General features: G+C 31.9%; 2 protein-coding genes and 3 long non-coding RNA genes across 5 annotated transcripts; 2 read left to right on the forward strand and 3 right to left on the reverse strand.

The window, feature by feature from the left end:
- Positions 1-5,630: 5,630 nt before the first annotated feature.
- On the reverse strand, positions 5,631-16,118 carry LOC143048402 (uncharacterized). Its single transcript, XR_012969814.1, has 3 exons — positions 15,989-16,118; positions 11,550-12,002; positions 5,631-10,192 (listed from the first exon to the last, which is right to left on the reverse strand). It is a non-coding gene; the product is annotated as an uncharacterized LOC143048402 (long non-coding RNA).
- Positions 16,119-36,622: 20,504 nt separating this feature from the next.
- LOC143049346 (uncharacterized) lies at positions 36,623-39,677 on the reverse strand. Its single transcript, XR_012970187.1, has 3 exons — positions 39,472-39,677; positions 38,122-38,193; positions 36,623-37,114 (listed from the first exon to the last, which is right to left on the reverse strand). It is a non-coding gene; the product is annotated as an uncharacterized LOC143049346 (long non-coding RNA).
- Positions 39,678-39,734: 57 nt separating this feature from the next.
- Positions 39,735-40,580, forward strand: LOC143049612 (uncharacterized). The gene is made up of 2 exons (XR_012970268.1): positions 39,735-39,790; positions 40,389-40,580. It is a non-coding gene; the product is annotated as an uncharacterized LOC143049612 (long non-coding RNA).
- A 23,379-nt stretch (positions 40,581-63,959) lies between these two features.
- LOC143049578 (pyrokinin-1 receptor-like) lies at positions 63,960-93,496 on the forward strand. The gene is made up of 5 exons (XM_076223180.1): positions 63,960-64,339; positions 84,924-85,451; positions 89,345-89,470; positions 90,570-90,663; positions 93,472-93,496. Exons 1-5 carry the CDS (start codon positions 64,078-64,080, stop codon positions 93,494-93,496), a joined length of 1,035 nt encoding a protein of 344 aa, XP_076079295.1. The 5' UTR covers positions 63,960-64,077.
- A 1,659-nt stretch (positions 93,497-95,155) lies between these two features.
- On the reverse strand, positions 95,156-106,123 carry LOC143048403 (aplysianin-A-like). Its single transcript, XM_076222082.1, has 8 exons — positions 105,908-106,123; positions 104,381-104,479; positions 103,402-103,608; positions 102,544-102,733; positions 101,953-102,048; positions 97,597-97,821; positions 97,114-97,198; positions 95,156-95,860 (listed from the first exon to the last, which is right to left on the reverse strand). The coding sequence occupies exons 1-8, from the start codon at positions 106,008-106,010 to the stop codon at positions 95,177-95,179; spliced, it is 1,689 nt and encodes a 562-aa protein (XP_076078197.1). The 5' UTR covers positions 106,011-106,123; the 3' UTR covers positions 95,156-95,176.
- Between the last annotated feature and the right edge of the window lie 38,056 nt (positions 106,124-144,179).

Genomic DNA, 144,179 nt, shown 5'->3' on the forward strand with positions numbered 1-144,179 from the left:
ACCGATCATGTAGGTAAAATATTTTATCCAACTTTTAGGAGAAGACTTGCACAGTCCCCAATGTCAGTAGTGCAATTTTAAAATGAAGTCTTTTGTTCTATAGATAATCATCAAAAACAGCACACTTACGGCCAGAAACTTTTAGTTTACACAAGACTAAGCTGACTTACTCAAAATAAATAGTTGGAAAATCAAAACAAATATCAATCAAACAATTTGTGCCAAGTACGGTAAAGGCCCTCTGCCTAGTGTAGGTACACAATTTTGATTAATTTCATTTCTTTTCATTTTGGATATTAACTGAAATTAACCTTATTTTGGATATTTCATATAAATTCAGAAGTGATGACTATCCAGCAAGTGGCTTTAACCACAAATACGAAACATAAAAGAGCAGTTGTATCGGCTCAATGGTCGTAAATAATCATCAGAGATATCAAGTTAATAATAATAAGAATAATAATGATAATAGTAATAAATTCTTTATTTAACGAAGTTAACTCATTTAACATACATAATAACTTTTTACGCAAGGTGTGTGTTATTCGTTTACATTCACTTCTGAGAGGCTTTGGAAACGATCAGTCGGAAGGCCAAAACAATATGAAGTTTAAAAACGTTTATGACCAAAACATTCCAAAATTGTGCAAATATACACATAGGCCGTTAATGCCTAGGGGTAAAAAGTAACAAGTGTTTTTGATAATTCTAAATTTTATGATAAGAACATTTTCTAAATTGACCTCATTAATATTTCATGTTTATACCAAAGTGCTTGCTACTTAGAGGGTCTTGTTATAGGGAACGAAATGGCTTTAGTAGAGGCATCAATCCAGTGTTTGCAAATAATCATTTAGATATATAATAAGCTTTTTATTTGTTATACCAAACGTGCATTTCGACTACACACGATTCTTCAGTGACGCTAAAATGTGGGAAGGCCAAAAGAAATGCAGAGTTAAAGAGCATCGAAAGACCAAAACATCCAAAAATTTGTACTAAATAAATTTAGACCAACTAGGCCTGGTCTTAAAAGAAAAAAGTGTTTTGAATTCAACTTTTAAAAAAATATACTAAAATCGACATTGATATTGCATGTCAACACCGTTGTGCTTGATACTTGGATAATGATGTCACAGTGAGAAGAAACGTCCCCCAGAAGGGGCATCGACCCAGTGAATGCCAGAGACGCTCGAAACGGACACAAAATTGAAGTTCAAGAGCAATGAAACCAACAAACAAAAATGAAAAGTTTTGCCAAATACAGCAGTAGCCATCTATGCATCGGGGTAGAAAACACCCTGGTGTTTCAAATGATAAAAGCAATTGTTAACAGAAAAATAACAGAAATTGATAATATCAGTGATATTTCATGTCTACACATTTCAATCAAATTGTCAAATTGTGTGTTGTACAAAAAAAATCCTTAAACATCTTTTCTGAAACCGCTCAATGATTTGAAGCCAAAGTGATTTTGCTCTGCTTGCAGCACCCGTTGGGTTGAGTATATTTAAGTACAAATTCGTGGATTTCACATTCGAGGAAATTGCAACATATCCGTTAAAACCTGGAAAACATGTCCAGAGGGCGATTCAGGCTTATGGAGCATCAAGTTCAATTTCACAAATCAGAAAGGGGAAAACATTTTAATATTTAGGAAATATACTGACCATGTACGAACTGAAGGTAAAGAATATTGTATTTATGTCCAAGCTTTTTATCGAGGGCCATAACAACAGCCTTTCAATCTTTAATTAATATTATCACAGTCCAACTATTAACTTTCATACTTTTAAAACATAATTTATTTCTGAGCCAAGCAAGTAAGTCATGAACCAATGAAAATAACCTGAACTGCAATTTTTAAAAATGTCGGCAAATTTTAGCAAATTTAAAATGTTAGAACATCAGAAGGGTAATTTTCACCCTCTCACACACATCTCTGGTACTAGAATGGGTACTTTGGGGGCCTCGGTTGGTCAAAGTTGTCCCTTACTTTGACCTAGAGATCAATCTTCTGATATCTCTCTGGTTTGTCTGTTTCCACCGAGTGGCCCGGTGGTTCTCTCCGAGTACTTCGGCTTCCTCCACCATAATAACAGACTGTCCGGTGTCCTAGCACTCCCTTTGTGTTGGGTGGGGATTGATTGTCCTTGTAAAAATAATTGTCGTATAAACATACGTTAGTGACACATCTCTATTAATCCCGTTAGGGAGTGTACGTGGATGCCACTGTACCCTCGCAGTTTCGAGGGGTTCTTCGGATATCAGAGGCATTTACCAGTAAGAGTTCATAACAAAAATTACGGAGATCTTTAACCAAATCTAAAACAAAGTTCAAAGTACAAATATGCATTGTCTTTCAAAAACACATTACATATGTACTATTGTTTGTCTGTTTTTCTTTAGTGATTTCCTTTGATGAAAAATTTAATAGAAAAATGTCAAATGAACTATTTGGTCACGAGAAAGAAGTTCCTTCATAATATGAGTTCCAAATAGAAAAGGTGTTCTGTAATTTTATTTCCACTGGAATAAATATTACAGTATATGTTCCTAATGGAGTATATAATATGTGTTCCAATAGGATTAAATAGATATTATGACATTGTTTATGACAAATTTTCTAGTGGTGCATCTGTTAGGCATCTGTTAGGAGAAACACATATACGTTGACAGGTTGTTTTTTTTTTGGGGGGGGGGGGTGTTGTAAACACAAAGACATCTTAGAATGTTCCTTACAGTTTAATGTATAATAAAAAAAAACCACCACGAACAAATACGAAATAAAAAAAAGAGTGGGGACTTACCTTATAAATTTTACCCCCAAATTACACCTACCATTTATAACAGCTTTTTAGAATTGTTTTTTGCAATATTATGATACTGTTTTCTTTACATAAACAGTTACTGTCATTGGAAATATTTCAATTAATGACACGTATTTCATGTAGAATAGATACTTGGTTCGAGATTTATCCATTAATGAGACAAAATTAACAGAAACAATCAATTTAGGTCTTTTGATAAAACATTGGTGGCCTTTGGCTGTTGTCTGCTCTTTGGTCGGGTCCTTGTCTCTTTGACACAGTCCCCATTACCATTTTTATAAACTATGTGTCAAAGTAAAATAGTTTAATTACAGGGATGTTTAAAGATCATGGGATAAACTTTGTCAAGTACGCTTTAAACAAAAAGATTATACGCAAAGTTTTAAAAGTTCAAGAGCAATAACCCATAGAAGGGCATTAACAGACCAAATAGTCCAACCTTTCTTTGTCCCATAAATTGTAAACTTAGTTTTTGTAATCTCAAAGAATCTATTTATTGTAGATTTTCCCTAAAATGTTTTGACAATCGTAAAAAGTATCAATTTCAACACCACACAATTTTCAGAATATGGTTTACTTCACAACCTTTTAATCTTTTGAAACAAATTCTAGCCAAATTATCCTTACTGATTTCACTCATTGATAAGTATACTGAGCCAAAAAAGTTTAGCAACAAAAACATGAAATTTGATTTTATTACAAAATTGTAACAACATATGATTTTGATAATAAAAAAATAAAATGTCAGAAGCAGCATGAATGTTTATCACTCACATTCGTCAGGATTTTTTTGGTATGGAACTCGGGAGGGTCAAAATGCGAAAATGAGTATAGTGTTATTCAAAATCAATTTCTCGGCCATGCCCTAAGTCAGTGCATCAATGAAGGATTGGCAGGCACACCAGCAGCTGCCCTTAATCAATGCACTACTCTTATGGCCGGAAAAAACTTGTCACGTGTTGATGTAAAGAGAAAGTAGCGCTCCTCCCTTCACGATAGTTTTTTTTGGTTTACAACATATTGACCTATCCTGTGCAGTTGCAATTTGTCGATATCTGTTTGTGAGTCTCTGAACTGTTGACTTATGCACATTAAATCGACCCACGACATCAGAAACGTTTATTCTGGCATCAACCATTCCAAGAGCCTTCTGACGGTCGTTTTCGGGGAGGCCTGGTTGACGCCCCATGCAATGTTTTCAAACGTTTATGTCTTTTTCTTACCAATGGTGTGTTTCTGAATGTAAGTGAAAAAAAAAAATAGAATTTTGTTTAAAAAGTACAGGTACAGAAGGTAAAACATCAATTACGCGTGCAAAGCTGAAATGGCGCGAAATCAATCATCCAGAAAAAAGTAAGACTGTTTAAAATTACAGATAAAACTAAGGATTATATCAATGATGTTTAAACAAAATAATTCAAGAAACAACAAAAAAAAAATTGAAAAAAAAAGTGTTGCTAAACTTTTTTGGCTCAGTATATATTAAACATGTTAAAATATAGGCAGTCTGTTACTCTATTCTTTTTCTGTATCTCTAATCGAACACCGATATATGTGTGTTTGTCATACAAGTCTGTCATGGGATATTTATGATAATCATATTTTGAGATAACAATAGTATTATATATATCATTGAATTATTAATGTCGTTTAGTATTCAAATAGCTGTTGATTCTTTTTGCACATTCATTATTTGTTAAAATTTAATAAAAGTGTTATTTTTTTTCTGATTGATCTGATGATGATGTATGTATAACTTAACTGTTAAAGACAGAATCAAGTACAAAATTTGAGTTTGATTACAAATAAAGTAGTCCACAAAATAAAACTGAAAATGGAAATGGGGAATGTGTGAAAGAGACAAAAACTCGACTAAGAGCAGAAAACAGCCGACGGCCACCAATGGGTCATCAAATCAGCGGGAAAATGCCTCACTCAGAGGCGTGTTTCAACTGGCCCCTAAACAAATTGTACTAGTTCAGTGTCATATATACCAAATAACGAAATATATAAAAGAAAATAAATTAAAAACAAAATAAATTTAAAAAAAAAAATCATGCCAGTCAACAAAAGCTAGAGGCCTCTGACTTAGGTCAGGCGAAAAAATGAGGCGGTGTCAAACATATTTTTGAGATCGTTGAGATTTGTTGATAATATTCTGATATCGTTTTCATTACTTTATTCATGATCGCCAAATGTAACTTACAACGTGATATTGAACTGTCTATGACGCCATAATGAGAGCCTTAAATGGAAAACTGCCTCTCCGTCCTTTTTTTTTTTTTACCAGTTGTTAACTTCAAATTATTGTTTTAAAGTTTTGTTGGATAATATTGTATCGGCTGTCTTTTACTTGTGATTTTGGTTGCCATTTGGTATCTCTGTTCGTTTTGTTAAGTAAAACTCAGGTTATCAATGCAAAGTATTTAAGGGTTGGACAGCAAAAACTATTATACCATTGCATTTGTATATTTATATATAAGGTATGATAATGGTTAACAAATGATATTTTTTCATGTAGATAGAGGCATTATGTGTCTCTTTAGATTTTCTAAGGGGCTTTGATGATCGAGGTAGAATACATAAAATTACATTTATTTTAATTTCAACTATATGTTATATACAGCTGTTTGACATTTACATTAATTAGTACCGCGATTACGCGAGCAACTTCAGGTATTTTAAATTTTGTATCTTGTGTACTGTTGTTTGTTTGTTTGTATTTTTTTTCTGGCCATGGCGTTGACAGTTTATTTTCGATCTATGAATTTGACTGTCCCTCTGGTGTCTTTTGTCCCTCTTTTATGATGTAAACAATTGAAAGAAAATTGATCAAAGTTTATTAATTTTTATTACGAAATTTACTCCCTATGAAGATTGAGATACAACTTCTAATAGAGTTTTTTAATATGAAGACAATATTTTACAATTTATAGTTAATTGCACCAAAGGCCTACTTCGATTCGTCCAACTCGGGTAGACTCGAGTTAAAAGATCAGTGCTAATGCGCATGTGCGCAACCTTTCCGAATCGAAGTCAAAACTCTTCCATCGAGTAAAGGATGTGAAAAATGATTTTTAACTGAGTATTAAAATAACAAAAAAAAACAACGTTATGCTTCAGAAAAAAAAGTCCTGATACTGTGTGCTTTTGCAAAATAGTTTGTTAGTGAGTTAAAAACGGTCGAGAAAAAAATCGTTCAGAAAAAAAACATCAATTTCTGTTTTATGTAGAACATTACCGATAGTTGATAAACAAATTAACAATATTTGTTGATTCCAAAATACCGGAAATAATAAATTCGCCACGTCAGCCTTATTCTTCGGTTGTATTTTGTCAAATACCAGTTTATTGGTATCACTTTTATTTGTTGCAACAACTTGACGCCATCTTGAAACTCGACTAAACCTGCCCCGACCCAGGGTTGATGTCGAGTTAACTCGGGTAGGTTCAAAAGGTCAAACTCGGGGTGTTCAGTTGTCAGTCGAGTAAACTCGACAGACTCTACTAACCCGAGTTGGACGAATCGAAGTAGGCCAATTGTTTAATATGAATAATTGTGGGTATTTAATAGTTAGCCTGTAATTTGCACTTCATCAGAAGAGGTCGTATTTTATTATATATTGAAACAATGATATTAAAAGAAAACCATTTAGTATTATAGATTCAATGGATAAGCGTTTTTTCTTCAAAAAGAAAGATTCAGATTCAATATTTTATTAGAGTCTCACCACTTGTAATACATATAATACAATCATCATAATATATACATTGAATAAAACAGTAATTTTATAAATTAAAATACAAGTGCCATTCTATAAAGAATTATGAGAGACTATAGAAATCAATATAAATTATAACTATATATTTATCACGTCTATAAAAACATTTCTGTTATGTAAAACCATAAAACTATAATTATCATGTCTATAAAATATTTCAAGTTTATAAAAACATAACCATCAATCAAGCATATAAAAAACTATTTTTTCTACTTAAAATGTTAAAGCAGGTCTTGGCAACCACATCAAAACAATCAGTATTTTTAAAAAGATATATAAACTTATCATCATCAGATAAAACATTAAAATCACCATTACTTCTTTTAACTTCATAAAATAAACTTTTAAGTAAATCTGCATATAAAGGTCAGTCTAAAATAACATGTTTCTCATCTTCAATTTTATCATTGCATACAAAGCAAACTCTTTCATCTACAGTTTTATTTTCATAGCGACCTGTTTCTATTCGCAAAGGGGCAACGCCACACCTAAATTTAGCAAATGCACTTCTGTATCGTATTGAAATGTTCTTCCTCAAATACATCTCTGTTTCAAAAATATCTTTAAACAATTTATAAGTACGTAATTTTTTTCCAACATTTTGTGACAATATTCTGTTATGCCAATTTGTCTTATAATTTTCAAATAAAAAATCTTCTAACTGTGTAATAACATTTTTATGCAACACATTATCTAAATTAGTGTATAAATCTACATTACATTCTCTAAATTTTTTCATAATTCTATAACACCAGTTTTTCTTTTTATTAATGGCATTTCTAAATGCCCATTGAAATACTTTGAAATTCACCCTATCTGTTGACATAACATTACATCTAGCCCAATGTCTAAAACCACAACTCCACTGCTTCACACATGGAGGTTTCCAACCCATATCCCCATTAACGGCATTACTAGGTGTATATTTACCAAAACCCATAAAAAACCGGATAGCTCTGTGCTGGACAGCATTAATACAAGAAAAATCTCTGGTGCCCCATATGGCTGCACCATAACTTATGACTGACCAGACTAAGCTATCAAAAAGTTTGGTATATGTATTAAAGTGGAAACCTCCATGTGCTTTGCTCTTTACAATCAGTAAACTTAATGCTCTCCCTGCTGACCTGGCTACAGATTTTGCCATTTCATTATAATCAAGAAATTCAGTCAATAATAATCCAAGAAATCAGGAACCCTGAGGCGGAGGATGAATGGTTTGTTTTTCATGAATCAACGCTTATCCATTGTGTCCCTAACTGAAATGTTTGTGTTCATGTCTTTTCAGAATTAACGCTTATTCTTAATTAGAAGGTATTTTTGTTTTAATTTGGTTTTTAAGAAAACAGTTTCAGACTGCTGATATATAAGGCAAACGATTTTTTTTTCGAAAAAAAAAAACATGATACACGACATTCATCAGGTAAACAGTAAGCATCTGATATTGAATGGTTGTAATTCAGTCAGTTATATAATTATCAAAATATATAAAATTTCCGAAATCGGAATAACATAACATTGTGTGTTAATCAAAAATAATTTAATGTATATATATAAGTATTAAATTTTTACATGAAGCAGAAGAAAAACTCAAATGTACAATTTATCCTTTTTGTCCACACAAACTATGTCAGTGCTACCTTATTCCATCAGTTGAAATTATCATTACCTATGTTATATAGTCACTTCATCATAAACAGTAAACAGTAAATACTTATTAAACTTACAATGGGAAAGGATACTTTTGTAAGGGACATTCAAACTCATAATTCATATATAAACTGACAACGCCATGGCCAACAAAATTAATACAAACAGACAAACAACAGTACACAGAACACAACATAGAACGATTGTTGTCATGAATACACAAAAAGGGAATAACATTTCATCATTTTAAATTTTAGAGATCACATCTATGAAAAATGATGATTACTTATACATGCACATGTATGGCACAAACCAGTTGGCCTAATGAATTAAACAGCCAGGAAAATAATTAATTAAATATTTTGTGATTCAATTCAAATTTTATGTGGAGTGCTACCTCCTGTAAGTACAAACCCGGTAATAAATCTGACTCAGTAGGTCATATTCGAGGAAGGGGTGGGATTATAGTTTCAATAATTGACACTTATCCGTTATCATCTGTGAAACGGATATTCAATGACTATCAACAAACACAAGATGTTGTCAATAAAATTTACGAAGGAATGACTTCAACATCAGCACTTGGAACTCTTTGTTTAATGGTTTCCTTGCGAGCAGCATTCCTCTATCAAGGACATCATGAAAGGATAAACAAACTTGAAATATCGTTTCAACTGGGAGAGCTCCTGGAATGCTGCTACATAGAAATGGAAAGTTTACAATTGGGAAGCTGAAATCATCTCATATGCCATAAAGTTTTGTGTTCAACTGGCCTGCATTGTTAATTTCTAGATGTAAGTCAATATATGAAACATAATTAGCTGTATCTTTTGTATCCTTTAACTTAAGTTCATTATAGTCACTGAATATTGAGTTATTTAGTGAGAGAACATCATCTGTAGGGCGGAAAGTACAGTGAAAAGATACTGATTCTTTATTTTCTTCCTAAGACATCATGTATTAATAAAAAAACAAGTCGGTAGGAAGAAGAAAACAGTTGGTTCCCATAAAGAATCCCTCTTGTTTGGTGAAAAACACGACCTCAAAATGTAACAAATATGTTTCCAATTAAGAAATCAAGAATCTTCATAGTGTCCATTTCATTTTTTTAAATCAGAGTGATTTACTACAAAGTACGAGTTATCCCTCACGAAGACAAGATACTTGTATCTACGTTGACCGATCCTTTTTTATGAAACAAAGCAGGATCAACACTTTCAATTTGTCTTCAAGTTTAGAATCGGGAATACTTATGTTTTTTAAACACTCTTTCAAATAGTTTTATTCAAACGTTTTATCAGATAGTAAAAGGGTTTCATTCGCAAATATTATTTGATAGATACCAATGCCGTAAGACTGTTTGTCCGCCAGGAAGCCGAGAATCAACCAGTATATGTATCGATGCCTTGATATTGACATGAATTTAAATACTTTCTCCTTTCAAAGTTTATTTAAAAATTCAAATTATTATAGATAATTAATGATAAACATGCTAAAATGTGTACTAGTCAAATATATACTTGTGTAAAATCAAAAGTTTGGAACTATTGACTTCACCATTTCAAAGAAGCTGTTATTATCTGTAATAATTATGAATAATACACTTTGCAAATTTGGTGCGTCTAAAAAGTATGTAAATGTATGGCATGATATAACATGTATACCATATCTGTAATTACGTTGATGTCTTCATCTTATATACTGTCTGGATTACAGAACCTACTGCATTGTCTGTCACCAAATCGCACGTGTTTGTGTGAAATGAAAAGACAAATCCTCGACAGGAGTTGTAACTCTTACAGTGAATGCCACACTCGCTGATTGATCCAGCCTCTTTTGATTTGATGACTTCGAACTCTGGACAGTTGTCGTTTATCTTGAAAAAGCCTTCGTTTAAAGGACACTTCACAACAAATGGCATGATTGTTGCTGAAATCAGAATAACATGTATTGGAATTGTGCAACCACATTTCTCTTTGCGGATAGCTCACTGGTGTTTCAATAGCAAATCAAAAAAATTCAAAATATAACAAGGTTCTGAAATGATATTGCTGGATTAAAACCGCTTTGTCAATTTGAATTTAACATGAATTATGTAAGTGATTCTTCAGTTTCAGTATTAGGACAGGAAATTGTATAAAAGATAGGATATTCAAGCTGTACAAGTAAAAACAAAAGTACTCGGTCACATCTTTTCGAATTGAAACAACGTTTTTATAACGTGATGGTTCGTTTGTTGTCTAGAGTTGTCAAATGTGTGCTATATAGGAGACAGGTTATACTTGGAGATGTGTCGTAGTTTTTTTGTTGTTGATAGATTTGATCTTTAATAGACCCAGCGCGTAGCATATGAGGCATGTTGCGCTTGCAGTTATTTTATACTTCAGGAAAAATATATCTTTTTAGGCAATTTGCTGCATATAACATTTTTGTTTTAACAAATAATGCTTTCAGAATTTTGCCTTTTAAACATGCTTAAAAGACTTGAATTGTGTAACGCAATAAATAACGATGCAAATCTAGTTTTTTTAAAGGTTTATTATATTCTGATAGAAACGAACTGAAATCATAGTAGAAAAGTAAATTCGCACATAACAACATATTTCTCACACCAAACATGTAAATAATATTAACATCAATTCATCATTTACCACTCTTGTAAAAATGTGCTCTTTTCAATTGAATTTGAGCCTTTGTTTTTTATATGCCTTTTATTACAGGTTACCAATAATTGCTAACATGAACTTCATTTGAACTTTGATGAATAGTTTACAATCATACCACATGAAAACAGCGAAATGATGTTAATGCAAATTCAAAGTAAAGTAAAATATTAGAGGAGCAAATATCCTTGAAACTAGAATGCAAACGTGTTGCCGTGAGACTTCCAACTTCTGAAGGGTCCACTCTTCACTAGATTTAGTGTTGTTTTTTAAGTATGATTTCTTTTCCCCTGTAACCCACATTTGTTTTTCTCAGTGTTACTACTAAAATGAAATTGTTCCATTTGTTTATATATAATTCGTTTTGTCTTTGTCATTATTATGTTTGTCTCTTTTCTGTACTCTTTTTGATGCAGTTGTTTTACCTAGCTGTATTTGGCAAAACTTTTATGAATTTTTGGTCCTCAATGCTTTTCAACTTCGTACTTTATTTGGTCTTTTAATTGTTAATGATTCGAACGTCATTGATGATTCTTTTAAGACAAAACGCTCACCTGGCACAAAAACAAAATGTTAATCCTTGTATTTATCATGAGTTTATTAAGCTACCTTACCATGCTTACCTTCAAACGGGAAAATCCAATCAAGTACAGAAGTATGCATTCCACTTATTTCAATATCATTAACAGCAAAGTAACAACTCTCCTGCCACTCCATGAAAGTATTCACGTTGACTTCATTTCCTGATCCTACCTGAATATGCCCATTTCCCCAGCTGACCCAGAAGTCTCTGAATTGATTTTCATCTAGTATCCCCCTTTTGTTGTACTCGGATACTATGTTATTCAGACCAGAACCCTTGTTGATTATTGATTTTGAATTGTCCCATGCAGCTATCCCAATCTGTAGAATAGGCTCTTTAATTGTTCTTTTCTGTGGTAAAAGTCTTAGGTGGGCATCTTTTCTACCTTTCAGTTTAAAAGTCAAAAAGTAATCGTTTCTTGGAAAAGCTTCACAATCTGTAAGAAACACTTTATCACCAGATGCAGCTCTAATTGAAACAGAAATATTAGCCCCTAAAAGCAATATATAAGGAAAGGTGATATTAAAAACAAATAGTTTTATACGAAGGATACTTAAACCAATATTATAAAAGAATATAACAATCTCAAATAAGGTTTGTACAGTACTAAAATATGTGATTCTTTTATTATGGTATATTTTGTTCATTAATTTGTTTTTTAGTTTTCTGATTAATTATTGTTTCAAAAAAAATGTATATTTTTTATGTACCTCTTTTTAATCAAATGTTCGTATTCGGGTAAAAAGTTATATACGTCAGTTGTCTGATTGTAATTTGTATACGCCAGTGTACGGGAATATTATAATATAACGCTGTCCGTCCGTTTGTCCGTCTGTCCGTCCTTCGTCAACATGTCGGACATTAACTTAAACTGATTTGCATCAAACTGTGTGAATTATTCATATCTATTGACGTGAGCTCCCTTTCATATTTTATAAATTTTAGATTTTACGTTTCAGATTTATATGGTTTTATTCATTAAAAAAAGTGGGATTTTCCAGCTTCAGACAAAATCTCAAGAATGCCTTCACCAATTTGCAAGAAATTTTGGTTAATTGTTTATATATATCTTTTAACATGAGATCCCTTTAGATTTATGTGTCCGAGTACGCGGTTTAATTTATAAAAAAGGGGGATTTTGCCAGTTTTCCACCAATAACTCAAGAATGCTATCAGCAGTGCTCGTGAAACTTTAATGGATTGTTTATATCTATTGATGTAAGCTCCCTTTAAAATTTATGAATTTTCTTTGTTTATAGTCTGACAACAGATTTACTAAGTATTGCGCAACAACACAGTGTATTGCACAACAGCACAGTGTATTGCACAACAGCAAAAAATTCATATAACCAAATTCAAGTTCTTTGACTACATTTGTTCAGAAACCTATAATATGTCAAATATTTAATTACAATCCAAATTCAGACCTGCATCAAAATTGAATATTGTGTCCATTTTTGCCCCAACTGTTTGACTTCTGCGGGCGTATCCAGGTGCGCTCAGCGAAGCAGTTTATTGTAATTTATCAAATGTGATGTTGATTGAAGGTCCTTAGTTGTTTCTGTTTCATTTGTTTTTTATGTATATAGACTCTGGAATATTAAGAGAATAATATATTGTGTGGACACCTTGTATTTTGTTGAATAAGGTTTGTCATTTCTAAATGTTTTTTGGTTATTTCGAATGCCGTAAAATGTAGGTAAATCATTCATACTTTATACATCCTCTTGGATGCAGATAAAGATGTATGATGTATTTTATACAAATTAAAGTAAATGTGTTCTTCATTGGCTTAATCTACCATCAAATCCATGGGGCCCTTTATAGCTTAAGTCGTTATCTCTTGCTGTTTGGTGTGAGTCAAAGCTCCGTGTTGAAGATCACACTTTGACCTATAATGGTTATTGTTTTACAAATTGTGACTTGGATGTAGAGTTGTCTCATTGGCACTCATACCAATCGTTTTAAATCTGTTGACAGAGTGAGCCGCCATTGAACTACTTGGATGGACGGATGTTTGATTATTACAAAATAACGATAATAAATCAACACCTACACCATTTTAATGTGATTTAATCAAAATTGATTCAAAGAAGCAATGCAATCACCTTCAATGATTGCGTTTGCATTTTTTTGAGGTCACGTTACTATGGCATAAATGCTTCGAAATCATTCCTGAATTTCGCAGATTTTATTTATTTAAAATTTATAGATATTCTCCAAGTTCTAACGTATTGTTTCTTTTGGTAATGCATCACACTCATAATAATAGACGTGTTAGATAAATGACTACGTTTCACAAACAACAAACGAGAGTCGAGAGACGATAAACATTTTAAAGGGGTCGTCTCGAAAGACAATTGGATTTTTTCAATCGTTAACATAATGCATTTTGTAAAGTCATGTGAAGCATGATAAAGTAACGATTTCATAATTTTCAGTCAATTAAGTTATGCACTTTTTCTACCACACTAGCGCAAAGATTAACACATTATTTTTTTAACATTTAAGATTGCGACATTAACTCGTATTGGATAACAGTAAACATATATTTTATCCAAATTATAAGCTTGGTACCTTTGATAACTATTATCCGCTAATATAAAAGGGTTCTCTATGAAATCAAGTTGAAGTCCGTGTCCTATTTCTGGCATCCAGTTGAATTGTTGTGCACCATTTTGGTGGCCCAGGAAACCGCAGCATACAAGTTGAATGTGGTTTAAATTTTGTGGTCGATTAAAACCTGTTCGGTATCGATCTGATGAGTTCTCAACTTATTTTCATAGTTTGTTCTTATGTTGTGTTGTTAGCACTGTCCAATGTTAGGGGAGGGTTGAGCGCTCACAAACATGTATAACCCCGCCACATGTGCCTGTCCCAAGTCAGGAGCCTGTAGTTCAGTAGTTGTCGTTGGTTCATGTCTGTCATGGTTTTTTTCGTTTATTGTTTCATTCTGAATTAGGCTGTTAGTTTTCTCAAATGAATTGTTAAATATTTATCAAGTCGAGGCCTTTTATAGACGGCTATACGGTATGGTATTTTTTTCATTGTTTAAGGCTCTATGGTTGCCTAGAATTGCTTACATTTACTTTATTTGAACTTCGGTGGATAGTTGTCTCATTGACAATCATACGTCATCTCGTTATTTTTCTACTGGGTGTGAATATAGTCCATGTCTGTGTATGGGGTAAAACTGTTCCTTTGGCTCATTTTGTGGGCGATAAATTACATGAGATGTACCGTCTACTGTCATCACTGCCTTTGGCAGTCCTGGCTATCAGCCTTGCAAGGACAACAACTCGTTATTCGACGGTCAATCCAATGGAGAAAATATCTGCCCCAGTAACGGTACTACATGTTTACCATCAATTGCATATGACATAGTGAATGGAGAAATACCAAACAACATAGACAAAATCGAGTAACACGAATAAAATTAAGTTCTTAGCCACAACATTACCATCAAAAGGCGATTTCTTGGATACAGGTTTCATATGACTGATTCATCAGTAGGAAAGTTCCAAAATGTTTAAAGTCTTTTCGTATTGACTCAGAATATGATTCTGATACATATTAAAATAAACAGAATATCCTAGTATATGAGTTATTTATATTTGTTAATATATTGCTATTTCTAAAAAAAACAACAACTATAAATATAAATACAGACGTTCTAATTCATGACATGTATTTTGACTCTGTTCTCTGAACTGCAAAACATTATCGTCGAGTGAGGTAGTGTTGGCGGATCCAGTGGCGTATTCTGGGGTTGGAACTCCCTTTTGCCTTCCGATTTTTTTTTCAATTATGTTAACTTTTCATGATGTTCCGGATGTTGGAACCCATTTTTAAAATGGCTTGATCCGCGCCTGTGTATCAATGTTAAAATATTATTATTGAACCTAGTTAATAAAGAATTAGATCTACTCTTTTGAAATCGTCCCTAATTTAAATGTCTCAATTATAGACTCTCGACTATCAATTGTCAACAATAGTTATTTATCTAACATGTCTAATAGTACTATAGTTATAGCGTTTCTGTCGTCAATTGGCATTTGATGGTCACAAATATCCGTTTCACTGGCTCCGCTACGCGTCATCTCTACCACAACCAAGTTATGTAACAGTTCATTACAAGATAAAACCGGAAAAATCAGTTGAAAAGGGCTTAGCTCATAAAATCAATAGACAAAGCAGAAATACATCACACAGAGTGGATGCATGTGACAGGGTACTTGTACAACCCCACAACAAAACGACACTGAATTTAGAAAAAGACGTGGTATGAATGGCAATGAGACAACTTTCCATCCAAGTCATACATATAAATGCGATATATCTACTCACAAACCAAAAACAATACTTTTTAACAATATAGCAATTATTTCCAAATTTTGGATTTTGTCTTATTTTTTATATTTGTAATGGATTAGTTATTTTAAATACATATGACTGTGAATGCGATATATATTTACTCACGTATCATTCTTGTCGGTATGTATACAGTAAAAAGAAGCAATAACAAGTTCATGATTATTTTTCTTCAAAACGTACGATCACCAACTCAGAAGATCTATTATATTATACTGATGAAATACTACATTTCGTTATCTATTATTTATAACGTGTTTAAATATTTGTTTTTTTTAAATTATTCAGATATTTGATGAAATATAGCGCCAGGTAGTTTCATATTCCGGAAACGGTTTTCCGATGTGTGTTTGACATTTAATATTAACGCTCTCTCTTCCTGTTTAACGATAATATAACTTGGCATGTTTTACTATGTTAGTCAATAAATAGACAATATCTCAAGTCTTACATTTGTGTAGTGATTTTCCTTATTGGGGTGGTGGCAGCGAGATTACGTCCCACGTTCTTCGTACAAATGTGTGTAAGTCATTCCGTAATAAAAACATTACGGTGAACGCAAGTGAACGACAACAAATATTATCCCAACTTGAAGCATGACTAGTTCCACCCGGGCACCGAAGCAGTGGTGCTTAACAAAGATTGAAACTGTGAACACTTTTGAAAACTGGCGCCAGAACCTTATATATACATTATCTTTAGACAAAAACTTTGCACCTTTTCTTGTGTCTGGTACCAAATGGGAAAAGAAAACAAAAACAACAACTCACAGGGGGTTTGCAAATGATGGAGAAGAAGTCCCAGAAGCCAACAGAAAAACACGAGAGCAAAAGGTTAGCATGCTAGAGCTTATGTTAGGACAGATTGCCAACTACTGCCCAATAATTTCTAGGAACACCATTGTTAAAAACTCCACCACGATGAAGACATAGAGGACGACGAGGAGCTATCACCTACATTAGAAAACCTCTTGATATTGACATGGCTTCGTCTCATCCATCCTGAGCTACCTAAACTAATAAAACAGAGATATGGTACAGAGCTTCGTGCGAGAACACTAGCATCTATAAAGCCAGAAATATCACAAGCTCTAGAATCGCTTCTAGAAGAGTTACGTACGACAGAGGATGCCAAATCCATGAGAGCAGCCGTCAAGCGCTTTCCCAAGACAAAACAATCTTCGTTTGTGCCCACCTCAAACTTCAAATCATGCCCACTGTGCAAATCAGCAGGACGACCAGACCGTCATTTTCTAAGTCAATGCACATACTTACCACAACAAGATCGACAATTTATGGCTAAAGCTCGTGTTATATCTGGTATTCATGATGTTGACGAATACAATTCCGATAACCATGATAACAACGATTCAACCATTCAAGACCAATACCCTGTAGCATCTAACAGAGTTCAGATACAACAATCACCTTATATTGACGTTTATAATGGCCACAATCCTACAAGACTTACCATTGATAGTGGTGCTACTGGAAATATGATACGCGCCTCCGCCGCTACCAAACTTAACGCAAAAATAATTAGCAGCTCACAGTCAGCCCATCAAGCAGATGGATCATCACCTCTAACTGTTGTGGGAGAAACTAGACTCACATTTACGAGAGATAAACACCAAATGTATTTTGAGGGACTAGTAGTTGAAAATTTAGATTCTGACATATTGGCCGGTATCCCATTTATTGAGAAAAACGATATATCTATTCGTCCCGCACGCAGACAGGTACTTATAGGGAATGATTGTGTTTACAAGTATTGTTCATCCGCTAACGGAACTTCTAATTGCGCTGTGCGCAGAGCACATGTGGCACGAGCACCATTTGACGCCACAACTTTATGGCCAGGAGACTAAAAAAATACCTATCGATATGGTTTCAAATGATGACATATTTTTCATCGAACCTCACAAAAATGATTCTTATGAAAATCTCAATTCTTGGCCTGAACCCAGTCTAGTTACTAGCGTTGCAGGGAACCTACGAATACCTAACCTCACTGATGAACCTCTCGTTTTGAAACGTAATGAAAATTTCTGCAATGTACGTTCTACCTATTCACCGGAGAATAATGAAATTAAAAACCAAGATCATGCAGTTGCTACTAAAACTCAAATCAATAAGGCTCAAGTACTACATTTCGATCTTGTTCGAGTTGACCCTGATGGTCTATTACAACCTTGTATTAAGGAAAAATTGAAATCTTTACTTCGACAGTATGACAATGTTTTCAGTCCAACGTTTAAAGCTACAATGGAGCAGTTGGAGCTCTAGAAGCAAAAGTTAACACGGGACCAGGTCAACCACCACAAAGAAAGGGACGGATACCTCAATATTCAAAAACGCTAGTTACTATACAGGAAAAATTCAATGAACTTGAAGACATAGGTGTGTTTAAAAAACCAGAAGATATAGGTGTTACAGTAGAATATCTTAATCCATCTTTTCTTATCAAAAAGCCGAATGGAGGTTTTCGACTTGTCACAGCATTCGCCGATGTTGGCCGCTACAGTAAACCTCAACCCTCATTAATGCCAGACGTAGATTCTACACTTCGACAAATTGCTCAGTGGAAACATATTGTGATTTCTGATTTGACAAAATCTTTTTATCAAATTCCGTTACATAGGGACACGATGAAGAACTGTGGTGTCTCAACCCCATGTTGTGGTGTAAGAGTATATGTGAGGTCTGCAATGGGGATGCCTGGATCTGAAACAGCATTATAGGAACTTACTTACCGTGTACTAGGCCACCTAGTACAAGAAGGAGTCGTAGCAAAAATTGCCGACGATCTATATTGCGGCGGCAATTCACCAGAAGAACTTCTTACTAACTGGGAAAGACTGTTACAAGCCTTACAGAAGTGTAGCCTCAATTTATCAGCTACAAAAACAATCATTGCACCTAAACAAGCTATAATTCTCGGCTGGATTTGGGAACTCGGATCAATCCGTGCAAGCCCTCACCGCATTGCTACACTTTCTAACTGTCAGCCTCCACAGACCGTACGTGCACTTAGATCTTTTGTTGGTGCCTACAAAGTGTTGTCTCGTGTAATTAAGAACTCTTCTGGATTTCTGTCACTACTTGAAAACGCAGTAGCTAGATCTGAGTCAAAAGACACAATATTATGGACCGAAGAGCTTAACTCAGCCTTTACTAGTGCACAAGACGCACTTTCTATCAATCGTTCGATTGCTCTCCCTCGTCCAAACGACCAACTCTGGATTGTTACAGACGGAGCTTTAAAAACATGCGGACTTGGAGCTACGTTGTACATTAACAGAAACGACAAATTTCTTCTTGCGGGATTCTTCAGTGCGAAACTTAGACAAGCTCAACGCCAGTGGTTACTATGTGAAATTGAGGCCTTATTAATTGCGGCTTCTATCAAACATTTTAGTCCGTACATTATTCAATCGTTATCTTAAGCATGTGTTCTAACTGATAGTAAACCGTGTGTTCAAGCCTTTGAAAAATTATGTAGAGGTAAATTTTCATCAAGCCCTCGAGTTTCTACTTATCTGTCGACTGCGAGTCGCTTCCAAGTATCTATAAGACATGTTTCTGGATTAGCAATACTACCATCTGACTATTCAAGCCGTAACGCACCCAATTGTGATAATCCTGCCTGTCAAATTTGCAATTTTATACATCTTCAGTTCGTCACGTAACAACTGCAGATATTCTAAACGGAACAGTAAAGCTTCCCTTTACAAGCAGGACAGCATGGCTCTCAAACCAGACCGAATGTTCAGACCTCCGACGAACGGTGACTCACTTACGACAGGGGACCAGACCCTCCAAGAAACTCACAAACATACAGAACATAAAGCGGTACCTGAATGTAGCTTCGTTAGCTAACAATGGACTATTAGTATTAAAAAGAAACCTTCCGTTTACACCTTGTCGTGAATTAATAATTGTACCGCGGCAAGTATTAGATGGATTAATTACTTCAATTCACATTAAACTAGACCATCCGTCGTGTCAACAGATGAAGTCTATATTACAACGATACTTTTATGCATTAGACATGGACAAGGCTATCAGATCTGTAACTAGTAGCTGTCGTCAGTGTGCTTCATTGTTGAAGACCCCAAAGGTCCGCGAAGAGCAGAATTCAGCAGATCTCCCTGAAACTATTGGTTCATCATTTGCCGCAGATGTCTTAAAACGGGAGCGTCAGTTAGTTTTTGTTTTACGAGAATGTGTAACTTCTTAAACCTTTACCAAACTGTTAGATACTGAGCGCCATCACGATTTACGAGATGCAATTATTCAACTTCTTGCTGAAGTCCACCCTCTAGACGGCCCTTATGCTGTTATTAGGACCGACCCTGCATCTGGTTTTAAAACTTTAGTAAAAGACGAACTGTTAGTTAGACAACGCATCACAATAGAATTAGGCCGTCCCAAAAATGTAAATAAAATGTCTACTGTCGCATTCCGATGACGACGACGATGAAAGAGTGACCGACAGCTCCTCACCTCCTTCTGTGCTGGTAATTCCTAAAGCTATATCCGACCTTCCAAAATTGCCGTCAGTAATACCGCATTACATTACTCAATTAGAAAATGTTAAACATCCTCTTAGAACAAACAGTCCGGACATGAATTTTAGTAACGATAACTTTGAAATGAACTCATAAGAGGAAACATATATTGACTCTCAAGAAAAGGAACAAAATTTCTCATCATCCGATTCAATTAGTCGACCGGATCGCCATCGCTCACTTCCAAAGAAATTCGATGACTATGTTATGTACTGAATGAGTGGAATGGAGAGATTCTCAAATGTTTATTGAACAGTTCAATTTTATTTTTGTTTAATTATTGTATTAAAGGGGCAGAATAATCCCCAACACCAGAGGGCAGTCTACCCTGTGAAAGTGTTTATAATTGTGAAAAAATAAAGAGAAAAAAAGCGATAACGCCAGGCAGTTTCATATTCCGGAAACGGTTTTCCGATGTGTGTTTGCCATTTAACATTAACGCTCTCTCTTCCTGTTTAACGATTATATAACTTGGCATATTTTACTATGTTAGTAAAAAAATAGACAATATCTCAAGTCGTACATTTGTGTAGTGATTTTCCTTATTGGCGTAGAGTAATATACAAGTTAAGAGCGATATTGATTTCATAAAGATCATATCTCGCAAATCAATTAAGAAGAGAAAAATACAAGAATAAAAAGGTGAAACTGAGATGTGTGTGGTATGATTGCCAATGACACAACTATCCATAATTTACAAATAAACCGGTCAACAAATATTACCATTTGAAAAAATGAATTTCAGCTTAAATATTAATCCATCAAACTCAAAAATTATGTTTTCGATCAAAGAGGCTGTCATGTTTACATGATATCATATTGTCTGTGTAGTATTTGAGTTTTATCTATTTTACTACACAATGATTTTAACTACTTTTACACTGTAAAATGATACGCTGTAGTCTTAAGGTGGTTGGGGCGTTTTAATGAATTTACATAGAATTTTTAATAATTTGTTGAAATAAAGTTTTTATTATGCTTTTATCCAAAATCATAATTGAAAGTATGGGTCACCGGACTTTTTATCACGCTACAGGTGTAGCAAAATTGTCAGAGAATGTATAGAATATTCATGGAAAAATCAATTAAGGGGGCTCGCGGGTATAAATCTTTTTTTTTTCTAATATAGGATTTCGCTATTTTTTGCTATAAATTAACTTTTAATATACTATACCTAATACAAAAATGAAATAAAAATATGGGGTCACCGTTCATTTAAGCTCAAAATCTGCCTTCGAAAGAAGCATGCATTTATGTTTAGGTACTTTTTTTCTGTTGAACTAATAACTTAAATTTTACTATAGTTTAGTTTAAGTACAGCTTATCTAAAAATAATAATAAAAAATATAGGTCACCTATGAGTAAAAAAAGATATTTCAATTTTAATTAAAAAAATGGCATTTTTTCACCAAAGAGAGATTATTTGGAGCCTTTTCAATGATATCAACATTTTAAAAGTCATCTGGGACCAAAACGAATTGATTCTTTTGTTTTATTTTTGTACCATATCATAAAGTAACAACTAATAGTGTAATAAATAAGATTTGTAATGAAAAAATAATGTGTTATATTGTTCTTTCATTTGTCTTTGTTGTATTATTAATATTACTTTTACTGTTTCGATTATTTTCTGTATTATCCATTTGACGTGGCTCGGTACTTACACATCCCATCAATGTGTTTGTATTATCTTTCATTTTTGCTGGTGTGTTTTGTATATGCGGCTTTTTGTGTTTCTTTTGGTTCTTATAACGCGACTCTGTACTTTAAAAGATCCCGTCATTATGATATTGTTCTATTATATGTCATTATGTTATAGTTACTGTTATAAATTAAAAAAATACGTTGAACGACAAACGACAAAATTATTTTAATTGCGTAGTGGTATAAACCATTTGTGGATTCTTAGAAATTCTAAAGAAGTTCTGGACAATTTTAAATCTCGGTCTATTTCTGAAATTAATTCTAGCATACTTTTGATTTTTTTTAACCCAGAATGCCAACATTCCCCATGTGAAATTATAAAATTGCTTTGTATAAACATTGAACGACAAAATTTCTTCCTATGTGACGTATAAATTGTCTAACGTCAAACCCGCGAAGCAATGTTTGATAGATGCTTTTGTGCTTTTTTGTAAAGTAATTTCTTTTAAAGTTGTAACACAGTGATGACTGCAGTACCCGTATTTTGACTATTTTATTTATTATGTCTGTTTTGTTTACGCATCGCTGTAAATATAAAGGAATTTGATGAGACTGTCGAACAAGTGAGAGGTTTAGCGCTATAAAACTAGTTTCAATCCACCATTTTCTACATTTGAAAATGCCTGTACCAAGTCAGGAATATGACAGGTGTTGTCCATTCGTTTTTGATGTGTTTTGTCATTTGATTTTGCTATGTGATTAGGGACTTTCCGATTGAATTTTCCTCGGAATTCAGTATTTTTGTGATTTTACTTCTTATTCACTGTGCACTAAGTACTAGTTAAAGAAAACAAAGAATGGAATGTGAAATCGAGATAATTTTTAAAAAAGTCTTAGATAAATGGAGCTCCATTAAAGAAATAAGGACAACTTTTGTAAAGAGTACATAATAAAATCACAAAAATGCCGAACGCCGGGAAAAATTCAAAAACGGAAGGTCTCTAACTAAAAGGTTTATTCAAAAGCTCATTAGATCATTGAATATTGTTGGTTTTTTTTGGTATTAATATTGATTTTGTTATCAGTAAATTAAATATCATAATGATTATTATATACATATACACATTTATGGATCTATAATCTGTCGATACCTGTATCTTGGAATTGCACAAGGTCATGTTTTTCTCTGACTGTTAATGGCGTCTTTACACTAAATCCATTGAAAGTTGGATGTTTAATAATTGATAATTTAGTGTTAGGTGCAATTTTTTGTATAAGCTGTTAGTGACTTTGATCTAGCTGCTAGTAACTGCGAGTACTCTCAGACTCTCTAAGACTCTCTTTTGTCTTTTGGATGTTGGGATATACAAGTACACGGCCACTTCCACTCTGTGTAGTCGAATACATCGTATCATTGGAAAGGTAGTTAAAAATCCTTTTGTAGTAAAATAAGTAAATCTGAAATAGTAATCAGACAAAATGATTTATGTAAACATACCGGCCTCTTTGATCGAAAACAGTTTGATTAATTGATATTTAAGCTGACATCAAGTTTTCCAGCTAGTAATATTTGTTGGCCGATTTAATGCATCATGCAATACCTTTTCATAGACAAATAACAAAATATCTTCAAAAGTTCTATACTTTAAATTTCGAATATATTGTTTTGTTTTCCCCTTATATTCCAGTTAATATGCTAGAATCTACTTCGATTGGTATCTTACGAATAGTTGTCTCAATGGCAATCAATCCACATCTCAGTTTCTTTTGTTATTTTGTTACATGTATTTTTCTCTACTTACTCGATTTACGAGATATGAACATCAGGAAATCAATATCACTCTTAATTTGTATATTACTCTATGTTTCATAGAAGCCCAGGTGGTCGTGTGGTCTAGCGGGACGGCTACAGTGCAGGCGATTTGGTGTCACGATATCTCAGTAGCATGGGTTCGAATCCCGGCGAGAGAAGAACAAAAAATTTGCGAAAGCAAATTTACAGATCTATATATATATAAAAAACACCCCCCAAAAAAACCCCAATTGATATATTGTTAAAACCTATTGTTTTTGGTTTGTGAGTAGATATATCGCATTTATATGTATAGTTAATATCGATAATTCGTGTCTATTTTTCGTTTTTTTATGAAACATTTATTCTTATCTTTTTATTAAATCTTCAAGCAATTAGAGCAATGCAAATTACTTCTAAGTCATTAATGCTAGTACTCTCAAATCTCTACTTCGATGTGACCAAAGGCTATGTGTTGCAGGTCGTACTTGACCTACAATTGTTTACATTTGACTTCGATGGAGAGTTGTCTCATTGTCACTCTTATTTTTACATTCAGCTTTCATTGGTTGTCGGATCGTACAAGTGCCCTGTCACGTCCACTCTGTGTTTTTGTTAGATGTATTTCTGCTTTCAACATCGATGTAATAAGTTAAGATCTTTTAACTGATTTTTGTATTTTGTTCTTATAATGAACGGTTACAACACTGGGTTTGGGGAGTATTGACGCGTAGCAGTGCCAGTGAAACGGATAGTTGAGAAAATCAAATTCCATTTTAACTGTCAAGCTGTAGTACTATTATTCTGATTACTATACATTACAAAAATAATCAGAACGTTAGAACTAGGAGAATACGTATAAATTTGAAATTTCAGAAAATTCTGCTCAAATTCATGAATGATTTTGACGAATTAATAACATAGCTAAACGTGACGGCATACAAATACCAACGCCAAAACTGAATGTGTTTACGTTACTTCTTTGATTCAATTTGGATAAGATCACACGAAAACGGCGTAGGTGTTGACTCATTTTCGTTAGATTGTAGCAATCAAACATTCGTCGATCAAAGCAATTCGACATGTCGATTAACTTTTTTTTCACGACAGGTCAACCTTTAATTATATGATAAATTTAAGCCAATGAAGAAAAGAATTATACTTAAAATTGAATGTAATACATCTTAATTTAAGTTTCTTTTCTATATTTCGGAGTTAAGTATGACGTCTATTATCACTGAACAGGTATACATTTTTGTTCAGGGACCAGCTGAAGCACGCCTTTGAGTGCGTGATTTTCTCTCTGCGTTGAATACCCATTGGTTACCTTCGGTCGTTATCTACTGTTTGGTCGGGTTTTTGTCTCGTTGACACATTCCCCATTTCCATTCTTCATTTTTATAAAAAAAAATGTGTATCTCTAAATATTTCAGAGTCTATATGAATTGAAAACAAATAAAATAGAAACAACAAAAGATCTGCAATCCACATCAAATTTGATAAATGACAACAATGACAATCGGATAACAGCTGACGAAGTATAACGTTTTTATCCGAAAACAAACTTCCAAATTTTCAATTTCAAACAAATGGCTATAAAGAAGTAATTAAACTTATATAATATAAAAAAATTGGTATAGGAGATAAATATGTGTCTATGAGAACGATATAATAGAAAACTATAACACAAATTAATATATTATACCAAATCAGTATAGGAGATAGATATTTGTCTATGAGAACGATATAATAGAAAACTATAACACTAATTGATATATTTAGTGGAGCGGCGGAGCAGACAATTTCAGAAATTTAAATTACCTAAATACCTCATGGACTTTTAATAGCTCGTTGGAAAGCTGAAATCGTGTACTTTTTGAAAATATGTGTCGTCAATATGAAAGCTGGTACCATTATGCCGAAAATCAAGGTCAAAGGTCATCACTTAAAAAATCCTATTTTCATCTCGAGAAACAATACCATTGATATTTTTCAAAATTAATAATCTATTCAATAAATTAAATGAGTATTACTATGTATCAATGTGTTAGTTCATACAACTTTGTTTTTTTATTTGGACTTGACGTCAAAAGAACGTTATATTTTTTTTGAAGGTAGTCCGTGGTATACAAATTTTAAAGCCTAATAAAAACCAGTAGCAAAATAACCTTGATATTTCACCTCGACAAATAGCATTTCTTAAATACTTCAGGAAAAAAGTGTTTAAAAGAGTATCCGAAATGCATAGTTTATAAATAAAACAATAAAAATGTGCAGCCGTGCTAAATTTCCTTTCAGTTTTGAAGGATAAGACATGTCACTGAGTTTTCCTTAAATGAACTTTCTCAATACAAGATACCTTTTGATATAATATAGATATTGGAGTGGTAATTTACACAATGAGAGCAAGCATTTTGTAGAAAATAAAAATTTCAAACATTAAGACGTGAACGTTAATTTTGGTACTAGTATCTATGATGAGTTTAATTTCATAAAATTGAAACGTGGGACAAAAAACCCATAATAAACCAAAATAAAACTATCAAATATTGTAACAAAAACTATTTTCATGATATTTCATCTGTGTCATCAGCTATGTCAGCGGATACTGACTGGACATTATTACAATTTCCTACATTTTGGCAAAAACATAAATCAGTGCAGGGAAGACCCTGCTCCTTGCAAACACATGCTTCCTGGCATGCTTTTTTCCCCTTACACGAACAAATAAGATCTTGTAGAAAGTCTGATGCCATTTGTCCTTCAAAGAAACTGGCTCTAACTTGTCATTTTGTGCAGTTTTCCAACCAAAAGCACATGGAGAGCCATTATTTGGGTTGGCCAAATTTGCCGACACCCAAACTTTGCTTTGCCAGATTGCACGCAGTACGTGTTGTTTAAATACGGATTCACATGCCGGAAGCTTTATAAGACTTTTATCTTTATTGATAGCCAACTGATGTCTCAGCAAATTTAAATCGTTGTGACATTTCTTAAATTTGTACTTTGAGTCGTATAAAGCAGCAACAAACTCCCTAGCTGCAACTACCGCACTATCAACATCATCTTGTGTTAAGGCTACAAGATTACTGAAACGGCTTGGTTTTAATCTCAGGAGGTTGAATACTGACTTTTTACCGATTCCAAAAAAACTTGAAGTGGAATCACACCCACTCAGAGCATGAACGACCGGCAGAATACCGGTGACAACTGGGTCAATAGACGAAACAATGTCGTGAACTGGTATAAAACGTCTATTATCCTTCAAGCTACCTATTGAACCAGTTTGAACCCATAATTCTTTTGTATTTTTAAGCATTGGGTAGAAATGTTCTAGTTGGCAACATTGCTTCTGACATTTCCAATGATGCTTCGTCATTTGCAGGATAATAATCTCCAGAAATGTATACATTTTCTATTTTTTTTTGTCTTAATATTGAGGCGGCTGCATAGAGTACATGCATATCGGTTTGTTCATTGGTTTTGGTGGAGCTACATGTACTCAAGTCGGCTTTTATCTCAAGCAATTCTAATTCTGCTTTGATGGTATTAGCTGCCTTAACAGCGTCGCCAATGGAAATGTCGCTAGCAAATACAATACTAGATTTACCTTGGACTTGTTGAGCAAAAAATACAATTGCATCCTTGTAGTGCTTCTCAAGTTTAGCCTTAAGCTTGGAGGAATTACAGTAGGTCTTACTTATTTTATCAGGTAAAAAAGACTGGTACATTGTCAAGAGTGATGACAATAGAAGAGACTTTTTGTCACAAATGAGGTCTCTGTCTATTATTTCAACCACTCTTTCAAATGCCAAATCATACGCTGATTTATCATTTGATTTTGGTCTATATGCCAAGTATGTAGTCAGACATGCTGCATGATACACTGCTTTATTGAGCAAATTCTCTTTCTCTATTCGATCAATCATTTCAGCGTCGCATGCTCTAATAGCAGCATCTTTAAGATTGGCTAACCGTTCAGCGGATGAAATGGTATGTAATGTTTTCACCCTTTTATGTGACATTTTGCGGCAAATAATACACTTTGATATATCGAGAGGGTGATCATAATTTCCAGGCACCAAAGAATTAGAGAAATCGTAATTTATATCTGGTGTTTCCTTTTCAGCTGAAGAACATGCTACTGCTTTTAAATTATGTTTACATGTGTAGCTTTTAAAACATGATCTATGGTACCTAAATACGGGTAATTTACTAGATATTTCATTGCAGAACTCATCAAAAAAACTGAACAAATCATCACGTCTCTTTGCTGCAGCATTTATCAGGCTTTTTCTTCCAGATTCCGTTGATGTTATCAAATTTTCATCATCAACAGAATTGCAGATAATGCAATTGTCAACACCAACTTCCACTCTCCTTTTTTTTTGGCATTCGGAGGGACTAGTTTTAATGAGACTGATAAATTGTCCATTTGATGAAATAAGAAACAAATCAAACACACCTGAAAACCAAACAAACCCTACAATGATATTCACTTTTCCCGTTGAAATCAACAAAATCTAATACACAACAATACCAAACAATATAAATTAATCACAATGCTTCGGAAATTACAAAATGAACAAGAAATATGCTTGAAAACGACTACAATCAACCTTCGAAAAATTGCTGAATGTTGGACTATAAATAGAAACCACAACAATGTCGGTAAATTTGTGACAAATATTCGGACTTCAAATCTCAATAAAAAGCCGATATTTAGCCAAATATTTATTTTATAAAGAATTTACTGCAAAAAGTAAATCGAGTCGATTGAAGTATTATACGACGGCTTTATTGTTGTGACTTTAAAATACAACTATACTGCACGTGCAAATAATGCTAGGTGAAAAACGATGATTTTTCACTGTTATTTTCAACCATTTTCAGATGCATTGTGCTCTCCATATAGGACTTTTTAAAAATGCTCTTAAATTGTATGAAGTTCAAGAATAACTATATTTACCAATTTCGTTCACAAATTATTTTTTAGAACGTGTTTGATATGAAATATGAGTACCGAATCAGCAGTGGGGTATACGATGCAAGTTGGGTAACGTCAGTTATGGCTATTTTTAACGTCATTTGTACCACATTTTATTTTGACGACAAACATTTTTCAGAAGTTGAATAATCGATAGACATTTTAAGCCATTAAAATCCCATGAGGTATTTAGGTAATTTGAACTCGTTAACTAAGCGACTTTTTAAACTTTCGCCGCTCCACTAATTATAATAAAACAGTATAGGAGATAAATATTTTTCTATGAGAACGATATAATAGAAAACTTAAACACGAATTAATATATTATAACAAATCAGTATAGGAGATAAATATTTGTCTATGAGAACGATATACTAGAAAACTATAACACAAATTAATATATTATAACAAATCAGTATAGGAGATAAATATTTGTCTATGAGAACGATATAATAGAAAACTATAACAAAAATTAATATATTATAACAAATCAGAATAGGAGATAAATATTTGTCTATGAGAACGATATGATAGAAAACTATAACACAAATTAATATATTATAACAAATCAGTATAGGAGATAAATATTTGTCTTTGAGAACGATATAATAGAAAACTATAACACACATTAATATGTTATAACAAATCAGTATAGGAGATAAATGTTTGTCTATGAGAACGATATAATAGAAAACTATAACACACATTAATATGTTATAACAAATCAGTAAAGGAGATAAATATTTGTCTTTGAGAACGATATACCAGAAAACTATAACACAAATAAATATATTATAACAAATCAGTATAGGAGATAAATATTTGTCTTTGAGAACGATATAATAGAAAACTATAACACACATTAATATGTTATAACAAATCAGTATAGGAGATAAATATTTGTCTATGAGAACGATATAATAGAAAACTATAACACACATTAATATGTTATAACAAATCAGTAAAGGAGATAAATATTTGTCTTTGAGAACGATATACCAGAAAACTATAACACAAATTAATATGTTATAACAAATCAGTATAGGAGATAAATATTTGTCTTTGAGAACGATATAATAGAAAACTATAACACAAATAAATATATTATAACAAATCAGTATAGCAGATAAATATTTGTCTTTGAGAACGATATAATAGAAAACTATAACACACATTAATATGTTATAACAAATCAGTATAGGAGATAAACATTTCTCTATGAGAACGATATAATAGAAAACTATAACAAAAATTAATATGTTATAACAAATCAGTATAGGAGATAAATATTTGTCTTTGAGAACGATATACCAGAAAACTATAACACAAATTAATATGTTATAACAAATCAGTATAGGAGATAAATATTTGTCTTTGAGAACGATATACCAGAAAACTATAACACAAATTAATATGTTATAACAAATCCGTATAGGAGATAAATATTTGTCTTTGAGAACGATATAATAGAAAACTATAACACACATTAATATGTTATAACAAATCAGTATAGGAGATAAATATTTGTCTATGAGAACGATATAATAGAAAACTATAACACACATTAATATTTTATAACAAATCAGTAAAGGAGATAAATATTTGTCTTTGAGAACGATATACTAGAAAACTATAACACAAATTAATATGTTACAACAAATCAGTATAGGAGATAAATATTTATCTATGAGAACGATATACTAGAAAACTATAACACAAATTATTATATTATAACAAATCAGTATAGGAGATAAATATTTGTCTTTGAGAACGATATACTAGAAAACTATAACACAAATTAATATGTTATCAGTATAGGAGATAAATATTTAGCTATGAGAACGATATACTAGAAAAATATAACACAAATTAATATGTTATAACAAATCAGTATAGGAGATAAATATTTGTCTATGAGAACGATATGATAGAAAACTATAACACAAATTAATATATTATAACAAATCAGTATAGGAGATAAATATTTGTCTATGAGAACGATATAATAGAAAACTATAACACAAAGTAATCTACAACTGATATTGTAGTAAAAGTGTCACATAATTTACTGAATAAACCTTTGTGAGATCTTTGTATTTTTTTACACTGCAGGATAAAGTATCTATTGTATAAACACTATTATTTTAGATATCACGTAATAAATGGCTGATATTTCTGTTCCAATTACAGCTGCATCAGGTGACAAAGAGTTTCTTACATATTGTGAAGCTTTTCAAGAAACAATATTTTTTGACATTTAAACTGAAAGAAACAAAACATGCCATCATGAGACTTTTACCACAGAAAAGAACAATTAAAGAGCCTATTCCACAGATTGCGATAGCTGTATGGGCCAATTCAAAATCATTAATCAACAAGGTTCTGAGTACAAAAATTGGGGTTGCTGGATGAAAATCAATTTAAAGACTTCTGGGTCAGTTGGGAAAATGAACACATTCAGGTCAGAACAGGAAATGTAGTCAACGTGAATACTTTCATGGAGTGGCAGGATTGTTGTTATTTTGCTGTCAATGCTATCGAAATTAGGGGAATGCATTCTTCTGTACTTGATTGGATTTTCCCGTTTCAAGGTAAGCTAGTTAAAACATATAAACAAACAAATCACAGAGAAAAGACAAACGTAATAAATGTTTACTTACAGTCAAGGACACCTTATAACAAAAGTACAAATGGAAAAAAATATTTTTTTCGTAACAATGAGAAAAACATGTTTGGTGTCACAGGAAAAGACACCATACTTGAAACACAACATTAGTAAAGAGTGGACACTTCAGAAGTTGGAATTCTTACCACAACACGTTTGCATTCTAGTTCCAAGGATATTTGCTCCTCAAATATTCTACTTAACTTTGTTTTTGCATTCACATCAATCCTCTACTTTCATATATAATATATAAAACAATGGTTTGCCCTTAGCTAAAATATGCACTGTACGCTTTTAAAGTTCAAATGAAGTGGATGTAAGCAATTATAGGTAACCTGTTATAAAGACCTATTAAACAATTTATTTAAGAAAAGTAGATTTTTATAATAATGCTAAATGATGAAATGATGGAAATATTATGTTACATGTTCCATGTGAGAATTGTGTTGTAATGTGCAAATCATCTTATCTACTTTGAAGTCTGTTCGTATCTATCTGAATATAAAGAATCTATTTAAAAACTATTTTAAAGTTATTTATTGCGTTGCACAATTCAAGTATTTTAACCAATTTCTAAAGACAAAACAATTTGTTCAAGTAAACATTTTAAATGCAACTAAAAAATATGTAGGAAAATACAAATTATACACAGATAAATCTACTCTTTCCGCTATCTGGTCATTTACAGTTGTTTATTACTCAGCGAAAGCGACTAGTTCAAAATACAGAGTGTAATATGGAAATGAAGAGTACGAAATGATCGGCTCCCGTAGACAATCCTGGTTGAAAATGGCAAGTATGGTTTTTCTAAAAAAAATAGTTATCTATATTTTTCAAAATTATTCCTTCTTTCTGAAAACAAATAAAAAACAAACATGGCATATTCCTTTGTCCTTCCACCTCCATTGCTCATAATGCCTTGCCTACAACAAATTAACTACAAACACATAGATTGTTGTGAAATATGAAATATTTACAACAGCAACCTGCCTCATGTGATACGCGTTGGGCCTATTGAACATCAAATCTACCAACAAGAAACAAAATATTAATTTAACATAAGCTACAGCACATCTGTAAGTATTTCCTGTCTCCTGTATAGCACACATTTGACAATTCTTAACAAACAATGAAACATCACGTTATAAAAACGTTTATTTCATTCTACAAAAATGAGACCGAGTAGTGTTGTTTACTAATACAGCTTGAATATCCAATCTTTTTATACACGTTTCCTGTCCTAATACTTGATCTAAAGAAACACTTACATAATTCATGGTAAATTTCAATTGACAAAGCAGTTTTCATGCAGCAATATCATTTCAGAACCTTGTTATATTTTGATTTTTATATTTTCTATTGGTACACCTATGAGCTATCCACAAAGAGAAATGTGGTTGAATATTGATAATAAATATATTCTGATTTCAGCAACAATCATGTCATCAGTTGTTAAGAGTCCTTTAAACGAATGATTTTTCAAGAGGAACGACAACTGTCCAGAGTTCAAAGTCATCAAATCAAAGCAGGCTGGATCAATCAGCGAATGTGGCATTCTCTGTAAAAGTTACAACTCCGGTCTATGATGTGTCTTTTCATTTCACACAAGTACGTGCGATTTGGTGTCAGATAATGCAGTACGATCTGTAATCAAGACAGTCTGCAAGATTTTTATTAGCAGCTGTTAGCTAGTTTAATATCCTGTACATTGGTGTGAACTTACAGTCACCGTTTAACTCCGTCACATAATAGATTAACAAATCCAATGTATTAAAAATCCGATGTAACACCAATATTTTTTTTATATCAAAAATGAACGTAATTACAAATCTGATAAATCATACCATACATTCATATACCAGATGCAACAAGTTAACAAAGTGTTATAATTATATTTATTATATATAACAAAACCTATTGACCTCACAGAAGTATACATTTGACTGATAAACATTCAAGGAACTTTTTTTAAAATTGCTTTATATAAGCAATGTTTGGTGAAATACGTAAATTGTGATATATGTTGTACAATATGGAGAGTTGAAATGATTACTGTACGGCCTTCTATAATGAAAAATTCCATTACTATAAGTTGTTATTTTGCAAGTCTCTAACTGAAGAGTTATACTATAGATTCGTTCATGTTTAAGATCTATTTGTTTTATTATTAAAATTATTTCGTTGAGTACATGAAATATTGTTAGATATGTACGTTTCTTTTTATAAATAATTGTTTTTGAATGCCGTTTATGTATATTTTCTTTTTTCCCATTATCAGTAGTAAATACTCTCTGTCCCACATAATACATAGTCTAATTAATACGTCATGTATGTCAAGGGCGTGTATGAACAAGTTATACTTAATCAAGGGGGTTTTGCTACTACGAAAAATTCCTCTAACAGGGATAACGACTGAAAATGACAAATCTTGAGTGGATTGACAAATACGACAAATGTGTCTCAAATTACCAAAGAAATATTTCAGAGTCGTAAATTTTAAAACACAAAAATATTTGTCTGGTCTGGTAATTTATCAATTTTTGTCCAATTCCCTATCAAGACATGTGTCAATGAGTCTGGAGTTGCATGAATCGTTATCAATCCATGAGACACCTTGTCGACTGAACCTATATTGGTCAGTTTATAGTTAATCCCCTTCCTTCAGGTTTCTCCATTGGTTTGTTTATTAACAATAGATTTAAGTTAAATCAAGTTTCCACAATCGTCTTAAGATTGTTTTTAATACTTAATTTTCAGTCATATAATTATTTTTGATGTCACTTTTTAAACTTATTTGTTTGCTTTAGGAACATTAATCGCCTCCTTATAATAAGTGTTTTGATTGCTTATGAGCTTTTTTCACAGAAATATTTTAACAGCATGTTTTGCATACCTAATTCCAGACTTTACTAAATGGGAATAGCACCAATTGATCTTCTTCCCGTCTTGTTTCTTTATTCATACAAAAACTTTAGGAAGAAAGAAAAGAAGTTAGCAGTATCCTACAAATTGACTTTACGCTATAAATTTGATGTCTCTAATTAAATAACTCAACTTTTGGTTACTATATTGAACTCATCTATCGAATTGAACATAGATATCTGAAGAATGAATTACACGAACCTATCCAAAAATAGGGGTCATCTTAAGGTGTGCAAGAACGGTTAGTAGATCCTGTTCCACATGTGGCACCTGTTGTTCATGCTCATGTTTATACACAATAAGTAATAATTCTATTTCAATAGGTCACAATAAGAGAAAGGGAACAGGATTGTCGTTACAACAATTGCGTTTGCTTACTTCTATGTAATAATCTGAACATGCTGTTCTATAATCTACATAAGGAAATGCCGGTACCAAGTTTGGAATATGACAGTTGTTTTCTATTCGTTTTATGTGTTTGTTGTTTTTATTATGCTATTTGATAAGGGGCTTTTCGTTTTGAATTTTTCTTCGAGATCGATATTTTTTATCTAACTGTTTCATAATATTTGAAAATGTGTATACACGTACTTTCAAAGAATTGTACATAATCTAAAGAGACCAAAAGACAATTTTGGTTACCTTTCTTTGTCTCTTACTTGTGACATTTGTGATTTAAAATAGAGGAAAATTCAATATGAATCCTTCTGCAACGCACTCGTTGTTGTATAACATTCAAATTGGTTTCCTCGAAACAAAACTTAAAATATTCAAAATTTAAATTAAATTGGAAACAATAAAAACAAAAAGGATTAAATAGAAAAAAAATGACACGAATTGAGATTAAGGAAATAATTACAATCATTTAAATGAACTAGAAAATGATGAGAAAAATATATAAATAAATTCGTTCCTTAACTGTTACAGTACAGCATTGACAATGTCCTTTTAAGAAAGGGGAAAATAACAGTAAATGCACAATCACAGATAACAGTATTATTTTAATTGTATCAATCATTTTGGGTTTTTGCCATATATTTCTCCCCGTATTTTACCGTATCATAACAACTGTCGTGACAGTTGAAATTGATCAAAAAAGTTAGTAAATCTGAAATATAGAATATTGATCCAATTTCTGAATATACTTTTTGTATGATTATTCATTTTATTCTATATCCATATCCATGCACTGTTAAATTAATTTTTTTTAGTTTTTTTATTAAAGAATACTTGGGGATATAAGATATTTCCTTTGAAAACATGATGCATTAAAAACGAAAGTATTACATATACAGCTGAATAATCATTTTTAACCAGGACAATATGTATACTGATATAGATAAGCTCTTTAACTCTGAAAAACTTGCTTGGGCTAAAAGAAGAAAAGTAAAAACCAGAGAAATCGGATTTTTTCGAGTTTTAAAAGATATATATATATATATATATATATAATTGTGCAAATTATTCAATTGATGATAATGCTATTTTTGCTAAAGACTATATCTAATTTCAATTTCTATAAAAAAAATATGAATTTTGAATATCATTGACGTCCTAGTGGATGGGTGCCCTTCAGGGAAGGTTATGTATGATCAGGTATTTAACAAGGTAGGAATAGGATCCATAGGATGCAAAATGTCCGCGTATACTTTTCACCTTAGATAACAGCTTCCACTGTTAGGTCTGCTTGATCTCAACTTACCCCCTAAAATAGATCGGACCTATAATTGACTGCATCCAACTCATTTGAAATCAAACGGATAGCTGTCTCATTGGCTATCATACCACATCTAAAAATATTAGAAATTTGAATACTGGTTGTTGATTTAATTTAAAAGCAAAAGATGTCGTTTTTACGGTAAATTTTGTGTGTCTTATGGTGATACAAAGACAATAACCAATCCAATTTGTTGCGATTCTTTTGTACCTGATAGTTGTGGTAACGGATCTTAACAGGAATAACACAACGGATAGTTGAGAAAAAAAAACTGTCGAGTTTTCAAGGTTTTAAGTGAGATTAGTTATATTACTAAGTTCACTCCGTAGTTTCCTTTTTTTATATTTCATTGTATTTTGACTGTGCATTCTTGTTATCTTTTCGCTTTTTCAAAAGTTTCAGATGTAGCAGGAAATATTTAGATGGCCAAAATAAAATAAAATCATCACGTAGCTATAGTTTTATAGTGAACACACAACGCACGATATATACTGGTAATCTGTGTATGGTGGACACGGGAGGCTTCCACACCTCGCTCGAACAGGATAGAGTGTTCGACCATTATCATCATGAGAACGAGTACCTTCAAAGAACTCAGGGTTTTCGTCCATACAAATGTATTCCGATGAGTATTCACCAGACCAAGCACCAATCAAAACACCAGAATACTGTCTGTGCCATCCTACTGGACATTTTGTTTTAGCTGGCATCATGAGGCAGGTTGAATCTTGGTTTACCTGACAAACAGCACAAGGAACATCATCATTAATGGCTACATTTCTAAAGTTAAACTGGTATTCACTCCCCCAAATCCTTGCATACAAGCCACCATGGAGTTTCGAAGGAAAATCCGAAGGTGCTGGTTCTGGGTCGTGTGGGAGACACAATGTGTTTACACCACTTCCTTGTTCGTTATAGTGCTTGCCTGCAACTAAACCTATAAACAAAACACGCGAAAAAGTTATTGCATTATCTAGTTGCATATTCGAATTATCAAACAGTTATTTAATAGTTTGGGCTGTCATATACGAAGATTTATTCTTAAGTTAATTGAATGATTTTTGAAAGGGACAGCAGCCTCAGATATTCGTGTGAATGAAAATACGATACAGTAAATGGAATAACATTTAGTTATTTTCTATACAATATGACAATGTAATGAATAATTTTTAACCTTTTTCTAAATATATGAATATATAGATATAAGAAGGTGGGGTATGAGTGCCAATGAGGCAACTCTCCATTCAAGTCACAATTTGAAATAGTAAAGAATATAGGTCAAAGTACGGTCTTCAACATAGCGCCTTTGCTAACACCAAACTCGAAGCTATAAAGAGCCCTAAAATGACTAGTGACTAGTATAAACTACCGGTTCTGAATAGATAGCAAAGTTTCAGAAAATCTCATTGGTTAGTATGCCAGATACCTGTTTCGCTAAATTGAGCTATGTTACGTTAACACTGTTAATGGATGTGGTTATAAGGATAATCTTTTTATCAAAAGTAAACCCTTGATAAAATATCTTGCTAAGATACATTATATATTTATTTCTGTTTGAGACCCAAAAGATTCATTTATCGAGATCTCACAAACATGTTTAACCCCGCCGCATTTTTGCGCCTGTCCCAAGTCAGGAGCCTCTGGCCTTTGTTAGTCTTGTATCATTTTAACTTTTAGTTTCTTGTGTACAATTTGGAGTTTAGTATGGTGTTCATTATCACTGAACCAGTATATATTTGTTTAGGGGCCAGCTGAAGGACGCCTCCGGGTGCGAGAATTTCTCGTTGCATTGAAGACCTGTTGGTGACCTTCTGCTGTTGTCTGCTCTATGGTCAGGTTGTTGTCTCTTTGGCACATTTCCCATTTCCATTCTCAATTTTATTAAATGTTAATTCACTTCTATAAATTTACCTGCTAATGTGTATATCTTATTAGACTGATTACCTGAATACATCGTACTTGTCCCATTCACAGTAGGACAGGATTTTCTCCCCCATATTGTATATGCTGTGGCTCCTAAAAGCAAAAGACATCTTCATTTCTATATCTTTCTTAAAACATCACTTTTCTGAATAAATGACAGAAAAAAAGAAGAAAAACGCAAAATAACGACGAAAAGATCAAAACAAAACAGTCTACAAAACCCATAAAAGAAAATTTAAATATTTAAATAAATATTCTTAGCTTATTTTCTATAGAAACTAAACGAAATTGATCAGATTGATAAATGAATAAATGCATAAAGTAAATTAAAACAATTTGAATGAGTCAAATACATCTTTTAGAAGAAAGGCGAAAGAAACCAGAGGGACATTTTAAATCATTAATCGAAAATGACCTGATAACGACATGGCTCAAGAAGAAGAAAAACAAACAATAGTACACAAAACTAAAGACTTTAGGAATACGAACCCGCCATATACAGGGGGTGATCTCAGGTGCTCCGGAAGGATAAGTAGATCCTGTTCGCATTATGATGTCACCCATCAATCTCTAAGCACCTCGGATTATAATAAAAATTGTAAATAAAGGAAAGGAAAGAGAAACCAGGAATGACCATCCATCCATACTTTTTTCTCCAGTGGTAAAATCACCAAACAAAATATGTATTCATACATGTCATATACGTAACAACAAGACAACCCCTGATGATGCAACGACTAGGACAACAAAGGCCGTTAGGGGTCTAGCTCATTGCTCCTTTTTGATAAATGCGGCCTTTTAAACGTTCTTTGGAGATACTTTCGAATTAAGTTGCTACTTTCAGTGAAGCATATGAACTAGAATAATGCCTCAAATTATACTCGATTCCACTTCCAATTTCTTTAAATGTTTAACAAGGAGATCTTCTCATCTTTTTACTTTAAAAATTCGCACAACTATATTCTATTCTGTGTGCATAGTAGAAGGTTTTGTTTCCTGTACAAAATCCGTAAAATATGTTTTATTATCACTGTTTGTGTTTATGCTGTCAAACTATTTGTTTTTCTTTCAATTATCAACCGTTGAACTTTGTATACCTGATCATTATTCCTTAAAAACAGAAATCAGTTACACATCTATAGAAAATCAAAATGAATTTGACCTTTTTTTATTTCTTTCACATACTTCCCCAATTATTTATTTCCAACGACATATCCTGTCTAATAGATTATCATGATTATTGTTGTAATGTTCGAAGGGTGACATATAAGAATAGGCATTAATTACTTTACTATTGTTAGTTCAATGACGGCGTTCAATACATTGATGTCAAAACAATCTTTGCGTTTTTCTAGTGCGCGAAATGCATACCTTGTGTATTCTGAAGCTGCTTCTTCATTAGCGAATTTTCATTCTCTAACTGGGTCATTCTGTTTCGTAGCGTCTGCAATTCTTGGTGGATAACATCCTGATCATTTAGTAGAAGGCGTTTCTCATTTGATTGACCAAACAAGAAGCTGATATTACCTAAAATGACAAGAAGTCCAAGTGTAAACATTTCTACAGTCAGTATTGTCAGTAAAATTAGTACAATGCTACTGAGATAAGATAATATACACAAATGGCAAACCATGATTTAACACGGATTGTAAAAGTGTATAAATTTTTGTTTGGCTTCAAATTTAAACAGGTAAAACATATTCAGATATCAGAACAACAGGTCTGGGAGCCCAGTTTCTAAATCAATGCAATGCAGAACAAAGATAGGTTGTCGTTTACTAGAATACTTCAAATATGACCTTTTCGTATTTTGTTTATTAAAGTTATTGATCATTTTGAATAACTTTAACGGTTGTTTGTTATTACGATTGGCAATGTTAATATCATGATGAAAAATATCAAGAAAAGAGTTTTGTTCCCCTAAACTGTGGTGCAAAAAGGAATAGTTGTAATAAAATCATTCTATGTTTTCTAAATCATTACATGGAGCTTTTAGATAACAGTGACCCATGTAATACGATAATACAATGACTATGCAATGTTAACCTAGCCTTAATAACTATTCAGTTGAATGATAACATCAATTATATAATTCTGATTTGTCTTAGATGTAAAACATCCTTTATTGAAAAATCACTAACCGCATTAATTTGATTAAGAAAGTTACGTTCCTTTTTTGTATTGGATGTGATAGTTGTTATAAATACATTCTCATGGACATTGAACTTAACACTGTAGTCATTGTTTTACGTTGTCTTTTAATAACTATCTTTTATTATTGGTTTTAGGTAATGAAATGAGCAGAATTTATAGAAAAATTCTCCAATTTCCGGGACACAACTGGAATGACGCAAATCTTTATTGACTTTGATACTTTCTAACAATTACAATTATAAGGATTTTCTTTTAAAAAACATATTTTATTGTATCTTTACTGTTACACATTGATAAAATTATTAATAACATGTTGTTATCTTAAACATACATGTCTTCAATTCAATCTATACAAAAACAAACTAGTGTTTCTTGCGTGTATTTTTAGGTCTTTTAATATTTTTAAAGTTACCCTTTCAGTTGATATGTTAGGTCGCTTTTGACAAATTCACATTTATTTTTACACATTGAAGAATATTTGATGGGAAGTATTTATGCAATTCATAGTTGTAAATAAAGGAAATGGGTTACGATATCCTATGAGACAACCATCCCTAAAGGCTACAGGCCAATGCTTGCATCTTTCCCTAATAAAAAAGTTAAATATATAGATCGATAATGATTGCAGGTACATGTACATTTGTACAAGGATAGATAATATTTATAAAGATTAATGTAATAATTCATAGTTTAATAACAAAAATACCGAACTTTGAGGAATATGCAAAATCGAAAGTACGTAGCTAAATGGTTAAATCTAAAACTCAAATACATCAAACGTCGAATGGATAACAACTGTCATATTCCTGACTAGGTATTATCTTACGTAGACAATGGAGGTTTAAACCTAGTTTGATATCTAGTTAAACCTCCCATTTGTATGACAGTTGCATAAAATTCTATTATATTGTTAGCAATGTGTAAACAAAACAAACAAACATAATAGAAAAAAATGTGAAAAATAGGGGTACAGCAAACGCAGTCAACATTGTGTTATAATCTTAATGTCTATAAAACAATTCACGATCAAATATTGATTTGAGAAACACAAAAGGCAAATAGACAAAGCACATTAGCAAAAATGGAAGATAAGGAATACAAACATTTGCCATATCACAATAATACGAGGACGGGATGTATAAATACAGAGCCACGTCATATGTAACAAACAAATCCACAAAAAGTCATATAAACAAAGCATAGTAGCAAAAATGAAAGACACAATAACACAAATCCAACATATCAAAGGCCTCAACATGCCTTATAGATAGCTTACAAAAGAAAAAACTATTTCTGTTTTTATTTTTGAAACTTTCCAACAATATTTTTTATTTTGCACACAATTTCCGCTTATACAATGCAATCTTTTTCAAGGAGATAAAAACATATTTAAAAAAGTTTTCAGACATGGTTTTTCAAATGAATCTATTGCTTTAAGAACATAAATACTCAAACTGTTTCTACTTAATATGAAAAATTCTTTGAAATTTCATTGAAGTCATTTCAACACGTATATATTATCAATATATGCAAATGATATATTTTAAAAAACGATGATGAATAATATTATTCATAGAAAGCTCCTTATTTTCCAAGACTATACACCTAAAAATCTGTTGTTCTTAAGACAAGACTCTGTTTGACAAGGTATAATTTATTTGTAGTATTTTCTCATATATTTCCGAACAAAACAAATTTCATATCTGATTTGTCAAAATCTCAAATTAAACGTAATATTATCACCCAAAAAGACCAATTAATTTGACGTAACATCAAATAGATATTGGAAATTGTTTTAGGATGAGAACATTTGTGGTTCTTGATTTAATGCGCATGATAATTCTGTGTAAAAAAAACTCATCAAAGATGCAAGGCTTAAGACATTCCTTTGTTTTAACCTCAAGATGAAAACAACTTAACTGAAAAGCACAGAAAATAAATATTCGATCTTTACTGTAATAAAGAAAAATAGTTCTTTTTCATATAATCAAATATTTGCAACGGCTTTTTTTTCTAATTTGGACGATTTACAACTGAAAAACAAATAACAGATATTAGTCCGTTTCATTTTTGATTGCTTTGACTTGACGATAGATTACAAAGTGTACTGATCTCAAAACACTAACTAAATATCGTCCATCCTATTTTTTCGTCAAAATAATAAAAGAGTATCATTGCTTTATTTTTTACTTGGTACTTCACTTTATAACATTAAAATGGTGACGTCTTCAGCTTTTCTCAAGCGCATAAAATTCTCACTCCAATTTAAATATTTGTACCTCAAAGGCACTTACACATTTTATATATATATATATATATATATATATATATATATATATATATATATATATATATATATATATATATATATAAGAAAATTATTAAAAGATAAAAACGGTTTCAATGCATCACTTTTTTACTAGTACTTTCACTGCTTCCGCAGATCTTCAGGTAATGTGACTTGTATATAAATAAAACAATTGATTGACGTTAACAATAGTATGACGTTAACAAATACAAGGGAGACTACTAATGTCATTTTAAGACTTTAAAATGTTACGTTAAAATTAGAATATCATTTATCATTTAATCCCGGGTTGAGAATGTTTATGAATAATTCTTCCTTCTTCCTCCGGAGAAAATCATTTTGACGATTGACCATATACAATGGAAATATTTTAAATCGTCCATTAGAACAACGATGGAAATGGTCGTTTGCCCTGATGAGTGTTAAATCTTCATGGTTGGTTTGCTGTCTATGTAAAGTCATTCTAGTCCGCAGTTCATTTTTTGTCTCTCCAACATAGAATTCTTCACAATTTGAACATATGAGAGAATAGATGACGTTTGAACTTTTACAAGACATATTTTGCCTCACAGTAAAATGCTTTCCATTTTTGAAATAAATTGAACTTTCTTCTATTAAATTTGGACAAGTCATACATCGTTTATCGGTACATTTTTTTACAATTGGCACAAAAAAATGTACCGATAAACGATGTATGACTTGTCCAAATTTAATAGAAGAAAGTTCAATTTATTTCAAAAATGGAAAGCATTTTACTGTGAGGCAAAATATGTCTTGTAAAAGTTCAAACGTCATCTATTCTCTCATATGTTCAAATTGTGAAGAATTCTATGTTGGAGAGACAAAAAATGAACTGCGGACTAGAATGACTTTACATAGACAGCAAACCAACCATGAAGATTTAACACTCATCAGGGCAAACGACCATTTCCATCGTTGTTCTAATGGACGATTTAAAATATTTCCATTGTATATGGTCAATCGTCAAAATGATTTTCTCCGGAGGAAGAAGGAAGAATTATTCATAAACATTCTCAACCCGGGATTAAATGATAAATGATATTCTAATTTTAACGTAACATTTTAAAGTCTTAAAATGACATTAGTAGTCTCCCTTGTATTTGTTAACGTCATACTATTGTTAACGTCAATCAATTGTTTTATTTATATACAAGTCACATTACCTGAAGATCTGCGGAAGCAGTGAAAGTACTAGTAAAAAAGTGATGCATTGAAACCGTTTTTATCTTTTAATAATTTTCTTATATGTTACCAGCATACGGACTTTACTTAACTTTTTCTTATATATATATATATATATATATATATAGATTGCCTAACAATGTAATTTTAACACACTATTTAGTATGTAAATATAAGAATGTTTAAAATATTTACAAAATGATGAAAATAAACGCAATATTTCGCTAGACCAACTAGCTTTATCAAGCGTGCATCTATCCAGGTGAAATCGGATGTAGATGATAAGAAACTTTTGCAGCTCAACGTCTATGTTGTACTGAACTGCCTTTAAAATAAGAAAATTTTGCAGCTCAATGTCTATGAGCTGCAAAATTTTCTTATTTTAAAGGCAGTTCAGTACAACATAGACGTTGAGCTGCAAAAGTTTCTTATCATCTACATCCGATTTCACCTGGATAGATGCACGCTTGATAAAGCTAGTTGGTCTAGCGAAATATTGCGTTTATTTTCATCATTTTGTAAATATTTTAAACATTCTTATATTTACATACTAAATAGTGTGTTAAAATTACATTGTTAGGCAATCTATAATTTTATTTGTGTAATTGAATTAATCTCTGTACTGATTAATCCACACTCCCATAGATTTGTATGTCATGTGCTGCTATTTATAGGCACTTATATATATATATATATATATCTTTATTCTCAATAAACCATCATTTTGACAAGGTATAGAGAAATGCATATGTACAATATTTACAATATATACAATATTTGATAAACACAATTAGTACAAGACATGTTACAAAAATTATGTGTCACCCGATTGCCTAGTACGTGTTTTGTCTATCACATTTGGTTGTGTAGTGCCCTTTACAACAGCTTGTGCAAAATCTGATTTTCAATATAAAAGTACGTACTAGTTCTTGATCATGATGGAATATTGACGCAATAAAAGACCAAGACCATGTTCAATTTGTAAATGTCGCATTATTCCGTTTTCCTATTCCCGTCCTCGAATACCTTTGACACGACTTATTAACGGATCGACGGGTGTCATCAGTGGGCAGAAACTGTTTACTCTCCTCGAACTTCAAAAGATGGGCTAAACATCTTTCCATTTTCTAAAGGCGAGGTTGCTCAATCTATAATTTCCAATGTCGATAAATTAAATAAATATTAAGTCTGGGCTATTGTTTGTCTTTTCGTTTATTGGTTGTTGATTTTTTTCTCTCTCTTTTGGCCATAATATTGTCCATCCTTCTTTATTTTCACATTTCTATAAGGCCTACTTGATTTAATCTTATTTCAAGATGTAAATCTAACAAGGCATACATGTCATAATAGAGACTTGTTTAATGTCTCATTGTGAAATCAATGTAAAAAGAAATTGGACATTGGTACAATTTACATTTAAAACTAAAGGCTCTAAAGAGCCTGTGTCGCTCACCTTGGTCTTGTGCATATTAAACAATGGACACGGATACATTCATGACATAATTGTGTTTTGGTGATAGTGATGTGTTTGTAGATCTTACTTTACTGAACATTCTTGTTGCTACAATTATCTCTATCTATAATGAACTTGGCCCAGTAATTAAAGTGGAAAATATTTTCTAAAAATTTACAAAAAATTATGAAAAATGTTAAAAATTAACTATAAAGGGCAATAACTCCTTAAGGGGTCAATTGACTATTTTGGTCATGTAAACTTATTTGTAGATCTTATTTTGCTGAACGTTATTGCTGTATACAGTTTATCTCTATCTATAATAATATTCAAGATAATAACAAAAAACGGCAAAATTTCCTTAAAATTACCAATTTAGGACAGTAACCTAACAACGGGTTGTCCGATCCATGTAGCATATAGATCTTGACCTGATAAACAATTAAACCCTGTCAGATTTTCTCTTAATGCTTCGGTTTTTGAGTTATAAGCCAAAAACTGCATTTTACCCCTATGTTCTATTATTAGCCGTGGCAGCCATTTTGGTTGATTGGCCAGGTCACGCCACAAATTTTTTAAACAACTTACCCCAATGATGATTGTGGCCAAGTTTAGTTTAATTTGGCCCAGTAGTTTCAGAGAAGAAGATTTTTGTAAAAGATTACTAAGATTTACGAAAAAATGGTTAAAAATTTACTATAAAGGGCAATAACTCCTTCAGGGGTCAACTGACCATTTTGGCCATGCTGACTTATTTGTAAATCTTATTTTGCTGAACATTATTGCTGTTTACAGTTTATCTCTATCTATAATAATATTCAAGATAATAACCAAAAACAGCAAAATTTCCTTAAAATTACCAATTCAGGGGCAGCAACCCAACAACAGGTTGTCCGATTCATCTGAAAATTTCAGGACAGATAGATCTTGACCTGATAAACACTTTTACCGCTGTCAGATTTGCTCTAAATGCTTTGGTTTTTGAGTTATAAGCCAAAAACTGCATTTTACCCCTATGTTCTATTTTTAGCCATGGCGGCCATCTTGGTTGGTTGGTCGGGTCACGCCACACATTTTTTAAACTAGATATCCCAAAAATGATTGTGGCCAAGTTTGGATTAATTTGGCCCGGTAGTTTCAGAGGAGAAGATTTTTATAAAAGATTACTAAGATTTACGAAAAATGGTTAAAATTTGCTATAAAGGTCAATAACTCCTAAAGGGGTCAACTGACCATTTTGGTCATGCTGACTTATTTGTAAATCTTATTTTGCTGAACATTATTGCTGTTTACAGTTTATCTCTATCTATAATAATATTCAAGATAATAGCCAAAAACAGCAAAAATTCCCTAAAATTACCAGTTCAGGGGCAGCAACCCAATAACGGGTTGTCGGATTCATCTGAAAATTTGAGGGCAGATAGATCTTGACCTGATAAACAATTTTACCCCGTCAGATTTGCTCTAAATGCTTTGGTTTTTGAGTTATAAGCCAAAAACTGCATTTTACCCCTATGTTCTATTTTTAGCCATGGCGGCCATCTTGGTTGGTTGGCCGGGTCACGCCACACATTTTTTAAACTAGATACCCCAATAATGATTGTGGCTAAGTTTTGTTTAATTTGGCCCGGTAGTTTCAGAGGAGAAGATTTTTGTAAAAGTTAACGACGACGGACGACGACGGACGACGACGACGACGACGGACGACGACGACGGACGACGGACGCCAAGTGATGGGAAAAGCTCACTTGGCCCTTCGGGCCAGGTGAGCTTAAAATCATATATAAACCTTTCAACGTTATCGAGGAAGAATGTCAACATGTCACCATGTAACCGTGTCACACACAACAAAGTATGTTTAATGAATATCGACAAAACATATATTAAATAAAAGTTCATTTTTTCTATGACCTTCATTGCAATATTTCTAATTGAATATTTTGAGAAACAAAAGGAGACACATTGTTACTATAAATGAATTGAAAAAAAATTCAAAAAATGAAAGAATATCAACTTTCAAAATTGATTTCAATGTCCTTTCAAGAATCGTCCATCATTTAATATAATTGGCCCATAGTTCTCAGAGGTTAGTTAATTACACATGTTACATGTGATACATGATAATGTATTAAGAACAGATGGGATATGTAGGGTTCTAATTAATTACCCATAATTGCCGAACAACAAAAAAGCAAAAAACATCTCGGTATGCTAAATGTTATAAAACTAGATCTTGCTGTCATGTCGTACTTGATTGATTTAGATGCTACATTTTGTTACTGTTAATTGACACTTGATAAACAAAAACGTATGTTTCAAAATGTTTGACTTGAGTGTATTAAATGTGGGTTATTAGAGAAGCACGAACTGTGCTGACAGGGATCATATCTTTCTTTTTTTTTTTATTAAATAATATGTCATTGTAATTTGTGAACAGTCATATTCCAATGCATTATATCCTACCAATTGGCAATGCTGCCTTTAAAAATCACCAAATTACTGTAGGGAATTATATGGGAATGTCAAATTGATAAGTTGACTATAGAGCAAAAACCACTAATCATAATGTATCGGAAGAAATTAATTGGAAGCAGTGATATATGTTGGTAAATGAACATATCACGTTATACAAAAATCCCCTGATGAAATGATGTTGTTTTCTATTTTTCAATTGAGATTTGTTCTTTTAGATTTGTTAATTTTTTTTTCTACTTAGTTTCTTCGCTATTATGATTCCTATTTTGAATAATTGAAATAATTTAATGTACAATCCATGAAACAATTATCCTTTGTTTAGGTTCTACTTATGTTGGTTTCTAGAATAGTTGACATAGGGATGCTTTTCAATGCCATATATCTTTTTATTTGATGGTACACTACAGACATTTGTGTTGGACCAAGTCAAAAAAATTGTCTTTGTCATATTATAGCTCGTTTCTGTGTGTGTTACATTTTAATGTTGTGTTTCTGTTATTTTGTAGTCCTCCTCTTATATTTGATGTGTTTCTCTCAGTTTCAGTTTGTAACCCGGATTTGGTTTTTTTTCTCAATCAATTTATGAATTTGGAACAGCGGTATACTGCTGTTGCCTTTATCTATTTGAAAGCCAACATTGACTGTTATAATACTATTACAATAACACAGGTTCCCCGAACTGCTGATACCGTTTCACTTTATACACCACTAAACAAGTATGCTGCTAGTTACTTACAGAATTAGACTGTTATAACATCAGCAACACGATGGTTGCCACTTGTGGAGCAGGATCTGTTTACCCTTCTGGAGCACCTGATATCACCCCTAGTTTTTGGTGGGGTTCGTTTTGCTTATGCTTTATGTTGTGTCATGTGTTCTATTGTTTGTCTGTTTGTCTTCTTTCATTTTTAGACAGGCGTTGTCAGTTTATTTTTCTATTTATGAGTTTGATTGTCCCTCTGATATCTTTCGTCTCTCTTTTATTATTATTTATGCATTCAATTCGTTTCGAACGCCCTGTTGAGGTATTTTAATTTTTCTTTCACTTTGTTCTTTCGATATCTGACACTAATTTAGTAAAAACGGAATATATACCCTCTTCAATCAGAAAACTCCCACAGACATTTATGTAGTAGCTATTTGAAATCACAAATTTTTATGTCATATTACTATTTAGGTAACATGTTTTCCGAAATTGTAATGCTGCTCAACTCTATTTGCCACCTAAAATTTGTTCCATATTTATTTTGACTAACTCCTGTCTTTCGATTTTTGATATTGTTTATATTAAACTCTCTTTTATCAAAATTTTTTTCTTTGAAACCACAAAAAAAATTAAGAAAGGAAATGAGGAACGTGTCAAAGATACAACAACCCTACCAAAGAGCGAAAACAGCCGAATGCCACTATGTGGTTTTCAAAACAGCATGAAAATTATCCACCCATAGGCGGGTTTCAGTTGGCTCCTAAACAAAAATGTGTACTCGTTCTGTGAAAATGCACGTTATACTAAACTTTAAAACATATAAATGAACCAAAATTAAAATCAAACAAAACTAACAAAAGCCAGAGGCTCAGAAAGCAATTTGAGTTAAAGCATCAATACAATCACCATATTTAGAAGTAAATAATTTATATTCTGTTTTGTCGTCTCATTTGTAGTTAAAGACGTGTTCATTTAAATCAAACAATATTCAAAACGACACTTTTCAAGTCTCAGTCACACATTGAATAATGGAAAACACTTATACGTACAATGATCAGCTATTAAAAATTTCAAACGAAAAAAAAAAAAAAACAAAAACTCTGCATTACAAACCAAAATGTAAACTATTATTTTATGTATTGCCTATTGTTTCCATTTATGCCAAGTGGCAAATACTTCATGTCCATTTTCAAAAGACGACAACAACTAATTCATAGATCTGTGAAAAGTATAGACTTGACATTGACTAACATCTAAAGTGCATCATATAATAGCAGCATCCTTGGTTAACAAAACCAAGTTCATTTCCTTAATGGACTTCCTAAGCAACCGTCTGTAATAATATCTAGCAAAAGTAGTGCATTGAATTCAAGTAATACTATTAGACATATTAAAAGGAATATTTATGTGTTAATGGTATGAACTGCGGTGACGTGTCTGTTGACGAACACCGAACATGCTTGGAATAAGATGTTTCCTATTAACAAACAATGATAATATATATTAAACTACTTCCACCCTCATCAAATGAAATAATCGGATAAGACAGAAGAAACGTCTAAAATGTAAACAAAAATGTCGCACTTAAATGAAATAAAGCATTACGATATTGTTAGTAAAATTAAAACTGAAATTCAAATCACATTTATAAGTTGTATTTTTCAGTGATGAATTCGACATATTATAAGATTAAATCATACTAAAGAAGTCTGTTGAATGCATTGTTCTGTACAATTACATACCACATACAGATTCTATAAAATAATACGAATCGATCTGTAACAAAAATTAAATACAAAGACGAGGTAGAAGTAGAATATAAAGTATAGTTTGTAAGGTACTCATAGGTACTAATTTTATCTAAACCCTTGTATAAATTAACCTTTTTTATTTTTTATTTAGCTTTCTATACTTTAAAGTATAAGCTTCAATACTCATGTGTCATGAAATTTATCAAAAAGATGTTTTGACAAAATGTTGCTGACGGCAACCATCGACAACCTAAGAATTACAGGGTTCTGAAATTAAACAGTTATAGAACAAATCTGGTGACATTAAAATGTTGGCACTCAACCGACCCCCTTACCTGCAACAGTATTGTAACACCAAAGTTGATAGATAGTTTAATGTGGTATTGAAATATTGGACTTATGATTTATCAGTTATACCGTAGGATATACTAAGATCCCGTTCATTGATATCCAAAACGTCACGACAGACACGAGCATTGCGAATCAGTTGGTAAATATGACCATCGTTAGAAGGGACAAAATGAACATCACCGACAAACAAGAATAATTAAGAATATATCTTTTGTTATAAATTTCAAAAAAAGATTCCTATGTGAAACTTATTAATCCAAATCTAGAAATGGACAAGTACTGTTGTTTATATTTATATTCAGTTCATTTGGGTACATTTTCGCTTACTCCAAACTATTCAATACAGAACGTATTCATGGTAATTGTTATAGTTATGATATATTTGTCTTCTGATAATTGGAATATAGGCAGATTTTTACTGAGTAAAAGAAAGGCAAAATATGCCAAAGAGACATTCAAAATCAGACTTCGGCAAACCCTATGTCAAAATAAAATTTAAAATAAAAATACAGGAATAGTTATGCTGTAAATAAGGGTAAATTAACGCAACAGTAGTGTACTGCTGTTCAGTATTTTTAATTCGACTAAGAAAAAAAATACGGATAACAAACTAAAGCCGAGTGAAACACATCAAATATAAGAGACAAACAACGTAACAGCAGAAAAATCAAACAACAACAAAACCAAACGCCAACATTACTGATCCCGTCAGTATGATATTGTTCTATTTCATGTCATTATGATATATTTCTATTATGAATTACAAAATGCGTTGAACCATAAACGTCAAAATCATTCAATCGCGTAGTGGAATTAGCTATTTGTGGATTTTTATAAATTCTATATATAACGTTTGAACTATTTTAAATCTCGGTCTATTTCTGAAATATTTATTCTTACATACTTTTAAATTTTTAACCCTGTATGCTAACATTGCCTATGTGAAATTTTGAAATTGTTTGTATGTACATTGAAAGACAAATATATGTGACGTATAAAATTTTCTGACGTCAGACACGCAAATCAATGAATGCGTTTGTAGATAGATGTTTTTGTGTTCTGTTAAATGGTTCCTTTTAAAATTATTACACGATGATGGCTGCTGTTCCCTATATTTTATTTATTGTGTCTGTTTAGTTAACGCATCATTGTAAATATAACGGAATTTATTGAGACTGTCATCAAAGTCAGAGGGTTCGCGCTATAGAACCTGGTTTAATCCACGATTTTCTACATTTGAAAATGCCTGTACCAAGTCAGGAATATGACAGTTCTTGTCCATTCGTTTTTGATGCGTTTTGTATTTTAATTTTGCAATGGCATTATGGACTTTCCGAATTAATTTTCCTCTAAGTTCAGTATTTTTGTGATTTTACTTTATACATAGAAACGGACATTCCATATTAACTGCCATATTTCTGACTTAGTGTAGTACATTTTAAAGAAAAATGGTGGGTTGAATCTGGTTTTCTGGCTATCCAAACCTCCTGCTAATATGACAATGTTAAAAATACAGCTGAAATGACAACATTTAGTGACAAAAAACAGTAGCATAAAAAAAACAAGAACACGCAGCACAGACCAATTTATAAATAAATAATTTTAAAAAGTACATTACAACATATAATACCTCAGAATAACAACGGACAACAGTACGTGTCCGTAGTAATAAATACAATCTGTCGATAAACGTTATCGTTTTAACGTACATAGATGTCTAAGATGTAACAGTTCGTGTAAGAGTATGTAGCATACTTACCCTTTTCGTTCTAGGTGAAGGCTTTATATGAGATAGGTAAACTAATTGGCAATTAATTTTTAGGTGACCATTTAATTAAATAACAATAACGTTTGATAATATGGTGTATCATTTATTACTGATAGGGTTGATAATCCAATAATGTCAATATAACGTAACTATAAACAACTGCCAGGCACGAGGAAGGTTTAAATTGCTGCAAACCAGATTTAACCGAACGTTTTTCCGCAAATTGTCAGTACCAAGTCAGAAATTTGACAGTTGGTTTCCATTCGTTCCCGTTCTGTTGGTTGACATAGCTTAACATTGATTTTGTTACGCTTTATGGACCTCCCCTTTCTAACATCGTTGTTTTTAATCATTCTTTGAGTTTTGAATTTGTTGTTAATAAAATTTTCGTATGCTTATAACAAAAAAATGTAGCAAGTTCTTTAAATTGTAGTCATGGCACTGGTAAAAATGGCATAGAATTTAGTTAAAGAACAATTACTAGAAACCGCGATTTATGACATGTGATGGCTTGTTTGTGTAGATTAGTTAGCCTATATGTAGTAGGGATTTTCAAAAGATCATAAATAAAGGCAACAGTAGTATATCGCTGTTCGAAATTCATAAATCTATAGAGAAAAAACAAATCCGAATTACAAACTAAAACTGAGGGAAACGCATCAAATATAAGAGAACTAGCTCTTTTTTTAACTGTGTTGTATTAAGATTAAAATAAAACATTTTCTGATTAATGTTTAAGTGTAAACACATTGGTCTGTTTACATCTTATCCAAATCTAAGTGCGGGTTGTCTGGAACTGAAATTGATATCTTTTATGAAAATATATAATACGTTAAGACATTTGATTTAAAAGTGTTTAGTACTTATAGCAGTCACAGAAATACTGTCAAATACAAATATATCACGCAACAAAATGAAATATTCTATTCAATCCGAATCTGTAATCCTGACAAGTGATGATAGGTTATTTTCTTTTATAGAAAATTCAGTAGACTTGTCGGTAAAGTACAACTGCACCCTAAAAATTAATGGCGTTAACTCCAGGAGCCATTCAACTAAGATGATCTGTTAAACTTGTAAGGATTGTCTTGTTTTATTTGTTCAATTGAATAAAATTTCAAGGAGATGAACGCCTTTACAATTATTGACACATAAGTATCACATAAATTCGTGTAAACATCAGAGAGATATAAATAAGAAAAACAAAAATAAAACGAACAAATCTATTGGTAAATTTAATGGAATAAATAATGGAGTCGATTAAATAAAATCATAATACTAGCATTCTATACAAGTGTTACAATGCTAACGACAAAAACACGAAAGCAACAAAATTAGAAAAAAATAAAAGAAGTACAATATCAAACACAAGAAAATAACGAATATTACCAAAAATGAAGAAAATCCCTTTCAAATGTCAAATTAATTAAAGATTTGATTACAAAGCGATACAGCTAAGAAGAACAGACATGTCACGAATCGTAACATAATGCTTTTGTCTGTCTGTTGACTGCAAGGATTACGTAGTCTGTATTAAAGCTATTCACCACTAAAGTAGAGAATCAGACACACAGACCTTAAACGAATCAACGTAATTTGGAAGTTAAGTAGTATGATATTTATACAGTCAAATATTTATTTTATCAAGAAAAGGCATTACACTAGTCTTTTGTTGTCTTAATAATAACAAACATTAGGTCCTTCCAGACTCTTGTTTTGAAATTTCCTTTGAGATGCTGGAAGATATTGAGCATGGTAAGCCGCTTAAATATCGCTGAAGAAAAAAGTTAGAAAAATTCGGGCAATTTCTTTGTCATTAACTTTAGATAAACAAAAAATGATATAGGAAATTAAACGTGCTACATCTTTTCGAACGCTGCTGAACGTCTAGTGATATATGGCACAAAGATACAGAAATGTGTTGGAAGGAGTTAGAGGGTAATTTTACGATTGTAATTGTTCTAATACAAAATTTAATCTGCTAAACAAAGCACTTAATATACAGTTTTCATAAAATCATATGTTGGTTAATTATAAATACATTAATACAATTCTCTAAATCAGCAAAATCTCTACTTAAAAGAATGAAAATAGAAAGAAGAAAAAAACGTGAATTAGTATTTCAACAGAATCCTGTTGTTCTTCGTGATCACAAACAGTAATACAAATTCCAAGCATTATTTAGAACAAACTCAATAATGTTACTAGCTTATTTTTTTTAATTGTTTTATATTTTGTTATCATAAAACCCTTTGTAACTTACTATACAGTTTATGATTCTCTCAAAGTTGAAGACCTTTACCGGCAATCATACCATATCTCATAATTTTAATGTTAATAATTCACTACTTGATATTAGTACGATTCATAGAAATATCGAAATAATCAGGATCGCCTTCTCAGTGTTTGAGTATGTTAAGTTTAGAAATTGAATCTCCGAAATAAGACATTGATATATATATTGTCGTGTAGGTCGACTTTCCTCCATTGATTCTCCATACGTTATACTCATTATAAATGAAGACTTTTATCAGTTTGTACCAGATAGGGTTGCTTTCCAATTCATTACATTTCTTCACTTGTTATTATTCTTTGTTTCATCTCTAAATGGTTCTTTTTTCGTTTTGATTAGAATGAAATTAAGATATGTGATAAGTGTGTCAATGAGACATCTATAAAGTAAAGACCAGTTCTAATGATGGGATTGAATTTTCCACGGTTTCTGCTTTGACTGCAATAGTAAATTCTACTTCTGCTGCATGGTCAGCTATAAATATATAAAAAAAAAGATGTGGTTTGATTGCCAATACGAAAACTCCCAACCACAGATCATAATACGGCGAGGTGGTAGGGTTAAACATTTTAGCGAGCGCCAAAATCCGCCCTATAACCTGTGACAGTGATGAAACATCACAATACAAATACAATGTATACTTAACTGAAAACAAAAAAGATAAACAACAAATAATTTTTTGCACACTCCTCGGAAGCTTCCTGACATTAACGCGATAACCTTCCTTTGTGTTTGTTTCACACGCAAGATCATGCATCAAGAGTCCTTCAAACTTACGACGGTTGTCAAATATGGTGCTGTGTAACTATTATATACCGAAGCACTTGGGATGACTTTTGTTTGGATTGATTTTGGGTGTTAGTGTCCTAACAGTTTAGGAATCAGGGGCCAAAAAAGGGGACAAAAATAATCATTTTTGTGGTTGTCAAACAATAAATTATGTTTAAGTGTATGAATCTCTCTGAAATTAAACTACAAGCTTCCATATCACGAAGAGATGGTAAGTATTGACTTTGGGGGTTTTGGCTCAAAATGTTTCAGAATTAGGTTAAAAAAAAGTGGGGTAAAACTAGGTATTTCTGGTCAATGGACAATTAAGACAATTTAAAAGCAGGGTAAGGGAGGTAATTCAAAAGAATTTAACATACAATGTTGGGTATGTTCAGATTTACCTCCCGTAAACTACTTGTATATAATGTATAAAGAATGTCAGGTTTTGGACTAATTGCAAAATGGGGGGCTGGTACTTGTTTTCATTTTTTTCTTCAAATTTCTCAAATTCCAAATTTTTGAAAAGTTAAAAGAAGAAATCTTTAATTGCACAATATTGCGCAATAAATTTGTAAGATCTTGACATTTGTTTTGTGTCAGAAACCCATATTATGTAAAAAAAATTTGATCGCATTCCAAATTCAGAGCTGTATCAAGCTTCAATGTTGTCTCCATACTTGCCCCAACTGTTCATGGTTCGACTTCTGTGGTCGTATAAAGCTGCGCCCTGCGGAGCACCTGGTTAATTATTATGTTGAATATTATTATAGATAAAGATAAACTGCAAACAGCAATAATGTTCTTGCGTAAAAGGTTACAAAATTTATGAAAAATTGTAAAAATTGACTACTAAGGGGTCGACTGACAATTTTGGTCATGTTAACTTATTTGTATAATTTGCTTTGCTGAAACTATCTAGTTTCAAAAATTCAAAAATGCGTCAGATGATCCTGCCTCCCAACCAACATGGCCGACATGACTAAAGATAGAACAAATGCAGCTTTTTGGTTTATATCTCTAACACTGAAGCATTTACAGCAAATTTAATTGGTGGCACAAATGTTTGTCAGATTAATATTTATCTGCCCTAAAATTTTCAGACAAATCCGAAAACCCCTTGTTGGGTTGCTACCCTCGAGTTAGTAATTTTAAGGACATTTTGCAGTTTTTTGTTATTTTCTTAGATATCATTAAAGTATCTAATACTATCTACTATCTAATACTATTAATTATGTTTTAACCTCCTTTTACATGATTTACAAAGCATCAGTGAATACAGGTGAGCGATACAGGCTCTTGAGAGCCTCTAGTTCGTTGTTGCAACGATTTTGTCTATCTGTCTTCGAATGCTGACATTTGATGCTTCTTTCTGGTATCTTTCGCTCCATTTTCTTTCCCATTCAGACTGAACTTTACATTTATTACTTCTAACATCCTGAAAGGAACACTTTCGTTGTCAATATAACATTTCATGGAGCAAAATATTCTTATATCGTTATACAAATTTTTTGAGATTGATGTTCTTGTTTGAGCCGGTACGGCGAAAGTGAGAATAGCAATCGAATTGAAATGACCAATGATAATCCGTTTTTCGCTATTTTACAGACATTGTATGAAGAAGTTGTTAATGTCCTTGACAACGGTACGTGTTCCCTTAGATTCTAACGATAATTTTCATATCACTCAACTCCGCTACGAACGGAAATTATCAGTCAGCGAAATCAAAGGAAAAATTCGTAAAATAGCGATAATGATACTTGTCTCAATGGTTTATTATATCACATATTTTTACTTTCATACTGAAACCATTTTTGGTGACTTTATTTTTACACGACTGTCTCAAGTCCAGGGAGATTTGGCGCCTTCGAACGAGTTTAAGGGTGTGCATGTCCGAAGTCAGGAGCCTGTAACTCAGTGGTTATCGGTTGTTGCTTTATTACATACTTGTATTTTTATTTTTATTCTATTTTTGCCATTTCGGAACTTTATTTTAGCTGACTATACGGTATGGACTTTGGTCATTGTTGAGGGCTACAGTGACCTTTGTTGTTCATTTCTGTGTCATTTGATATCTTGTTGGTAGTTGTCTTAGCAATGCTACCACATCTTCTAATTTTAGTTCCTAACTTACCTTCTACTTTCCAAAATCTTTCAAAATTGCACTTTTCAGCCGTCTTTACGTAGTTTTGATTTAATTATATAATGCTAGGATATATTATACATAGATAGTTTTACCTAAAAGTACAAATACGATGATTTGATACTGTCGACTTTAGAAAATTTAGTAATGATTGAAGAACAATACTATGATGTAATAAGCATATGAACGTCATCCCCGTATAGCTTTTGGCGAAATCCATCTTAATATTTATATTGACTTATCTGTCCGATCGCACATGGCGTTTACTTCTCTGAATTGATTGTTGCTGGCGTGCATGGTCACATTAGTCGGACTTTGTCAACATGGATTAGCTTGCTTCAGAAATCTTCCCCAGTAGTGTAAAGAGAAAGAGACAGACTGAAACCATTACTACACAAGATTTACGATCACCGTAAAGAATTGGTAGACTCATACGATGCGTCACGGTGTCTTATAAGATAAGATAAGATACATTTTATTTGCGATAGAGGACCCATTATAGGCATAGTCTGCACATAACTTATAACATGAGATGTATGCTGTTTTAATGCACCCTAATAATCGTTTAATCTGAAAATTTACTGGTTGTCATCTGTTTCCTTTCGTGACAATTTCAGCTGACCCAAAACGTATGGGTTGATGCCAAATACGGAGTAGAAGACGCTACTTCAAGCATTTGCGTTTTTGGACAATTTCGTGAGGGTCTTTTTCTCTTCGATGGTACCGTATATTTCAAATGGATACTGGATTTTGCATCACCGATCAACTAATTTGATTGAAATTAAGAATTTATATCTTCTATACAAAGCGCTGATTCTTTCACCGATTTTTGCTATACTTTTTTTTGCCCTTTTAGGTTTATAAGCTCTCCATGTTTTTTTTTTTTCAATTGCTTTACAGGAAATCAACAGTGAATGCATCTTAAATAATTTCTTGTTATATAGTTTATTAAAGAAAACTCAGCCACAGAAGACTGCGTAACAGGAGCATATTATACACAATATAAATCACAACATATTTCATAATACATTCAGTATACATTTTTATATTATACATCTTCAGAAATAAATCTTTGTTTATTGCAATTTTAAATCAGACAAGCATCTTTTCTACCTTTTGAATAAAAATTGACAGCTTAGACAGCACATTATTATTACAATATTTAAGCATACCCAGTACTTTTTTAACATTTGGATATTTTGAATAATATAGAGGTATGAACTTCCCCCTTAAATCTTTAACGTCACAATTGGTACATATACGTATATAGTGGTACACATCCCCAAGACCAGCTTTACAAAGTGGACAAAGTCTCTCATTTCGTGGTACATTTCTCCATCTTCCTGTTTCAATGGGAAACTTTGTATTACATACCCTTAGTTTACATAAATTAACTCTATGACCCCGCCTCAATTTTAACAGATATGGTTCTAAGCAACTCTTCTTTGAAGTGTAAATAAAATCCCCCCCCCCTTGATGAGTTATTTATACCAGAGAACCATTTTTGAATAAACTGGTCCTGGAGACGCTGCCTCACATTAGTTTTAATATAATTATAATCAACTTGCTCCGGAATATTATATACTTCACAAAAGCCACAGTCATTAAACACGGATTTTACATAGTTAAACCATTTGAAATTATAACCTTCATGCTCATGCATGTACCAAAGTAACTTGTACAGTTTACCCGATAATTTTTTATCGTTTGTTGCAAGCTTGTGCCAAAAACATACCATTTTTACCTTGATCTGCAGTTCAAGTGGACATCTTCCAAGTTCTCCATACACCATAAAATTTGGCGTAGAGGATTGCACCCCCAAAATGCGCTTACAAAATTGCAGATGTAATTTTTCAGTATTATTTTTATTTTCAAACCCCCATATTTCCGAGGAATAGGTCAAAATAGGAACCACCAATGCATCGAATAATTTTAAATGTAAATCAATCGGGAGTGAGATATTTTGTATCTTCTTGTATAGAGCATAAAGTGCTTTTTGAGCTTGGTCTACCAGTTTTTTTCGAGCTTGAAAGAAGTTTCCGTTGTAATTAAACAGCAGACCAAGATAAACATATGAGTCTTTAATTTCAATAATTTCATTACATAGTTTAAAAGTAACATTCTTATTAAACTTTCTCTTTGAAAAAATTACAATCTTAGTTTTTGATACATTCACAGTGAGTTTCCACTCAAAACAATATTGCTCAAAAACATTCAGAGCCTTTTGCAACCCTTCTGCCGACTCCGCAAAAATAATAGTGTCGTCGGCGTACAGAAGAATAAATAACTTGATATACAAATCAAGATTCTCTGTAAATTTGTCATTCATAAATGTTAGACCTTCAACAGAGTTTTCATCCAGATATTCCTCCAAGTCATTCAGGTATAAGGCAAAGAGAAAAGGTGACATTTTTTCTCCCTGTCTTACACCTACCTCACACGGGAAAAAATCTGTTTTTAGTTCTCCATTTTTAACACAAGACTTAATATCCGTATACATGCTCAATATAACTTTAAACATTTTCCCACCAATGTTATATTTTAATAATTTTTGCCATAGTCCCACCCTCCACACTGTATCAAAAGCTTTTTTAAAATCTACAAAAGCGCAAAATAATTTCTTTCCCGAACTCAAATATAGTGAAATTAGAGCATGCATGATAAACATACTATCTTGGACAGAATACCCCTTACGAAAACCACCCTGGGCATCAGTTATAATCCCGATCTCGTCTGACAGAGCATTAAGTCTTGAATAAGTATAGAGGTGAACACTTTTCCTAAATTCGATGTAAGACAAATAGCTCGGTAATTATCCAAATTATTTGGATCCCCCTTGTTTTTAAATAACGGCTTAATGATACCAATAAGCCATGATTTGGGAACGATTCCAGAATCAAACACTATATAACTTAGTGTAAATAGGCAAACATTGATTCACCGTGTAGTATATAAGTAGACATTTTTTTGTTGTTTTTTTTTTTGTTTAGATTTCGAAGTATTCTCATGCAACCATATACGGATCAAAAATGTAATTAGAATTATATCATATATCTTTTAAATCTTTATATTGTTTATAATTTTTTTGAATTCTTGAATCAAATTTTATATAAATATGACTCTATACATCAGCAAATTCTCTAGGTGATAGAAAGAAAAATGAAAGTGTAAATTATTTTACATTTAATCATTACTATGTTAAGTGCTTTACAAGCAGTAGTACAGAATTGTCACATTGGATGACGTTTTAATCAAGTTTTTTATTTATCATTTTTTTATATATTGTTTGAAGTCTTCTGTACTTATAATTAAAACTTTGCAAACGTGTCTTCTTCTTGAAACTTATTGTAACGTGTAACCGGGCGGGGACGTTTATATATTTTTTATCCTCGGGTTCGTACCAGTTTCCTGGGATTTGAAAAGCAATTCAAAAGTTCTAAAGTCAATAAAAAGTTTACACTCTCACTATCAAATATGAAACAAATACTATACTACATAAAACGAATTTCAACACCTATCAACCTGAACCGAACTTGTTGAATTAAAAACTGTTTTAAAACCCTTTCAGTCCAATACTGTTTAAAACCAACTGTTTGAAACTATAGTCTGAAACCTAAATGTATGGAACTGGTTTGAAACATAAATGTATGAAACAGGTCTGAAATATAAATGTATGGAACGGGTCTGAAACCTAAATGTATGAAACTGGTCTGACGGTTTGGAACTATTGTCTAAAACCTAAATGTTTGGAACTGGTCTGAAACCTAAATGTTTGGAACTGGTCTGAAACCTAAATGTTTGGAACTAGTCCGAGACCTAAATGTTTGGAACAGGTCTGAAACCGAAATGTTTGGAACTGGTCTGAAACTTAAATGTTTGGAACTGGTCTGTAACCTAAATGTATCAAACGGGCTAAAACCTTCATCTGTATAAAACGGGCTGAACCGAAATGTATCAAACGGGCTGAAACCTGCATAAATCGAATGTATGGAAACTATTCAAACTGTTGTAAACTTTCGACGTATGAAACTTTATTAAAATATATTTATAAAACTGTTAGAACAGGGTAGCACTAAGGTATGGTTTAACAGCAAACACTCACTGCAATAGTGAGAGATGTGGAACGCAAAACCTTAGCACTAACCCTGTTTATACAACTTCTAAGGAACCGAAACTATCTATATTTTCTCAACAGGTTTCAAACACTCCACTTTGTTTGACAAATCCTGCTACTCGTCTTTAAATATTAACGGTCCTACCTTTCTAGTCTTCTTCTATCAACGTCTCTGATAAGAATGACAATTTACACTGAATAGCTACCCACTATTTATACTTAGAACGCGGACCTCGAAGAGAGCACCCTAGCAACAACTGTACGGGTAAAGCGTCTGATAGCAACCAAGGATAAAGGGATGATTTTAGATACAGTTTTCAACCATAATAAGATTAAATGGGAAACTCATAGAGATATCGGAAAATATATAACTGTAGAAATATTATAACCTTCTTAAACTGCAAATTCGTAACATTATTATCTCCATTGTAATTATAGTTTTTATATTCTTTACTTATAAAAAAAACTATGAAAAAAATACTTATTTTTTATTTTGCGCCTTTCATAAATTAATCTTACAGACTGAATAGATTTCTTGTTGCATTCATTTGAAGTATTGTAAAATCTGAAGATTTGGTATTTGAGAATTTTTCAATAAGGTATTGAATTTCTATCCTCGATTTTTTTTAAATATATATTTAGACTTTTAAAGATGTCTTTTTAGCATTGTATTCTGTAGAAAGTATGTTAAAGTGGTTTTAAAGGAAAGTCAAAATGTTGAAATGCCATACGGAGGCAACATAAATAGAATTTAGAAAAGAATGGCAACATTCTCATGTCATCGTTGAAAGAAGAGGTTTTTAAAGTTTTTATTCGCAATTCATGGACAAAGAATTGCTATTTTAAACATGAAATGCTCTTCTTACATCTTATGTAATCTGTTATATTGTCATTTTGATATAGAATCATATTCAAAACAGTGTAGCTGTGGCCATTGATTGACAACCTTAAATTATCCCATTGACTGGGACAGATTAAGTGAACGTGTGTCTGTAACGACAACTGCTCACTACTTACTTATTATAGAATTTAAACTGTGGGGTCACCAAAGGTTCTTAACGCCTTTAATACTAAAATAGTTCGGAAAATTAATCAGGAATAACTTTATGTTTTGATTTATATTATTGATATAAATCAAAACATCGTGTTATTCCTGATTAGTTTTTCTAATTTCTTTATTTAGGTGTTGAGAACCTTTTGTGACCCCACAGTTTAAGTGCCTTTAACAAGTACATAGTGAGCAGCGGTTGTTACAGACAAACGTTCACATAATCTGCCCCAGTCAATGGGATAATTTAAGGTTGTCAATTAATGGCCACAGCTACACTGTTTTGAATATGATTCTAATCCTGTCTGTCCTCTTGAACGGTGCTCTCAGACCATCGAAGTAAAATTCAGCTCATTTTCTTTTTTAAGTTTTTAAAAATTCTATTGAATATTAATATTTACAACATGAGCAAAAGCACTGGATTATAAGTATACATAGTGTCGTAGAAACATAGCCCAATGGTAGTAGCGTAATAAATGTATATAATCTATTCATATCAAGAAATAGAGACATAATCTTGTGGAAGTTATGTTATAAATTTGAATATGATCCATACAAATCAAAATACAGAACAAATATACCAATCAATAAATATTCCTTACTGATTGTTCACATCAGAAAATCTGCAAATCAAATCTCGATATACTATTTGATTCATTATACTGTGACCCACAGTCATTTAGACAGTTCCGGTTAAATGATAAATATTTAATTTACTTCTTGCTTTACATCACAGGAGATTTATTCATCACGATTGTTCGCCATAAAACTGATTATAGAACTTTGTTTATAAAGAAGAGGTAAAAAAAAAGGGAATTTGATCACTCCCATGGACATAATATCTAGTCTTTAAGTTCTTTACCTCACCACTTATTGCGATATATAATGTAATATAAGTTTGTATTTTTCTCTCGATTAATTATAATGCATCCATATGGCAGTTTTTTGGTTCTATAGACATAGATTGGATGAGTTTTCTTTTTGGCATTGATTCAAAGGAGGAGTCTATAAGATCTGAAGATTCTCTATTTAGACTATTTCAATAAAATGTTGAAATGATGTGCTTGTTTTTATTACAATTTACGGATAATAACCCGTATTGGTTTCTTTACTTCCGTCGATGTGCATGACGTTTCAATTAACAAAGCATGAATTACGTCCTAATCTGTAACTGGCAGTATGCTTTCTGAGTTGGCGTTTCTAAATTGATATTTCAGCTTTGACAAAAACAATTTGAATATATTGCTGTGAAAATTACATTTGGATAAACACATATTTTTCTATACATTCCATTGGATAACTTAATAGTCAAGAGGATTCACTTTAATTATTTTTTTAGTTTTCAAACAAGACGAAAAAATAGTATTTGTTTTACAAGTTAGATATAATCAAATATGTAACTAAATAGAGTTCACAAGTCTATAATTTTGTATTACTGTATAATGTCAAATGAAAGTCGAACCCAAGGAATAAATGCGACCGTACCAACAGTGGAAGACCTTCTCGTTTTGTATCTTGGAGAAAAAAGGAAAGACATTGGATCCGTTGTTGTGCTGACTGTTATATATGCTGGTGTGTTTATATTAGGGATAATAGGGAACCTGTCTACTTGTGTTGTCATAGCAAGAAGTCCTTACATGCACACAGTCACAAATTACTACCTGTTTAGCCTAGCTATATCGGATTTGCTCATCTTGATTATGGGTAAGTTAACATTATAAATAAAGATGAGAGTAAAATTAATGCATTGTAAGTATTATGATACTTGCGAATACTAGAAGACAAAATATTAAATACATGCAAAAACAACAGATCTCAAAGGTATTATGCACATACAAGGATGCATCATGTTTTGTTTCACAACCCTAGATATGTAGCTAACGAGAAAAGACATCTCCCTACTAGCGATATAACTCCAGTTTATATATCCTAGTTGGTCAGTAGTCTAGGATTCAAGACACATAACATATGCATGCGTTTAAAACTACATACGGTATATATTTTTAAGATATGTGTGGAGTCTTGGAAATGCATTTTGTTATTCTTTGTAGGATTATAAACAAAACGTACAAGCAAAAATGAAAAGCTCATTTATTGTAATTTTAATCTCAAAGTTAACAAGTTAAGTGAAAAATCAAACAATTAAACAACTTGTACAAACTGTAAAAACCCTTGTTTTATTTTACTTCTGCTACTTTTGATGAAAAATTGAATGTTTTAAGAAGTAAAATACCACCAGCCACGGAGTTGTCACATCTGTGTTCGAAGGGAAAGAGATATTGGACCTAGTTGTTGCAAACTGGATTCTGGTTTTTAAGTATCAAATTAAAAAAAGAAAAAGAAACTTCAGGTTAACCTTAATTCTAAAATGTCGTGTTTTTCGTTAATTTTGGTAATCAACATTAATATAGAACTACGATATTCATTGAGTGTCAAAATTCATTAGATATACTAGTATTGATAGTGTTGAAAGTCGTTAAACGAACTTGAATTAATGGGAACTATTGGTTTATCCGTTTGTTTATACATAATATCTCGCATTTGAAAATAACACCGAACCACCCAAAACTCGTTTTCCAATACTATCACAGTCACTTCCCTCCCTTAAGCGGTTTCAGACTTAATATACCGAATTCCATAGACTAAATGTAATCAAGGTTAATTTGAATCAACAATAAATCTTTTAAAATCAGTATGTTTGGCTTCAATGTGTTGCTTATACAACTCTTCTGTAAATGGAGACGATTACGTTCAAATGTTAGTCCTCTATATACTAGTATCCGTTTTTAAGTATTTACTTTTTTCTTATATTTTGACTGTTACATTTTATGTGAGTTGTAATGGCCATAACTTTTATATCTTTTTTCTCCTTCGTGTCATTGTAATTTGTTAGATTACAGCAATCATTTATTTCAATTACAAACCAAACAAAATGTATTAGATTTATGGCGCGAGTTAGTTGACAGAATTAGTGTACCATTGCTATCGTCTGCTGGTCTGGCTGATGGTCATGTGTTGATCGTTACTATTCAGATAATGACAACTCCTGGTTTCTTATATGACGATGATTACTGCGTGTGAGGGGATTGAATTCGATACTCAATTACGCATCGTAAATATATATAAATTCTTCTTTCTCAGATATGGAAAAGACTTAGCATAGATTTATCAAAACATACAATAGCTCGGACAAAAATAGTCAGTACTACATTTCTTTGTAAGCTTAATAGGCAAATGAACATAAATTGAACATAAGGACGTAAATTTGAGATTGTCCTGAATGATTTAAGTCCGGACTCTATAAATATATATTTTTAATTTTAGTTTCTTGTGTATAATTCGGAGTTTAGTATGACGTCCATTATCACTGTACTAGTATACATATTCTTTAAGGGGCCAGCTGAAGGACACCTACGGGTGCGGGAGTTACTCGCTACATTGAAGACCCATTGGTGGCCTTCGGCTGTTGTCTGCTATATATTCGATAGTTGTTGTCGCTTTGACACATTCCCCATTTTCTTTCTTAATTTTATACATTTGTTTTACTAACAGTTAATGCTGTAGCAGCGTTTTCTTATTCGTAAACTTATAAAAAAAGAAGCGACTAAATGTCAAAGAAAAAACAACTATAGGTCCCTATACGACCTTCAACACTGAGCAAACCCCATATCGCATAGTTAGCTACATTTGTAAAGGACCTTATTAAGTTCTACGAATGTACATGTTGTTTCTGTATCTATTGGTGTATCCTGTTTTCCATACACTACATGTAAGTAGTAAATTAAACAAAATTATTTTGATTTTTTAAAAAAATCACATGCGAATGAAAATTTTGGTTTTAAACATTATTATTTGTAAAAAAATAAATAAATAAACAACAGTTTGATTGAAGAAAAAGTTTTGTGATAAACAAAATGTATGAAAGGGACGAACACTGAATATTTTTAAGTCCATACACGCTTTAAACCAAGAAAATTAGTTTATCTAGAGCAATTTCTTGATTTTGGGTCAACACCTCACCATTGAGTTTTTTCCTTGTTTGTCAGATACACAACTCGCCATGGGACGAGGATGCCACTTAAATTTGAGAAACGAATCGCAGAAACGATATAACGGATATGCGTCAGCGTCAGTATGAAACAAAAATCAAATGACTCAAACACTTTGGTCAACATACGGTATTCGACAATAAACAAGTGTCTAAAAAATACACGAATACCAAGCTCTAAATCTTATAAAAGATCATATCCAATCGAATAAATTTGTGAAGCTATTAAATCTCTATTCACTCATTACCTTCCGGATTTGTTTGCAATTACATATTTCGTAAACATAATGAATAGCAAAAGCAAATTGAAACACATCGACTTTTAACACTTGTTCGAATTTTCATATAAAATGTTAACAATGATATTAGGAATAACAATGCATACACATTTGTTTTGTTGTTTTGCTTTATTTATTTTCCTGTAAAGAATAACAATGGCATTTCCAAAGATTCAGATATTTCTAAAAACAAAAGGTACATGTAGTTTTAAACATTGAATAAGTTTTAGACTTTGTAATGCTAAGAAAACCAAGACCAACTAGTTATACATACTAGAAAGTAAGGTATAGATGTGAAATAGAAATCTTTAACAATTTTTAACTTTCAGTTAATCAATTCAACAAGTAATAAAAAAAAATCTATTTTAAAATCCCCTTTCGTGCTAGAAATTATCAATTTATTAACAGATAACCCTACTATTCCATCTCGTTGCACTTGGAAACTCGTCTGTAACCGTACATCATAAAGGTTAAGACCGGTTTATCTATTTTTGAATACATGCCTTATAAAATATCTTTAGTTGATTTCAGCATGAAATTTCATTAATGCGTAGGGATTAAGTATAAGGCGGACGAAGTGATATGTATAACAAGTTTCTGTCAAAGTCATTCATTACTAAATTGGACTATTGATATGCTCTCTAAAGATGACTTTATTACGTGTATCAATCTCCATTGATTGCTATTTCTAAGATCAAGTTATATTAATTTTGTCGACCTTTTCAATAGGTAATGTTAAATGAGCCAGATTTTCATTACAATCAATCATTATCCAACCGCAACATGAAACACGTTAAATAATTGGTTATTAAAAGAGTATTGTTCATTTCTCGCCTTTAGGATTTCTATTTGTCAGTAAGATTTATGACTACCTTGGTGATTTATTTGTTTTTCTGCAAAGTTTTATGAAAAAGTGTAAAAAGCATTATTTCTTTTAGATAAAAATACACTCGTTTTTTTCAAGATAGTGTGAAAAGTTGAATATAAATTGCTATTATTCAAAACAAACTATTTTCAGATGGAAATAATGATCGTGCACGCAATACTTTCATGAAATTACAATACTCTTCTTGCATTAGCTACTTATGCCCACCTCCCCTACGTTACTTGCGTGTATAAATTCGTCATTCACTTTCTTCTGTTTGAAATGTCGTACTATTACTCATTTCAATATTTTGTATGTACTATACATAAAAATAATAGCTGACTGATCTCGGGGAAGAGTTGAAAAAAACATTGGCTGATCTATCTTACAAAACTTTCGTCGAACTTAACATTTGAACAAGAGGCCGAAATGTGAATCATCAGTTCGTTGTTTTTTTTTCTTTTATTCAGAAAAATAAAATGAAGAATGATTAATGGTATTTGGGGGAATACTTTTATTTTCAAAATTTAGAATTGTATAAAAATAAAGATATAGTGTAAACTTATTATATTTTTATGAGACAGCCTGGCTAAAGAATCGATAAAAGCACCAATAAGGCAATAATAAAGATATATTGACTGTTTAGTATTTTGGAGATCTGGTATGATTGCCAGTGGTGGGTTTCATGTTACTCCTTTTTAGATTTCCTTATAGTTCAGTTGAATCATTCTTATATCACAGACGACTGCACGACATATGCAATAATTGGACAAAACATATAGTTAGCTATTAAAGCCACGACAAAAAGTGAGCTGTTTCAAAAGAACAAAAACACTTCGGTCTCAGTTATGGTAGAAATAACAAACGGAAAACAAATATAACAGACAGCAACAAACGAAAACCATTAAATTACAGACGTCAGAAATGGGACAAGCACAAACCGAATGTGACGAAGGGTAAATATATGTGAGAGAGCTCAACCCTTCACATACTAAGTCAGTTAGTTTTTTGTTTTGTTTCACTGAAATCTATTTGGAATGGCTATGGGCGATACTATCATGAAAATAAAAGATATTACACGTCAACTAGACATATAGTGTTTCTATGTTGTAATGTTGCCTGTACCAAATCAGGAACATGACAATGTTTATCTATTCGTTTGGTGTGATTGATAATTTATTTTTTCATTTGCTTCGGGATTTTCCGTTTAGAATTTGGGTCTTTTTATTACTTTACTTTATACTACTGTTTCAGGCTCGGGTGAACATTTGCCCAGGTGTTAAGCGTTTAAACCCGCTTCATTTGTTTGTGTCCGTTCTTGGTCAGGAGCCTGTTGTTCAGTGATTGTCCTTGGTCAGGAGCCTGTTGTTCAGTGATTGTCCTTGGTCAGGAGCCTGTTGTTCAGTGATTGTCCTATGTTGATGTGGTTCATAAGTATTCTCGTTCTTATATGTATTAACCCGTTGGTTTTCCTGTTTGAATGTTTTAACACTAGTAATTTTTAGAATCTTTTATAGGTTGTTGTTCGGTCTGAGGCAAGGCTCTGTGCTGAAGACCGCACTTTGACCTATAATGGTTTACTTTTACAAAGGAGTAGGTTCAGTAAGACCCCTTTTTGTCCTCAAATATAGCAGTTTTACAAAATCGTGGTGAAAATGTAATCTTTTAGCTATTTACTGGAAAGTAGAATGCTTCTGTTGCATAAACATGTTGTTGACAATACTGTGCACATATATCGGGTACTTGTATCATTAAGTCATGCTAAATTACTGAAATCTTCACAATAAATATATTTCGACCACTTGCAAGTGAATAATTCATCAGAGATGTTCCTTTGCTTATTTTTACAAAATTGAACTTATCTGCCTGCAAATATCGAATCATTGTTTCACTTCTTCACTTTCATTAACTTTTTCACAGAAAACAATTATATATCTTTAATTTTCTTAATATCTCGTAGCTAATGCCGCTTTAAGAAAATTATATTTTTTATGCTAACTTTTACAAAAACATGTAAAATTTCCAATATTATATCAACATGGTCTTTAACAGCAGAACTACATATTGATTTTTTTTTCTTTTCAAAGTATGCTTTACACTCTCTCAAATTCTGGTACGATTTAAAAACATGTGAATGAAACAAATATAGAAGAACTTGACCCTACTTTATATTTGATCTTTGCCCTTAATTCACCGAATCATTACCGGTTTGACAATAATAATTATATTATTTGACAAGTAAACAAGTATCAGAAAAATACATTAGTGAGATTGTCGTTCTTCAGCATGAAATCCAATCGGTTTGAAAAAAATATATCTGATTAGTCCTTGATTTGTCCTGTCCTTCCATTATGTTATGTGATAAATAGGAAGTCCAATAGAAGCTACAATGACTATTAAGATGTAATTGAATACAGACATGCAAAAATGATCTATCTTCGTCAACAGTAATTGTGTAAACGTCAGAAAACAATACCTCATATCAGATTATGCCATTTAAATCATTGTTTTTCGTTATTCGTTTTGGAAAAAATCACGCATTTATCGCAACGTATGATCGATAATATAACGCTATAATTTGTATCTTTCCCTTTTTATTAGTGGAACATTTTGTGATATAAACAATAAGGATAAAGACAGTGTTACCAAAATTTCAAAAGCATGTTGTGTTGCATATGTCAATATATATAACAATGACAATAACATTCAAGTTTTTTAAAACCTATTTTTTTTATGTAGAATCCTATGAATAAAGTGAAATGTATCTTACAATTTAAAGCTTGCGTTGTATCCACGACCGACGTGGGTTCAATGGATGACTTGATGCCCAACAACTTTAAACTACACAAGCCATTGATATGCAGCACATTCACTAAATGACGAGCTAAAATTCTATCGAATCCCAAAGAGAAAACCATATATCTGACAATTATTCTTATTTCAAAATAAATTATCATGTATGAGGAGATTGGGACAATCCCCCTTAAAATCCTTCGCGACTGAAGGGCACTTCGCAGGATAAAACTAGATACAATTGTAGTACTCAATTATTTATACGTTTTATCTTTAGCATAGTTATCTTTGACTTGACAAGTTGTATTGTCTGTCCCCTTTCGGTTGCAAGTTTGTTGGATTCACTCTTATTCGAAAAATACCAATTTCCTTAGATTTCAAGGGAAAACATGAACCACAAGTTTAAATGTTCAACGAAGTATATCTTTTTCTATGGATTGGATTGCAGAATTGGCAAAACCACGAAAACAACAAACAACGAAAAGACTTTGTTTTTCAATCTACGAAAATTGTCATCCTTGAAAATAAATAGAACCACAATATGTGTTTTCAATTTTATATTTTGCTTTACCACCTTTTGCTCACGCGCATTCCTACATGTATCAATAACTGTTTTATGATTATCGAAAGGAGCATTAAATCGAAACGTTTAAATTTGAATTATTTGTGCTATGTCGATGTGTGGACTGTTAGCCCCCGAGAGTAGTTTATGACTAATTATCATCTGCCAATTGCTATTATTCCGTCACGTACAGCAAATTATAGACATGTTGGGCTTCCTTCGTGTCGCTTTTTGTGCCTGTTTCAAATAGAGACACATCTATGAATTTATCAAGTGTTCGCTTTGAGCGTTTGTGGTTAAGTTTTATTGTATCAAGTACACTATACTTATTATGTTCTACTTCGAGTATTATATGCAACCATTTTACTCTGAGGACAATCCTTTAAATTTAGAAAAGGAAAAAAAAAAGAAAATAAATATTAATATTCTATTTTACCTCCAACATTGATTTAAAGGCCATACATTTCATTAAATTTAACAGTCTCCAGTCAGCTATTCAATATAATAAATTTAATTACTCATTTTTCAAAACAACATGTTGATATCATGTTCTTATTGTTACTAATTTATCATACTTTTTAAAGTAGTAGGAATCGGCATTGCATTGAAACTGAATAAGAAAATTAAAATATCAAATAGTGCTGTTAGTTTTAATCGCCTGTTATTTCCTATTCAAAATCTTAAAAAATTTTGGAGCGGTAATGTAAAATTGATTATTTATGTAAATCTTCGATAGTGTCTATCGTTTCTTTTGTGAAATTAAAACATTACAATGTGGATAACGGCAGCACAGAGTGCAAATGCAAATTTTATCGTTTTTAATTGTTCTAAGAGCAACTATTAAAATGTTTTACGGGCACATTCATACGTTAGTTGATTCAGAGAAAAACGTTAATCGAAAAGTGCAGTATAATTTCCTTATTTTCCACGATCTATGCTGCTTCAAAGAAATGCACTTTTCAATCTGAAATTGCTTTGTTTTAAAATCCCGGTAAAGTTTTTTTTCCAATACATATTTTTCTGCTAACTTTACAGGGATTTTACATACAAGCATACTTATCAATTAGGAAAAGGCGGTAAAAAATGTAGACATTCTCCCTATTTCAGATTGGTTAGATTAAATTTTGAAGATGAAAAGTCAGGGTCTTTTTTCATAAACATTTACACAATAATATTACCATCTTTTAAAATGTAAATTTTAATTGTCAATTGTTTACGTTATCATCGAATACGACTTCAATCATTGAAAAAAAAATCCGAAACAATTGACAGTATTAATTTCTGATTTACTACCTTTCTGGGTTTACACATAGAAAATCCATGTAAATGACTTCGTGTAGTAATGTCTGATTCAAGGCTAAAACGCCGACGATCGGATATTGAACATAAGCTTCTTTATCATTCTTTGACATGCAAGGGGAATTATACCATGGATAGATGGTAGACTCACAACCATTATTCGAAGTCTATAACAATAATCATTTTTCACGATGACAACATAATTGTAAAGTACATTCTTCCTTGTAAAATTTGTTATTCATCGGATCAAGATTTGAAAAGATGATTATATCTTTTAAACACAAGTTGAGACATACATTTGTAAGATCACCTCCGATTTTCGGTGGTGTTCGTATTATTCAGTCTTAAGTATTTTGTAGGTTCTTGTTGTCTTTTCGTCTTTTTTTATTTTTGTTGCCATGGCGATGTCAGAAACTTTCGCTCTTGAGTTTGAATATCCCTTTGGTATCTCCCGACTCAGTTATTATGTACCTGTGATCGGAACTAAGTTGGCGGTTTTAAGGATGACTTATTGGTAATGATCGTTTGTAAACCTGTACTTGTCTGTTACTTTCTTTGTGCATTTAAATTGATGTATGAGCGCAAATCACATTTGTTTCCTTGTATTTTATAAAAAATCTACTATCTACCTTTAACTATAGTGACAAGAATATACGTTTGAACATTTCATATTAAAATAAACGACCAAACAAAATATTTATCTTTTGGCCTTACTTCTTCTCATCTTCACATTTCATTATGGTTTTACAAAAAAATCTACGGTAGTTATTTCAACTGGTTATTTTTTTCAAATTGATGCGTATCAAAAGACTAACCAAAGACGGGCTAACATAACATAAAACACTAACCAAAGACGGGCTAACATAACATAAAAGACTAACCAAGACGGGCTAACATAACATAAAACACAAACCAAAGACGGGCTAACATAACATAAAAGACTAACCAAAGACGGGCTAACATAACATAAAACTAATGTAAAGACTCTTTAAACATTAGTATTATTATGTTCAGTCTGAATATTCCACCAAATTTACTGTTAATTAGAAAGGCTTCTAAGTCCTTTTAACTGAATATTTGAAAGTAATAAAGAAATCGAAATCGAAATTACTTAATGAACTATAGTACTTGAAGGCCAATGGACAACTTGTTTTTTCCAAGACGTGTTTTTCTCTTGTATAAATTCATTTAGTAGTCATTAATTGCATATAGAGTAAACCACTTTTTTGTCTGGTGATACAGATTGCTCATTTCACTGAGTTGTAATTAATTGTCAAACCATTTTACCTAATAGGGAAAACCACTTTCCAGCAGACAAAAGTATTTAACACATCAACGTATCTATTATCTGTATTGCGGAAGGCACAAACAGATAGAATACATTCATGCGACAGTTTATCTGTATCAAGATATACCGTATGGTAATTTGTGTCATTCTAGCTAATGTATATGAAATATTAAACCCATAACAGGAATGGAAAACCAATACAAATATCTGGTATAACCTCATTATTGAAACACAGTATTGGTTTAGATTCAAATCAAATAAAACAAATGTATCCGATACATGGCATTGGAAAGACGAAAAAGATTTATTCTTCATTTACTGAGTATGGTTCAACGAAGGTCATCGTACATGAGTTCATATAAGTATTATATATTTATTGGAACTTGATATCTTTTATACATTGTATGTATATATAATGACTCTGTCATATGCCAACATATCTATGGCCCAACTCAAAAACACCTCTTATCTTATGCTCAATACCAGCCATCAAGTTTCCGATTTCGATTCATTGACGATATTGATATTATATGGGTAGATTCACAAAACTATCTTAATGAATTTCTATAACACTGTTACTCTTTTAACAATTCCATTAAATTTACAAACGAAACATCAATTGAAAAAATAAACTTCCTTGATACTATACGAGTTACACCCAGAACGGTCCCAATACTACGAGTTACATCCAGAACGGTCCCAATACTACAGATCTCCATACAGAGTTACATCCAGAACGGTCCCAATACTACGAGTTACATCCAGAACGGTCCCAATACTACGGATCTCCATACAAAGAACATCAACGTTTCTCTCCAAAAAGTTGCTACCATAAAAACTGCTCACCTAGTATCACTATCAGTCAGGCATTGTGATTCAAGATAACATACTAAATTAAGAATAAGTAAACTTTTTGACTCGATATCTATGCAAGCAGCTAATTGATCGAGGATACATTAACAATATCATCGATATAGCTTTCGAAAATCAAAAATAATTATTCGCGAAAGACTTCTGGAGTACAAGGATAAGAATAAATGAGTTAACAGAACATCTCTTGTACTCACTTACAATCTTGATTTGAAAAATGTGTCGTCCATTGTTGGAAGGCATTGAAAAATTAAAGAGAATAACTCCAATTTGAAAACCAACTAATTTACTCACCACCAGTAATGACCATCAGAAGAAACACTCGTTTGATATTGTTACTTTCCAAAGCATGAAATGAACCCTGAGTTTGATACCGCAGCGAAAAGGAGAAGATAAAACGTTTTAGTCCACCAGTTCCATACTTTAGAACCTGATGGGCTTAATGAAAAAGACGAGAAAAGATACAAGAGAGCTAAAGAATAATTTATTTTGTAGCTTCCTTCTTAATATTTCTGTAATATCCTGTTGTCATCTCCCTCTGAAACTTCACATCTGTATTGTACCTTTCAGAGTGGAACATATTAGGTATGAATTGTATAAACAGAATGTATTTACTACAGGTAAATAAACTCATCATAGATACCAGGACTAAATTTAGTATATACGCCAGACGCGCGTTTCGTCTACAAAGGACTCATCAGTGACGCTCGAATCCCAAAAAGTTAAAAATGCCAAATAAAGTACGAAGTTGAAGAGCATTGAGGACCAAAATTCCTAAAAGTTTTGCCAAATACAGCTAAGGTAATCTATGCCTGAGGTAGAAAAGCCTCAGTATTTCAAAAAATTCAAAAAATTGTAAACAGTAAATTTATAAATATAACCATATGAATGACAATTCATGTTAGCACAAAAAGTGCTGACTACTGGGCTTGTGATACCCTCGGAGAAAATTAGAATAGGGTACCTCTATTAGTATTGGAGAGTCGTCTACGTTGAAAATCAAAAACATCCTGCTTAATATATGATTCACTTCTTCAGATGCTATCTAGAGCGTTCGAAGAAATGAGCTAACAGCATATATTGTGAGATGCATTTTTATAAAAGACATACAATACGTTGACCGATTAAATTCCAGAAAAAGAACACAAATAGGAAATGAAAGATATTTCCAGGAAGTAATTGATGTTCTACTACCGTGTTTTCTGCCCCTAGCAAGACCATTATTTAATAATAGATATGTGTTCTATACAAATATTAGTTTCTTAAAATTACAGGATAGATATTTATTACTACAGGGGTGTAATGACAAAATAGCTTACAACAGGAAACATCACTCCTTAGAAATTAGATTTATGTAAGTAACAGGAACACACGAAACCCTGATGGCAACATGGAAGACAAATATAAAGAATTTTTCGATATCGTTTACTCCATTATGTGATTTTTGTCACACGTCATTTGAAATCAATTCGATAAGTTCCATATGATGCTCACCTTTGGCAAATACAGATTTATCAAATGAAATATTTGTTTGTAAACGACATTATTATGCAGCACATGTTATTTAATATGACGAGCCTACTATTTGTCAATTTTCCTTAACCACGTTATTGCGTACATAAACTTAATACTATATGACATTGTATTTATTAACATTGCCACCTGAGCTGGCGTACGTCTAGATGAAAGAACACCCTTTAATGAATATCGGATTAATTTGCCCTTCGTTTTCATGAATTTCCCAAAACAGTGTTTATCCTCAATGACAATGAACAATGTTTGTAATGTTCGATGTACTTTTCTGTCCTTCTGTAAAAGAGGTAGGACCAATTTATCATTGATTAATTTCCTTACAAGACAATTTTCTCAAATTAAATAGGTTCACAACATCACAGCTTCGTTTGTATACTTTGAGAATCAGGCAGCATTAAATACCACTTTTGAACAAACAAAACTCATTTAAAAGCTTTTTGAAATGGCTCAAACTTAATTTGCAATAAAAGACAATCAGAATATAGCTTACAACAAATTACAAACTTCTCATGGAAGTAAGCTGTATGTTACTTTTCAAATACAACTTATATTTTTTTCTTTCAGATCCATATTTTATAAAAACATTAAGCCTGGTATCTATGATGAGTTTATTATCGTATTTTTTCATTTTGAATTATTTAACGTTTCATCAATGTTCCTATTACGACATCTTTTTGAACAAGACATAACTCGATGACCTTCTCTACTAACTAGCATGGTCACCACTGACATCAATAAAATATTGGACTGAAAAACAAATTATCACAATTTTTCTCTACAATTGTATAATTCTGTACCTATGTGTTTATAAAGGGATGATAGATGCGATCCATTCAGTTTTATAGTGGGTGACCCTCCCTACTTGTCTCTCCCTTATATTTTATCTCACAATAAATTAGCAAAATTGAGAATGGAAACAGAGAATTTGTCAAAGAGAAAAAATCCTACTAGAATCAGAAAACAAAGCAAAGCCACAAATTGGAAAATCCCACACCAGAAGGGAGGTGCATGTAACAAAACTTTATATGAAAAAAAATATCAAATATTCGAGATAATCTCTATCTTAGGAACGATTTCAGATGAATCCCATCGCCTAACAAAGTTGATTTTTTATAAATACTACATACTAGACATTGTGAAATATAAAATAAAAATCATGTAGTAAGTTGTGCTGGTTTCTCTTCGTTTTCACACCTTGGTGAAAAAATTACTATATATGTATATTGGGGTAGTGATGAGGTTCCTCGGATAACTTGTTAAACGAAAGGAAACATCGACACAATATTCATAGCATAACTGAAATAGCGTTAACTCTAATTATGTTTAAATCGTTTGTTGTTGGTACTATGAATTCAAATTAACACTGAGAATAAGTAGAATTATAAAGTTGGTTAAAAAAGTCGTTTTAAAAATAAAGTGCCCTCAAATATATATCACGTATAAATGGTGGTCAGTTAGATAATAAAGAACTAGTAAGTGCATCGAACATGTAGCAAACTTAAGTGCTTTAGATTAATAGAACTGTTCTTGGCATCCTATAATAAAAACAAAAACAAAACGTTTCTCATAAATATAAATGACAGGAACTAGCATAAAAAAATGAAACAACACGTATAAATTTAATGCGTCCTGATTTTATATGACCACTCCTTTTTTTTACAAGAAAACACAACTATTTCTGTACTCAATTTCCTAACTTTCATTTGCAACGGAACGCCTAGTGTTATCATTGCTTAGCATGATTATCAAAAAGTTTTTTGTTTGAATATTGTGCTTACTGACAAATAGTTACAGGATATTCTAACATTTCAACTGGGTTAACTACACTCTTGTCTGACAGTGCTATATAGGATCATTTTACATAACATGTCATTATTACAATTTCCAGGAAATGGAAATAATTATTTTCTTTTATACGAGACAATGTGATGTAATTACTATTAAGGCTTCCCTTACAACTTTCCATGCTTTGAAATGTTGTGGTATATTCTTTGATTGCCATTCACAACCTTAAAGTAATTAATGCCTTCCAGAACGGAAAATCGTAAGGTCACGTCAAATCATTGCATGGTATTCCATGGTGAGGGTAGGTGATATTCTTCATCATTAATATCAATGTTGTTTTACAATATTGGAATTACTGATTTTCTAGAACTTTGAAGTTATTTTTTTCTAATTTAAAATGAATAATAGGTTATTCTTAAAATGATTTACACAAGGAAGATATTTCGTTATAAAAGTGCACATGTTTCTATTCTATGTATAATATCATGATGATTTTAAACATTTTGTCATATGAACTGCAAAGAAGTAAAATTAATTAATTTATTATTTGAACCATGATTAATCTTTTTTATATTCAACTAGATCAATTTAATCTTACTCAATTATTTTGTGGTTTTCATTGTTGAAAACTGCCTGGCACTATTAAATATTCTTAAATGAGGTTTGCATGCATAATAGTTTACGTTAAGCTTTTCAACGTCGGATATCAGTTCCGGTTTCAATTTGTGTGAGTTGGTCCGAGTAAGCTCTGTTACGGAATATCAGTTGATTTTTTTAGCCTATTCTATAGACTTGCGATATTTTTCCAATCAATGTAAAGAGAGATAAAATCTTTTCTTTAACTTCCTTATCGCCATAGACATGGAAAACTGAAAATTGTAGAAAAATGACATTTCGTTGGTTGTTACATATTTGTGTTAGAAAACGACCTGTTTTTCATTTATCTATAATCCCATGCAATTTTATTCTTCAAAGTCTTGTTGGACAATTTAAAAAATATTAAATCTCCTCGTAAAAGTTTATTAAAATTGAATCAACCACCATTTTACACAGAAAGGTAGTTTGCCTTTTTCTCTTGAATTCGTTTTTAAACATAAATTTTCATTAGTGTTGATATCAGTGATGATAGTTATAAATATAACAGAAAAGAATCCCAAAAGTATTTTGTTGAGAGGGCATATATTCAATTATAAACCAAATAAATGGACTGTCTGTGTTTAATATTGCAATGATTTTTTATCCCGACTTGATCATTAGTTATCGATGATCACATTGTGGTATTCTTTTAACCTAAGTTTGACTTCCTCACAAAATACGTTTTATTTCCCATAAGAATTTTAGTAAAAGATTTTTTCTACAACTCTACATTTTTGTAAACGAAAAAGGAAAAGTATATTATACAGTTATACATGAACAGAATAGATAAGTTTATTTTCTAAATATGGATTATCAAAGATAAATCAAGGTCCGTGTAAAATCCTAAAAGAAATGATTAAGAAAAACAGAAACCAACAAGAGGCACATTAAGTGCTGATCTGCAAAGTATTACATAACACATGAGATAACCAGTACATGAACAAAACATTAAAGGGGGGAAAATATTGTGAAGGAAAGAAAATATATAGCTAATACTATATATGATTAGAAAATCCAAATATACAAACATGGTGTAGTAAAAAGTAAAATCACCAAAAATACTGATCTCCGAGGAAAATTCAGAACGGAAAGTCCCTAATCAAAAGCTCAAACACATCAAACGAATGGAAAACAACTGTTTATACAATATAATGTTCGGAAATTTCGAATGTTAAATTGTAATATTTATTCCTGCTGCCCGTGCACAAAGAAGCTTCTATAATCTGTTACTGCAATCAGGAAGAGCAGCGGTTGGAGGAGGCAATGCATATTTAAAAAAAAAATGGAAATGGTCGTGTTATAGATATATGTCAACGGAGTTTTGTATGAACTGGACAAAGCGCATGCAATTTCATACAATGGATGATTCAAGATCGAGGAGATGTAGTCGGAAGATGAGAACAAACATATTAACGTACAAACGCAAATTTAAATTCCCATATACACCTTTTCGAAATGACACTATCATCTTTGGCGAAATGTAAAAATTGTATTAACGCAATGACATTGTTGAAAGACGTACATATTTGATTGTACAAAGCGTATTAACAAATATACCGAGCTTAAGTAAAGGTATATTAATAAATCCTGGACAATATCAAAAGTTGGACCACATTAAACATATGTTTATCTTCTGGATTCCATGGGAAATGAAACTATTAATGCCCGCGTCACACTGTCCCGATTTTTACGCCGATGGCAACACGAGTATGGAAATTTTAAAATTCGGGACTGATCGTATCCAGATCGGGCTATTCGTAGTGCCATCTTAAACCACCGTAGAACCATCGGCCACTTTTCTAGCATTCGGGGACAACTTCGGGAAGGGTTATAAATTTTTTAACATGTTAAAAAATCCTCGAAGGTGCGTCCGATGTTGAGGGTTCGTATTGAGTTCGTATCACCATCCTCACCATCGTAATGTCACCGGGAATGCATCTCTGAACATCGTATTGCATTCGTGTTTCCATCGTTTCCATCGTGCAGTTTTGACATTACGATGTCTACACGAATGAATCACGAAGCTATCCCAAGGTCTTACGATGGCAACACGACTTCGTGAAGATCTCGTAATCCTGTCGTGTTTCCATCGAATAAAAGTACGAAGGCGACAAGATGGAACTACGACGGCAATAAATCCAACTAAATGTAAGTTAATTTTCGCGCTAAAATACATTTTAAGTGCCATGCGCGATATGCACTGGTCAGTCTAATACGACAGTTAAGAAAGACGTTCACAAAACATGGAGCTCGTATCATATGATTCTATGAGAACAAGAAAGCCAACAGCGTTGTTTCTATTAATTCAAATGGAACAAGAAGAGCAGCTATTACAGGCTCAGGATTTACTTTTACAAGTAAAACATTATATTTTGTCAAATTTTCAAATCAAGCGACATAATGAAAATCATAAACGCGCCTCGTACACCAACACTGCAGGTACACGTATCTAGGGAAACCAACCTTTTCTTCATTATTCTGATTTTTTTATGTATCGTCTAAGTTGTTGTCACACGAATGTTTACTCCATAACCATTTTGTTTTCTATATGTCATATTTTGCCACATTTGTTGCTTTTCCCACATCCTTCCTTTTGTCTATATTATTATGATATTCTCCTGGAAAGAGCTCTTTTTGAATAAAAGGGATCAACGAACCCATTACCCTACCTTTAAGATAGATCAGTAAACATGGGCATAATTATGGGTGATTATTCAGAGTAGTGCACACATTTTACAGTTCAAACAAGGCAATGCCGAGCGTGGCATCCCCTCGTATGTAACATATTGGGGACAAATATGGACACTATATTTGTATATGACACATGCAGAAAATGGTAAATTGAACATGCATTTTTGATACATAAACTATTTTTTTAGAAATCAACCAAAACATTCAGTAACTGGAAATACCTTTAATATTGTCTTTAGAACCAGCAGGTAAAAAAATGAGCAACCAATTTCCTGTGTATTATGCTATTTCAAGGAGAAAAAACAAGTCCATCTGCATGATCTTGACCTTTGGCCTTGAACGTAAAAAATGTCAGATCATTACAAGGAAGAACAATATACTAAACGTGGTTAAAATCTTTTGAAGCATATCGGTTTTAAAGTGTCCACAAGGGTGATATTGCCTTGTATTACAACTGCCACTGTGACCTTGACCTTTGAACTTTAAAGTCAATAGCGCTTAAGATATTCTTAACGAGTAACACCATACCAAGTTTTGAGCATTTTGTTTCTAGAGTGTCCATAACAATTTTATCTACACGCAACTTACATGTAGTAGGCGGCATTATATGCAGAGACTCATAGTTAAGTTTTACCCTTCAAGCCCTCGGTCTTCCGTCTTATGATTGAACCAGAAATGAAATGTACAATATAATATATATTCAATATTATCAAACAATTTAAAACGCGTGATGCCTTCGGCATATAGTTTAAATGCATCGTAAGCTGTACACGACGTCTTTTAGACATCGTATGGCCATCGCGCCATCATCGTAATCCATCGTGTAGCCTTCGTAATCCATTGTAGCCTTAGTGATCCATCGTGTAGGTTTCGGCTGAGATATGAAGCTTAAATATCCGTCTTCGGTTAACCTTCGTATGTCCATCTTTTGCTATCGTATATAATTTCGGCACCATCGTATAGACTTCGTTATTCATCGTACTTGCTTCGGTCACTTTTTGGTATTTTAACGAGATTGGGAGCAACTTCGTACGAACTTACAATTTTCGCATTCCGCTGTCCATCGTATATAAAAATCGGGACAGTGTGACGCGGGCATAACAAAATAAAGAACATTTTGAGTATAAATATGTGCTAAACAATATAAAAAGAATTACTAAAATGATATATCTTCCACATGTTCCAATTGTTATATATTACCATGTTAACTGGCATTCTAGATTTGACTTTTTTATTGTATTTCTTTCGTATCTTCCATTAAGGCCTGTATGTAAAGGCATTAACATATCTTATTTTAGTTCTTCTGGAAAGCCATGATCGGAGTTGTTTATTTGTTTTGTTGAACAGCTATAACAAATTGAGCCTTTAATGTGTTGATAAAACCAGATTGTTGACCTTTATCAGTAAACAGTCAGACATTGTAATTTCCTTTTATCCAAATCTGGACAATGTTAAGGCGTGGTAATATATTTCATTTCGTGTTTTTTTATTGAATCTGTTCGTCACAGATTACATTTATGTGCTTAAGAAGGAAATTACCAGAACTTGAAGACATTTTATTAATGAATTACATCATGCCATAAGCTAGCCTGTAATCTAATTGTGGCGAATTATATACCTCTTGTTGTACCGTGAATTGCAACACGCAATCAGACTGCGTGTTATATATATTTCTTCATTATGGCAAATTTTCTCTATGTTTCGGTTAGACAATTGACATTCATCCCTAACTCATGTAGAAAAATAGAATTTCTCTTATGGTGTCGATACAAAAATAGCTACTGATTGCATTCATTAGGATGATTAATAGATATGCCAGGTAAATTCCATAGGAAGGATATGAAGTAACAAATATACTAACTAAGTGTAAAAAGAGAATAAGTCGGGGGAAAATCAACAAGAAACTCACAAAAAATACACAACATATACACGAGAGAAGGGGGAGGAGAATTGGATGAATTCTTGAAGTTTGCATGTTGGATAAACCTTTAATATGTCGTTATGTTCCTTTTTGCACTTTTATGGTTACATTTTGGTTGCAACATATCGTGATCGTTGTAAACTACGTGTACTATTCAACACCTTATATGGAAGGATTTCTTCCTGCTTCAAGTATATGTTCACGTACAAGTTTTCCTGCTTAACCTCTTCATTGATTATTCCATTGGTAATTTGTATCTTTAATAAAATCTTTTCAAGCCATGGTCCGATGATCGTCATAACGTATACGTATATACAATAAAAATGAAATTGATGCATTGAAACATGCTTATCGATGTCGGACATCTTATTTTATGACACTCTTGAAGAGTCCGAATAACTTTACAACGTATGGAAACCCTTTAAAAAACTTGATGTTGTCTGGCATATATTCTTAATTTAATTTCACATTAAAAGACCACTCCTTATGAATCAAGTAGGGGACAAGTCATTAGACCAGACGTGCTTGTAATTTATACGTCTTCCGGAGCCACATGGAGAGTCTTATCTTCATCATTAGAGTTACAAAGATGACGAATAAAGGATAAGTGCGTAATACGTCAATGAGATTGCAACCAAATCATGTAAAAAAAAGAAAGACTTTTGTGTTGGTGATGATTCGGAGATTAACAATTATAAGCAGCGATATCGACCTAGTGACAAAACCCCTTCTTAACGTATACGTGCGTCCTAAAATGTAAAATAAAACAAATACCAAACTCAAAAAGGCGTAATCAGACGACTGAATTAAAAGTTCAAACACATGAAACGAATGGAAAAGATATGTCATATACTTCACTTGTAACAGCCATTTTCTTATGTAGAAAATGATGGATAAAACTTTGTTTTATATCTAGCTATTCTAACATTTACCTTGAAATACTAATAAGTGAAAGTCATGGGTGTACTTCGATACCTAAAAAGCTATATGACAAATGTTTTATTTTATTTCAATGGATGCTTTTTTCGGACTGAACTTATTTGCATATTCTGCTGGTGGACCATCATTCCCCGAGGGTATCATCAGCTCAGTAGTCAGTTCGGTACTGACATGATTTAACAAACTTTTCTGAAATTGTCCGTTTATAAATTTTGAAATTATTTAGAAACTAAGGTTACAACACTCTTAGGGGCAAAGTTGACTCTATATGAATTTGGCTTTTTATTTGGGTATTTTTGTCATATAGCTCTTCAACGGTACCGGTAATTATACATCTTCAGATTTCAAAAGTTTGGCTATGAGCGTTCCTGATGAAGGTAAATCCAGAAAAGCTCTTCGGACGCATAGAAATATTAAACGTGTTGTTTTCATTTTTTCTTTCCTTTATGTACTGTGAACACATACGAATAAAAGTAGATTGAGAACAAAATAATACTACTGGAAAATCCCACACATTTTCTGTTTCATATTTTCAAACAATAGTGTATTTTTACATTAACTATGTCGCATACGTCATCTTTCAAATTATAACATGTTTTTTAAGAAATAAACAATATGTTTTTGAAATGTAAATTCTATATATGTATATTGTGTATTTATTTTATATTGTCGTATACACAAGAATACAACGAAAAGCAATACTTAAATAATATATTCAGTAAGTTTAAATTTTCAAATGAATCGATTTCATGAATGATTATTTTATTTTTTTATTTTTAGGTCTTCCTCCAGAGTTATACAGTATATGGGAAGCGTATCCATGGCGATTTGGAGAGGGATTCTGTATATTCAGGACATTTTTCATTGAAATGATGTCATATTCATCTGTTTTAACTATTACAGCTTTCACAGTGGAAAGATACATTGCAATTTGCCACCCAATTAAAGCGCAAACCTTATCAAATTTGCCGCGAGCTATTAGAATAATATGTGTTATTTGGATACTAGCAGCAATATTTGCCATTCCTTACCCGGTTCACACCAGGTTGTATCATTATGTACCTTACAATGGAACATATCTTTCTGCTTCATTAGTTTGCAACATTCCGTTAAAATGGTTAACTCAAATGAAACATGTCTTCCAGATGTCAACATTTGTATTTTTTATATTTCCAATGGCACTGATTTCTATTATGTATATATTAATTGGACGAGCACTTAGCCAATCAGATTTTCAGCCAAAGAATAATTCGAATGACAAGCATTCAACAAAAACAAGAGCAAGAAATGCTGTTATTAAAATGTTAGGTAAGATATTTATGATTAATTGTACATTCATGGTAACTTTTAATGAAGATTAATAGAATGTTCACGAAGTGAATTAAGATCATCACTTAAAGCGTAAAAATTTATTTCCGCACGCAAAAACACTTGTTCCTGAGATAACCTCCGTCATATACGCTTGTGACCTATACTATTTAAACATAATTTAGTAATTAAATGACTGAGATTTTACAAACAAAATGTATCACTTGAATATGACTGGCTACTAAAAACAGGATAACCGCAGAGGGTTAATAGAGCATAAAATGGAGACAACAAAATAATATGCTTTCCATGTATACAGATGTTTTTCTTCAATCTCCATCAGATCCATTCGTGACAAAAACTGTTACAATCAGAAAAAATATGAGTGCATTAAAACTAGCTATCACAATAACATAAGTTTTACAAAACTTACAATTCAAATCAAATTAATATTTGCGGTTAATATACACTGAAGCATTTAAAGTTGATGGCCGATTGTCCTGTTCGATGAGATACATCGTTCATGTCTAGAATTTTCTTCTAGAAAAAAGAACAGAATGACTTACAAATATAATACGGAAATATTGCAAGAAGAAATTCTCAAATCCATGGACAATTTACTCGACCATAATGTTTGGCAAACTCTCAAAACGGTTCAAGCTGTATATTAAAAGCGTCCAAGCCAAAATGAGTGACGTATTTATGGCTAAATAACCACGTTGTCAATCATCTGTCGAAATCAGATGACAGATATAGCCAAAATTTAATTAAATAAGATAAATTTATGCACATAACCCAACTTTAAGGCAAAGAGGTTATTGTCAGGCTTTTTATAATGTGCGCTTTCAAATTGACGGCTTTTAATATTCTAATATCAGGGTACATAAAAATTAAGTAGGAAATACTAGAATTAGTACATCAATAAAACGATTTGCAATTTGTTAAATATGCAGACGATTTTATTTCTTGGAGAAATTATATGAAACTTAATTAGATATTCTAATGATTTATGTCTTTAGAAAAATTCTTCATAAATGATGATGCTTCCTTCTCATTCTTGCGCACTGCCAATGTCTGTAGTGACGATTTAGATCCAAAAAGAGGGACGTAAGATACCAGAGGGACAGTCAAACTCATAGACTGAAAAAAAAACTGACAACGCCATGGCTAAAAAAAAGAAAAAGACAAACAGACGATAATAGTACACAAGCTTAAGACACAACATAGAAATCAAAAGACTAAGCAACTCGAACCCCACCAAAAACTAGGGGTGATAACAAATGGGATATCAAAACTTATTCTTACGGTGATATTGTTTATAGATCTCGTAGATAATGAAACGATTCATTTAACCTTATTGTACCTTAAAATAAAACCACTCTTAAAAGTTATCAATTTGGTGCTAGCATAAAATGTTAAACCGCACCACAATCGTAGTGTGCTAGTTGATAATTGCTGTTTGCCATACTTTTTACTCGTTTAATGTTTAATATTAATTAAGGTAACATTAGTTAACCGATAAATTCCATTTAGAAACCGTGTTTTTTATTCGAGTTGTATAATTAAATTTAACCAATATTGTCAACATTTGTTTTAGATATTGAGGTTGTTGTTTGTTTTTCAAGAAGATTCAGTAGGGAACAGTGTTCTATTTGATATAAACCTGCAAATTGGCTTCAATGATGTTGAACATGTTATCATTGCATGGTTTATAAATGGAACGAGTTTCACTCTGTATGCTAACATTGCCCGTGTGAAATTTTAAAATTGTTTGTAAATACATTGAACGACAAATATATAAAAACTTCCTGACGTCAGACACGCGAATCAATGAATGTGTTTGTAGATAGATGTTTTTGTGTTCTGCTAAATTGTTCCTTTTAAAAATTTTACACGATGATGACTGCTGTACCCATATTTTGTCACTATTTTATTTATTGTGTCTGTTTAGTTAACGCATAATTGTAAATATAACGGAATTTGATGAGACTGTGATCAAAGTGAGAGGTTTAGCGCTATAAAACCAGGTTTAATCCACCATTTTCTACATTTGAAAATGCCTGTACCAAGTCAGGAATATGACGATTGTTGTCCATTCGTTTGATGCGTTTTGTTATTTGATTTTGCCTTGTGATTATGGACTTTCCGATTAGAATTTCCTCTGAGTTCAGTATTTTTGTGATTTTACTTTTTTTTCATGATCCTCATTCTCTCTCTCTCTGTTGTTCATTCACAATAAGAGATTTTTATACCTCTCTTCTTTGGTCTATTAGTTTATTAGTTGACTTAGGTAGTTTTGTTACTTCAAATTTATTTTCAGCTTATTCAAATGTATTTCTTTCTAAGATTCGTTATTTACAATATAAAATAAATTCTTTTTAAAATAAAAAATAATGTATTTGTTGATATATATTGTACTCCAGAAATTCAATCACAAAAATTGCATATGTTGTATGAGTTTTTGTTTTCGTAGCTGTTTAAATTATTATGTCACCCTGACGGAGGTCGGGTGACATATTGTTATTGTACGATTCTTTTTTTCTTATTATTTTTATTCCACACTTTTTGTCCGGCTTAGTTCTCGGAATTGAATGGACCAATGTTGATGGAACTATAACATAATGTTAATCACCATGTGCAGTTTTGCACCTTACCTTGGAATGAAAAAAATGGCTGCCATTGCCATGGAAACAGCAAAAATGTGAAAAATAGAAAAGTGTTCCAATTTATATGAAACTTCTATGATATTAAGATAGTCATGCACACTTCAACATGGTACATTTTTTTTTCAACTGGGGGGTCTCTAGACATAATTTGAGGGGGGTGAATTTTTCATGGAACATTCCAGAACATAAGTGTTAAAATAGTTCAACAGACATGAAATGTTATATAATAGTATATTCTAAGGGGGAGAACAATATGCAGCAGTAGTTTGACTTTGGAATTTTTAAAATGGCGGCCGTTACCATGGAAACAGCAAAAATATGAAAAACTCCAAAATGCTTCAAATTTAATGAAACTTGAAACAAATGTTGCCTAGCTATTGTAGACTTGACTTTTGAGTTTTTTATTTCCAAAATTGCCGCCGTTGCCATGGAAACGGCACAATTGTTGAAAACAGAAAAACGTACATAAAGCTATGAAAACTGACAGAAAGATCTTTTGTTATGGATATATCTGCATTTACTGATGGAACATTTCGAAATGGATGCCGTTTAGTGGCAATTGGGGAACCAGGGTGACATCCGCTATTGCTTGCAATGGCAATTCTAGTAACTTTTATTGCTTTTGTAAAAAAAGTAACTCGTAAATCTTTGATCAATAATTTGCGCATATATTCTTTTCAAAAATGTACGACATCTAGTTCTAGTTTGATATGTGAATTGGGGACTCTCAAACATAAATTAACGACAATTATAAATTTTAACTTTATATGTATATGTTTCTCTCAGTTTAACCGATTTATCCTTTTATGTCTGTTTGTTCATTCACTGTTGCCAATGTGATTGAATTTATGCAATGCAACTGTCATACAGATGAGAGGTTTAGCTAGCTATAAAACCTGGTTTAATTCATTATTTTTGACATAATACAACGCCTCTACCAAATCAGTTTAATGTATTTGAGCTTTTGAACTTGCCATTTGGTTGAGACCTTTTCGTTTGGAATACTCATCGGAGCTCGGTATTTTGGTTATTTTTCTTTTTCCTGAAATGTTGATTATTTGTATTCAATCAGCGTGCCTCGAGTTTTAAATTTGAAAATTACACTGTCTCAAGTGCATAAATACCGTATTACAATCGAAGCAATTGTAGAATCTATATGTATATGTATGGAGATTCTCAATCTCACATAATATTTTATACGGTCATTAATATCTTACTTTTTTTCAGTGGCTGTTGTCGTTGCCTTCTTCTGTTGTTGGGCACCGTTTAATGCACAACGATTGATTACCTCATACGTGTCAGAATGGACGCCTCTACTTTTTGAGATTCAGTCAACTTTATTTTACATATCAGGTATACATTTTTATTAATATTATAGACATTTATTTCTTGTTCCATATACAATGCCAAAGGATTTACACACGCAACGTAGGAAAACGTGAATGGTTGAGTTCCATAAAAAAAATAGATCTGTTGTATATAAACTCATTATATATACTAAGACTGAAATTGGGTACGCCATCAGCTATTTGTTTTTTTTATACTTATCTAGCCCTCAAAAAATAGTTCGTGTTTGAGTCATACTCAATTCGTAGAGTACACATTTATATATGTCTACTCAATATTTAGATGATTCATGTAGATATCTACTCTGATTGCATCATGTCATTACTCGTTTAAAGTAAACCTTCTGTTTCGAAAACGTCCAACATGCGTTTCATCATAGATTTGGGGTATAAGAAATATGTAAAACTATAAAAAGATAAAAAGAAAATAAGCATTGAAAAATTATTAAGTTTTCAATTCAAGGATGGTGATAATATTATGATACGTTCATAACTTTGGTATTTAATAATGATCAATAAAATCCATACGGGACAAGAATAAACAAGACCGATTACAATATATGTATAAATACAACTATTTTTTGTCTTGGATGATAGCGCTCCTTTAAATTATTATATTTTCAAATGAGTTCGATTGATCTAAAGTAACGATTGTTTTGAATAAAATTAAAAAAACAACTAAAAAATAATCGCGTAAAAAACTTTATTTTGATCAACAGTGAGCAGCATAACCAGAATAAATCGACCATAAAATAAACACATAGCCCTTATTATGCAGTGCAAAGCCAAATAAATAGTTTAAAATGCAATAATAAAAAAACAATCAAAACGTGTACCACCGGAAAAAAAAGTTGAAAATGTTTGAAATGCTCAACATTAACTAAAAGTTTAATTTGTTAAATCAATTTGCATGTGAATAGCTTGCTGTAACTACTAACTCAGCAAGCATTACTTTGGATACAGCAAATATATAAAGCGTTTACAATACTTAAGGCACAGTTATTACTTTGAATACAGTATATATCTGAAATTCTGTCAAATTTAATACGTTGTATAATACATTGCTTAAAATTATTGATTTGATTTTATCTAATTATTGATTTCAGGTGTTTTATATTACATTGGTGCAACTATTAATCCCCTTTTGTACAATCTTATGTCAAAGAAATATCGAATGGCTTTCAAAAGAACTTTGTGTCGGTGCATATACAGTCAGGAAGAATTATTAGAACTAAGTGTAAGGTCAAAATCAGTTCTTGTGTATTCAGATAGATCTCCAAACATCCGACGGTCAGCTTATCGAGGCAACCATTATAAGTTTATAAGTCATCCGGATATTCAGAGATCGAAATCAGGAAGTGCTCTTCTTGCAATGTCAGATTCAAATTTTTCACGAAATAACAATTTATCGGTAAATAATTTTTATTCAAACATACGAAAATGGAATAACCAAGGATATGACAGTAGACCAGAAAGCCCTACCAAATGGAGAAGTACAAGTCCAAAAAGGACGAATACCAATTTATTAACTACAGATAGTGACACATCCTTCAAAGGTTCACACAGTTTAAATATTAGTTCTAATTCTATGATCAAAGTTGGCTCCACAGGGAGTATGATCAGTTATGCTGAGCTTCAGCAAGATATTTATGTGGAATTAAACAATAGCACGACACAGCTGTGTCGCCCAGAAACATTGTTGCTCAAAGATATGAAACAGAGATTATCAACTTCATCTTTTAATAGTGGGTTAATCTAGATCATCTGTGAAAGAAGAGTTAGAACAATTGATATTTAAAGCTATTAAGAATTTATTTTCTTTACAAACATGGTGTATACGTTCAAATGACCAACATAGAATTGTTTAGCTTATAAAACAGGTACTAACGTTTAATATGAATTATCCTTTTAATAAATGAACTCGACAGATGATAAACAGACAGCTTACTTACAAGTGATGTCATAAACATGTTGATATTGACATATGAGAAAAAGTAGCCATTGTTTGGACAAACTATATATGACCTAAAAAGTAAAATCACAAAAATACTAAAGTATTACTCATTAAAATTTGTACAACATATATCTTGTAGCACAATATCCTTTTGGGTAAAGTCTTGGCTCATATCGTTATATTAAGCACATGATATTCAACAATTTGTTTGCACTTTTCTACTAAATAAAGTTATAAAGTCCTAATGCAGATGTGAGACAAAATTTAAAAATTGAAATACCGATAATGGAAATACTTATATGTTATGAATGTTTGGGGATGTTGCCTCGTTGGTTTATGATATGTTGTTAGATTTTTGAATTCAAGAGCCCATTAATATTCTCCTCCCTTATTAAATTTCCTAGGATTAGGACACGTTTTAAATTATTTAGCCTATTTCAATTGCGAAGTATTGTACTTTAGTTGTAGAATAATCCGAAGAAAAATAATCACTTGTTTGCCAAGTAGTTGTTATGCTAAAATTCAATAAACATAGAACACTATAATTTAAATCATTTATTTGCTTTACTAATGAACCAAAAAAAGAATGCATAGTGTTACATAATTTGAACATCGTTGAAATCCACTTTAACTCAACATATTGAGATTATTTTCATCCTTCATAATCATTATCCGCGGATAAAACCCGAAATATCGGACAATAACAATCCCGGTAAACACAGAAGGAAAATATTTGTTTTGCTTACACAAAAATAGTTTGTCCTACCAAAACAAAAATGCCGCAAAACATTTTTTTCATTTTTCAATAAGCCTTAATGTGGAAGGAAGGAAATCACATCCATTTCAAAAATGAGAATTAAATAATGATTAATCACATAACCACAAGAACTATGATCTGCTGGTGTAATTTTTACAAAAAACGAATATTATTTTTAGCATTAAATTGTATTAAAATATGTTTTTTTTTATTTTATTTTGTGTTTCAATGATAAACACTGCGCATGCCTTATAAACTCATTATGGTCTCTGGTGGAAAGTTGGCATTATACCACAACTTCTTATTTGTATAGCTGCTAGTAGTCCATTGATAATTTATAAAGATTATTGTCCTTTTGCTTTTTCTGTAAACTAAGATCCGACTCGGTCTGAATTTATACTGTGTTTGTTGTTACATATATGCTATAGATATAAAGGAGAGCTGAAATCTTACAAAGCAAAATGAACCACGTTGCGGTTTTGCGCCTGTTCTAAGTTAGAAAGTGTAAACTTCGTTTGTCGTGTACGTGTGTTGTTTATTTTTTTTAATTTTTTTTTTTTTTTAATTTAGATGATTCGGAGTTTATTATGGCATTCATTTCGTTAAAAGAGGGGTGAAAGATACCAGAGGAACAGTCAAACTCATAAATCGAAAATAAACTGACTACGACATGGCTAAATAAACAACAGTTGTATACCGTTTTCGAAATTCATAAATCGATTGAGAAAAAACAAATCCGAGTTACAAACTAAAACTGAGGGAAACACATCAAATATTAGAGGAGAACTACAACACAACAGAAACACAACATTAAAATGTAACACACTCAGAAACGAACTATAATATAACACTGGCCATTTTCCGGACTAAAAATGAAAAAGACAAACAGACATATAATAGTACACAAGAAACAACATAGAAAACTAAAGACTGAGCAACAGGAACCCAACCAACAAGTCGGGTGATCTCAGGTGCTCCGAAAGGGTAAGCAGATCCTGTTCCACATGTGACATCCGTCGTGTTGCTCATGTTATTACAAACCCGGTAAATAGTCTTATTCGGTAGGTCACATTCATGAAAAGGGAAGGAAATTGTAGTTACGATGTAAGAAACGTATCATCTGTGAAACGGCTATTCCATAACGGTCAACCAACTCGTGATGATTTCAACTTTACTATTTGTAACTCTTGGTTTGATAGCTTCCTTGTGAGTAGCAACCCTCTATCAAGGAAATCATGATAGGACATACAAGCGCGGGAATATCGTATCAATAAGGAGATATATACTCCGTATGCAGGTGCTGCTTGAATGTTGCTACATAGAAATGGAAAGTTTACAATTGGGAACCTGAAATAATCTCGTTTGTCGTAAAGATTTGTTTTCAACCGACCTTCTTTGTCTATTTCTAGATGTAAGTCAAGATATGAGGCAGACTTATCTGTATTTGTTGTATCCTTTATCTCTATTTCGATGTGATAGATGCGTTCAACATAATCACAAAATTTTGAATTATTTAGTGTAAGAACATCTTCTATATAGCGGAAAGTAAAGTTAAAGGATATTTCTAAATTCTGATTTTTCATCAGAAGAAGAAGTTCCTGTATGAAGTGAGCCTCATAATGATAAAGAAACAAGTCGGCAAGAAGAAGGGCACAATTGAATTCGATTAACGTAACAAATATATTGTCAATCAAGAAATAAAGCATCTTGATAATGTCTGTTTCAAAGAACTTTTGGTTGATTCAGTGTGAGCCTTTACAAAGGACGATTTATCCTTCCCTAAGACAAAATACTTGTATCTTCGTTGGCCATTTTTTGTTATGAAACAAAGCAATACCAACTCTTTCAATTTTTCTTTTAGTTTGGAATGGGGAATACTTGTGTAAAGTTTAGAAAAGTCAAACGTTTTAATACTATTGCAAGATGAACGAGTCTTAGATTTATGTACTTTAAAAGATCTTTAAAATGTTTTAGTATCCACATCTGATTCACACCACCTCTAGATCAGACAGTTTCACTAGTATACAGGCCAAATATCATATATGCACTCTACCAATATAATGTTATAACATATACGTTTGTTGCTTGTAAAATCCTACACAACCAAATGAAAATCAATTCAGCCTAGGTTTTACTGCAGGAGGAATCCTTTTGGTCAATTTCTATACACCAGTCTATTATTTGGAGATGCATTAATTGAGTACTTTTATAACTAATGATTAAAGAAAATCTCTGCTGGAACAAACATTTGGGAAATTCCCGAACAAAATACATATGTAAATAACATGACACCCCCTTAGAGTAAAAGAATTTAAAAAAAAACATCTTAAAGAAAGACTAACATATTCAAATTTCACGTCAAATTTTTTATACGCTATTAAGGCGGTAATAGTTACAAAAAAAGAACAAAACCGAAAAATTTTTGAAAACAAAATGTGAAAAACCATTAAGCCTATACGATTACAAACGTGTTCACAAACAGGATTAATAGCCAAGCGTTATTGACAAAATAAACTAGGTTGGTATAAATTAAACACCTAAATATAAAGGTAGTGAAAACCATTTAACGTCCAATTCAAAAACATATAAACAAGGATTCACCTCGTCGTCGATTGGGTACATCGCTCTTAAATGGCTACTAAATTCAGTCAAATTCTGTATATCAAATCAAATATCAAGAAAGCAGTGTATTTTCCAACACCATCAGGAATGATAAGGGCAGTTTATGTTTAGTTTGTCAGCAGCTGCCTTCTCAGATTTATATTCAAATTTCAGAAATAGGTGCGTATAAGGCAACATAGTAGACAGGAATATTCAATACAAAAACAACCGGATTTACTTAAAATATTGTACTGCGCACTTATACCACCAATGCCTATGACTCCCGATAAAATCAACAAACAACAGATGGCTTATTACTAACGACACATTGATATACATGTTTAAATCTGTTGTCTGAGGAATAATATGAAGTACTAGCATTTATCTTTTTTCCCGTTTATTCAAGTTTTGAACGTTGTAATATTGAAATGTTCCAGCACCAATTCTGCTGCTTCTAGAGCACTTTCACTCCAGAAGGAAAGAGATTTGGAGTTAAAAGCATTTGAAGCAACATATACTTCATCATGTGAAGATGGTTTGACCATTTGTTTTTCAACATCTGGCATAATGTATCCAGGCAACCACTCACACCATGCACCACCAATAGGATAAGCGTCCCAAATACCAATTACTCCGCCTACTGGTTTTGGAATAGTATGCATATCAATATTATAAATTGCTGCCAGATATTTATGAATGATGAACACGGTTTCAGGAGTGACAGAATGCACCGAATTACCGGATATTCGTGGGCCTCGTTTTACCAGTTCTTCCCATAAGGTGACATCATTATCCGAATAAACAGCATCTAAAACCGAAATATTGGTGCCCGCTACAGGCCCGAAGTCATATGTTCGATGAATTGGTGTATCAGAGATAGCGAACTCGGAATACATGTTACTTTTTTTCCACCATGGTTGGTCATAGGCTAGGAAGAATTTTACAGCATGTGCGTCTCTAACGGATTTGGTTATGAGATTCCTTATATTGGGTTGTTTCAACACAGACCAATTCAAATGCTCAAGTGCTAATCTGTTTATTGCCAGAACTACCTTTTTTGCACATTGATCGTGTGCTGCATGATTCTATAAGTAAATATATAAAAAAAAATTATAGATAATTGGTTATAACAATGCACAATAAAAAACCAAATAACCGTCTGTTTTCGGTAATGTGGAATTTAACAAAAGTATATTTTTTCATAAATTATTTATTCAAGTTATATGAGTTTGTAAAAAAAAGTAGTATGCATATATGACTTTAGTATCATAAGGCAAATATAAAACAGACTAAATTGTGCACCCTTTATAGGTTGCAGTTCGGTGTGAGCCAAGACTCCATGTTGAAGACCGTCCATTGAACTATAATGGTTTGCTTTTTATAAATAGTTACTTGGATGGAGAGTTGTCTCATTGGCACTCATAGCACATATTCCTATATCTATGTGAACACAGACAATAGCAACAAAAACAATAGAGTGAGATATGTTGCAGCGAAATCTTTAATGTGCGTCAAGTATCTTATGTTACCATTATTGATTCCCCAAATTTGATTACATATTTAGAGGTATGCAGTAAATTATGACAAGATATATGTCATCAGGCTATTCATATTGTACACATTATTAATGCAGTACATTAAAATGATACAAAACAATTAAAAAACATAACAAATTTCTTTTTGTATCTTCAAGACAATTCAACATTTGCAATTTTTTAATTGCTGATACCTGGAAAGACATGAGACTATTTATATGATATGATTTTCTCTTGAAGTACATTTAGGTGATCGAAGCAAGTTCCCTTGTAATCAACTCTTTAGTATTTTACAAGGCAATTAAGCATATTGTTTTACTACACATTCAACAAATTTGGTCGATACCTCTGCTAGTGGACCATCAGCTCCCGAGAGTACCACCACCTCAGAAGTAAGTACGTCGGTATTGTCATAACAAACCTTTCTTAAATTGTTTGTTGAACATTTTTGAAATTTAAAGAAACGAAGTTTTCAACTTCCTTAGACAAAGTTACATGTAGATGTATGGTAATATAGGTCCTCAATTGTTTAGGTAAGTATACATTCTGGGTTTTTAAATATTTGGTATTGAGAGTTCCTGATGAAGATGAATCCAGAAAAGTGCTTTGGATGTATTACATTTTTAACGTGTTGGTTTCATTTTTTTTTTTAAAGAAGTGAAACCTTTCAAGGTATGCATTGTTTTTCGGTATCATAAGCTTGCATCAGTTTTTGACGATGATGTAGATGAAACATAACATTGCGTCAAGGGTAGCAAATTAGTCAGATGAATGACAAGAATCACTCATAAGATATTACTTACTCTGTGGTTATCAAAATGAAGCTGATATGTCCCATCATGGTTCTTAGTTATTCCCTTTAAGTTGTAATTTACTAATACATGGTGCCTGAAAGTATTTTAAAAACGTTAAATTTATTTTTATTTAAAAAATATCGACACATTTTTCTTAAACTTACATAACCATATTTGATGCTTTTTTGACAATTTATCGAGTACGTTCGGTGGGCGTGTTTATGTTAAAGACATTTAACAGTTTTGTGAGAAATAATACTAGCATTAGGCAAACTAGGCATACTGATATAAGGCTCCGTTACAATAATTAATTATCCTTTTAATTAATTTCAGATATTTGAAGTAAGGTATACATGGGTTGTTTTTTTGTTTTTTTGGAATACATATACAAGTCATTCATAGACATGTTTGTAATATATGATATTACAGTTTTGAAAACAAATATTTAATCTTTTTTGTCTTAAAACATATTTGCGATAAGGTTTTTCTTACTTGCTGCTTGCATTCTTGAATTTATTTATTAGCCTTTTGGGTATGGTACTAAAACCTTCTTTGATAGTTTTCATATTATAAGACGATTCTCCTGGAGTTATTGGATCAGATGCTGGTAACGCATACGCTGCACTAGTGGTACCAAAGTCAGACAAAAAGCTGTTGATATCTTTGATATAATGTGCGAGTTCTGTGCTGATCGTCTTCGCAAAGACAGCTTGAATACTATAAAATATAACACAAGTATATGTTAATTTTACTTACATTGAAAAAAAATTACAATAAGAATACTGCGTGTTGCTATAACACTCATCTGAAATCCTCGTGACCTAAAATTTAAAAAAAGAAAGAATGTCAAATCTTTTGGAATATGAAACTAAATTTAATTTTATATATCTTGATGAACATTTGTCTACCCATTGATTTATAAGAAAACGAAGGATACAAGGATGACATGAAATTGGTACAATAATATCAATGTAAAAAAGAAGATGTGGTATGATTGCCAATGAGACAACTATCCACAAAAGACCAAAATGACACAGACATTAACAACTATAGGTCATCGTACGGCCTTCAACAATGAGCAAAACCCATACCGCATAGTTAGCTATAAAAGGCCCCGATAAGACACTGTTAAAACAATTCAAACGAGAAAACTAACGGCCTTATTTATGTATAAAAAAAATGAACGAAAAACAAATATGTAACACATAAACAAACGACAACCACTGAATTACAGGCTCCTGACTTGGGACAGGCACATCCATAAATAATGTGGCCGGGTTAAACATGTTAGCGGGATCCCAACGCTTCCCCTAATCTGGGACAGTGGTATAACATTACAACATAAGAACGAACTATAAAAATCAGTTGAAAAAGGCTCAACTCATCAGATGGACAAAAATACAAGTGGACGTGGCCCGGTACTTATACATCCCGACACAAAAAAGACACAATGAACAGATCTGGGAGTATTCGTAGTTATCTGACAACTAGTTCAAAGCCACTAACAACTAATAAAAAAATCATGCATCTAAGACTAAACTATCAATCCGTACACATCCAACATCCAATGGATTTAGTGTAAAGACGTCATAAACAGCCAGAGAAAAACATGACCTTGTGCAATGCCATGTTACAGGTATCGACAGATTGTAGATCCATGAATATGTATAGCTTTTAATTTACTGATAACAAAATCAATATTTATATCAATAAAAACAATAATCAATGATCTTATTACAGTGTTGAATAGGTAACCTTTTAGAATAAGTTTAGTTAAAGGATCGACAAGTTTACATGGATCATTTCTTAATTTCCGGGCACGGTTAACAACATTTCCGTAAAAATAAGGATGTGCTATCCCGTTTAAGATAAGTTTTCTACAGGTACAACCAAACTTCAAAACCAAATCTTTATATCTATGGAAAAATTTAGTAAAGGTTTTAAGTAATTTATGGTAACGATATACCCTGGTTTAATAATTTACCAGTAATACATAGGTTGCGTTCGTTAAAATCAAAACCGTCACAACAGACACGGGCATAGCGAACAAGTTGTGAAATACAAACACCGTAAGATGGTGCCAAAGGAACATCACCATCTAAAAATGGAAAATTAACAATAGGGAACGAAAAATCGTCTCTTTTGTCGTAAATTTTAGTGTGGAGTTTACCGTTTAAAACCGAAATATCTAAATCCAGGAAAGGACAGGTATTACCGAATAAATTTGATTTATTTAAAGTAAGTTCCTTGGGGTAAATTTCAGCAGTATATTGAGAAAATTCTTGATTATTTAACGAAAAAATATCATCAAGATAACGGTAAGTGCTGTTGAATTTATCAATTGAATGCAATTTTAACGGGTCTTTACTGAGTTTAGTCATGAACTGTGATTCGTAACAGTACAAAAACATGTCGATAAACTTTGCTGCCGAAACGTACATAAATATTATCAAGGAGAAAATTAACAGCTTCAATCATCTCATCACACCTCAATGACCCATTTTTTAAATTAATTTGCCTATCATCAATCTATGTTCTTTTGGTGCCTGTTCAATCTCCTCCAATCTTCCTCGATTGTGACATCACAAGATGGAAGTATCCTGATGTGTTAACTCACTATAAGGAATATGATTGGTGGATAATAGAGTAAGCTTTTGAATTTACCCCGTTTATTGAAATGGTTCATGTTACTTAATCTTTAGACTTTTATGTATTGTTTTGGATCCATTTGTCTCTTCTTTGACCTCTTTTCCTTCGTGAAATTTGTATTATGTCCTGTCTTTCAAGAACATCCATAAAATGTTTTGTGGGATAATAATGTATTGCTGTACAAACAACATGAAATCTTTACTTATTCTATCTTTATCTATGTTCTGTAAGAAATATTCAAAAGTTTATTGCCCGTAGGATTTTGCAGTTTGTATAAACGACTGCATAGATATTGCTGCACTACTGAATGTTCAAGAAATTTTAAAAATACATAAATGAGTAGGAAATTAAAACAAAATTCGCAATTACAACATTTGGAATGTTAAAACTTAAACACGACAATGAGTTTTGACACAATTTTATAATCATCAGACAGACTTTTTTTCAATGATGTTCAAGGTCAAAGAAACTGAACTGATAAAACCTAATGGATCAAAAGAAAAGACTAACCTTGAAATGGCATTAGAGAAAGGCATTATGGAGATTAATTTCTCAATTACAAATGACTTCGAAAGTTTATAATAGCATATTTAAATAAAACAAATCGTATTGTTATGCCAGTACAAATGTCGAATTACTGGTTACTGAACTGTAATAGGCTCGTGGGCTAAACATCTAAGTAACAATAGCAGTACCAATTCCACTGCATTTGACAAGTTGCAGTAGAATTATTAATTATACGTCTGTATTTAAAGAAATTTTATTAAGATGGAAAATTAGATGACCGTGGTGACTGACAATCAAGTTGCCAATGAAAATTATACTAAAACTTTGGTTCTTCCGAATAGTTATCAAAGGTACCACGATTATAATTTAGTACGCCAGACGTGCGTTTCGTCTACATAAGACTCGCCAGTGACGCTCATATCAAAATTTTATCAAGCCAAACAAGTACGAAGTTGAAGACATTGAGGATCCAAATTTCCAAAACGTTGTGCCAAATACGGTTAAGGTAATCTATTCCTGGGATATGAAAATCCTTAGTTTTTCGGAAAAATTCAAAGTTTTGTAAACAGAAAATTTATAAAAATGACCACATAATTGATATTCATGTCAACACCGAAGTGCTGACTACTGAGCAGGTGATAACCTCGGGGACTAGACATTTTCCAAGATTTACCACTGCCAGGAATGCTTAAAATTAAAAACAAGAAAGCTAAGGATGTACAAATATATAAACACGTGATGAAACACCAAACAAAATAGACCATTATTCATTTACATCAACTTCGTCTTTGGAATATGATTCTTGTTTCCTAAATTATATTTATATCTATCAACAAAGACTTCCAGAAATGTATGCTATAAATCATATCAGTACTGAAGCACATACTACTGAGGTGATGATACCAGTGCACCAAACAACACGAGCTAAAAAATATGAAGCTAATAAAAACATTTAAGAAATCATAGTAGTTTCTAAATGTACCTGGATCAGAAACGTTCAAACCCAAAACATAACGTGATGAGCTATATAACAAAATATATTTAAAAAGAATAGCCTTTATCAAAGGTCAACATTGTCTGCGGGAGTTGGAAATTTTTAAAGTTTGAAATCATTTCAATACTTGACATGTATTGGCTACTGAGCTAATTATATCGTCAGCAGTGGGAACGACTTAGTGATAAAAAACAAATACGACCCTTGTAGATGCAACCAAGGTTTTCCCGCAATAATTAGTTTTAGCATGTCAGCACTCCGGGCGTGATTAACCTTAGTATACATGGGCCTTATGGACAGTGGTCTAACGCATACAATACCAATAGAATACTTACTAATGTTACAGATGTAGTTCCTACTCAATTCAAGAAGAACCGAGTATATTTTGACCTTGATTTCCAAATTATGTGTCGTTTTTTTATCTTCTTGTTTAAGAAAGTAGACATCCTTAAGTGGTTGCACTGCAAATGTTTTTGATGTGTGTTTAGTTTAACGGCATAATCTCTAAATAGGAAAAGGTAGTATCGTTAGTCTCGACACAAAATCTATTAATTTCCAGGTTATCTGAAATTTTAAAGAAATTTGACAAGAATTAAAGCTGAACAGATGAACAGAGGTCTATTTAAACTTAACTTAAATTCGGTATGCAAATTAAAGGTCATTTTTGCAAATCGTTATATAAATGACTATTACAGCACCTTTGTTTGTATAGTTCAAGTCCATCATGGGTCTTCAGATGAAAGGAATCTCGATGTTTGTGTTGTGAATAGTCAGTACTGTTAACATATATATTCCTGAAAAATAAATTTCATCGTCATGTTCTATCATCTGATACGTTACGAATCTCTGTAATCGTTCTGAACAAACGTATGTCACTTTTTTTACATATTTAAATGTCATTTGTCTGTCAATCAATCCACTGTTTAGATAAATACCTGAATCAAGTCTCAAGAAATTAAGAATATCATATCTTCTCTTAAAACAATTACAAAACAAGAATGTGTCCATAGTACGCGGATGCCCTTCTCGCATTTTCATCTTCTATGTTCAGTGGACCGTGAAATAGGGGTAAAAACTCTAATTTGGCATTACAGTTTAAAAGATTATATCATGGGGAGCATGCGTTCTAAATTTCCAGTTGATTGGACTTCATAAAAAAACCTACCTTGACCAAAAACCCTAAGCTGAAGCGGGACAGACGGACGAACTGACGAACAGACGGAGGAACTAATGGACGCAATTACCGAAAAAATGGTTTGCCCATGTGTGGTGCCTAGTAAATACCTTACCTTAATATTTGGCGGTATGATATTTTTTCCTCTGGTTTTAAATTATATGGCATCTTGCTACCAACTTCATTATATCTCATGTGAACTCCACGCAAAAACATTAATGTAGAGTCTGAAGCACCGTAACCCAATGGAAAATCAATGACAGTAAGACCAAGCTGTCGTGCTGTTTTATTTAATAGTTGGTGAGCTGAAATTACAAAATTATTTGTCCTTTTATAAAAATATGATATGATCTTACAACTAGCTCCTCGTATGAATACAAAAAATATTCAAACATAAATCAAGTCTGCTAGTACTATTTTTATCAATAACATCAACGGTAACAATTTCACTGCACCAGATACGCATTTCGACTTTAATGTCAGTGATGTTCTAGGCAAAACTATTCATTGCGTTCAAAGTAAATTTTTGCCAAGAAACGGAATTTACTGTTGGTGTTTTATTTTCTCATTATTTTAAATATTTGAATAATTTTCCATTATACAAAAAACTATTTTTTACTGTAACAATTGTGTGTCATTTATGTTTTTTATCTACTTGTAAGGCCAGGAAAATGATGTGAACTAAAGATTGAAATATGTTTATATGTTTTATTTTGCCACTTTTGCATTCTAATGCAAGGCGAATGATAATTGAGATTACATACGAGAATCAAATCAAGATGCACGAAGCGAGATCGAAACAGCACATTCGTTTTAATGAATTGAGCCGATAAAGTAAAAATTACTAGTTCTAATTTACCTTTTTTTTTAAAGGTAAAATGAAAGAGAGTTTTATGTGAAGTGTTTAAATTCTTCTGTCCGTTGTAATAACACTTATTAATGAATAATAAAATGATAAACTTGATTTACATACACGATTCATGGAAGCGCATAGCACCAAGTTCTGCATTGAAACCTTTAACACCATGTATATGGCTTGTAAATATTCGTCCACCGATACGATGTGAATATTCATATACTGAAATTGATTTATTGCTATTTCTGAGTCGCCATGCAATAAATGAACCAGATATTCCAGCCCCTATTATTGCTATGTCATCACACACTCTTTTGGATCCATCTGTAAAAATAGATTATTTTATATAATGTATGCGATATGACTTGAACCGTGCAAATGCTTGTATTTTTTTAAACATGATTATTTCAACAAAACATTGTGAATCAATGTCTTCTGGCTTAGAGATCTGCTGCACTTATGAAATTGGAAGAGTATTCAAAATGTAAAAGGTTTAAGATACATAGCAGGGGATGTCAACGAATCAATTGGCCCCTAAACAAAAATATGTACTAGTTCAGTGATAAAAGAGGCGATACTAAACTTCAAAATATATAAATGACTTAGAATTAAACACTTTAGGTCAACTTTGAGTTGAAATCTTAGTTTCTTATCACATTATAAATTTAACAACGAATTTTTTTAGAAAGGTTCGTGTTAAATTGTGCTTGTACCATAGTAATGACTACTGAGCTGACGAGACCATCGGGAGTTGTAGTCTACCAGGAGCGGTATCAATTCAGTGCTATAAAAAAACGTAAATATTTTTTGTAAATTGCAAGCGTTAGAAGCGTTAGAAGCTTTAGAAGCGTTTGAAGCTTAAGAAGCGTTTTTCTGAATTTTTCTTTATTATGAATGCGAAATGCCGGAAAAAGGACAAAACTATTAGCCAAATTAGCTGGAAAAGATGTTGGAAAAGAAAGACCGTTTGATCTTCAAAATACACCATTGAAAATCGCAATATTAAGGGAACGCAGATTGAAGACGCGATTAAAGGTCGTCGCGAGAACTTTTCGGTTTACAGTCACCATAAACACTCCACTAGATCACATTCTACCTGTATGACTGGCTCCTTCGGTACCAGGAACTCCAGAATCATCAATAACAACTGTATCACTGAACAATGGATCCGTATCTGCTATTTCGTCAAAATTAACTGAAAATGAATTAACAGATAATAATCAGAAATAATAATAGCACAATGGTGAGTCATTACAGGATGGTAGAGAAATATATAGTAGGAGAGTCAGTGTATAATTATAATGACCAATTCTTAATTGAATGAAGGTGTCAGATTTGTTTGTTCATCAGATAACTTTTATTAGTTCTTCCGATAAACAAGGTTGATGTATCTTTGATACCATATAATAATGCCTTTTCTAAATAGCAACTCCCTGTATTATCTTGTTCCAATGATAACAGAAATGAAACTAATGATTCAATATAACTTCCAATGGACTGCAATTATTTATATCCTATGATGGCTTCTTAGCTCACTCCCTTGTACTGAAAGAAGGCACACAAAAACACTACAAAACGTATCTTGCGTCTTTCAAACTCATTCAATAAAGGATAAGCATAGTTGAATCTCGATAATTCTAGCACAGATAAATGAAAATATTGATCAAACGACACTTTAGTTCTTTAAGTAAATAATGATTATCATTTTGTCTCATATCTATCAAGGTCGTAGACATAATTATTTTGTATCTTCAATTCGAAATAAGTAGAATATGTTGTAACGGTTTCTACGTATAATGAAATTGTTTGGAAAAAAGTTACATAATTTCTTTATTTCCAACTTCTTGCAAGTAGACATTAAAATAATATTTATTCCATGAGTATGTATAACTGGATAATCGTGTCCAATAAAGTTTTTTTATCATAATTTTGAACTTAAATACAAATGTATTATTATAGTCCCTTGCTTGATTGTGACTACAGAACAAATACAACATAACCGATGAAAATATAACATGCTCAATTTAAAAAAAATAAAAATGATAGAACAAAAATAACTGAGAATAAATATCCTTTTGGAAAAGAATTCAAAACAATATCGCCACTGCACGATAAAAATTTGCCATACAATGTAAACATTTCCTCGTTCCAAAAAGGCATGAGCTTTCGTTATTCATTGTTGCATATTATACATCTTCTCTTTGGCATTAACATGTTTCTGCTTTTCCATTTATATTGTAGCACTCTCAATTCCGGTTACATCAATATTTATAAACTCATTAAAAACAAGGCGAAGACAGGGCTGATGAACGGCATTTGTGACAATGCAATGTTGACTTAAACAACTCGAAGTATTTTTGTTATCATCATTATTATGTTAAAATTCCTCTCCTAATTTATATATTTTTATTACTTTTTGAAGACACATACATTTTGTTTGTTTAATTCTCTGCTTAAATGATAAAACCAGATATGCAACCAAATCAAAGTCTATTCAGTAATCCGATTATAATGGTTATTGTGAATCAATATGATAATTTATTATTTCAAGAAAAGGTAATAAAATTCAACATTAAGATCGTTACAACAGAGTTTAAATGGCTTGATCAGCATGATCACCTACCGTTTGGGTTATTTTCATCAAGTAGAACAGCCTGTAATAATTCACATTGTGTCTTCGTCCATGTGAAACAAAATAGAAATAGAATAAACTTCATTTTGATCATTTGAAAAAATGCACTTCAATAAATACTGCGAACACCGTCAAATAATTTTATAGTACAACTAGAGTATGTTTTAGTTCAAGTATAACTGAGATATGACCGAAGAGAAAGATTTTGGAAATAGAAACATGATAACCCTGTCTGTGTCAACCGAGTGACACCATTTTGTCAACATAGTTAGTTCATATTTGATAGAAATTTTAAAGATAAATTTGGACGACAAAAGGTGACAATGTTGGTCTTCGAAACAAAGCTAACAGTAAACGTTCAATATGTTGATAAAATGAACGATGCATAAAAGATGATGATGTAAATTTTCATAAAACATACATACACAAACGCACCAATGTAAACTTTAGTCGTTCAATTCTTTATCCCATACAATCTAAAAGCAAGTTTAAGTTGCAAAAATGTCATATTCATTAGTGAAATATATCTTCTTCCTTTTCTAACTAAAACAAGTTTCCATATTTGACTTATCGGTATAGAAAGTTTGTAAATGTTTATAACTTTCAATAAATAGTTATCAAGGTACCAGGATTATAATTAAGTACGCCAAACGCGCGTTTCGTCTTCACAAGACTCATCAGTGACGCTCATATCAAAATATTTATCAAGCCAAACAAGTACAAAGTTGAAGAGCATTGATGTTCCAAAATTCCAAAAATTTGTGCCAAATACGACTTAGGTAATTCATGCCTGAGATAAGAAAATCCTTAGTTTTTTTTTAAATTCAAGGTTTTGAAAACAGGAAATTTATAAAAATGACCACATTATTGATATTCATGTCAACACCGAAATGTCGACTACTGGGCTGGTGATACCCTCGGGGACGAAACGTCCACCAGCAGTTGCATCAACCCAGTGGTGTAAATAGTTTTCAAGGTACCAGGAACCAGGATTTTAATTTAGTACGCCAGACGCGCGTTTCGTCTACACAAGACTCATCAGTGACGCTCATATCAAAATATTTATAAAGCCAAAAGTACAAGGTTGAAGAGCATTGATGATCAAAAATTCAAAAAAGTTGTGCCAAATACGACTTAAGTAATATATGCCTGGGATAAGAAAATCCTTAGTAATAAAGTGTTTTTATATTTCTGTGTAATATGTTTCGTTTGAAATTAGTTAGAGTCAAAGATACACATGGAAATATGAAGGTCATTTTAAGTTCTAGGTCTTTACTTACATATACGACCAACTTAATATGCATGCGATCACCGAATGATAATAATGAACAGTTATGCCAAGACGCACGTAATCTTTAAATGAAAACCAGATTCACATTTCACAAGGCGGACCAAGTAGGCAGATGATAGTAATAAATCATCATTCTATCAAGATTATTTCTACAAAATCAAGCAACTATGTGCATTTTCGTGAATCCGATTAACTTTTAAAAGGCCATATGGTCTATTCTACATTTACAGACAAACTCGAAATATTTCTTCATTATTCTACTACTTTGAATACTGTGCACAGTCGACAATTGCACATTAAAATGAATCGACATTTTTTAAGGGTCAGTAAACATTGTTGAATTAAACTAACATATCAAGTCAGTACCTATTCAGTTTTATTTATATAATTCAGCGAAATGGGATTTCTTCATTGAGACGATGTGTTGAGAAAACATTTTTTAACAGAAATCTCTTAACATTTATTGATTTCTTAACTGATCATACTTCAGTTACACATATGTATACATACTACTATATATAAACAGTGTTTATGTTTTATATATTAAACCGTACGGTGAACTATAATTGTTATTTTCTGTGTCTATTTGTCTCTTCTGGAGAGTTGTCTATTGACAATCATATCATATCGTTTTATTTGTATAAGCAATGAGTTTTACCTATATATTTCATATACAAAAACATTTTTTTTTTAAACAATGTCAAAACTGATGTTAATGAGCGTGTATATGATTGAGGACAGTTCTTTTTGCTATTATGAATTAGTTTTGTTACTGCGAAATCTTTAATTTGCAAATAATCAAACTTGTTTTCAAACAGTATTTTTCTGTGAAGTATTAAACCAATAAATTATTCAAGAAACTGCAGGCATTTCTTCATTTTAAAGACAAGAAATAAGTCGAGTGTAAATAATTAATAATGTGTTTTAAATCGACATATATAGCGAAATTTTCAAAAGATGACACTGTTTTTACCTTTGACTTTAAGTTGCGATTATTTCCCTGAATGGATCAGTTAAAACATACATAAATTAAGAAGTTGATCTTGTTATTAACATTACGATTATTGTAATTAGTACGTTGTATTCTCTAAATGTGTGCTTAATGGCCTGTACATGCTTGGAACATTTTTTCATTACATGAAAACAATGATTTGTATATGTCCATTTCACATGACTATCATCCATTCTTATTTTACTGCTACATTTTGAGAAGTAATGTTAATTCATATTTGCACGATGCCAAGCTTTTAGTTTCGTAAAATATACACGCCATCTTTAAATTATTTCTTAACAATAATTAGTTCTAATTGGTTTACTTATGGTGTGGCTAAGGTTCGTTTTGCTTGAATGGGTTATAAAATTATCAGCATATACGGAGAGAAGAAATCGAATATGGAGTATCATAAACTTGATTGAACAGTAAATGTTTTAGAAACCCGATCGACGAATATATTGCTAGAGGTTGCATTTCTGTAAATATTGACAATGCAATTCCCCATAGGAACTCCTTTATGGTTAAAACACTTCTACTATGAAGTTTTGAAAACAAATCTTATCCTAGAATTGAAAGTTCATATGCACTACAATTTTTTTCAAAGGTCAAAGTATAGGGCTGTGCGGTAAATTTCAACGTTTATATGCCCTGAACTTCTCAGAGTTTAAACTAACACTAATTTTCTTAACTACCCCTTCCTCGATGGAAAAGTTACCACATATTTCAACGTAAACAATATGCACATGTATATTTACTGGTAACATTCCAAAGTTATGTCTCTGTGAGATGGAACACAGAGAGCATTACTGGGATCCAGGAGTCGATTTCACAAAAAAAATTTACGACTAAGATTGGTCGTAAGTATACTGAATTTTTCATAACTTACGATCAATCTTAGTCTTAAGTTTTTTTGTGAAATCGACTCCAGCATGTTAACAAAATTAATTTTCTATGAATATTCAAGATCTCCCCAAAAGAGGCGTGGTTTGAAAAACAGCTGTATTTACAAAGTGCAACCTAGAGGATTCAGTGGGATACATATATTTGATAAGCACCGATAGTCAAAATTGACACTTATATCATAATGCATTCCCTTTGTATGCATAGTGATACATGTATACCCGATATGGTTTTTACATAATTTCAAAAATGATTTTACATCAAATATCAGCAGTCAACATTGCGAAATAGGATACAAATTGTTATGCTCAATATTGTGTTTAATCAAATTGAATGCTGACCGATATTTTAGTACTTTTATTCGAGATTCGTTTGATATAGTATAGTATGTGATATGATAAGAAATCATATTTCAATATTTAGGACGCATGAGTTTACATAGTACAACAACACAACACACAAGTAATAGCCATAAATATATGTCTTACCACAACATGCATAAGGGCAGGGTTAATTTAAAGCATATATTTACAAAAATGTATGTGTACTTAATGTGCCCTTAATTGTAGACGATGATTTCAATGGACCTCAAACAATTTAATTGATAAGAAAGCGTTAAAATATTTCGGAATGAACGATTTCTAGTATCAGTCTAATCAAGGACATCCGTTAAAAACCTGCTTTGTCTAATAAATGATTTTAGGGTTAACCATTTTTTTCAGATTTTCAGCAGTTCGAATTCACTATGAACACTGATGTTATGAGTTCGGACCATGCTTGTTGCACGTTGCGTTTAACTTAGACCTAAATTAACAGTGAATGTCATTTAACTTTCAGAGGTTGTTATTTTTCTCTGGTAACACCGACTTTCTCTATCAGTACATAATTGATCGCAATGATATATCAAAATCCGATGACAATGGTGTTAGATACCAACAATAAAAAAAACTCAACCTTACGTAACCCTTTATTCGTGACACATAGCACTGATAGCTCATATTTGGTCCTTCTACGGACGATCTAAATTTCATGTTTCTATGATAATAAGTGTAATATACTTCAAAATAAGAGTATCCGAAAAAATATAAATACAACAAATACATATATAAGAAAAATAAATTAAAACTGAAAAAAACCACAAATATGATAGGTATCAGAAATTAAGTATACAGCATCTTGGATCGCGATTGACAATAAATGATTATTTCTTGTTGTCCGAGTTTTGCATATTCTGATACACAATTTACTTGATAAGGTTGATTTCTGAAATCTGCAAAAATCTAAAAGAAAGGCGTAAGATACAAAATACCTTCAATTCAACTGAAAACGCCATGAGAAAAAAAAAACTACGGGAAGAAATCGGTTTATAAAAACACAAAATAGAAAACTTAAAATTGAGCACTCCGACCAAAAACAGGTTGAAGTTTTCAAGTGCTCCGAAAATAAAAATAGATCTAGCTCCTCATATGCCACCCGTCACGTTGATAATGAAAACAGAGGTTTAATAGCTTCCTTGTGATCAGCAATCATCTTTACAAAACATGATAGGATACACAAGCTCGGGAATATCGTATTCATTTGGATGTTCATTTGCAAAAGCCGCCTGAATATTGCTTCATATAACATAGAAATGTAACGTTCACAAGTTTGAAATCATTAGTGTCAATTTCTTGGTGAAAGTCAAGTTAGTACTGTATCTGTGGTAGCCTTTATTTCAAGTTCGATTTTATGGATGCGTTCAACATAGTCACCGATCTATGAATTATTTTTTTAAAAGATCATCATATGTATTGCAGCACGCAAAGTTTAACAGTATCGCTATTTCCTGTTTATACTTCATTAGAAGCTCCTGTGTACATGCGGTTTTATATTAATAAAGAAATCATCCGCGAAAAGAGGTGCACAGATGGTTTCTATAGAAATGCTTATTGTTTGTTAAATAACTAGTCATCCAAACTCAACAATGTTATATCAATCGGGAATAAGCTATGCCTTTGCCGTTAATAACCCTAGATAATAGATATTACGATAAATTTACATTATTTGTAGTTTGAAAATCAACCTGATGAAGTATGATTTTAAATAATAAAAAATCTTCAAATGATAGTTAATAAAACACAGGAGTATTCGTCGGAACAATGAATGCCAAATAACGTAAACAAAATGAATATAATTATATATTGTTATTACTCTTGTGTTTTTATTAGCCATTTTTTCAAATATATTCATTTTGTTAACGTTATTTGGCATTCATTGTTCCGACGAATGATGGGAGTCATATCTTATTTACTGAACCGAAACTGATTGTAACAATTATATATACGTATTTCTGAAAATGCAATGCTTGAAGACGTCCCTAAGTATCCACATGGTAGCTAAGGTATTATGCATCAGAAAATGCTTGAAAGAAAAAATTGTTAAGAAAAAATTGATTTCGTTAATAAGAAATGGAAAATAAGACGGCTTAAAATATCAATCTGAAGTATTATAACAAACAAATGAATAAGGACATTTAACCCAAAAGTGAAATTTAATAGGATTCTCTAGGATAAAGTTATGCATTGTCCTACAGATACAAAAACAATTTAGTTTGCATTGAATTAGTATATCTTTCAATGCTAAATATAAAAAATAACATGTACAAATAATAATTTTGTATCTTAGCTATTTCGCAGATAACATTGATTAATATTTTAAGGGTGTCGTGTGTAGCAGGATATGTTTATTTTTCCTGTGCATCTGATATCAGTCCAGTGTTAGTTGAGGGTCGTTTTGATCTGGATTTATTTTTTTAAATAGTGGTTTGTAGACTGTAGGTGACTTTTATTGCTGGTCGTTTTTTGTCATGACTTTTGTTCTCTTCTTCGACATATGAGGGTTGTTTGTATTCCTTTGTCATATTTGTCTCTTTTTTGGTAAATGGATGAATTTAACATTAAAATACTTCATCTAGGTAGATTATATAGGCTCATCAATATAAAAATTTTACTTATTTGTCACATTTTAATAAAAAAAAAAAAGTTCTGAAACCGCTATTGAAAAATCTTATGTAGGAATTGATTTTCGCTTTTTACAACCCCGTTCCAAAACTATCAAAGTCAGCAACGTTTTTCGTGCTACGATCTACTAACGTTGTGAAAAGTGAAAGTGAGACTTGAGAGAAGAAGACGTGAAATTTGAGCAGCGAGTTTTTGAGTTATATATTGTTTAGTTTGGCACGTGCTATGCACATTGTTTAATACTTGTACAGCACATTTACATACATCTAGACAGAACAAACACAAACAAAACCTTGAGTTGACACTGAGACTACAAAAAAAAAGCTAAAGTTAAAGTGTTCAAAATGGGCGCCATTTTTGCCACCACGTGAGCGCCATATTGAAAAAAACAAAAACACAAAACAAAACAAAAACACATCAACTTGATATTGAAATAAACCCAATTAAATATAAATAAATATATTTATTGATATTTCTCCAGGTGATTGATACATAGAAAAAAAAAGTAAAAAACAAAAATTAAAACTTTATTGCTGTATTTACTCTCGTTTAACCTCGGGAACGAGCCTGTCAAATTTCATTATAAATTTTCATATTGCTTGCCTACCTGTTAGAAACATTTAACATTTAACATTTTATATTTTATTGTAATAAGTGTTGGTCTGTGCTTGTATATCGGGTGATACAAATAATTATTTTCTGTGCTTAGTCGGTGGATACAGATTTAAAACTCATCAATTATATATATACATGTCATTGGCAAAGCTAAAGAAAAGTGCAAATCGCCCAATACCAACACCAGAAGGGCCACATAAATATAAACCAGTTCTTTTAGGCGACAGCATTGGTGCGAAAATCCAAAAACAAAAATTTCATTCGCAACATAGGGACATTACATGGTGGTGTGAGGGAGGAAGAAACGCAAATTCTGCTCTGTCCTGGATAGAGAAAAACCTTGAGACTGAACTTCAACTCATTGAAAAAGATATCTTGCTTTACATCTTAATCGGAACCTGTGACTTCACTGACCGGACAGAAAAACTAGGAGTATAAAAATCAAATATCAAAATACACAGGAAATTGTAGACCACCTTATAGCCAAATATAAACAAATAATAAAACATCTGGAAAAAGTCTCCCCCAACAGCAAATGCACCATTTTGGAAATTCCATTCTTTTCAAAAACTGAATGGAATAAAAAACAAAGAGAGAAGGCAGGCAAACAGAAAAGATCAGTTGATTTGGAAGAAGAACAATTAGAAGAAGATCATATACTTGAAGGTCATATAATTGCAGTAAACCAAGCAATCCAACAAATTAATCAAGAAAATAACCACAAGCCTTCAAACTTTAACTCCGACTTGTACAGAACTTCAAATAGACAAGCCAAAAAATATAAAGGCAAGACGGAAAGCAATAGACACGGAGACACCAAGAGCCGTCGATTATATAATATCACCCTACTATACGACTGGATACATCCTAACTACCACCTAGCCAGAGCCTGGCTAATGAAATTTACTCTACAAACGATTAAAGACTGCTGGATAACAGGCAACCATCTTGAAGCCAGAGAACCAGATTTAAATAATAATTCTGTAGAATAATAATAGAAATAATTAAAAAAAATATCACCTCCTGTAGGATTAAGGGCAATATAATATAAATAAATAAAGAATAAAAAACAATAATTCTGGAATAAGAAAAGGTTAGAGAAAGGGAAAAAATAACTTTCTTTTTTTTACAAATAAAAATAAAAAATAACTTAAAATAATATCAACTCCTTGACGATATAAACCAGATATTCAGGGAATATTATTCTGGCATTCAGATATATATATATATATATATATATATATATATATATATATATATATATATATATATATATAACATATATTAATAATTCATATCAATTAAGCTATATCTAAATAAGACTTGGTAATATATTGTAAAAACATATTACTATAGAGAAAGTAAACAAAACAAAAAAGAAATTGTAGTGTTTATGATTTAAATACACCAGGTGATAAGGAAAAGATAGCATACTTGAAATTCATAACAAGGTATATAGGGTATTATAAGATTCAGGACAACAAAATCTAGAGGTCAGCGTGGGATTCTGCGCTATACCATTATTGTAGTTAGTTATCCAGATACTGAGTAAGGTCAGTGTGGGACTCCGCGCTATACCAAGTTGCTCACCTGGATTAGCTTATTTAGGCCAGTGTCCTGAGACTTGTAACTGACTAAAGATATTTTCTAATTTAATTTTTTTATTAAGAGAATAAATAAATAAATATAAATAAATAGATGTAGCAAACTAAGTTATTTTCTGTTAAAGCAGATTACTATAGCTATAGTGAAGTAAAAAGAATAATATTAACAAAAAATAGAAAACAAATTAGAAAAAAAACAAAATTGACATTTAACCTATTATAGTGCATAACAGATAATAAGGGTAGGACAAATTGTTATAATATTAAGAGAAAAAAAAACAAAAAAAACTTTATATTATTGAAGGAATCAGGGCATCAAAATGTGTGGTCAGCGTGGGATTCCGCGCTATACCATAACATTGACTGGTTATCCAAATACTGAGTAAGGTCAGTGTGGGACTCCGCGCTAAACCATTGTGCTCACTTGGAATATCCTATTTAGATCACAGTCCTGAAGTCTTTGATAAATAAAGCAAATCTAGTGAAATATAAATTAAGCAACTTCAAACTTAATGAAGATAGAAAGATAAGAAATATTAAATAAAAGAATATATAAAAAAATAAATAATTAATAAGAAAGGTAGAAAAAGTAAATATGGAGCTCAGAAAGATGAAGAAAACCTTTTCCATGGGAGATTTACATCCATCCTAAAAAAAAACAAGATCATATACCTTAGACAAGGAGAAAGCATTACAAAAGAAATCAGAAGCTTGCAAAAGACAACATCTCATGTATGAATTAAAATCAGGAAAGAATTTCGTCGTTGAAATGAGTACTGGAGCCTATGAAATTATAAAGAAAGAGATCCATGAAATACTATATAATTCTGAGGAATGCAAATAGTATTCAGTTGTACAAAAACAAGATGGCGTGGAAAATGCAGGGTTAACTTTGACTCCTGTTATCGAGTATACAATAAAAAACAAAATGGCCAAGTAGGCACTATGCTGAAGTTTACAATCAATCTCTATCATACCAGCTGCTCAATGAATGTGAATGGTAAAAGAGTGGACCTATTTATAAATGATATATTTAATGGCCTATGCGAAAAAGTAAAAAAGGAATACAACGAAATAGAACTCCTCAACCAAAGTATCGAATCTTATCTCTCTCAGATGAAAAACTACACTTCTAAAGTGATACAGAAGTCCATAACCAACAAGGAAATCCATCCAGAAAATGATCAGGCTGACCAATTCAAAAATATGAACAATAGCCAAACCAGGAACTTCAGTAGACAAATTCTAGATACTCAGTATATAGAATCTGATAAAAATATCTGTCCAGGCTGTAGAAAATATGTAGACGATGGAATTGGCTGTGATCGGTGTGATTTTTGGTACCACTATGAATGTGAAAACATCGCAAGTAACATTGGAAATGAAGCATTAAAACATATTGAATATATATGCCGTTTTTGTAACGATGATATGTTATATGAAAATAGGAACCATCTGGAATGTCATGATAATGAAGAATCCAACATTATTGCGGCTCTCCAAACAGTAAATGATATATATTCAAATAGAGAAAAAGACCATCCACAAAATGCAGATAACGCAAAGAAAAATAAAGATAAAAACATAGACAGTTGCGATAAAGGACAATGTACTAAAAAACTGATAAGTGTAGATGAAAACACTCTTAATGAGTCTAGTCAAAATGCATTCCAACCGGATCCAGAAGAAGAAACCATTTTGAAATCAGTCGAGTCACCAAAGCCAAGCAAAACGGGTAAAAAAATCACCGATGATAACACACAGCAGGCCAACCAAATGATAAAAAAAAATGGAGGGAAAACACCAGTACAAACAGGTGAGAAGAGAAAATGTACCAAATCCAATCCAGCAATAAAAACATCTGAGAAGGATGAAATAATAGTGACGCAAAAACTAGGTTACTGAACCTAGAAAATGAAATTAGACACATGAAAACTGTCATTGATGCCATTCAAGCTGGGAAAGAAACGTCAAATCAAAATCAGACGTCAAATCAAAATGCTCATGCAAGAGAATATTGCCAACAAGAACATATGGCACAAAATCACATCAAAGACATGCTCCTTGATCAAAGGCTACGAGGAATTGAAACCAAAATGATGCAAAACATGTGTATACAAACAGCCATAACAACTCAAATTGCAATACAAGCAAAACAACATCCACCTGTTTTACCACATATATGCACAGGACAATGGCCAATACAACCAGGCATTGCTCAAAGGAGAACACAAAGTAATATGCATACAGCATACATGAATCAATATACCTCAATACCAATTATACATTCAGGAATGAATAGAACATATGATCCACAAACCTATATGAATCCGCATTATGGAACACCAATATATATGAATCACCATAATGACGCATCAACATATATGAATCAACTTTATGGAACACCAGAATATGTGAATCATTATAATGGAACACCAGCATATATGAATCAGCAGTATAATCAACCTTATGGACCACCCACATATGTGAATCAGCTCCATGCAATGCCAACATATATGAATTTGCATTATAGAACACCAACAAATGTGAATCAACAGCAGATGCCAGGAATTAATACCCACTCTACACCAGTAATAAATGAACATATACATCAAGGAACACGTCCACATGGTATGCCTAATGACTTAAACTATAAAGTTCATACAAATCAGCCAAATGGTCAAAGACGTAACGATTCAACCCAGATGTTGAATCCCCAGAATATCCAACAACATACAAAACCAGGGCTGCTACCTCATCCAAAGAGTAACTGTCGAAATATCAACGCGAGAATAAATCATGCAGATGACATTCCAATAGTAACAAGTCAATCTCACCACAGTTTCGCAAATTCAGAAACACAGAACGTAAAGGATCAACAAAGTAGAGGTTTTCAAAATACTAGTCACGGGAGTAAAGAAAACTCTAGTATAGAAGGAAGAACAACAAGGAGGTCTGATTCTTACACCAATATTGAAAACGTAGAAAGAATCACAAGACAAAAGGAGAATATAGCTGAGAATACAAATAGAGCATGTAGAGAGAGCATTTCAAAAATACCAACAAACGGCAGCAACAATGAAAACAACTCTGAAATGCAAAATTTTCGGATGCTAGCCCAAGAAAACCGTCCATCAGATCAAACAAAAACAATAATAAACAAAAGGGAGATAATTCATCAATAGAAATTGTTACAAGCAATATTGAGAACTGAAAACAAATATTGCGTTCTTACATTCATTAGATCTAGCAAAAACAATCATATGTCTTCAGGAACACTTTTTATGGGACTTCCAAATTCGAGAATTAAAAAACCTGGTATCTTCAATGGAAAATCATACGAGATGTTCAGACACAAATGATCCAAGAGATAGCTTTAAACTTCCAAAAGGAAAAGGGGGGGGGGGTTTCCATACTATTGCCAAATTCATGGCCTAATAATGTTAAAAAACTAAAGGATGGCAATGAAAGAGTAATAGCAATTCTAATAACAACGTCTCAAGATATTTGTATTATAAATACATACATGCCAACATGTAACACTGACTCTCAATATGAATATAGAGAATGTTTAGACATAATATTTGATATTATACAAAAATATCAAGAATCTCATAAAATTATACTCTGTGGAGATCTAAATGGAACGTTACTGGATTCAAGGAACAATAAGCATGATAACATACTTAAAAGCTTTGTGTCCGAGATGGGACTTTCTACAGGTGTAGATAAAGATGAAAGACATACCTTTTTATCACCATGCTTGGTCATCTTCATCACAGATTGATTATATATTGGTAAATGACAAAAAACTTATCTCAAGATATAATATAGATGAAAAATCAAGTATCAATCTTTCAGCACATACTTCTGTGACAGTGAAAACTACAATTGAGATACCAGCAAATACAAAACCTGCAATTAAGAACAAAAAAGCAAAGTTCAAACTCCAATGGGATAAAATAGATAAGAGACAATACAATAACCTCATTCAGCAGGATTCTACATCAATTATTGAAAAAACAATGTCAACACTCAGATGGATATGGTCATAAACAGCCTTATAAGAGAAGGAAACATTACAATTCCAAAAAAACTACTACAGCTGAAGGGACCAAAATGGAAAGCATCTCCAGAGGTACAAATACTGCTAAGATCATGCAGAGATTTATATAAGCAATGGCAAGAAGTTGGTAAACAGAAAGATCATCCTATGGCTACAATGCTAAGAAATGAGAAAAGAAAACTGCGTAGTAAAGTAAGAATGGAACAAGCTCTTAGTCGGCAAAATCTCTACCAGCAGATAATGGACAACCCAAATTCTCAACTTTTCTACAGACTCATAAATAGGAATCGCAGCAATCAACAAACCTCAACAAATTGCTTGAAAATTGATGAAAATTATAATTATGTTCCTGAAGAACAAAGGAAAAGTTTTGCCAAATACTATGAAGATCTTAGTGTACCAAAAGAGAATATATATGAAAATGACTATCTTAATCTCTGCAAAATTAGGCAGCAACTGTACGAACAGGCAATAGACAAAGAAGCTGAAGACCCAGAGCAGTTTACAGAGTCTGAAGTCATGAAGGCAGTTGGCAAGCTCAATACTAAAAAAAGTGCAGATGAATCTGGAATAACAGCTGAGCATCTACAAAATTCAAAATCAACCGTCTCTCCTGTGCTAACCTCAATATTTAACAACATAATATTGAAAAGAACAGTACCAGTAACATTTAAATTTGGCATACTTACACCAGTACTGAAAAAACAAAAAGATCCAACTGTTATGGGCAATAACCGGGGAATAACAGTAACACCTACTATTAGAAAAACTTTTGAATATGCCTTTCTGGATAAGCTTAATCTAAAATCAGAAACACTCCTACAGTTTGGATTTACAGAAGGACTGTCACCAATCATGTCAAGCCTGCTCATATCAGAATCTCGATATGAAATAAAAAAAATCAACTGAAAACTTCTTTATATCTGTTCTTGACGTACAGTCAGCATTTGATGTCGTACAGCATATCATCTTAATGGATAAGGCTATTGACCAAAATATACATCCAACTTATTGGAAAATACTAACAGAACTATATGAAGGGCTTACTTCCAAAGTAAAATGGATGGATGGACTTAGTGAACCATTTAAAATCAAGCAAGGTGTAAGGCAAGGCGGTATACTCTCAACACACTTATACAAAATATTTGTACAAGACCTATTAGTAGAGCTAGAGCAGAACTCTTTGGGTTATCATTTGGGAGACATATATGTAAGGGCACCAACTTGTGCAGATGATATAGCCTTTATCTCAAACAACGAGTATGAGCTACAAATAATGCTGAATGTAATAGACAGATATGCTAAAGAGCATCATTATAAAATACATCCTACCAAAACAGAAATAATCGACTGTTCAAAGCGTAAATCTAGCTACAGCTGGACAATGGGAGGCAAAGTTGTAAAAATATCTGATTGTAGTGAGCATCTAGGAATAAAGAGAACAGATGGAAAAGAACATAACTTCAACATCAAAGAAAGAATACAAACAGCTAGAAGAACAAAGTATGCACTTATGGGTTCTAGTGTGCACGGTACAAATGGACTTAACCCTGCAATCTCATACAAAATATATAAAACCTATGTAATACCAAGATTAACATATGGTCTAGAATTACTACCTTTAACAAAATCAAATATAGAGGAACTAGAGATATTCCATAGGAAAAACTTGAGGCACCTACAGTCACTACCAGAAAGAACATCAAATGCTGTGGTACTGCTACTACTTGGAGCATTGCCTATAAAAGACATTTATCACTTTTATACTCTATAGTATCATGTGACAACAGCAAAATTAAAGATGTTATGATTAGACTAATTGCCACTAACTATGACAACAAGAAAAGTTTTTTCAGCAGGATACTGAATATACTTGAGATGTATGATCTTCCTTCCATCAACTATTTGCAGAAAAACCTTCCAAAAAGAGATATATGGAAAGAAGAAATAAAGAAAAAAGTAAATCAATATTGGAATGCTCAATTAAAATCTGAAGCTCGTAATAAAACCAGTCTAAAAATATGAATATAGAAAATTTAGAAATTGGAAAAACAGCTCAAGTATGGAATCTACAAAATCAACCACGACTTGAATGAAGGAAAGCAATTATAAAAGCCAGAATGATGACGGGAGCATATATCTTACAGTCAGACAAACACAAGTTCACACACTTTGTAGCAGAACCGTTATGTCAGCTGTGCAATACAGAAAATGAAGATATTATTCATATGGTTACCCCTTGTCCAGTGTTAAGTACTAAAAGAGAGAAATACTATGTAGAGATGAAAATGGAAATATTGGATAGTATTGATCCAATTAAATGGAATACTTTCTGCTGCAATAAGATGGAAATAACACAATTGATACTGGATTGTAATAATTTCAAAGAAACACTGAACATAAGTAGTGAACTTATGACCAAGATAGAAGAAAAATGTAGAAATCTATTATTCCAACTTCACGCAAAGAGAATAGAAGTACTGGATGCATTAAACAACAAATAATATATGCCAATGAATATATACATAGCACATGTAGTGACAGTTATACTAGTGTAGAGGTTTGAAACAAAAGCCTATATTCAAAGTGAAAAAGGACATTGAAGGATATATTCTGATAATAATATCAACATGAAGGTGAAAATCACCCGTTTGCAAGCACAACAACCATATATAATGATCATGATATTGTGAAAGTAATTTTAAAACAACAAATGAATCAGATAAAGTCTTAACTTTTAATATCACCATCATGGCTTTTAATCTTTTTTTAATAATTTTATTTGGTTTTTTTTTTGTTTTTTTTTTAAATTTCCTTTAGTCAATATTACGTTGTTAATCCTTTTAACCATTTAAATTTCCTATTTTTTTTTTGATAAACTGAATAGGATTTTGTTTTTACAGAATAAACCATTGAAATTTTAAATGGTTCAAACATCTTAAAATATAGCACAAAATAATTATATTAAAATCATAATGTATTTTTAATATGAATTTTGTTTTATCATACTGAGCAAAGTTGGATATCATATCTAGATGAAATGAAAGATATGTTTTAGCATTGGCTACTATTTTGATATTTTAACAAGTTTTTTTTTAACATCATAAACCCCCTATGTAAATTACACCAACGTAAGAATCTATTATGTAGGTAATTTTATTGTCACTGGCATGAATAAGAAACACACATCATCGTCACATGTAAATAAGATAAGCATATGATAATAAACAAGTTAAAAAGCAATATCTGTATATATAACTTTAAAAGACACAACAACAACAACAAAACAAAAAAGTACACATAATAACAAACATACACATAATGTGCTGTACATAGTTGTAAAGAAACAAAAAAAATTATCCACAAAATTACCCTCATATATACTCTAATATCATTAGATGTGTTCCTGTCTATAGGAAGCTTATACAAAGAAGAAGAAGTTTAATTGTAGAGAAACTAGTGTTTTTAACGCAATGAAAATCTTTAAGTAAGGGTTGGTGAGTTTTTATATAGCTTGCTTCTTCTTTTTGCAGACAGTTGTGTTGGTCTATTGATTCTTTACTTGAATACTATTTAGATTTCGCCTTCATGTTGGCACGTAAAAGATTGCTTTGGGAGCGTGCAGGTGTTCTAATAGTTTTTAGAATCAATTTACAAAAAAATGTAACTTTTAACAGCAGAAACAGTCCAGACATTTCCAATCTCCTTCATCCACGAACGGTAACATACAGCTTGCAAAATGTACACTCATATCTTTTTTGTTTTTTCGACGTCTGTTACAGTTTTGGAAATGATGTTTAACTTACTTCAAACCACAACATTCAACTTTTAGTGAAATTCAACAGTTAGAGACCCTGTTGACATTAATGTGAACCAATGAAAATTAGGATAAAAAACTAAAACTCTAAATTCACTGCAAGATTCAGCATATCAGAGAACCCCAAAAATTCATTTTGTATTCAAATCAAACAAGAAAAATGTTAATTTGAATCCTTTGAACTTCAATGTAGAACAATTTATAAACGGGGCTAGAAAGCCAAAATATAAATATATGGAAAGATTCAGCATCTTACAAAACCAAAGAATACAAGACCTGTAGTTCTGTCATGTAATGTTGTCATGTTAGTGCTATAATTAACATTGCCATAATGCGCAAGATTTGGCTAGCCGCAAGGCCAGGTTTAAACCACAATTGTCCTGTACAAAGTCAGGAAAATGGCAGTAGTTATCTGACAGTTCGTTTCTGTGTTTGTTGCATTGTCGTTTTGTTTTTTTGTTGTACTTCAGTGTTTCTGTTGTTTCGTTGTTTTCCTCTTATGGTTGATGAGTTTCTCTTGATTTTAATTTGTAATCCAGATTTGTTTTCTTTCAATTGATTTACTGCTTTCGAACAGCGATATACTGCTGTATTTGACTTATTTGACTTATATTCAATATAAATTGGTCAAGAAATAAGAAATATAGAAAAGTGTTGTTGCTGGTCACTCTTTCCTAAACTGTAAGGGCTCTAGCACTTACAATCAAGCACAACCTTCCTTTTTTTCGCATTGAACCTTGCGGTACAAATTTATAGAGATCCATAGACTTATACTCAATTTATTATCCTTAATCCAGAAAATCGTTTTTCCTTTTTATGCTTCCAAATTACTTAACTCCAAAAAATAATTCCTATTCCATGTAAAGTATGGAACCTTGTGGTACAATTTTAAATAGATCCATACATTCATATTCAAGTTATCAGATGACGAAGAAATCGACGCCATGTCGTAATACGACCATACAAATTAAGCAGCTGTATAAAAAAAACTCATAACCGGATATCAACAAATAAATTACAGATACCGTAGTTGATATCCTGTTGGTTATTTTGTTTAAATTTGGGAATTACATATTTATTGATAAAAAGTAAAATCACAAAAATACTGAACTTAGAGGAAAATCAATTCGGAAAGTCCATAATCACATGGCAAAATCAAATAACAAAACGCATCAAAAATGAATGGACAAGAACTGTCATATTCCTGACTTGGTACAGGCATTGTCAAATGTAGAAAATGGTGGATTAAACCTGGCCCCACAGCGCCAACTCTCTCACTTTTATGACAGTCTCATCAAATTCCGTTGTATTAAAGGACTTGCAGATAATAAATATAATGAACTGGACCTTCTAACTTTAACTTCATTTCCACATACAAGAGGCAGAACAAACAAATTAAAAATTACCTGCAAAATCAGATTTTTTGAATTTTCAAATCTCATAATTAAAAGTAATGTTCTTGTCCAAAGTCAGCCTGTTATGCATTTGTTGTTGTTGTTGTTGTTGGTTAATCTCGGTCATATTCGTTTATAATCACTTGTTTTGTTATAAATCAGGGCCTTTTTTTCCCTGTTAAATAGTTTCACATTTTTCATGTTGGGACCTTTTATAGCTTATTTTATGGTATGAGGTTTTCTCATTATTGAATGCTGTACTACAAAGACCTTAATTTTATTATATTTATATCATTCAAGTCATGATAAATAGTTAGTCATTCATAATCATACCATATTCTCCTTATTTCTATCATCGGCAATTTTTCGATTAATGTTTTAAAAACATCTGAACATTTCATAGTGTTCTTGGTTGGATACCCCCCCCCCCTTCCCTCCACCCCCATCCCCATCCCTCCCTTCCAAACCATCCCCTTTCAAAATGTCTGAATCCTGACCTCTTAATATTTATCTGGACCTTCATAATTTGCAAACTGTGTGTAACTCTATGTTATCTGTTCGTGTGCTCCTCTAGATATTTAACCTTAATTTTCACTACACTTTCTATCGTTTTAAACATAATTCATAAATCAATGGTTTAAAGAAAAAACACTTTATTCATAAAATATAAAATATAAACTTGAAGAAATATTTATAAGCATGAAATATGAAACCGTAACATTGTACTTTTATAATATAATTATATTCTGATTTATGCAATGATTTTTCACATTACAAATTACTACTTTTTTGTGCGAGTACGGGGCGTAAAGCACTCAAGCACTCAACGATCAACAAAAATCATTAAACTATTGCCTAAGGCAGTCTTCAAAGAGATATTACACTTAAACAGGATCCTGTACTTTAACTGACTATGTAATTATCAAGGTAAAGTACAATAATAAAATCATTCTCTACCTGTCTTGATTTTTTCAGTGTCAATGTGCTTTTTGACTATTTTCTCTTATTGCGTTAAAACTTTTCACAAAGCGTGAAGAATCAAATATGTCAACCCTCGTCCTAATTGTTAAAACAATTTGATTACTATATGGGAAGTTGTGTTATATGGTAAAAAAAACTCTTGATTGAAGTATTAAAAATGAAATATTATTTTTTGGTTAGTTTAGGATACCCTTGTCCAACTTACAGAATTACTGTTATGGAATGTTAATTTCTATGTTAAATAGAAATTAGTTTAACATTTCCATTGTGGTCAATATCCTGTTTCGTTACAATAAATACCACAAAATTCTGAATTAAATTAAATATTTAAAGGCACAACCTGTTTTAACATCAAATAACAAATAAAACATATGTTTCGAGGCACAACCTAGCTTATAAATTAATTCAAACAAAACATATCTGAAACTGATAAGTTGCTTGATATCTTGATTAACAACGCATTTGTTACGTTTGGAGGACGTGCTTTTTTCAACAAACTATCGGCTTCCCATGGGAACCATTTATGCTCTCTTCTTGCCGGCTTGTTCCTTTATTCTTATGAGGCTAACATCATACAGGAACTTCGTAGGAAGAAAGAAAAGAAGTCAGCAAAATCGTTTAACTTTACTTTCCGCTATGTAAATGATTTAATCTCGCTAGATAATTCAAACTTTGATGACTATGTTGCACGCATCTATTCCATCGAACTAGAGATAAAAGATACAAAAGATACACTCAAGTCTGCCTTATATCTTGACTTACATCTAGAAATTGACTCTGAAGGTCAGTTGAAAACAAAATTTTACAACAAAAGAGAGGATTTAAGCTTCCCAATTGCGCACTTTCCATTTCTATGTAGCAACATTCCAGCAGCCCCTGCATACGCTGTATATATCTCCAAACTGATACCATATTCCCTGGCTTGTATTTCCTTGATAGGGCTGCTGCTCAAAAGTAAATGATCAAACCAAAAGTTCAAAATGGTGATATTGAAATCATCCCTTCATAAGTTATACGGACGCCATGAGTGAGTTGACCGTTATGAAATATCTGTTTCACAGATGATATCGGAAAACATCCTTATGTCGTAACTACAATTAGTTCCCATTTCACGAATGTGACCTACCGAATTACAATTTTTACCAAGTTTGTAATAACATGAGCAACACGACGGGTACCACATGTAAAACAGGATTTGCTTATCCTTCTCAAGCACCTGATATCATCCCCTGTTTTTGGTGGGGTTCGCGTTGCTTAGTCTTTAGTTTTCAATGTTGTGTTTTGTGTACTATTATTTTTCTGTTTGTCTTTTTCTTTGTAAGCCATGGCGTTTTTTTTTATCTATGTCTTTCTGGTATCTTTCGCCCATCTTTTATAAACTTGTAACAATATGTGCATAGATATATATACATTACTACCTTAAATGAGCTATAAAAAATTGTTGCAATCTAAAAAAGAACATAACAACACATATGTATATATGTATATGACAAAATCGAAAAATTCAAAATACAAATTTTAAATATCAAATCATTGAAAGAAAAAGAAAAATTGTTTTTAAAAGATATTTTGAATCAAAGATGGTGTTAATTACATTTATATGTCTGTAAGAAAGCAAATCAATTACACAAAAAAATAACACGAAACCTTACTAAGAGAAATAAAATGCTATCACAATTGTATTAGAATAAAATCATGAAAAGTTTGTATTGTTATTCTTAATGCAATGTAAAGGAGTAGGTTCAGTAATACCCCTTTTTGGTCCCAAAATATAGCAGTTTTACAAAATTGTGAAAATGTAATCTTTTAGCTACTTACTGGAAAGTAGAATGCTTCTGCTACATAAATATGGGCTGTTTTTGACAATGCAATACACATATATTGGATACTAGCAGCATTAAGTCACGCTAAATTACTAAAATCTTCATAATTTGAGCATTTCAGTTAAGTTATAGACGGTTTCCGTCTAAAATGAAATTGGCCGCATTCGTGTTCATTCATAATATTGGAAGATAAGTTGTACTTGATGATCATACATAACATATATAAAGGTTGAGGATGAACACGGATGCGGCCACTTTCATTGTTGACAAAAACCATCTGAAAATGACGTTGTTTGGCATATTTGATAGATTTTTTTTTATATCTAAGCTTAAATCGGAGCGTTTTTAATGACTAGATCAGTTATAATCTTTTACAGAAACTAATTTAATCAATTGAAATAGACACTTAAGTATTTAAAAAGTGTTCAAAATCTTTCTTTAGATGAACCTGAAATTTGAGGCTAAAATCGGCCCTTACCGGACCTACTCCTTTCAAAACAAAACAAGAGGCTCTCAAAAGCCTGAATCGCTCACCTGGTAAACAATGCCTTATTGAACATATTGAACCATGCCAGGCAAACATGTACAGCTAACAATTCTTCAGGGGCAAAGGGCTCCAATAACAGCAAAACAGTTAAATGATTTCATTAATAACAGTTAGGCATGGACCATTTAACTTGTAGGGGGACATGGTTTTTTTTCTGGTCAGAATATTTTCTATTTTTTGGAAGTAGCACAACACATTATTTTTTTTGCAAATTGCAAATTGCAAATTTCAGGACAGGTAGACCTTGACCTAATAAATATTTTAACTTCTAGTCTTATTTGCTCTAAATGCTGGAGTTTTTTAGATATAAGCCAAAAACTGCATTTTACCCTGTGTTCTATTTTTAGCCATGGCGGCCATGTTTTTAGACAAAATAGAAAATAAAACACAAACTTTATTTTATACACCCTACTGATCATTCAGTTGAAGTTTGGTTGAATTTGGTTGAGTAGTTTTAGAGGAGAAGATTGTTTAAAGTTAGCAAATATGATGAACAAATTGTGAAAAAATTGTCATTAAAGGACAATAACCCCTTAAGGGGTCAATTGACAATTTTGGTCATATTTAACTTATTTGTAGATCTTACTTTGCTGATCATTTTTGCTGTTTACAGTTTATCTTTATCTATAATGATATTCAAGATATTGACCAAAAACTGCAAAATTTCCTTAAAATTACCAATTAAGTGGCAACAACCCAACAATGGTTTGTTTGATTCGTCTGAAAATTTCAGGGCTGATAGATCTTGACCTAATGAACATTTTAACCCCATGTCAGATTTGCTCTAAATGCTTTCGTTTTTGAGATATCAGCCAAAAACTGCATTTGACCCCTATGTTCTATTTAAAGTAAGGGCGGCCATGTTTTTTGACGGATCAAAAATCGAAGCACACACTTTGTGCAGGATAATCTAAGGAACTATCATGCTAAGTTTCATCCAAATCCATTCAGTAGTTTCAGAGGAGAAGATTTTTTAAAGTTAGCAAATATGATGAACAAATTGTGAAAAATTGTCATTAAAGGACATTTACCCCTTAAGGGGTCAATTGACAATTTTGGTCATATTAACCTATTTGTAGATCTTACTTTGCTGATCATTTTTGCTGTTTACAGTTTATCTTTATCTATAATGATATTCAAGATAATGACCAAAAACTGAAAAATTTCCTTAAAATTACCAATTAAGTGGCAGCAACCCAACAATGGTTTGTTTGATTCGTCTGAAAATTTCAGGGCTGATAGATCTTGACCTAATGAACATTTTTACCCCCATGTCAGATTTGCTCTAAATGCTTCCGTTTTTGAGATATAAGCCAAAAACTGCATTTGACCCCTATGTTCTATTTTAAGTAACGGCGGCCATGTTTTTTGACGGATCAAAAATCGAAGCACACACTTTGTGCAGGATAATCTAAGGAACAATCATTTTAAGTTTCATTCAAAGCCATTCAGTAGTTTCAGAGGAGAAGATGTTTGCAAAATTGTTAACGACGACAGACGACGACGACGACGACGACGTCGACGACGACGACGGACGCCAAGTGATGAGAAAAGCTCACATGGCCTTTTAGGCCAGGTGAGCTAAAAATGTTACTAACACATTTAGTATATGTTGCAATATTTGATGACTTTGGGGCTTATCGAACATATACATATAGTATATATTCATCTATATATATTGCATTTGCTATTATAAGCAGCACAAGTAAGTAAGTCTAAGATAGAGTAGACAATTTCACATAAAGTAACTAGGAATACATTTTTTTTCAAAATCATAAATATTTGAGAATGCAAACATTAATGTATTTGGAACTCGATAGTTGACGGAACATATGTACAACCTTCAATTACAATCTACATTCATTTTAATGAGTCTGTCAGGCACTATTAATATTGCTATCTATTACCTACAAAATTACACAATATAAAAATAAAAACTTGTACTACATATACATAAACAGAAAATTAGAATTATAAACTTTAATATTTACATGTATAATTAAGTCACAGGGAGCAATTAATGTAAGGAGTAAATATGACAAATGTTTAAAATGTCCTCTTTTACAGAATGTCGTTTTTTATCACCAGGCAATACAGTGGAAGATTCATTGTTTTCATAAAATTGGTATTTTGTTGTTTGTAATTTAATGAGGTTTAGTGTTCACTGGTCAAAAACAGTGTTTGGTATTTCTATGAAAAGCCCTTGCACCTGAGAAAATCTACCAACGATAACATACTGATGTAGCATGTGTACAAATAACAATACAATCAGGTCAATTCACATGTTCTACAAAGAATACAATTTAAATATATATTGAACCTATACTTGTCATCATTAAAGATGTTTATATTCATTTGAATAACAATATCAACAATGATGTTTCTTCTTGTCATCAACATACAATATATATTTATATCTGAAGCAAAGTCCAAATACATTTGAATGTATCGCACACTTAATACATATAACGTGTTTATATATGAACTTATAAAATTTACTTAATGCTAATTAAGCTAGCTGCTGTGTTTTAAAAATTACATCATGTAGAAAACCCAAATAATTGTTCAACAGTAACAGGTAACCCTCTAAACATTACAAATATCACATGTTATTTCATTATACAATTCTATAGTTTAAAAAACCTGAGTTTTTACTATAAATTATTTAACCTGTACAGGGTACCATTAAAATGATTACAATATACCACTGTGATCAAGTTTCTGATGAAAATAAGATTTCAATCTCTATTTAAACTACCAACACAATGACAAAATTTTAAAAGTTTACTGGAGTGTATGAAATTTCTAACTTTGAGAATATTACGTATTACGTATTTATCCGTAATGAGTTTAGGTCTAACATATCATACAAATATCTAAAATGGTTAACCTTGCTTCTTCGTTACACATGATCACGTTATTTAAATCTGAAAATAAATTTTTAAAAACAGAAATTTTAGAGTTAATAATGTCGTTAACCTTAATGACAGTTGTTTTCTTAGTACAGTGTACATATAATAAGCCAAGGAAAAATCGTTTGCTTCGTGACTATAGTGAAATATATATACAATAATTAAAAATCCTCACTTTAATGTTGGATAGGGTTTGTTTTGCCTTTAATAATTTGGTTAACATTTGTTATAATAAGTTGACAAATCTTATTTCATTATCAAAAATAAGAAAAAATTACATTGTATAATTTAACTCTAACATGTGGTATTCACATATAGGAACAAATTTGTTCAAAACGAACTGATGTTTAAAATTAATTAAATATCATTTCCAAAAACTGTGTCAGACGCAGAAAAAGTGTAATTGATATGAATTTAAATTTTGGCAGCTATAATACTTTTTATGTTACTGTACGTTGATGAAGGAAATATTTTAAGTTAAAAGTCAATATTTTTTAGAATTTTATAAGATTTCATGCAATATTATGAACGAAATTTATCAATACGAAATTGGAAATGTCTGAACTGGGCTGGTGACCCCCTCCAGGCTTCGTACTTCAATTGTATTTAGTTTAACGCAATTGTTTAAGACGTGAACATTGGTTTCATATTAAATACTAATATATTTCTAAATTTATATTTATATAGCAGCACTACACCCTTGATCCTAGGCAAAACTGTAAGTTGGGGAAATATTCATTTGCATAAACATATTTCAAGTAAAAAACCACAGAACTCCAAGGAAAATTAAAAAAAAACCCGGAAAGTTCTTTAACAAATTTCAAACACATAAAAAACTCCAGTGTCACATTACAAATATTGCATCAAATGTAAACCAGATGCTCTGCAGGGCGCAGCTTTATACGACCGCAGAGGTCGAACCCTGAATAGTTTGGCAAGTATGGACACAAAAGAGGGACGAAAGATACCAAAGGGACAGTCAATCTCATAAATCTAAAATAAACTGATAACGCCATGGCTAAAAAAGAAAAAGACAAACAGACAAACAATTGTCGACATGACACAACATAGAAAACTAAAGAATAAACAACACGAACCCCACCAAAAACTTGGGGTGATCTCAGGTGCTCCGGAAGGGTAAGCAGATCCTGCTTCACATGTGGCACCCTTCGAGTTGCTTATGTGATAACAAATATGGTAAATAGTCTAATTCGGTAGGTCATTCATGAAAGAGAAGGGGATTGTAGTTACGATGTAAGGAACATATCCGATATCATTTGTGAAACGGTTATTCCATAACAGTCAACCAACTCGTGATGGCGTCCGTAAAACTTATGAAGGGATGATTTTAACTTCACCAATTGGAAGTTTTGGTTTAATAGCTTCCTTGCAATATTCAAGCTTGAGCAATAAATTATGCTATTGAGTATTAAACCCCTCAAAAAAAATATTTGAAGAAGTTTTCCTTTTAATTTCTGAAATCTGAAATGAGAAAAATCCCCCCTTTACACACAAATTCTTATTTACCCCCCCCCCCCCATTTGTTTTCACCTCCCTTTTTCCCTTATTCTAAAAATAATCTCAGTTCAAATTTCTAATGGAGTTGGCAACTATAACTAGTCATTTAGATACATCATAAAATACTAAAATATAAAATGTCATGCTTAAAATTGATATTAATCAATACTTCTAAAAATAATTTTACAGCTAATCATTTCAAGACAATCATCATTTCTTAATACATAATTTCAAGCAGTGTAAGGGAGGTAATGAAACATATACTAGTATATAACAGTATTCTTTTAAATCGAATTTGATTACCTCCCTTACACTGCTTTTAAATTGTCTAAATTGTTCTTTAACCAGAAAAAAACCTTGTTTCTCCCTTTTTGCTCATAATTGCTAAATGATTTGAGCCAGAACCCCCATAACCATCCATCTGTAGTATGAAAACTTGTGGTATAATTTCAGAGATTTCTACACTAAAAAACAAGTAATTGACTGACAACTACAAAAATGGTAATTTAGGCCCCTTTTTGCCCCTTATTCCTAAATCTTTGGGATCATAACCTCTAAAATCATCTCAACCTTCCTCTTGTAGAGTTAAACATTGTGTTAAAATTTCATTGATTTCTATTTACTTATACTAAAGTTATTATCCGGAAACCGGACGACGACGTGATACCAATATACGACCATTTTTTTTTTTAATTTTTGCGGTTTTATAAAAACTGAATAGATCAGGTTGTGTTTGTTTACCATAGCTAAACATAATCATTATCAGATCTTTAAATCTATCTTGAATAATTTTGTATTTCTAAAAGTTGCTCACTGTTTGAAAGTTACCCCTTATTCACTTTAACTTATAAATGTGTGTAATTGTATCTTTCATGTACAAATGTATTTCACTGCTATCACAGTTAATTTTTTTTGCTTCGAGTTTTATTAACACATTTTATTATTCCTGGTGTATTAATCATCATAGTGATGGTTCAAACAAGCAATATTATTCATACGGACATTCTGATCACTTTTAAGAAACAAAATGACCACAAAACACAATGTCAAATATTACGCTATGTGTAGTATATCTGAAAAAAAATTTAAATTTTCACTATAACAACTTAAATATATACATATACAAATGTATATAAATGTACTGACCTACACTCAAACTTTTAGAAATGCAGAATAATAGTGATTGCATACAGTTGTATTAGATATTTCTCTGACTATTTAAGCAAAAAAAAGAAGGTCATACATTTCTAATAAAAACTTACATATAATTTGTAAATAATGGAGTAATCAAACTTCCATGTTTTGGTTTTTCATTATTTTCTGATAAATAATTATTTAATAATAGCTTCTTGTCCATTGGCTGTCCCTTGAATGAACTTACAAAATGTTGAATAGTTTCTCTCTTGATGTAAGAAATTACACTCAAGAATATAGCAATCAAGACCAACATTGTGACCAAAACACCAACGACTGCATTACTACTAGATCTGTTACTGCTACTGTCCCCAGACAAACACGCAAATTCAGCTGACAGGACTGATACTATGGATCTGTTAAAGTGCAAACCGTCATGACATTGCAGGCTGTTTTTATGAAAAACATGGACCTCTGTTTGCTCTAACCAGTCATGGAATTCTCGCAACTGGCAATCACAGTCGAATTCATTTCCAAAGAAATTTACAGAAAGACTTGATTTTTTCTGAATCTGATCTAGTGAAAATAGAAGCCCATTATGGTTAGAATATGCTTCGAATGTTATTATACTATTGTAAGATAAATCAAGGTATTCCAGATGTGTAAAACACCTTTTATGATAAAAGTTCAAGCTCCAAAGTATGTTATGGGCAAGATTCAATCGTTTGAGTGCCGTAAATGTACACATTGTATTAGCAGTATCTGCGTCGAAAACCGATAACTTGTTGTTGTCAAGTGCTAACACTTCAAGTTTGGCAAATGGACTTTCCAAGAACACAAGTCGAAGATGTTTGATATGAACTTTACTGTCAATCTCGTCATGCAAAGCATCACTTAAATTCAACTTTTTCAAATTTCGAACATTTGTAAATGTCCGTGTGTGCACTGTAGAAACGTTCCACTGATTATTTGCAAGGTTTAATTCTTCCAAATTTGGCATACATTGGAGTGATTGTCCATTTATTTTCCTTATCCCATTGTTTTGTAAATCTAACTTTTGCAGAGAATAGAGAATATAACTAGAATCGTCAGCACATGATCCCAAAAGATTTCTTGGCAATTCGGGAATCTCGCCATCTGTTATATGAATTCTTTCAAGATCAGTTGTAATTGAGTTAAAAAATTCGTCACTCTCAATGTCATCTTGATAAAAACCTTTACATAGAAGAATTTTTTGGTGACAAACGCACTTTCGGTGACAGTTAGTCATGCAATTCGTTGGCTGAAGAATAAGACATAAAATAGCGACAATAACACTTGCTTTCATAGCTAAATTTCGAGCGTCTAAATTTTCATAAACTTTTTAAAGTGTTTTAAACTATGTAAAAAGGTGTATCTCCTTGATTGAAATTTTCTTCACAACATTCGCGGTGAGTAATTCGGGTAAAAATTATTTGCAACAGAGTTTTATCTCTTATACGAAATTTCTTTTGTCGTTTTTTTCACCTTAACTTTTCAATCAGCTGTCTAGACCGGTGTAGATAGAAATTAAAATCCGATCACTCATCAGTAAATGCATTCGTCTAAGGTTGTTTATTCACATTTGTTTACCTGTTTTAAAGAACTTTTGTATTATTGTAGATATTCATCGACTTCCTTGTTTGTGTATTTTCATATCCAACTATCTCCGTCATCACGTGACTTTTACACTTAAGTTGTATATCATTAATGGCCGATTGATTATCAATAAAAGTGAACGGGGTACATAGATAAAACGGTCATAACTTTTTTGTTATGATGTATATTTTCCCTCCCAACCCCGAGTTTTACAGTTAATAATTTTTTACAATTAAATATGTTTTAAGTTTCAGTTCAGAAATATGATTTCGTGCTTCGAAATAAGTTTGAAAATTGAGGTGACATAGCCACACAGCCTCCGTTGACATCTTCGTTCAAACTCGATAAAATTGCAATTAAACCTTTTTGTAAAATCAATTTTCTCAACTAATTTATTGTTACTTATATCCTTACAACCCCTAAAAGGATCGACAACATATTCATTTAAATGAAAACGCACACCATATCAGTTATATATAGGTATTAAACTTTTTGCTTCAATATTTGGTTGAAAAGTTCATATTTTGGCAGTCTTCAGCAATATTTTCAAAATGGCGGCCCCTGTTGAAGGTTCACAACGACACAACATGCTGGTATTCATTTAGTTATAAATCAAAAGGTAATATTTCAAATATTAATCAAAGTGTGTCTTTTTGTACTTAAGAAATTTCTTTTTTCACATGTTCTTCAATATATTTATTAGAAACAGTCTCTCACACTAAAATAAAGATTAACATGCACAGACCATGCAGTTTACATGTACATTGATAGCTTTGGGCGACATGGGAATATATATTTTTGAAGATTTGTACGAGGTAAATCGAAAAATCATTATATGCATGTCTTTTCAATAATTGTCTTACCTTAATGCAGCATAGAATCAAACATTGTTTCCCTCTGTTAAAGTGGATATTTGTTTTGATAAAATTTCGAAGTTACAAAATGGCGACCAAAAATTTTTCAAACGTAAACGATGTTCGACACTTATTTTGCACATGCAAATAATTCAATAAGATTTAACTGTTTGTATTGCAATTAAATATGACACGTTATTGTAACTCGTATGATAGTTAAGGATAAGGCTAGATTGTGGAGTTATTAATTAAGTCATCAACATGATCAAAGAAAAAAAACATGGTAAAGTGGCCTAATCACGATGTAAGTTTTGACAAGACCTAATATATATATTAGTATTATACGATTGTTTATAAAATCATTTTATTATAATATTTTATATTAACAAAAGGAAACCACGGATGGATGGTAACAAAGATGAAATATCTATATATACATCTTTTGAAATTATTACACGGGTAACCAGTACATTTTACATAATCCTAAGTAAACTAGTCACATACAGAGTTATCGAACCTAATTATGACTGGAATAGTTGCATATGTAATCCAATCTGTTACATGTTTCAGATCTTTTTGCGTCATTTTCGTGTGCTTTCTACACACATGATATAAAAGTTCAACCTTTTTGAAAGAATTCAAATATTGAAATTTGTTTTTTGAAATATTACTGTTTGAATTCTTTCAAAAAAAGGGGACATTATGCAGAAAGCACATGAAATCATCGAACCAAGTTCTGAAACCTTACCTTAGAATAAAAAAAAAACAATTTTATAATCCAAAGATTTTTCTTAAAGAGGCAGGCATTAGCTGTCAAATTGATGATCACCGATTTCACTCAAATTATCATATCTGATTTATTATATGCTTAAACGAATTTGTAAATCCAAATTTCACAAAAAGTCAAAAATTAGCCTTGCATGCACGCTAAAATATGTATAAACATTTCGTTTGTATTTTGTATAGACGTCATCTAACTTACCATCGAGATGACCTTCGAAGACTGTCGACGGTCTTATAACCCAATTTAAATTTGAAAACAATTATCAACATATACCGACCATACGCAATTAGATTTTTCTAGATCTGTTTGAGCTCAATTTGCAAGTAAAAAGTATGCTGACCATCAGGTTTACTTGTATCAAAATGATTTTTGGAATCGAATTATTCACGGAAAAGGGGGGGGGGGGGTAACTTCGATAATTTTTTGGTAGGGGTGTGCCATTTTTGCCTAAAAAAACGTACCCATTTTAATATGACATTCACTGAAATTCAATACCTATAGTTATAAAAATATTTAAAAAAGAATGACCTATACTTATTTACAATATTTAGAATATGACCCATGCTTTTATAAGCGCTAACTCATCATCACTCACAATTCATAAATATACCAGCTATCCTTAAGTTTTTATATATGAATTGACATCGTTTGGTCCACATATATGAATTGATTTAATTTAATATAATAATTGACCATTAATAATGTAAGATTCTCCATAGCATATTTATATATCATACCCCAAATCAATATACAGTTATCAAACGTAAATGCATTTTGATATAGGATGTCATTAAAAAGGAGGATTATTTTTATATAAAATCTCGCAAAATTATGACCCATATATTTGGCACATCCCCGTATATCCAATAATAGGAAGTTATCCCCCCCCCCCCCGTGGAATTATTCAACTAAATTGTTCGTCTTCGTTTCACTTCCAATGTTGACATTATTTTTTATTTTGATAGCTTAAAAACATGGGTAATAAATCTCTAGCTAAGGGGATTAAATTAAAATCACATTATTACAGATTCGATGAGGTCGAATGATTCACTTGGAAATGAATATTTATCAGCGATTGTTCTTGGTTATTTAACATAATTGAAACAAAATTGGCTGCTCAAAGTTAATTATTATTTAATTATTTCACGTTCATTGATAATTGCACCCCTCCTCTTTCCCCAAAAAATCACAATTTGAACATTTATCATCTCGTAGCTACTGCCCTTTAAAAAAAATTTGTTGGTAACATAATACATTTCTGGAAATACTTATTTGGTCATCGACCTTTTTGTACAGTATGTTGTTATCAAATTGTGTTTAATGTGAAAAGTGACCAAAAACGTCGAAATAAGCGTCACGTCATCGCTTTGTAGACCGTTTAACGTTGATTGTCTACGTTTTTTCCTCCCAATTTTTTTTCTCAATTTTATTCAACGAGCAAAGGATGTATGCAAAAAATCCGACAATCTTTAACTTTGCCCCTTTACTGTAACTTGACATTAAATCCGTTAATGCTATCAAATCCTCGTATCTATGATGAGTTTATTTGCAACCACTGGGTCGATACCACTGCTGATGGAGATTTATTTCCCCGAAGATATCACAAGCCCAGTAGTCAGCACTTCTCTGTTGACTTCAGTTATCATTGATATGTTCATAATTATAAATTAACTATTAACAAAACTTTGCATTTTTGAAAAACTATGTATTTTCTACCTCAGGAATAGATTACCTAAGCTGTATTTGGCAAAACTTTTAGGAATTTTTGGTCCACAATGCTCTTCCATTCAACTTCGTACTTTATCTATTCGAGCGTCACCAATGAGTCTTTTAGAGACGAAACGCGCGTCTGGTGTAATTATAAAATTGTAATCCTGGTATCTATGATGAGTTTATTTACATATTACTGAAAGATGGTGTTGTCGTGTATAGTTGGTTCAATCAGACACAACACAACCTTTTTTTAACAATGTTTTGCTTGATGAAATTTGGAAAGTGTTCGAGGTGAAATTTCTTGTTTGTCTTTTTTGTGGAATGTATTGTAATCGATTTTCGAACACATTCTCATGTAAATTGTGTTGGGGAAATTCAGTATTTCATTTTACTCACCAACAAAATTCGTTGTTGCTTTGAATGAGTTACAAACACTGATATTTGGTATTTACTTCATTTTGCTGGTTATTGTATTTGATTTTTTTACAAAAAGGTAAATGCACAAAGTAAAAACAAAACATTAGTACATTAAGTAGATACACAATAGGTAATACCTTGTATTATCATGATTATATGTCTCTAAGAAACAATATTATTCTATTTATTTAATTTTGAAAAAGAATAGACTGTTTTACATGGTAGGCCAACAGAAATCTTCCTCATTCACAGGAAACACCTGCCTTATGTTATGTTTTTTTATATTTTGGTTCCTATAGCATGCCATATAATAAATTCAGCAAAGACATATGTCTCTGACTCATTTTATATAAGTCCATGTAAATATGTTCTGGAACTTTTATGGGTACAAGTCAAATAGAAAATTGGTCTTATTGACATCAGGTCAAATCGGCACACAGTTTTAAGTCTTGTTAGCATTTTGTTACCCAATTCGACACCTAATGTTTTTCATCGTTTTCTTTCTAGGCATTTTGTTTTAAGGTGGTACCCAACACCTTGACTAAAATTTATTTGGCTCGTTTAATTTTCATAAAATTTTGAAAAAATATTTTCTTTTACCCTTTGACAAAAATGTAAAAATTTCAAAAATTTTGAGCCAACTGTATTGTCAGAAAAATTACACTGGTTATATAGCAGTTCGACAAACACCAATTTTGAGCATTGAAAAGCTTAATATTCCTTTTACAACACAACATATTTAAAACGTTTAACTGACTTTACAGAGTTATCTCCCTGTAGTGTTAGGTACGACCTTAAGGACCAAGTGTGGACAAAATCATATATAAACTATTATAATATTATTACACAATTCATTATGTTCCAGATATGTTACATGTATATCAAATGTCAAAATATATATTTCACGAGTCACTGATTATAAATTGAGGTTAAAAAATTTCTTTAAAGAAGATAGCAGATATTTAGAGTATATAAAACTGATATACTACAACAGATATCGCAGGTGAAATGACCGCATAGGCTAATGTTTAAGACAGTTATTAGTTCCTTTGATGACACTGCAGTCCAAGGAAAAATTTGTAAACAACATCAACACAACATCTACAATGAAATGTTGTATATCATGATGCACTAGTTGATATTCCATCCTGTATTCCAGTTTCACTCTCTGAAATGATTTTAAAATATTTTCCAAATTGACCACACTGACATCCGACTCTTCCAATAAAAGACAAAATAGAGAACAACAATAGATGGCCTGACTTAGCACCAACAGTGATTGGTTTGAATAAGAAGTCTTTTGTAATCTCCAATATGTTTTAGTAATAGCTGTTATTCTTTTTATGAATTTATAAAGATTAACAATGCTTTATAATAAAAAGAAAAAAATCAAGATTGTAGAGCTAAATTTACCTCTTTATATACCAAGGTAGCAAAAAGGGTAGAGGCAGTAGATACAGTATACCAAAATAGATATTCGAAATCCAACTGATATCGCCATCGTAAAACAAAAAGAGAAAACTACGAAAAATACGGTTTAAAAACAAGTGAAACTGCGAGATACTGCTCATTGATGATACCCCCGCCGCAAGTGGATAATTTTAATAGTGTAAAAATAGGTAAGTAATTGATAAACAGGAAGTTGTTGAGTGATGAATATGAAAATGCATTCATATTACATCATTCAGTTTTCATTCTAGATATGCTTTTGACATGAATAATCCTTACAAGTGCCACATGTGGAGCAGGATCTGCTTACCCTTCTGGAGCACCTGAGATCACCCCTACTTTTGATGGGGTTCGGGTTGCTTATTCTTAAGTTTTCTATGTTGTGTCATGTGTACTAATGTTTGTCTGTTTGTCTTTTTAGTTTTAGTGTTGTCAGTTTATTTTCTATTTATGCGTTTGACTGTCCCTCTGGTATCATTCGTTCCTCTTTTACAAACTAAATATTATAATTAATTTGTATTATCGGTAGTTTGAAGAAAAAATCTTTATTATAAAAGAAAAAATCAATCCTATCGATATACACAACATTTTTCATTTCACAATTTGTCTGTATATCATCATATGATCATTTGTTTATTTGTTTGAGATTTGTTAAAAAACTTTTCGGGTTTTTTTTTTAATTTTCCTCAGAGTTCTGTGGGTTTTTTTTCTTGAAATATGTTTATGCAAATGAATATTTCCACAATTTACAGTTTTGCCTAGGATCTAGGGTGTAGTGTATGAGTGGCCGTTCGTGTTATTGGCGGTATGAACATACCGTATGAAATTTTCAACGCGTTGGTTTTTGTTATCAACGCGTTGATTTTTACTTTCAACGCGTTGGTTTTACTTTCAACGCGTTGGTTTTCAATTTCACCGCGTTGGTCTTCACTTTCAACGTGTTGATTCGTAATTCATACGGTATGAAAAACCAACGCGTTGGTTTTCAATTCCATACCGTAGGTTTTTCCTTCCATACCGTAAGTTTTGTACTTTTGTCAACCAATCAAAATGTTTGTTACAAAATATTTTCTAAAAAACTCATTAATTTCCCTAACAAACTAATTTCCCATAGGTATTAATACACTATAGTAATATGCTATACAAACAATAACTTTATTTGTTTTAGCATGTTAAACTAACTCTAGTAACTCTAAGACATAAAATAGTAACTTGATATTAAAACCTTAATTATAATGGATGATTTGTGGAGAAAAGTGCAACAAAACATTGCTTTTATGGTACTTGTTATAGTGATTCACGTTATACACACAAAGATTACATAGAGAAGTGGAATTTATAAGATTTCCAAAGCCATGGATGGACAGAGAAAAATGCACAAGATGGATACATGCATGTAGAGGAGAATGCTTTACAACTGTCAGAGTTAAAAAGAATACATACATATGCAGTAAACATTTTGTTGGTGGAAAAGTTCCTATAGATGCTGACCCTGATCCATTCCTGCTACCACTTCTCCAAGTGATATATGTGAATATATTCTAGTATTTGTTGATTATTTTTTTCTGATCATTAAGCAGAACAAACTATGTAGTCAAAATGCATCAAATTAGTCATGTGATTTATAAAAAAAAAACGATTAAATAAATTTACTATTAATGTTTTTGTTTCTTTTGAATAAATTGTATTCTTTATTGTAGTACTTTGATTTTTTATTTGATTGACTTTATTTAAATTAACACCACAACAAGAAGCAAGCATCAAGGACATTACAAAATACAGTATTCAATCGAAAAAATGAAAAAATACAGATTCCTTCAAAAAAAATTGTACCATCATCGCTCCAGCAAGTGTTTTCACAGGTGATTTTTATAATTGGTTGTCTTGTTATTTCCAGGAGCCACTTGTGCAATAAATATATGTACAATAATCTCATAATTTTTATAATGTGTCAGATAAACATAAAATGAGAAAGAAATTACAAAGGTTTTTGTCATGCATATAAATAAAGGCAACAGTAGTATACCGCTGTTCAAAACTCATAAATCCATGGACAAAAAACAAAAACGGGGTAACAAACTAAAACCGAGGGAAACGCACTAAACATAAGAGGAGAACAACGACACAACACTAAAATGTAACACACACAGAAACGGACCAAGCATCAGACAAAATCCAACGAGAATAACAAATATAACATCAAAATATAATAATGGCAATAAGAAATGTAAAACAAACATTTAAAAGGAAAAATGTATATTCTTCATGTTAAAATCAACTATTCTGGTAAATCGAAAGGAGGTAATTCTCTAGGTATTATAAATCTGATCCCAAAATAATCCGGACAAAGACGAGTGTGGTGAAATTTAACGAGTTTCTTGGCCAAGCTTTCCCAGAACACTTTAAAAAAAATTATTATTAAAAAAAAATGTCAGATTCAGACCAAACAAAAGATTACTTCACCTCAGTCCCATTGTTTCAATTGCAACTGAATTTGAAAATAGTATTCATGATTTCTTTCTAACCTTATTTGGCGACTGAATAAGTGGTCAAGGCAAAAATTTGTTAGTTGAGATTTTGATAAATATTTCTCATAGTCTTTTACGCAACACTTTTAAAGCATAAGCGGATATTTTATTTTCACCAAACTAAAATCATCTTCTTTATTAACAGAAACACCCCTCACTAATCCATCCGGACGTTGACCTATAGCTGCTAATGTCTGTTTCATTTTGGTCTCTTGTGCATGGTTGTCTCATTGGCAATCATACCACATCTTCTTTTTATATATATGCAAGCAAGCTTTGGGTATTTCGAATTAAACCTATTAACAACATTGTGCAACTTCTAGTAAAGGAGATTGTTTTTGCTTCATTAATGCGTACTCTTTTATAGCATCATTCTCATGCTCGATTTCACAAGTCATAGCTCTTGTTGTCATTGGATCAGTTTTATTCATAGTTTTCTGCAGTTTATTAAACACTGAAGATTCTTTCTTTAGCGTTGATACAGACTTTGCATTTGATGATGTTATCCTCATTGCTCTCTAGTGGAACCATTTATCAATTTTCTGATTTTCAACTATTTCAAATGGCACATCAATACCATATGCAGATAAGTCATGCAACAACTCTGTTCGTTTTGTCTCCAGATACATTTTTTTGTCGATACTCATTTCATAGTCTTCATAATTGTAAGTAAGCACAGTGAAACACATAGTTTTTCCACAATAATGATATTGTAAAGTTGTAAAATAAAACATTTTCTCCTTCACATCAGTTTTCAGTGAAGGAGGACGTGGGTCAAATTAAACAAATGTGTCCACTTTCTTTTTCTTTCCCCCTATGTATGTAGAGTCAGTCACCTTTTTTGGAGTCTTTCTTTTTCTTTCGCCCTACGTTCCATTTACACCTTCTGAATGTGCAAGAAGCTTGATCTGTACCAAACTGATGTGCATATTCTAAAAGAGCATATAAAACTGCTGCTACATGACTACATCTCCCAAGGAAAAACTTGCATGAACGAGTATGCAACTTTGATAGTTTAATGCCATTGTTTGAAATTAAATAGAAACACATAACGTGTAAACTATAGAAAAATTTGGCTGATAATGAGAGGCCAAATAAATTTTATTCCCTTATTCCCGGGTTACATGTACCAATAACTCACACTACTGTAAATTTAGTGTAAATTCTTAATTATATATAAATAGCATATAATTTTAAATGTAGCAAGTCAATTAGTATCTTCAACAACGTTACATATATATTTCCCCACCAAACATAACAACAATCCGGAGTCCGTCCGAACGGTTGACAAGATTTTACTTTGTTACAAAGATGTTGATTGGTAGACAGAAGTGGCAATTTTACGTTATGGAATTGAAAACCAACGCGTTGGTTTTTTATACCGTATGAATTACGAACCAACGCATTGAAAGTGAAAACCAACGCGTTGAAAGTAAAACTAACGCATTGAAAATAAAAACCAACGCGTTGATAATACACACCAACGCGTTGAAAGTAAAAACCAACGCGTTGATAATAAAAACCAACGCGTTGAAAGTAAAAACCCAACGGGTTGAAAATTTCATACGGTATGTTCATACCGACAATGACACGAACGGCCACTCATAGTAGTGCTGCTATACAAAAAATATCAATCTAGAAATATATAAGTATTTAATATGAAACCAATGTTCACGTCTTTAACAATTGCTTAAAACTAAATACAATCAACTTACGAAGCCTGGAGGGGGTCACCAGCCCAGTTCAGACATTTCCAATCTCGTATTGATACATTTCGTTCATAATATTGCATGAAATCTTATAAAATTCTAAAAAAATATTGACTTTTAACTTCAATATTTTCTTCATCAACGTACAGTAACATAGAGTATTATAGCTGCCAAAATTTAAATTCATATTAATTACACTTTTTCTGCGTCTGACACAGTTTTTGGAAATGATATTTAATCAATTTCAAACATCAGTTCGTTTTGTGGACGAAACGCTCGTCTGGCGTAACATCATGTTATCTATTATGAGTTTATTTTCGTTGTGTTATAAATATGAGTAAGTAGGGTCATCATATCATAAAAAATCAACTTTTTTGATGAAATGAAACGATTAAATATTGGACCCTTTTGACGTTAATGTGAACCAATTGACAACAAATGGAAGTGTTTAACGACCTTGACTGGCTATACAGCCCTTGCACGGTCGGACCAATGGAAAATGAGAATCAGAATTTGAAAATTAGATTTACTGTAAGATTTAGTATATAAAAGAACCCCCAAAATTATTTTTTTATTAAAATCAAAAAAGAAAAAGGT

This window comes from Mytilus galloprovincialis, chromosome 10, assembly GCF_965363235.1.
Source record: "Mytilus galloprovincialis chromosome 10, xbMytGall1.hap1.1, whole genome shotgun sequence".
Classification (NCBI taxonomy): domain Eukaryota; kingdom Metazoa; phylum Mollusca; class Bivalvia; order Mytilida; family Mytilidae; genus Mytilus; species Mytilus galloprovincialis.

Coding starts and splice junctions, on each gene's coding strand:
- LOC143049578 (XM_076223180.1), top strand. CDS start 64,078: ATGTCAAATGAAAGTCGAACCCAAGGAATAAATGCGACCGTACCAACA. Junction 64,340..84,923: donor TTTGCTCATCTTGATTATGG/GTAAGTTAACAT, acceptor TTTTATTTTTAG/GTCTTCCTCCAGAGTTATAC. Junction 89,471..90,569: donor AACTTTATTTTACATATCAG/GTATACATTTTT, acceptor TATTGATTTCAG/GTGTTTTATATTACATTGGT.
- LOC143048403 (XM_076222082.1), bottom strand. CDS start 106,010: ATGATCAAAATGAAGTTTATTCTATTTCTATTTTGTTTCACATGGACG. Junction 102,734..103,401: donor TATGCGCTTCCATGAATCGT/GTATGTAAATCA, acceptor TTGTAATTTCAG/CTCACCAACTATTAAATAAA. Junction 97,822..101,952: donor CTTGAACTATACAAACAAAG/GTGCTGTAATAG, acceptor TATATTTTATAG/TATTCAAGCTGTCTTTGCGA.